Source organism: Tympanuchus pallidicinctus, unplaced genomic scaffold (genome assembly GCF_026119805.1).
Source record: "Tympanuchus pallidicinctus isolate F22 unplaced genomic scaffold, pur_lepc_1.0 scaffold1, whole genome shotgun sequence".
In the NCBI taxonomy this organism is placed as follows: Eukaryota; Metazoa; Chordata; class Aves; order Galliformes; family Phasianidae; genus Tympanuchus; species Tympanuchus pallidicinctus.
Genome location: NW_026294618.1, coordinates 37,673,482 through 37,817,660, shown reverse-complemented (window position 1 = coordinate 37,817,660; position 144,179 = coordinate 37,673,482). Strand labels below are relative to the sequence as shown.

General features: G+C 38.3%; 3 protein-coding genes across 11 annotated transcripts; all 3 read right to left on the bottom strand.

Annotated features, from left to right (window-relative positions):
- Positions 1 to 46,007: 46,007 nt before the first annotated feature.
- On the bottom strand, positions 46,008 to 49,444 carry LOC128079401 (uncharacterized). Its single transcript, XM_052680633.1, has 4 exons — positions 49,412 to 49,444; positions 48,809 to 48,817; positions 47,235 to 47,295; positions 46,008 to 47,066 (listed from the first exon to the last, which is right to left on the bottom strand). The coding sequence occupies exons 1-4, from the start codon at positions 49,442 to 49,444 to the stop codon at positions 46,390 to 46,392; spliced, it is 780 nt and encodes a 259-aa protein (XP_052536593.1). The 3' UTR covers positions 46,008 to 46,389.
- A 436-nt stretch (positions 49,445 to 49,880) lies between these two features.
- FHL5 (four and a half LIM domains 5) lies at positions 49,881 to 78,105 on the bottom strand. Of its 8 annotated transcripts, none has more exons than XM_052688822.1 (8): positions 77,893 to 78,105; positions 77,623 to 77,654; positions 61,952 to 62,014; positions 60,788 to 60,958; positions 58,371 to 58,545; positions 56,107 to 56,276; positions 52,695 to 52,881; positions 49,881 to 51,464 (listed from the first exon to the last, which is right to left on the bottom strand). In XM_052688822.1, exons 4-8 carry the CDS (start codon positions 60,944 to 60,946, stop codon positions 51,316 to 51,318), a joined length of 840 nt encoding a protein of 279 aa, XP_052544782.1. In that variant the 5' UTR covers positions 60,947 to 60,958; positions 61,952 to 62,014; positions 77,623 to 77,654; positions 77,893 to 78,105; the 3' UTR covers positions 49,881 to 51,315. The 8 variants fall into 8 exon arrangements, with proteins under 8 accessions (XP_052544782.1, XP_052544697.1, XP_052544616.1 ...); XM_052688737.1 differs by lacking the exon at positions 61,952 to 62,014 and adding an exon at positions 61,045 to 61,226; XM_052688656.1 differs by lacking the exon at positions 61,952 to 62,014.
- A 2,913-nt stretch (positions 78,106 to 81,018) lies between these two features.
- On the bottom strand, positions 81,019 to 103,297 carry UFL1 (UFM1 specific ligase 1). 2 transcript variants are annotated; one of them, XM_052686244.1, is made up of 19 exons: positions 103,169 to 103,297; positions 102,334 to 102,479; positions 100,853 to 100,881; positions 100,111 to 100,208; positions 99,186 to 99,300; positions 98,280 to 98,410; positions 97,621 to 97,679; positions 95,345 to 95,491; positions 94,031 to 94,206; positions 93,221 to 93,400; positions 92,741 to 92,861; positions 90,352 to 90,474; positions 87,725 to 87,845; positions 86,636 to 86,799; positions 85,433 to 85,563; positions 85,219 to 85,299; positions 84,360 to 84,445; positions 83,721 to 83,901; positions 81,019 to 83,046 (listed from the first exon to the last, which is right to left on the bottom strand). In XM_052686244.1, exons 1-19 carry the CDS (start codon positions 103,243 to 103,245, stop codon positions 82,846 to 82,848), a joined length of 2,367 nt encoding a protein of 788 aa, XP_052542204.1. In that variant the 5' UTR covers positions 103,246 to 103,297; the 3' UTR covers positions 81,019 to 82,845. The 2 variants fall into 2 exon arrangements, with proteins under 2 accessions (XP_052542204.1, XP_052542293.1); XM_052686333.1 differs by lacking the exon at positions 85,219 to 85,299.
- Positions 103,298 to 144,179: the final 40,882 nt, after the last annotated feature.

Here is a 144,179-nt window from a genome sequence, read left to right as displayed (position 1 = left end):
TGGAAGGTTAGCTTTTCTAATCAACTTTCTCATGGGAATTCATTATTTTAAAACCTGTGACTAATGAAAGATGTTTTGTTCTTTTGAAGTTCGAGTTAATTTCCTTGAAGGTTACTATTACTAAGCAGCAGATTCTGGTGAGTGTCTCTTGAGGGACTGAAGCTACAGTACATACAGAAATAAAGTAAAACGCAATGAAAATATGTTGAAACAACAGCCCAGATAGAGTGGCCACATTTCCAGGAGTTTTCTTGAAAGCTGCTGTTTGATTAGTGAAAGAACTTCCAAGGGAGCTAAAGACATCATAAGTCATACCACCATATACTGCAGATGTAAAGCAAGATTCAACCTCTCCTCAAATGTAAATGCATGACAGCATGACCATTCGAAAGAGGAAGGTCCAAAATATAATTCATCATACTCAATTCTTCTGAGAAAAGTGATTGGACGTAGGATATAGTAGTCATATTCAAGGAAGAGTGCTCATTCTAATTGTGAGGGTAGTGTGAAATGAAATAGAGAAAAGCTTTTTTATGTCGTAAAAGATAATACTGTCTTTCAATATTTATTCTATGCAGATTTGTGTAGGAGTAGAAATAGAAATTTACAGATTACTGAAGGAAAAAAAAAAATTCACATTTTGAGGTAGGGATTTCACTCTCATTGCTTACTTTATCCGCTGATTTTGTTAAATACAAGGCACAAATGATAGAGGACAAAGAAGAATAAAATTGACAATTACTTTCAAAAATCTTTTGACTACTTTAGTAAGTTCCTTAGTTTTTGTTTGTTTTGTGTTCAAGAGATTCGGTTTTCTAGAACAACTTTTAAATGAGGTGAATTTGAGTTTTTGTTCAATAGTGTTTGTAAATTAAGTAGCAAAATATTATTATATTACAACCTACATGGTGTATGTAGGGGTATGTAGAATCTGGAAAGCAGTAGTCATCTAAATATTTGAATTTAGTAGTAAATATTAAATGACATGAATGTCAGACTCCCAGATATATGGATTTTAGCACAGAAATCCATGACCACTGCCACTTGTAAGCATTTTGATCTCTGATCATTCCAGCCACAGTTTCTTTTTAGCCCTGTTGTTTATGCCAAATATACATCTTCTAACACTGTAAGATGCACTATTATCCAAATTTCTGTAAAGTGAGAAATAAGACGCAAAGAAATTGATATAAACAAAAACAAAACAAAACCCCAGATGCCTAATTGCTACCGTAGTTAAAGTAAGTAAATAAACAAGATCCCCTGTCAGATGTTTCCCTGTCTCTGGAGATGCTGAAGTTCATCAGGAGACAGATGAGGTCTATTTACAGACATGCCCATCAGTGGCTGTATCCTCACATTAGTGAAAAAAATGCCCTGGAATCTGATTCCCTTTCTCTCCTCCTCACCATTTCTCCTACCCAGGGCTATATGGAAACTTTCTAGCTCTGTTTGAAGTTCACAATTGGCTTTTGTGTATCTGCTTACATTACATCTATCAAGTAATGGGATGGCTTTTAAAATTAATGTGCTGTTTAGAATTAGATTCTGTTCTTAAACTACATGGTTGCAAGCTCATTCTAAGCAGGGGTTTGGAATAAGTTGCATGAAGTCTAGTTAATTGGTTACCGAAAGCATTACTTTCAGTCTTGGGCCAATTAATATTTTACTACGTCGCCATAGGTCAGTTACATTACAGTTACTGTGGGAAATGCCAGCATTTTGAGAATGTTTTGATTCAGAAGACAAGTTAGTGCTTTCAGAAATTCTCTCAGCAGGCAAAGAATCACTTCCCTCAGAAAAACAGACTTCAGTTTTGGTATTTTTTCAACAAAATTCTGTTGTCTCTGTTCCAGAGACCTCAGACAGCTTCCAGAGAATCAGTCTGGAGTGTGGAGATGTCTCATTATGAAAAGAGGTGTCAGAGAGCTTAAAATCTTACATTTCCAGCTCTTAATGCTTTTAGGGACTCAGCTGCAAAGATCGAGACAAGCGTTCAAAGTGCAAGTTAAACCTGGGCTCCAGAAGCGTGAAGTCTTTTATCTTGGTATCGAGGAACCTGAAGGACCAAATGTCTTTAGTCTCACAGAGCCTTGCACTGGGGCCTAAAACTGCCCAACCTCAACCACCTTAGGTCAGCTAGTTCTGGTCATGGTGAGGGGACTGCAGGTTTCAAGCTTGCATCTACACTGCTGAGTAGGCCAAGGGTGTAGTTATAGCAGGGCTGAATGAAGGAACGGGAACACCTTTCCTGTAAGGAAAGGCTGAGAGAGCTGGCACTGGAGAAGAGAAGGCTTAGAGGGGAGAATCTAATTGTAGAAATACTTTAAGGGAAGATGGAAAGAGGACAGAAGCAGGCTCTTTTCAGTGGTGCCAAGTGCCAGGACAAGAGGCTGTGGGCACAAACCAGAAGACGAAGTTCTGTCTGAACATCAGGAAGCACTTCATAGTGAAAGTGGCAGAGCTGAGACACCGCCTTGAGAAGCTGTAGTGTCTCCCTCCTTGGAGACCCTAGATTCATAGAATGACTTGGGTTGGAGGGACCATGAAGGTCCAATCCCCCCGTGACTGTCAGGGACACCTCGCCCAGGGATCCGTCCAACCTGGCCATGGGTCAGGGGCATCCACGGCTTCTCTGGGCAGCCTATTCCAGTGCCTTGTTACCCTCTGACTAAAAGATCCCTGTTGTCTAATCTAAATCTGTCCTCTTTAGTTTAAATCTTCTGCATCTTGTCCTATCAATAGACTGCCTGATAGAGTTCTTTCCCAGCTTTCTTATAAGCCCCTTTCAGGTCTTTTCTTCAAAAGCCACCTGGATGTGATCCTGGTCAAGCAGCTCTAGGTGGCCATGCGTGAGCAGGGTTGGACCAGTTGGTCCCTTTCCACCTCAGCTGTTCTGTGATTGTGCACTGCTGCACAGTCCTTGCTGTTAAATATTTAACAAGCTTTATATTTATTTATTGACTTTCTTCACAGGCCCTTTTTTCTGTAAGTCTTTTCCAGGCCATGTCTCAGATACTAGAACAGTACAAGGGTCCATGTCATTTAGCTATTTGGATATAAAGATCATATTTTAAAGGCAGAACTTAATTGGATGAATGTGTACTGAGCTGTACTGCTTGGTTTGAGAAATATATCCTTGCTTTATTTCATTTGCTCATTTAACTCAATCAGTATAATTCTGAATTGGTTTTCAAAGATAGGTACAGCCACAGCATAAAGGAAAGGCTCGGTTTCTACACGTTTTTTTTAACTCCATTTTAAATATGTATCATGATGACAATGGGATGATTATGGCCCTTTGTACTGGCTTTCCTCCCTGTTGAAGTTGCAGAGGACCACTTTTTCATTTGTAGTGCTGGCAAATTCATATCTTGGCCCAAATATGGTGGTACCTTATCCGATGGCCTAGTTTGCAATATTCAAGTTGTTTTGGAGGGGGGGGGGGGGGTAAAGCTGTCTTTGAGTGCTTAGGCACAAAGTCTTTTGATTCTTCAGTGACCTGGGAAATTGTCAGTCTGGAGGGGGACAAGAAGCATGCTGGCTCTTGCAGAGTATCAAATCCTTTTATCTGTTCTGCATTTATGATCCATATGTCATTTGTCCTATCCAGAGCTCATTAGTATTACTTTGTAAGCAATTCTTTGAGAAAACAAATTTTGACTTCTCTTTTTCCAATGAATTTATCCAAGAATGGTATTTTAATTTAATCTATTTCCAGGAAAGGGTATTTTATCACAATCTCCGTGTGAGATGTGCCACAAGGTACCCTAGTTTGCTCATAGCACTTTAGAAAACTTTGGTTTACTTGCTTTAAAACAAGTATGTGTATCTGTGAGTACATATAGTAAAATCTCACTTCATATGACTTTTCTGACCCTTTCATTAAATTCCACTTATGAAATTTCTACAAATGCAGAACAAGTACAATTATGGCTGAGAGGAATATATTTAAAACTTTGAAAGAATAACTATTATCTAAATATTTTTGGCAGAATATGCGATTGCCCAGACTGTCATGCTAGTCCCTAATATTCTCCAGTGTCTGAGGACTTAGTTCAAACGGTTTTGTCAGGATTTGGGATTATTCTTTTTCAGAGGAAGGCTGAAAATAACAAATGTGTGAGTTCTTTACCTGGCTGATCTTTCCTTACCACTGGGACCAGTATTGAACAAGGAATGTGATAGGTTCTTGCTAGCTGTCCATTCACATCTGACCCACTGAAAGAGTTACATGGCTATACAGACTGAAACCTCCTTCAGCTGAAGATATAGAGACATACATTGCTATGAAATAGCCTCATATGAAGTTCATACAGAAGATGTTTTATTTTGGGAATGATGTCTAATTATTTCAGTATCCATATGTTACACTCTCAGATTCTTTAGAAAACAAGGCATTCTATCTCCAGGATGGATTATGAGCTGAGAAACTTCCACAGTTGTGCAGCCTGCAGTAGGTATATATCCAGTTCTACCACGCCAAAACTTTCGTTCAGCAAAGCAGTGAACTGAGCTTACTTTTTTTTTTTTTTTCTAGTAGATACAGGCTGGCAGGTTTTGAAGGAAACAGGCTGGATGTTTCTTAATGTTCTTGATGTCACTGCCATGGATCAATGTGATTTTGTGTGGGTTTTTATGTCTTATAGTGAATTTCACATTGCTTTAACAGGTTTGTGTTTCAAATGTAATAGAGGGACCATTATGATTTCCTGAAAATAACTATGCTACAAAATCACTTTGTGTCTCCTTTCTGTAATTTTAATGTGAGAAACAAAAGGAACAGAAAAATGAGGCCTATTACTCTGCTTAACCACTTGGTACATGTCTTTTCACGGCATTTGCTTTGAATTCTGTCAAGAGTAAGTTGTAACTATTGTCAGTTTTTGAAAAGCAATGTAAGACTATTGGAGTGATATCATGCATCTGATGTTGAATTTTTCCTCTAAATTCTGAGAACTATTAGGTAGTTACTGTGTTAGAGATTCATTTTACTAAACTTTCAGCACCAAGAAGATGGGCATCCAATCTGAGCTATTCCCATATGCTCTCTAGGTGTCTTTAGGTGGTGAATCATCCCTTCCACACAAGAAACATATCTGGGTAGAATGAATCATTCTCCAGAAATGTCCGCTTGCTTCCAGTGACTCTAGAGGAGGGTAAAGTTAGGGTGTGGGCCAGTTGCTTCTCTAAAGAGTGGTCAGATGAAGCTCATTTTTTCTCTGCTTGCGTGATGTGACTTGTTTATTACCGTGGCCATGGCTGTTTTAAAAAGGGAGAAGCATAGAATTACATCATGATTATTCCATGATACTTACTATACGATTTTTCTGAATCATATCCTGTATGGGCAGACAATTTAGGTGTTGCCCATTGCGTACTGAATATGTCAGTAAGATATACTCAGAAGTATATGGAGATTAATTTAGTTCAATTTTTGGCTGGCAAAGTTTTTGTTGTCTCCTTGTTCTTCTGTCCTGCTTCTGGTTAAGAGTATGAGAAACAGAATGAATGAGTTCTTTGCTCCTATCCTGTAGGGCGTTACTTAAGGCTCACAGATGACTCTTAAGTTAGTCTATTGCTAATTTACAGCATATTTGCATCATTACCATAAGATACTGACTTTCAAATAAAATTTTTAAAAAAGCCCTTCCCTCCTTCCCTCCTTCCCTCCTTCCCTCCTTCCCTCCTTCCCTCCTTCCCTCCTTCCCTCCTTCCCTCCTTCTCTCCTTCCCTCCTTCCCTCCTTCCCTCCTTTCTTTCAGGCAGATATTGCCATGTGATTATTATTAGTATTGCTGTTATCAAATTCTGAATCTAGTACTTGTACAATTACTGCTATTTAGATACTATTAGTCTATTATATACAACTCCCTGGCATGATACTGGTACGGAGTATTATTCTGAGTGATCCTTTAAAAAATTAGTATTATAAAATATTGCATGGCAAAAAGTTTTTCTGAAGGCTTCTTTCTTTAGCTGCAAGCTGTATCTAACAGCATTTCTTGCCTTTACCTGTCCTCTCCAAGGATATTTTTAATATTTTCAGAAAATCAGACTTCTAGTTCCTTCTACAGAGAATCGTCCTCACAGTCCAGTCAAAAGAGACTGTGACATCTGCACTTGGACACCGTCTGGGCCAGGTACAACATTGCTTGTAATGCACCGTGGCACATGATAATACTTACTGTGACGTGCTGAGGGACTGTGGTGATCCCTCCAAGTTTTGGTGCTATGCTAAGTAGGCAGACGTTTTGTCAAATGTGATAGCATGCGGTGTTCCCAACACGCCTCTGGGCTAGGCAAGAGGAATTTCTAATGGCTCTTCCCAATCTCTAATAAGCTGCCACCAACACTGGTGCTTTTTGGTGTCCTACTCCTCTGCAAGGGCATGGAACTGCTGCAGCTTTCTTTGTTGCTTACTGGCCAAAATGGGGCAGACTGATTTCTTCAACATCTATTTCATTATCCTGGTCAACCTAAGTGGTACAGGAAACCTAACAGTAGACAGGAAATATTTTACCTTTCCTTCGTTTTACTTCTAAGTATGAAGAATAAAAGCATCTCGTTAGCCAATTCCAGGTCCATTTAACCTCACTGAATACACTGGGTAATGGCATATACTTCCCTTGATTATTGTTTTCTCATTAAAATGGAAGCTTAAAAGAGTTTGGTAATTTTTAAATGTATTGGCATGGATATGTTTGAATATGTTTTCAAAGTGGATTTCTGAGGTTTTCAGATGAAAGGTGATTCTTCAAAACTTAACATCAATCCATTTTTGAAATTCATGTCATGTTTTGCTTCTACTATGCTAAGTAGAAAGTACAGCAGTAAATTTCAGATGCACTCATTTTCTGCAGATGCAGTAGATCCATTTTTAGCATTCAGAAATGTCATTGCCTTTGAAAAATCCTGAAAGTTGGAGAACAGAATTAAAACTATGGTTAGTATTATTGGTTTAAATCCAAAGGGATCATTCAGATTAGAGATGTTGCAGCCCAAGACTTGGAGAACCTTCAGCAACCACTAATGTTCTCAGAAATTGTTAATAAAATCCCACTACTCTTACTTACTTATTTACTTATCCTGGACTCCATCAGAAGAGGGGTGGCCATCAGGGAAAGGGAGGTGATTGTTCCTCTCTACTCTGCTCTTGTGAGGCTCCATCTGGAGTACTGTGGTGTCTGGGTCTGGAGCCCCCAGTACAAGAAAGACAGAGCTGTTGGAGAGGGTCCAGAGGAGAGCCACAAAGATGATCAGGGGACTGGAGCACCTCCCCTATGAAGACAAGCTGAGGGAGCTGGGCTTGTTCAGCCTGGAGAAAAGAAGTCTGTGGGGTGACCTCATTGCATCCTTTTCAGTACCTAAAGGTACAAACAGGAGGGGAATCAACTCTTTGAAAGGGAGATAACAGCAGGACAAGGGGAATGGTTTGAAGTTGAGGGAAAGAAGATTTAGGTTGGATGTCAGGGGGAAGTTCTTTACAGAAAGAGTGGTGAGGTGGTGGAACAGCCTGCCCAGAGAGGCTGTGGATGCCCCATCCCTTGAGGTGTTCAAGGCCAAACTGGATGGGGCCCTGGGCAGCCCAGTCCACCATTAAATGGGGAGGTTGGTAGCCCTGCCTGTGGCAGGGGGGTTGGAGATTCATGATCCTTGAGGTCCCTTCCAACCCTGTGATATTTAGAAAACTCCAGAAGGAGGAGTTTCCTTATGGTTTTTCTTAGAACATGGTGTGGTTAATAGAATCAACTCAAGTTGTCAGCACACTGCAGTGTGTTTCTCCTAAATAACATAGTTATCACAGATCTTTCCCAGTGAATGCAAGGGACCACAGATCCTCTAGCCATACTCTAAGCTCTCCCTTATGTTGCTGTGCTTGCTGCCCCCTTTGCGAGTTAGAGATGCAGAGCTTTCTGAGCACTTCTCCTTAAGCAGTACATCATCATTTTACAGCTTACCTTTTGAATCCTTGTGGAAAAGTACGAACGATGATGGGAAGGCTGTACTAAAATGTTTAGATGTGTTGTAATATGACTCCTTGCCTTTAGTTAGCATCATCTGTTCAAGCTGAGGACAGAACTGAGCCATATTGTACCAGGACTTTGCTAGGCCATGCTTGAGATGCAAATAAAGGAACTTTATAGAATTTTGAGAAGAGAGTGGAGACGGCCATGCAGAGTTTAGTCCTTAGGCTTTGTACAGGAAAAGGCTTCCGTTCTTTCAAAATGTCCCAGGGGGCCTCTAACACACAGCCAAATTTATCCTACTGTGAACACTCACTGGCAGCTTAATGAATCAAAGCACAAGCTGCGATTATAGAGGAATGTAGGACAACGATTCAGATATCTTCAGAAGATGGGTGAAAACAAGTTTGCTTAAGCATTTTTTCTTCATAAAATCTGATATGCAGAGCCATTCTGATGTGGGATTTCATGTGCTTATGAAGCCAGTTGAAAAACAGGGTGTAATATTTTGAGGTGAAGCAGGGGTTTTAGAATATCTATCAATGTTTTAAATACATTTTAGAAAATATTCAGTCAGTTATGCATGAGGATACTGGCATGTGCTGCAACCTTTACTCTAGACAGCCTTTCTTCATATAGAGTGAAAATGAGTGTTTGAAGAAAAAATGTTCAAAACTGCCTGTAATATGCCACATATGTTATCTAATTAGAGAACCAGATATTAAGGAAAGTCCCTAGTTACTTCTTCTGCATGTTCAGTAGACTATAGCACTGTATGATGCTCTTCTCAATGATACCTTAAATTATTTTGCCCAGCAGTTAAACAGTGGACATAGAGTTTATACTTCACTGACAAACAGTGACTTAACACCACTGCAGATAACAGGCACTGTTTTTTCAGGAGACGTATTATGTAGGGCTCTGGGGAGATTTTCTTATCTCTCTGAGTACTGTTACATGGGAAACAAATTTGATTCTATATTAAACCTGAAGTGAATACATTACTGTCAAAGTAGTTATTACTGGTTAACCTTGGTGCATTTCTGAGCTGAAATTGGGCCCATAGATTCTATCTGGGTGGGTGCTAAAAATGAACAGATGGATGTTTTTGCCATACTTTATCTAAAGCATTGAATGAGATGGTAATTACATATTTGGCTGTGACAATTTCTGTAACTGGAAGTCTCTGAAACTGAACATGTTGTATCAGTGAATTCCTCTTCCTAACTTCTAAGCTATTCTGATTTGTCTCTCAATGACTGAAATTTTCTGCTTTACATGCAATTTTAAATGTACTTGTTATTAATGCCACTGCCTCAGCTATATTTGGAAAGGTTTAGTTTTTCCTCACATTGAAAGCACAGGCAGAGTTGGGCACTGTGCTAGAGTAATGTATCTCTTTCAGATTAAACTTTGGGTGAAGGCTGGACTGTTTTCTGCATCCTAATTGAATCAAAAGTGGCTGCAAGGTCCTGGAAATCAGATGTGGTTATTTATTTATTTATTTGTTGTTGTTTTTTAATAGAACTTGTGAATGCAGCACTTTGCAATGCAGGAATAAGAAAAGCAAATTCTTCTTTGATACAGAAACATTAAGCAACTTTTAAAGTGGATGGAACTATCTTTTGTTAAGATTTTATGCATAAAAGATTTCCCAGGGCCTCATTTACTTACGTTGTTATGGAGTTGTCTTTTAATGGAAGAAATCAGCAGACAGATTAAAATATATGAATTCTCAGTCTGCTGTAGTTTTCCTTAAAATTGAGTTAATCATTAAGTCTGGATGACATCTATTTTTAAAGAAATGCTATTTATATAATCTTTTCTGATTATGTTCATGAGATAACCTTCAATGGTTGCTTTCCTGTATTGGCAGTGCTGTCTTTGTGTATGGTGTGTGTCAAAGTGTCAGACAGATGATATGGATGATGCAAACTGGTCAAAAACCTTGAAGCTGCAAAATTAGCTGACCTCTTGATATTTTTATCTTCCGTGTATAGCATTTTTAAAGAGGTCACTGGTCTTTTAGAATTGGCAATGACAGAGGGTGACACTATCACCAAAATAGAGGCGGTGAAACATATCTGCTTATTTTAGCTATCTGATGGTGTGTTTTTTCACTTGAGGTCCATCTGCTGCCACTGGCTCAGAAATCTGATTTAGATTCATCACAATGCCCTTCCCTCCCAGAAACTGCATGCATGCAGTACTGAATCACAATCTTAAATCTAAGTGGGTGGAAAGCGCATTTCATTACACCAGAGCTTAAATTCTTCAATTTCTTTTATCTTCTGGAAAGCTTGAATGCCTTGCTATTTTAGCAGTGGTATTTGATATAAACCTTTAAAAAGCCATTTTTTCCTCAAAGAGGACACTACAGGTTGCCTGGCTCTCACTCTGGTCAGATCTTGCCTTAGACTTGTTTATTTATCTTGCTTCAGTATGGTGCAGAACTTGGCAGAAGAAAATTCTATCTTTCTGTTTCAGTTGCTTTTCATGTCTCACCAACGTATGTTGTTCTACCCGCACATCTCTCACAGCTTGTCTGTATCACCTCTCTAACACCTCTTGATTTAACTCTGCCTATTATTGCAAGCATAGGTTGCAAAATCTTTGGTGTGCTGTTCAGGGGGATGATATTCATGCTACAAGGCAAAATGGCTCTGTCTCACCTTGGAGCTTTCATTAAACCTTTCAGGAACTCAACATAATCATCTTGAGTTTGGCATTGATCACCTCAGGGTAAACAAAAGTGTAATGGTTGAACAAAGTTCCTATAGTTGAGCAGGGGCCACAAGTACAATTCACAGATCAGTCTGCCATAGCCTTACCAGATAGGTGCCTCATCATGCAAACAAGGCCTTGGGATTTGGAGGACAGGGAACTCAGAACTGTCCTGGACCATGAAAACACCATGGAACAAGCATTCTGGCATAGGACACTATGTAGAGCCAGTATTTTGTCAGTGACCTTTATGTCTTTATCATAGAGGGGCTAGGCAGATCTCCTGTCCTGTCTCCTGTCTCCTGTCTATCTGTTATCACAAATAGACATACCTCTAGGCAGAACTTTTTTGCTCCCTGTCTTCCACATATGGGAACAAAAATGCCCCTTCAGGATCTACAGTTTGGGCCTCAGCAGAAGTCTGTGTGAGATGGCAAGTGGAAGCAAGCTTCTGTATGCCATCTCCTTGCTGGGCAACTTTTATGAATTTCAAGTCTGGATGAGAAGAAGGAGGTGTCCATAGGTGCTGCAAGTGACTGAAACCTGTCTCTCTAGTAAGAGTTTCAAAGGGATCTTGTAGCTGAGAGAAGTAGATTTTCTGCCAGAGACTTCTTGTAGGAATTTTGTTGAAAGAGTAGGTGCATCCTCAAAGTGGTAAATGTAATCATAGCCCCTGAGATAGGAGGTATTGATTTTTTTACAATTTACATCTATTTTGTTGCTCTGTCCTGGTGTGTTCTACCTGGATATATCCTAGACATGACCTCATGCTGTCCAGACATTTTATGAGCAGAAAAATCATGTTCCTGATGGGTTTCCTGTAGGTAACTGGTATAGTAATGGAAAATAAATGTGTGTTATTCTGTAGCTCTCCTCAAATAGCATGGGGCTGGGACCAAGTTCATGTGAAAACCCGTAGTTCATTAGAGCCATTTGGGTGCTGAAGCCCTCATTTTGTTTGAAGTATTGAGTCTAAATGCCAACCAGAACATATTCCAGCTGATCCAGAGCTGCACATGGTCTGGTTGGTAGCTGCCTCCTGCCCTCTTTTCAACGGGGTCCTTTCTTCTGAATTTCCCTCTAATAATTCATAATGCTTTATAACATTTATGAGTCTAATTTGAGTGCTGCTTCCTAAAAAGCTTTCAAATAGTGAATATAACCTGACAAAATGCGTAACACAAATTTTCTGAAAGAAACTGCTGACGCTGACTAAAGCCAGCCTAATCCTTCCTGTGTTTGTATTATTAACAATGTTTACTGCAGGCAAATGGTGCTTGCCCAATTACTTTCAGGTAAAACAGCAATGTAGAAACCAAGACAGTAACAAAAGATTGACAATTTAAAGACAGTTTCCTGACACAAACTTTAAAAACAGTAGGAAGATATGTGATTGGAAATAAAAATAAAAATGATTTCTTCACAGAAGTCCACCATAGAGACGAACCATCTTGAATCTTAGTCAGTAAGAGTTTGAAAGTAATTTTGAAAAACTTTTGAAAATATGTCTCTGTTTTTCTGGTTGTTCTGAAAAGTAAGAAATTCTGACTGTGGCAAAAGGCCACAGATGTAGTTATTCATGCTCCCCCTGTTCTTCCTGAAAGTCTTATGCTCCTACGTCTTACAACTTATCTCTAACACAGCCTTTCATACTGTTTTCTGCACCTCCCCTTTCTTCAAAATGAGAGCGAGTGAAATAAGAGATACTGTATGGGAAATTGAAGGATAAAATGTGGATCACTTTCTGTTGTAAGCCTAGTTCTGGCTGCTTCACCCCTGTCCAATCAACAAATGATTGCTTTTTAAGTATGATTATTATTTTAAAGCCTTTTCCATCTAAAATTGGCAGGTGGAATGGAGCTGTAGCCAGAGGAACACATTTCCGGAAAATTTTCAATATAATTAGGCAATGTCTATTTGCAGACAAGGGGCTGTAAAGACCTAGGTCTTCCATTTATTTTTATGCTCTGTGATGTCTTCTGTAAAAATCTTATCTCAGAATCAGCTTAACCTAGATATGTCAGTTCACTGGAGATGCTTGCTAGTGTGGATTTTGGCAGTCCTGAATGTCTCAGCAGGTTCTAATAACTTTGCCAAAAAGTTGTGTGGAGAAAATTAATCTCTAGCAGAGTCAAGTTGCTTCAGAAAGTAAACCAGTTGCTTAGATGTTTTACCATAGTGAAGCATCTTCAGCAATTACAAATAGCCTGCCTTGCTCCCTATCTCATGCCTCTCTGACTGTGCACTTGACCCAAAATTATTTCCAATGCCTGGAAAGCCTTTCCACTGTAGAATCATAGAATTTCAGAATATCCCATGTTGAAAGGTATCCACATGGGTTATGTAGTCCAAGGCTCCATCATGTCTCTTGCATGGTGTGTGTGGGTGGCAGAAGGTAAAAACCATGAAGATTTTTCTTTGTTAGCTCTGCTTCAATGCTTCATCATACCTTTAATGACCAAGCCAGGACAGCCTCTTGTTTCCTAATATCTAGTCAACCTGAGTGCTTCTTCCTTCTCCTTGGGAAAATGGCACCATCAAGAACACTATGCTGAATCAAGGTGTGTGGGGTAAGTTGACAGATACACAAAGGGAAGGAAGACAGAAGCAATACACTGAATGGACTGAGCTACAAAACTCTGACATGCGTCTGTGGCTGCAGGGGTCTGATGTAAACACACAGGCAAAAGTGTGTAGCAAAGCTGACCACATGCCAGCTGCTGGGGTACGACTGCAATTTTGTTGGTGCCACATGCAGCTTGGCAAGGTTTGGCAAGCTCTTGCCAAGCAGAGCAAGCAGACTTGTGTTGCGGTGCGAACTGTCATGGATAGGGAGCTATCAGCCTCTTATAACTAATGGGAGGATAAGTAAAGCTGATGCATAAAGCCTGGTTCCCTGTTTTGCTTCTTTCCATCCATGCCACCCAAGTACTGCCTTCTCAGAATTACTTAAGCAGTGGATTTACGTTGTGAATAAATTTTGCCTCTGCTGTAGGCTTCACCTGGGTGACAGGGGAGAGAATGTTCAGCATGGGAGAGGTTGGGACTAAAGATTTGACTTGGGGTTTCTCCACATTCTTTTCTCCTCTGAGAGATGAATGACACGACTTGTGAAGATGGTTAAGGTAGGGTTTGCAGAAATATTGTGAAATAGGATAACCAGCTTTTAGCATGCTGTTAACCTGCTACAGTAAAAACAGAAAGAGGAAATCTAGCTCCCATTTGGCTTCACTGGGCTTAGGGAGAAAGGTTGAGTGAGTCAGTAGTAAATAAACAGGGTATGTGGCAAGACAACAGGTGGCTGTATCAGCCAGAAAATACATGACCTTCTGTTATTCCTCTGAGCTCCTGCTTGATAGAAAGCTCTAATCATTTTTGGGTAAACAGAGCTATAAGCTACAGATAGACAAAAAGGCATAAGAAGGAAATTATTCAGTGGGCAGAGAAAGCAAACCTGCTCTCTTCAGCTTTTTTCCATCTGTTAGTCCCCACTGAGGAATTGAAAAGGCAGTCACTGGGGAGTCCTGATCCAATGGCAATCCAAAGTGATTATTTGATTTGCTTTCTCACAGTTGCAGTGCTGAATCTCTGTGTTCCGGCAGAAACCAGCCTTATTATTTCAGAGTATTTTAGCTTTCACAGCTATCGGCTTTCTCCTAAGGCTTTAGTTTTCAAAATATATTAAAATATCTATCTGTGATCTAGCATGGTGCAAATCTAAAGATTATCCAAGTGTTAAGGTAATGTTAAGCTGTGCTACTAAAGGGGAAGGGTCTGGCAGTTTTCAGTTTGTGCTACATTTTTGGAACATGGATTTGCAGAAATAATAACGGTGTTTAAAGGAGCCAACAAGGGGCTACAATGGGAAGAATGCCTCTCATGGCTGTGAACATGCTGTCCATGTAATGTGTGTGATTAATTCAGAATCACCATGTGAGGCATTTTTTTTCCCCTTATTGTATTTGCTACTGTTTGCAAATGCTCTTTGTGTCAGAGAAATCCACATGTTTACTTTTTCTGAGGCCCTCGTTTCTGTGGACCTCTAATAATGAATTGAAGCAGACCAGCTTTGTCTAACAGATGTTAATTTGGGCTAACTCTGATCATTTCTTACTCTTCAATTTCAGCATAAACTCTTTCAAGTTCAGCATAAGCACACCGCATATATCATGACAGAAACAAATACTGACTTCCAAAGCATTCATGCTGAAGGTCCTGGATGTCTTAGGGAACCACCACATACAGACTGATGCAAAAATTGTAAGCCTCACTGTTTTCTGAAGGCTTTTCAACATATGTGTAGAAGCCACAGCACCTACGTGATCCTGCCTCTCCCTGTCCTCCCATAACTTGAACCTGAAGTCAATCTGCGGATTCTGCAGTATATGGGATTGCTTTGAACAGATGATCATGTTGTTAAGACAATGTCTCACCAGGACAATTCTGGACGACAAAAGGCAGTTGTTACAATATAGATCTTTTTAAGATGAGTAAATAGGAGAATAGAAATTTGATAAATAGATTTAACAATAAATAAATGCATGCATACATACATACATACATAAGGGGAGAAAGCTAAGGAAATGAATTTTGCAAATATCTGCAGTGGAAGATTTTCAGGCCAGCAGATCCTTCCTCTTGGAATCCAGAGACTCTGACAAACAAGCTGTAAAAAGAAAGGGGGAATAGTTGCCCTGAAAGATGTTTAGCTATTACAACAGTATGCACAGTGTAAATATTTGATTTGCACAAAATACAACTTATGGACCAAAGTTTCTTATACTTCTGTGTTTTCCTCGTGGTTAAAGTATTAAAATGAGTGCTGTGGATGACTATATTATTTTTGTGATATGAGGAGAAAGCTGTTTGAAAAAAATATAAATATTTCAGGCATTTCTTCTGAAAGTGACAACTTGTCTGTTTTTTGAATATACAATAGTATATTGTGAAAGAAGTCGGTGGATTAGAAGCAAGGGGTCAGAAATGTTTTTCTTTTCACTTTTGCAACAGAAAAATATTAAGAATTCACCAAACATATCTGAATTCTAAAGCTCTGCAATATATAACAATCCTCTAAGTAAGACACGGTGAAAATCCATGACTAATATCATAGTTCTAAGGAATACACCAAGAAAAATGATGTATTGCACTTCTATTAAGATTTGGGATAAAAGAAATGGAGCAAACAGAATGCCTCCTGACTATGCTAGCCATCACACCTTCTTTACTCCTGATGTCTGAAGGGAACCTTATGCTGTTTGGTGGTCTTTGTACGCATAAACACTTCCCATATGCCAAGTTTTATTGGCCTAACTCTTGGGCGGAGGTGGTGATCTGAAAGCTGCAATGTGACAGGCAGCTGATTTGAGATGTCTCCTCGAAGTGACAAATATCACCTCATGAAGGTCAGGCAGCACTGAGTTTTGCTGTTCCCTGACCAAGGACAAAATAACCTGTCACTTTTGGACTTTGCTGTAAAAGTGAAGATTTTTGGTAGTGATGGAACTGCTTTTCTTACCAATGCCAGATGCGAGGTGATGTGGCCAGCGCTACAAAGAACTGCCAGCTCTGCCTGTGCCTAAAACGAAACTGAGATGCCAAAATTAGAAGCTTAGTCACACAGCCTGCCAATTTAATTGGTGAAGAAAGGCAGACGCCTCCAGAGAATGAATGGCATAAATCTTAGTGCAAACACAGCCTAAAATTAGTTATGAGGAATCCACACCTGAGACTGCAGTGTGAGAACAGCTTTTCTTAAGTGGACAAAGGAAATTTAGTGAGGAATTTCAAATACATGACAAGGAAGTTCTTTATGTTCTTGTGACAAGACAATGGCATGGTTAACAAAAAATAACAATTTTCTTCCTTGGGTAAAAAAGTAGGTAAAAAAACAGTTAAATACTTTTTATAAAAACAGCAAATAATAATATAGAATGATACACTCACATAAAGTAAATGCAAATAAATAAACACTTACACAAACCAGATGAAAGAAACAATGATTTATCTTGTATTCAAGAAGGAGTGAAGTATGAAATGAGTGTTCACTGGAGAACAAGGATATACATACACCTGTCATCAATGTGTGGGGTGAATGTATGTATTTGAATTTACAAGCAGTTCTCACTACTCCCTCACAGGATTATGAAGCTCTGAGATAAATTTAAATAGGAAAATATAGCCAAAGGAAGGCAGAATATAATTGAACGTATGTACTGAAGAACATCATATTTCAGGTACCATTTTCCTAAAAAGTGGCTTTTTGTGGTCATAGTCCTTTGAGCTTCAGGGTAAGGTTTAAATGTATTTTTTTTAAGTAAAGTACTCAGACTGAGCATAACTACTGAATATACTCGAGTATCTCTATGAGCTGCTAATGGCAATTGCAAACAGGCCATGCACATAAAAGAACATAGCAATGATTGCAAGGAGCTTCAAGAAACAGTAGAATGCTGTGGTTTGAAGTATGACATTTCTGTGTTCTTTCAACATTTCTATCTGATTTCCACTGCTGCCAGCCTTGGATTTATTTTGTACTGTGCCTATTAATAAGCTGATGTCAATCTATTACCTCTATGCAACTTTCAAAAGTAACATCTTAAATTAGGATAGGAAGTAGGGTAGGCGCAAATTACAATTGCAATGCCACACTGATATAGAGAATCCTTTTTCCTATTTTTGCCTGACAGAAGTACACCACTTCAGTGTTTTTATTTTGAGTGAGATTGTCAAGTCTGTGTCTAACAATAATATTGCAATCTTCTTAAATCTTGGGTTGATTTCATGGCATCCAGGAAGTTAACAGAGAAGATGAAACATTTAACATGCTCTTAATGACACATTTGACATTGATTATGCATTCTTATGTCCAAATCCATGTCTTCAGTATTTAAAGAAGCTATTTTAGTGATATATATGTGCACATCATACACTTTTATTTTACTTATTGAAATACTGTAAATGTCTCTTACATGTTTTAAAATAATTTACCATTATAATACCTGAATGAATTGAACATGCCTAGATGGAGCTGTTCTGTTTGTGTGTTTTCCTCCAGAGCTGCAATGGGGTTGCAAGAGGTCTTTAAATTCCAGGACAACTGGGAGTATCTTAGAGAGTCGGGAAGAGAAATGTCAACTTTCTTTTCTCCAAAACTCAGTTTTTACAGCATTTTCCTGCCATATTGGTCATGAAAATGGAAACAGATAACTAGGAGCTAAGGAACTGCAGTTGGACTTTATTTCCACATGAGAAAGAGGAGGGTAAGACAGAATGAATACCATTCCTCTAAAAACCACTTCCAGAAAAAGCACTTTCAGAAGTTATGAGTCCACCTTAAAGCCAAGAGGAATTCTGCTGAGAGTGCAGTGGGGGAAGTCCAGCTATGTGTATCTAAAGGAGGTGGCAATGTTGGTCAACCCTCTCTAAAGCCCTGCTGAAAGACTCACAGTACAGAGCCAGTCCAATGCCCAAATGGCATTTTGAAACTCTGTTGGGCTTTCGCCTGCCTCCACTGTTCCAGACCTAAATCTAATAGTGTTGACCTCAAAAGCTTTCTTGGAGCTTTCTTGTGCTCACACAGAAACCAGCATGTGCAATCCTTGCCTGCTGACCACCATGGGGAGCAACTTCCCTCATCTTAAGCTGAGGAGATTGCTAGTTGTTAATATAACACCTCTCTCTTTAAGAATAAAGATACACTGACCACAAATTTCATCCATTTTTACTTTGAATGATGCATTCTAAAGAGTACTTCTACTCCTCAAGTGTAGAAAATGAAGGGGAGAAGAGCTGCCATCTTGCCATCACTGTAAAGATCAAATGTCAAGTTCAGAAAGCCATCACAGATGCTAGAAGGAACATAAAGGATGGAGGGTATGGTGTGAGTATAATGGCTTTTAGGCTGAATTGTTTCATGCTGGCTAGAACAGAAATTAGTAACAGTACAGGAAAACATCTCCTATTCCAGGTATTTTTCTGCTATCCCTGGTAACCATGCTATACATTTTCCTTCAGAAATACAAGACAATAAGCTGATTTGTCTTAAGGCTTTCGAGATGGGAGATACACTGGAAAATGGTAAGGCCCATGTTCTCACAGAGAATTGTCATAATGAAGCCTGGATACTAATCTGAAAATGAAAAACATTGGGATTGCCAAATCCAGAGGAAAACAAGCTATGCCACGTGGTAAATGAGAGATGAAGCAGAATGCTTTGATTGATGTTATACAACTCCAGCAATTTCATTCAGTGTATTATTTTTAGTCATTGCAGTATAAAATGTGTGCGTATGATCTGCAGGGAGATGTATTTTAAATTACTGTAGGTGGAAGAACCTGGAGCATAGTTCCCAGAGCTATCTCAGTTCACCTTTGGATTACATCTCTGAAACTGCAAAGAACTAAATACAATCCTGCAAACTTGCAGAAACAACAATTAAAGTTGTGACTGCTTCCATACATACTCATTTTCGATCACACATTCTGGAAGAGTTTTCCTCCCATGCATGCACTGACTTCCTGCTGCCTGCATCCCCGCTCTGGGGAACTGCTGAGAACCTGAATACCAGAAGGTAAAATGGCATTTTTCATGAAAAGTGTAAAACAAAGAACATGCATCCTTCCTGCTTTGTGCTTCCAGTTGTCGGTACCAGCAGGTTAAAAACCACCCATGTTGGAGCTACATCTGGAACACTGTCTTCAGTCGCACCAGATGAATCCAACTGAACTACACTGTGTGAACAGGCATTTCGGTGTGAACAAGCATTGCCTCTGGAAGGTCTGCTTAACAGTTTCATAGAACATCATTTGTATTCTGGGTTATGGGATGTTTCTGATTCACCTACTCTGTTTTAAAGGACACTCATTTGTACCATCTCTGTTGTGTCTGTTTTAATCAAAGTCTTCAACATAGTGAAATATTGGAGGGAAATATGGCAAGGAATCTATTCCAAAGATCTTAGGCAACCACTTCGTATCTTCCACCAGCTCTGACTTCCTCTCCTGCACTTTCTCCAGTTGCTTTCAGGATGAAGTGACCAAAGCCATATACGGTGTTCTGGAGTTTACTAACTTGTTTATCCAATCAAAAATTCACCTAATGCCATTAAAACAGAATCTGCACAGAAGTGCAAATTTTGATTCTGAAAAGTTGGAGTGGATTTATTTTGATGTAAATGCTTTAGATTCCCTTGTAAACCCTTTTTGAAAACATCATATGGTTTTGTTAACTACTTTTAAAGCAAATTGATTGTTTGAAGACATTATATGTCATAATATTTATAGGCGATACCTACGTCTCTTAAAAAATAATGCTGGTACTCCATGACTTGCAAACACTGAGTCAGACCTCTGTGAAGATGTTTTTTTCCATCTTGAAAAACCTGCCCTGAGGATTTCTTGATGCAAGCCCTGCTGGGGGGCTGGCATGTTGGTGTAGCAGATGCTATCACTGCCATTCTGTGACCTGCCGGATGGAAGAGCAGGACAATAGGACGAGCTGGATAGCTCTGAATTGACAAAAGGGAAAAGACAGACATCTGCCCTGGTGCCTAGGAGTCAGGCATTTAACAACAGAAAAGCTCCATAGGTGTCTATCTCTATGGTACTGGAAGTCTCTAAACCAGATCTTTATACATGTGTTTCTTTCATATGAGGTGTGATGGGGATAATAACACCTCTCCATCTCAGAGGAGAGCCCATAGACCCACCCTTTTAAGATTGAGCTGGGTAAAAAGCAGAGCATGATGCTGCAATACGTCAGCTGTTACTTATGTCTGACTGCAGGACTGTCTCAAGGTGTTTCCTTTAATAAGATCTGTGAACAATCACTAGCATTTAATTGGAACTGAAATAAAGTTTTTCACAATAAAAAAATGGCACTGTTCTATGTACTTTACATAAAGATATCCACATCTCCTGGCAAACACAATTACCTTATGAAAGGTATAAATTACCTTACACACAATTTACCCTTATGAAAGCATTTTTTAACATGGAAACAAGTGCTGTGCAGTTTTGTGCCCCAGAAGGATGCACTATTCTTCTTCTCACTAGATGGAGGTCCAGTGCCATGAAAACTGTAGCATTCTGGATTCTTCACATCAGTGATGAGGTTGGGATCATTGCCATGACAATGGCTGCAAAGCCTTGAGTAAATCTATGTCCTGAGTAGAGGACACAGATAAAGGAATGCATATTTATAAATCAGTTAAAGCCCATAATACCCTCTAGTAATAAAACATCTAGAAAAGAGAATGGAAAAAATGTCATAAAATTAAAGATATTTATATTAAATATAGACACAGATGTTTAGATGCAATCTAAAATCCAGTTGTGCTGAATGAATTTCTTTTGGCAAAAACAGAGCTGTTTAATAGATCACATCTGCCTGGTTGATGCTGCATTAATCCTGACAATAAATTGCTGTAACTATCTTTTCTAATTACAGAGAGGAAGAACTGCTATTCATTTTGCTTTTCAAATTTTTTTGGTAATCATCCTGCAGTGCCAGTGCATTTAATATTCAACCCAGTACCAGAACTAAAGGAAGTAAGGCCTGTCTTTAGGGGTGCCATCTAATTGCATAAAAGAGTCCTCCAGTCCATTCATCCTACAATCTTCCAGTGGCTTCACCTTCCTCTTCCCAGAAAGTCTGTAGCCTGTTTGTCCTCCTTAAAACACTCCCCATTATTTTTGTGCTGGACTTCTCTGAGAGTCCTTTCTCAGACAGGAAATATGAAAGAGAAAGATGAACCTGTAAGAAAATAAATACATAAATAAACAAAGAATCAGAGAAACTGGAACTGAGTTACAGTTGTTATATTTTAGGTTTGCAGGCCAATTTGCTCTAGAGGTCTGCATTCAGAAGTATTACTGATCGGTTATTTTTTAGCAATTTAACATTTTCTACCTGTTTTAGAACTACAAAGCTTTTGAAATTATTTCTAATTTTTAAATACATACATTATTTCTAGCTTATGTATATATATATACATATATATATATTTTCTTTACTTTTATCTGATTTTTATTTTATTGTAAAACACTAAGACCTTCTTATGTTACTTTCACATGAAGAACAGTGGCCACTAAATACACAATTCAGTGAGTTTACAAGTCTGAAATAAAGTGAATAAGTGTAGGTATAAATTGCATCCTCTGTAAACACCCCGTTAGCGTGCTTGAATTAGAAAACCAACAGGTATCTGTATAGACAGTTATTACCTGTATATTGCCCCTGCATGCTCAGAATAGGAGAAACATTAATCACACATAACACAAAACTAATTAAAAACATATAAAATACGTATTTCACAATAAAAGCACCTAAAGAAGATTTGAAGCCTGGCATTTGAAAATTTACTGCAGAAATTGCTAAATGCATTTTTAGTCATCTCTCTTGTTGAAGGGGAGTTACCACCTACATAAACTAGGGTTCTCCATAGTTCACAAAGGTAAGAATGCACAACTTGCATATCCTGAGGTGCTGAGCTACTGAGGCAATATTGGTTGAGTGGCTACCGGCGCTAAAACAAGGTGGACAGGCAGCCCCACATCTCTGTCCTGGAAGGTTCAGCCCCACTGAGTCTTGTTGGGCTTGCAGTGGGCTCAGCACTCACCTAACAATGAGGGCCTGTGTTGTGAGCTGTGAAAAACTGGTTCATTTTGGAAATTTGTGAACATATCACATTGATGATTTTGGGAGCAGTTAGTGCATTTAGTAATAAAAAAAATGAGCATAGATGTTTTTAACCTGATTTTGTTTAGGCCTGCATTCCTAAAACAAGAAAAGAGAAGGCACTGTGAAGACCTCATTGTGGCTTTCCAATACTTGAAGGGAGCATATAAACAGGAGGTGGAACAGCTGTTTACAAGGGTGGATAGTGATAGGACAAGGGGGAATGGTTTTAAGCTGAGACAGGGGAGGTTTAGGTTAGATATTAGGAGGAAGTTTTTCACCCAGAGGGTGGTGACGCACTGGAACTGGTTGCCCAAGGAGGTTGTGGATGCCCCATCCCTGGAGGCATTCAAGGCTGGGCTGGATGTGGCTCTGGGCAGCCTGGTCTGGTGGCTGGTAACCCTGCAAGTGGCAGGAGGGTTGAAACTCGATGATCACTGTGGTCCTTTTCAACCCAGGCCATTCTGTGATTCTATGATTCTATGAAGATTGTTACATATTTTTTCCTGTTGATCCTTTTGCTAATTCTTTTCTCCCAGTTATTTTTGATGCTGACTAAATTTAACCAGATTTGAAAAAAGGTCAGAGTACTCAAGGATATTTATGTTCCTACCAGTCTAACAGAAATAAATATCAGGATAAAGGAGAAATTTATGACCCTTTTGAGGTAGGCACAACTCAGTCATTATAATTCTCTTTCATAGCAACCTCCTCATTAATAAGGCACAAAACAGGTTGGCCTGTCTGCACAGACCCAGCTTCAGATGAGTCATAGTCACTGATTTCTCTCTCCCAGTGGGTGTATTGTAAGTACATGTGGACTAGCTGGGCTGAGAAGCAGGACAGAGAGAAGAGCCACAGTACAAATTCATGTTTCCAGATCTCTTGTATTTCTCTGCTCATAAAGCATTTTGTTATTGTTTCAGCCAATTACTCTCATGGTTACTTATAAATTTGCTCTCCTGCTTGTTACTTAATAGATATTTTCCAAGCTTTATAAGCTGGTGAGGGGTCTGGAGCACAATTCTTATGAGGAGCTGCTGAGGGAACTGGGAACTGAGAAGAGGAGGCTCAGAGTAGGCTTCTGTCACTCTCTACAACTCCATGCCAGGAAGCTGTGGCGAGGTGGGGGTTGGCCTTTTCTCCTACAGCACTAGAGGGAATGGCCTCATGTTACATAAGGGGAGGTTTAGGTTAGGTATTAGGAAAAATTTGTTCTATGAAAGAGTGGTCAGGTGCTAGAACAGGCTGCCTGGGGGTGGTAGAGTCACCATCTGTGAAGGTGTTCAATAAACATTTAGATGTGGTACTTAGGGAAATGGTTTAGTAAGGAAATATTGGAGGTAAGTGCTCTGCTGGATTAGATGATCTTGGAGGTATTTTCCAACCTTGGTGATTCTATAATTCCGTGATTCTGTAATGTAAGCCTAGTCACAGAAATGCAGATCGCTCAGGAGCTGTTTGACTTTGAAAGCAGGCTTTTTTAGGGCAATAATGCAGTTATTATTCTTAGTGCTATATGCTTTACCTTTGTCATAGTATATACTGCACAAATGCATTTAAATGAGAAAACCTCCTCGGTTTTTCTGAGACAGTCAAGGTATCTCCATTCTTATGACCCTTTTACAGCTGCCAATTTTTCTTGAAACTAGTCAGAATATTCCAGATTTGTACTTTAGCCAATTAATACTAATTATAAAAGTATCTATGTTTAATAAATATTAATCCTAACTTGCCATTTTTTTCTTATTAGAGAATGAAGAATGAACAACTAGGAATAGCAAAGTCTATTGTTTTTGACTGCCTAACAAACCTCTTGAGAAGAAAATCTGAGACCTACTAGGTAGGGTACAACACTGTTAAGATTGATATTGAAAGACTCACCTTAAACACAAAGAAACCTTTTCTGCACAGTAGATGAAGTGCTGATAACTCCAAAAAAAAAAAGATTACAGGATTATTCATTCTAAGTTTTACAAATCCATTTAAAATATATATATGGGCTGAACTGCCTGAAAATTGTTAAAACTCAGATAAAGCATATGATTAAAAAATGGCAATTATTTCATCAAAGCCAATTTGAGATAAATGTATCTACCTCTACAATAATGTTCTCTATAAAAAAGCATTAAAAGCCTCAGAAGGTTTTGTATATAAGAAGGAGCCACGGTAAAGTATCCATGTGGATCTTAAAACAGTATCTTCTGAGCTCCAAAGTCCATCAGAACAAAGGAAGCACCGATCTCATATTACTGGAAAGTTGCTGGGCTTAATTTCTGGTTTACGTGGCTCAGTTCAGCAGAGTATTACGAATCTAGGGGGAATCTCCAGAACACTGAGTAGAATCTAGTGCTAACATGTATACAGGAGAAAACTGTCACTCAGAGAGGAAATCCTGGGGGGTCTGTCCCTAGACCTGTGCAGTTTTGGAGTTTGGGGTACTGGAGTATTCCTTGGCTAAATTATCTTAATCAAACATAATACAGAAAAAAAAAGAAAAAAAAAAAAAAGAGAAAGAAAAATATCATTGGGAATTTATTATATGGAAACTGTTATGCACTTAGAATCATAGAATCATAGAATGGTTTGGGTTGGAAGGGATCTTTAAGATCATGTAGTTCCAACTCCCTGCTATAGGCAAGGACACCTCCCTCTAGACCAGGATGCTCAAAGTCCCATCCAGCCTTGCCTTGAATGCTTCCAGGGAGGAGGCATCCACAGCCTCACTGGGCAACCTGTTCCAGTGTCTCACCATCCTTACAGTAAAAACTTTCTTCCTAATATCCAGTCTAAATCTTCTGTCTTCCAATTTAAAACCATTTTAACCACTTGAAGCAGTAGTCTGTATCCTATGCTCTTTGAAACATCTTCCAAGGAAATAGGTGTCTAAGCTGGAAAACAAGAAAATTCAGAGCTTATGTCTCCCTTATGCCCCTTACAATGCAGTGAAAGTTACAGTTAAAAAAGAAAGAAGAAAAAAAAAAAGAAACACTTCATGAAAAAAGGAAGAAGTGCCATGATTTTCATTCAAAGAATGTTTTCATTATACATTCTGTCATGCTGCTTCCTACTCTTCTTCAGTTCATTTTAGGCCAGAAAGCTTTAATTTTCTGTGTTGACACAGAAAAGGAGCTAGCCTGTCAGTGAATGTGCAGTGGGAATCTCCAGGGAAGGAAATGCAATTATGTTGAGTAATATTGTTTTACTTTATTTGTAATAAATATAAAGGCTTATAATGCCACAGGACTGCAGTATAGTTGCACAAAGATTGAGTACAAACGATAAAAGAAACAGAAAATATAGCTTGGATATGTAGTGTTCTTCTCCTTTTCCCCAGTTGCTATAGTAATGTTTGGCACCTTTGTTAGGTATTCCAGCAAGCTCTCCTACTATGTCCCTGGGAGATTTGTCAGTTCAGGAAGGCTGAGAACAATAAGCCTGCGTGGATCTGGAGACAGACCTCTTTAGCTGTGAGGATTAGATGCAATGCCTCGCACACGCGTGGGTAACCGCACTACAGGGGTACAGAGCCTTTTGAGCAGGGGGCTCCCAGAATACGTTCAGTGAGGCCACTCAACCTGGGAATTGAGCTGCTCTTCAGCACTACAAAACTGGCTGACCCTACAGAAAGTGCCATCCTGATAAGTGTTGTTCATCTTTAAGCACAGACTAAACCAGCTCAAAGACTTGTACAGTTTCAGAGGAGTTGTTCTGATACTCAGAGAACCACAAAAAAATATGTAAGTATCAAATGGCTGCCTTTTGCTACACTACCACTACTCTTCATTTTTCTGCCTGGCTTGTGAAGCCTATATTTTCTTAATAACAAGGTCTTTGGATGGCTCAGTGGAAATTTATTTACGTATAAGATAAGGCATCTCCCAGTTTTTTCTCTGCTGTAGAATAGCATCCTCCAGCCTAAACCAAATATCAGGAAACTTTGAAAGATGAGTACTAACAAGAGCTACAGTAGCAACAAAAGGATGCTAAGGCATTTTTCTTGACATTATTGTTTTAATCTTATGACAGGTGTTAACAATTTTGGACTCTTTGGCATTGGCTGTACTTCCTAAATATATATACATATATTTAAAATACCTTAGAAAAGAGGATCAGAAAAGGGATATTGAAACTCCCCTGTCAGAGTCAACTGCAGTTTGCCTTTTCCCTCCAGAAATTTCATTCTCTTTTGGTATTTTTTGTGGATGTAGACAGACCTGCTCAAAGTCCAGTGAATCTCCTGGGCATTCTGGACTTGTAATAATTACTCTTTAACACTGCACATGCAAATATGTGAATTCACAAATAATATGTTGCAAATAAGTAGATATTTTTTGTTCTTGAGAGTAGGAAAGTAACAAGTTTGGTAAAACTTGGATTGCTTTGGTTTTCTCCATGAAGGGCCTAACCAAAGGTTTAGAGAGCAATCAACTGAGATCAGAGATATTTCCTTACCTTCCTTCCTGTGTGCAATCAACAGTAGCTCTGTGCAGAGGGAACTATTTTTAAGAATGTAAGTTAAAAACGAGCTGATTATAAACTTTGTCAGGAACCATGGCAACACCTAGGATAATAGGAATACAGAAGTAACTCTAACATCGATCTGTCCGCTTGGATCTTTCTGTCCTGGATCTGTTTTATGTTGTGCTAGCTTTTTTTCCTCAAAGGACTAATGCAAGTGAGAGGTAATGAAATTTACTGTAAATGGTCTTTTTATTTTATTTCTTTTTCTTGCAGTGATTTCAGGTTGTTATGTTCTGTGATATAGCTGGTGTAGGGCTGAGATAAACATCCAGTATCTAAAGCTGAGACACATCTGTGGGGTTTTCAGTTAATTACAAACATGTAAAATGTTGTATATTCCCTACCTGCACTTCTTCCCTCCCCTGGACAGACAGAAAGATATCTGCTTTTCATGGTTTCACCTGAACAAGCAACTGTTTAAAACTGGCACTACTTACAATCTTGAGCTTCATTTTATCTTTAATCTGACCATTTTTTGAAGCTTTTCTTTGTGATTTGCTCTTTGAAATAACACAGGTAACTTCTTTCTTTCATAAGAACTTTCTTTTTTTAAAAACAATTGTGAATTACCTGCACACCTGCAGTCCTCATTGCCTGTTACCCAAACCTGCTCTCATCCCAGCAGTCAGCAGAGTGAGATGTAACCCAAGATAGAACACTTGCCTGTTGAATTAGTCTCCAGAAAATATGCCATACATGCTAAGACAGTAAATAAAACGCACTGCTTTAGAAACAATTTTATTATTATTATTTTTAATTTTATTAAAACAGATTTCCTACTTGACTGCTTCCCTCGTGCTGCTATATGATAGATGGAGGCAAGTTATTTTGATGATCTGGCTGTAAATAAGCCTTTCTGAAAACTCAATCAGGATGTGGCTCACTGCAGAGCCAGCAGTAGGGAGGCAGTAAGAACAAAAGGCCCAAGCAGGAAGGAGAAAGTAGACATAAACTGCTCAGCGTATCTCTCATGCTCTTTAAACATAGGCTCTGATGCTCTCTGTATGTAGCAACTGATCTGTAACATAAACTACTTATTTTAATATTCACAACTTGTTTGACATCTTTAGCTATAGGTAGATCTCTTAATCTGAAAAGGAGGAAAAAAGAAGAATGCTTGGTATACTCTCAAGAAGTGAAAGATCTTCTACAGAAGAGCTCTGTGGTTAGTGATTTGAAGAGACATTCCAAGTCTTTGCTATGATCCATCTGTGTACCAGTGGAAAGGTAACTGGAAATTATGATAGAATTAGATGTTTGATTCCTATCTTCCACAGAGCAGTAACTTGTAAATAATATGACAACAGAAAAACACACCTGGCAGAGGTCATGCACTTATCACTTGTCTTCACTTCCCAAAGAAAGAAAAAGCCAAAGTGTGGGGAGGTGGAATTCCAAAATTAGACTGAGCTGCTAAACATCCAGTCACAGCATTGAACTCTCAAACCAAGGGACCAGAAAACAGATTTTGCAAGCTATCATATGGAGAAGATTTCTGCTGGCTGCACATTCAGTTTGGTGAAGGACTGAATGTTTCAAGTGAGTTGAAATATGCTAGCTTTCAAGTTTGTTAACACTTGCTTAGAAATTGGGTGGTGTATGGCTTTGAGAGCACTGCAAAAAGCTGCAGGAGAAATGAGAGGTGGTCAATTATGGGAGGTTATAGGAAGCTTATGAACAACTGGTAGCAATTAAGTAGAGAGTGAGAAAAGATGTAGGGGCAGGGATAAAGATCTGTTGTGGAAGATCTGTTGTCCTGGATTGAGGTTGAACATATTTAGTTGAACGCATTTAGTCTAGTCTACTGCATTTGGTATAACTGAACCAAACTATCCTTTGATTTATCTGAACTTTTGAGGAAGCTGATAAGATCTGAAAGAGTGTTCATTTGTTCAGCGGAGCCAAATTAGGTACAAAATGAGTTGTTTGACAGAAATGAGATTTTATATTCTACTGAGGCTTTTTTGTAGGAAGGCTGTGACAGCAAAAGCCTCATTTCATTGCCCAAGATAAAAGCATGTGGATAGTTTGGAAACAAAAGTACAGAAATTATATTATCCAACTTAACAGTTTCAGTCCAGTTAAGAAACCAGGCAAACACTTACTGGCAGGAACAAATGTTCTCGTACGCAAACAGGCATGAAGAATTATTTTTCATTTTAGTTCAGTTGTGTTTAAAATACATTTTTTTCTATTGCACTTTGTTGCTTCTTTATTTAGAATCCTTTTTATAAAACTTCTGTGCTTAAATTAGGAGAAATGTAATTGTAGGTTAAAAGGTACAGCTCCCTGAGTAAGTGGCTACAAAATGGTTTTCATTAGTTCAAATATAAAATAAATATCAGTTGGCTCTGTAGCTCTTAAACTCGGTCATGCCAGTCTTGCACGTTTTCTCATCGGGTATTTTAAGCTTTTTAAAAATTTTCAGGCACCATTTTCAACTGTTGCTATTTTCCTAGTGTTACCATTACCTGCTTTTTTATTTTGCTTTCTGTTGTTTCACTGCATTCCAGAATAGCCTGTGTTATATCATACTTTGAATGGGACAGAGACCACAGGTTTTATGATAAACACACCACTGCATTTCCAGAATGTTGTGTTTTTTCTCCACTTAATTTTTCTTCTTCCTGAGGAGTATGCTAGATCTCTAAATGAGTCGGTTCCATTGGTTCTAAACCAACTTTTTTTCTCTACATTAGCAAGAAACAGGTAGATTCCAGTAAAAAACATCTTCCATTGTCTGTCCATTACTTGTTCCATTACTGTCCCAGTAATCTCAAGAGATTTTAACAGTTTTTTGTTGATGGAGTAGTCCAGCCCTTTCTTTAGCAAATGCTCAGAAAACTTGTATTTCCAATAAATTCCTTTGTCTTGGCTAAGTTTATACACTTGTTAGTGTATCATCCATCAGGCCTTGGGTGTTTATTTCTGTGCAATTTTATATGGGATGCAGTGAAGGCTCCAAGCTGTGATTTGAGCACTATGATCCAACCAAACAAGGGGATTTTTCGTTCACTTTAGTAAATGCATGGAGTTGTTTACTCAATACCACATAAACTGCATCCAAGCAAACCTTAATTAGGTGCTCTGCCAGGAAAAACCTATGAGAAGAGAGGAATAGAGAACAGCTGGTTCTGTCAGCTGTTACAGCTTGCAAACCTACAAAGATAAGAGAAGTGTGACTAGCTTATTTCCACCAAGAGAACAAATACGTGAGCAAGTGTGGATCTTTCACTCAGGTTATTTTGTCTAGTAAGGGAAGATAAGCTTATTCTGTAGTAAATCAACCTTAAACACATGTGCTGGGTCAAAATCACTTGCAATTTCAATATGTCAACAAACTTCTGACTGCAGAATTTCTCTTATGTCAAGAACATCTATGCTTTTAAAAATCTTCTTAATACAAATGTACTTACAAAATTGTTTTGTGCTATTGTTGTTGTTCATACAGTCATAAAGTACATTGTATTCTGGCGGTAGTCAATCCTCAATCCTTCTACTTTACATGTTTCTACTGCATTTTTTGTCTTGGTATCTTTGAAAGAGCTTTGTATGTTGCAGAACTTTTTTTCCTGTCCTCAGTAGCAGCTGCTGCTTTAGCTGTTTTTCTCCTATGGGTAAGCATTGTTGCTGCTCTCCGCTGTCACCTGGTGCTTGATATGAGATACTCTATCAGTTTTGTGATGTTTTGGAACTTGTCATAAGCCAAAGTATCACTGGGTGACAGCCAGCTGGGCTTTGTCACAAAGGAAATGTGTTGCTTGGGAAATACTCCAGCTTCCTGTTGTATCTCAATTTACCATTCTCTCATGCGTGAATATTCTTTATTCAGTTTCTGAATGGAAGATACTGTGTGCTGAGCTTGCTTAAGCTGATTCTTACAGCACAGTAGAGGTGCTTAACTTCTTTATTTATTTTTTATTACTGCAGAATTAAATTGATGAGAGCAGTATCTGTTGTTCAGCAGTGAGAAAAAAAGTGATTAAAATGATGCTAGTGTTTGTGCAGTAGTGTAAATACACTACCTGTGTGCTGGGCTGCTATGAATCAGTCTCTGAGGGTGGCATAGCAAAGCAAGCACCTATATTGACAGACTATTGCTGAGATTACCCTGCAGATGACATCCAAGAGCATGCCACTGTGTTCCAAAATAGATGTATTCTGTAACTTTTCCCATCCTTCTGTTAACACCCTCGCACTTCTATCCCAGCTTGCTTGTCACAATCAGCTACTTGTTTGAACCTGGTAAATACTTATTTTCTTCCACGTTTGTACAACAAATTGCCCTACAGTGAGGTTTTATGTGATACTTCAGTGTGAAAAACTTACTAGGGTGTGCAGAACAATGCTTCCCTGGGCCAGTAGACATTTGCTGGGTCCGTAATATCAATAAGGAAAAAGTTCTTGTATGCTACAAAGTAGTCCAGTATGACTGCAAAGCAAATGAAGAACTTAGAGTTGAGTCTCTGCCCATTGATCAGCCTTCAAAACCCAAATAACTGCCTCCTTTGTCTTCCTGTAGCAGTAATTTAAGGAGGATAAATAACATTGACTTCAGTGAAGCATGATTAACACTCAAAAATATAAAAGCGATAAGTTCATAAGAATGTGAGCTTGCACTTAGTTATCATGTCTCACAGGTATTAGGTGGTTTGGAGAAAATTATTAAGAAGGTGCAAAGCAGAGTTCTTTCAGCTTTTCTTAAAACCTCAATCTGTCATTTAATTTAGTGGCCAAATATTGTATTTGCATGTAATGGCAGCAAAGCAGTTGCTGAGATGTTCTATTTCTGGCCATATGTATTTACCATGCCAAACATAACTTATATCCTTGCATTTTGCATATTTAAGAGAAAATTAAGTTGACAAAGCCTATGAAAAAAATTTTCAGTCAAATTGTGTTGTTGATAGAATAGCTCTTGAGGAGACAGAATGTTCCCAGAAGATGCTAAAACAAACATGCAAACATAACTCTAAATTAGGACCAAGGCAAGAGTTCAAGTGCTTTATTTTCCTTCAGAGACAGGCAGCTTAACTATTTGCTTGAAAGATACAGATCAAATAAATCTGGAAGGTTACACTGCCTTGCTGAATCATTGTCAGAAAGGGTACACTAAATATGTTGGAATACAAACAACTGAACACACTCGAGGTACCATTCAGGGTTACTTGAAAATGAAAAAGAAGCTAACCCTTGTAGGTAGGCAGAAACAAACTACAGAAGTTTCAGCATGGAAGGAAGAAGTGTCAATATTATCTGACAACGCTTGGTATAGCTTCTGCTTTATTGATGTTAAGCCATTTTTTATTAGTAACTGTATGGGAACTGCTGAGTCACGGCCTGAACCTCTGATTAATCACCTGAGGTGAGCCTTGAGTCAGCCAGAGGAGCACAGGTGAAGGCAATTCACCTGTGCTGCCGGAAGGGGTGGAGCCAGGCTCCTGGACCTATTTAAGAGCTGGCTACCAGAGGGGAAGGATCTCTTCTGGAGATCCCCTCTTTTGGTATCTTCTGGTGAGCTCAACCCAAGGGTAAGCTCTTCCACTTATTCTCTTTTTGTGATGGTTGTCTGCTTTGCCTTAATCTCTTGATTATATTGCAATTATAGCATCTTGATATCTATTGATTATACACAATTATATTGTGACTATAACATCTTGGTTATACAGTAACATTTTAAGTGATGTTGGCCAAGTTAGTTTTGCTGCAGCAGCTCTTGGAAATGCAGTTTCTGTACATTATACATCTGTGTCTATGTATGTATGTAAGTATTTTGGAGAGGAGTTCAGCACAGAAGCAGTTTTTATGGCTTGATTTAGAAATTAGGGATCTGCACAATGGGGTTAAAACTGCTGCACAAACATACATCTGAACTGAATGGTACCTTACAAGCTTTGCACGTATATACTGGAAAAAAAAGTTAAATAAAATTGGAAGTAATGCATCAGCGTGCAATGTCTAATGCCAATTATTAAAAAAAAAAAAAAAAAAAAAAAACAACAAATAAAATTATGAGACAGCTGCTAGCATGATCACACTTGCTGTATATGACCAAAAGCATACGCCTGATGATTAATCCAGGTCAGAGTCAGGCTGTCTGGCAGAAAGCAGAGGGCAGTTGGGCTGACCTCAAGGATGCTATTGCCCAAAAACTATGTTTTGTGCGTATGTTGTTGAGGGTCACGTACTCCTTCCTTCCTTTCTAAATGCTACCTGTGAGAGAATCAGCCTCAAACTGACCTTACTTAATATCTATGGTGGGAAACTGCTACCTCTGAGATGTATTCAGAACAAGCTACAGGAGGAAATGATTAATCCTGCCCCTTAGCAGGCTGTTGTAAAATATCTACTGATTTGATTTGTCAATGCTTTCCTGTCTAAACCTGTGCTTGGGACACAGGTTCTGGAGAATACTGCTGTGTGAGAGGAAGATGGCTATCATCAGCGCTGGTATTTCCTCCAGCAAAATCACCAGTGCACCCAGACCCCAGTGCTGTCTCTAAGAATAAATCTCTCTGTGCTGCCTACAGCTTAGCTGCAGTAACCGCAAGCAGAAAGGTGGATGTTCAGAGAGAGTGCTAATAGGGTCTTCGAACTACAAACCTTGTCCATCAAAGCTCTCCTTCCAGACAAAAACTGGATACATAGGAAGCAAATTAAACATACCCATGTACTTTGAAGTGAAAATAAATATTACCAAGATATTAGAATTAACTTGATTAATTCTTGTTGAAATCTGGGGGAGAGCTCTTTAAGGAAAACAATCCTAGTTCTTGTGCTTTCTTTTTAGGAATATGTACAGTAGCCACTGTTTATTCTTTAGAGTAAAGATTTACTAACAAGTTCTAACATTACTAAAGAGTTAGAATGGTACACTGGTGCCACCAGTGCAGTGATGGTGTTTGGTTTGGTCTGGCTGACCAGAATAAGTAATTCTTCCATTCCCTTTCACCTACTATTCTGGTAAATCCTGAATCAACAAATGGGGTAGAAAAAAGAGCTTAAATGGGCATCTAGCCTAACAGCTTTTTTTCCCCCTCAGATTTCGGTAGCTATTAAAATTATATAAGCTCTTGAAGAAGCCATCTAAGACCTGGCATGTAGATCATGGTTGTCCAACTTTCTGCCTTGCCTGCTTCATGGTGAGTGAGGAGGAATTACCTTGGGCCTTAATATGTTGTTTTGTTTTTCTAATATATTTTCATTAAAACATTTTTTTAAAAAGAGGGCAACAATAGCATAAAATTAGTGGGATATATGACCTTGTTTTTGTGAAACTGATGCACTGATGTCTGGTTTGATGGAAATGGTTGCAATTCTTTGTGAGTTCTCAAAGTGCACAGCAGAGGTTTTTGAAAACAAACTAAGAACAGATTGCAAATTATTTTATACTTTTTGTGAGCTTTTTAAGATATTGAAAATTACAGAATTTGATTGCACTGTACAAGTACTCTGGACATATCTTCTGCTGGATTGGACACTCCTGTTGTAATGTCATTTCATACTTGAACTGCTATGCTACTTAGGTGGCTATTGCCACTTTTCAAAAAGGAGAAAGAAAAAGCAAACCTGAGTTGAGGCACCTGTTGAGTGGCATTTCATGGGAAGACTTGAGGATGTAGCTGTAGCTGAGGGTCACTGACTGCTTCTGCTGTGTGTGGTTTCTTCCCCTTTCCTTCTTCCTCTCTTTTTTCTCAATGTATTTTCTGCTTTGAGATGGATTTGTGGGAGTTTTGATAGAAAGTAGGGATAAGTTTCATATATTTATATTTTAATAAAAGAATGTGTAAATTAGATGAAATTATGGTTTCATGGTGTTAATGATTTTTTCCAGTTCACTTTCTGAGCTTGGTTTGCAAGTCTCTGTCTCCTTCCTATTTCTGAAACGTTCTCATCCATCCTTTCTCCCTTAGCCTATTTATTCCATTATGCCATATTTCTCCTGATGTGGAGGGAGGGAGCTGTTTCCAGCATTCTCCTTTCCAATGACTATGCTCCTGCACGATGCAGCCCTTTCCAGATCTTGGGCTTCCTTTCTACTCTCAGCCAAGGATAGCAAGGTTCAGCCCTCTGAATTGGCAGAAATCTTCTGTTCCACCACACAACTGATGCTTCTCAGTGTGCAAAGGTCTACTCAGTGCCACAGCAAGTGCGAGTCAGTGGCACCAACTGCTGACTCTGTATGCTACTGACTTGATCCATAGCTGACGAATTGCAGCATGCATCTGATTCACTTAGTTGTTTATTTCAGATGTGTTAAGTGCATTCAGTGTGATAAGCCAGTCGTGAAAATCCGCCCCTAAAATCCTGCTTACAAACTCTGTTTAGAAAAGATGAATACTATTTTTTTTTCTCCAAAAGCTTTTGAGATATATTAGGAAACATTCCTCTGAGGAGGAGGATTAGAAAAAGTCTTTTGCAACAAGTTGGAATGTGTTAGCAATATCATAATTTCAATGGAAAATAAATCTTTTTTATGAAGCTTGTTGGTTTATCTGTGGGATGATACACAGCCAATATATAATTGCAAACTCTACTGACACTTCTAAATTATCAGCTAAATATTTGTGCTGCACTGAAGAGTAAAACCCAAGAGTAAACCACTAAATTCAAATTCCTCACAAGTTTTGTGCAATAATGTAACTTCTAGCCAACAGCTTTATACTAAATATACTAATTCAACCCTTTGTACTCTTTTTAGCTAGGCTTTGTGAAAAGTAACTTACGCTCCAAGCATGTGGTCCATGGAGAAGCCTTCCAGTGGAGTTCTCTTTGTCCTAGTGCAGCTTTTTGTACACAGCTCAGTGGGTGGCTAAGAAGTATGTGTTTATTAGAAGATAATGTGAAACAACTGTGTTTAAGTTGGGAAGTTTCATAACTATAATTGAAAATTGTTGAAATGACTGGAGTAAAGATGTTAGCACATAAGTGCTAATTACAATAGTGTCATGAATATTATCAAGGAAAATATGACAGCATTATCATTGGGTAAAAGAAATTTGAACCTTTTCAGTTATTTGAGTTAGGGTTCATCTGCTACCATATTTTATGCCTTCTTGTTTCATGCTGGAGACATGAAGTTCACACTCAGTTTTTAGTAGAAGATTCAAACTCTTCAGCTTTATTAGAACCATCTGACTGTCTGAACTGCAACTCAGCAATAACTCATATTAATTTCCACTTTTGATTTGGTATTGTCCACAGTTTGTTGGGGGTATATTGTCTCTCACAGCCTTGATCATTAACAAAGATAAGCTGTCTCGTATGTTGAGCTTCTCATCAACAAAAAACCTCCTCCTCAGGGCTGCTCTCTATCTCTTCTCTGTCCAGTCTGTATCTGTGCTTGGGATTGCCCTGAACAAGGTGCAACATCTTACAGTTGCCTTTGTTGAACTTCATGAGGTTAGTATGAGCCTATTTCTCCAGCCTGTCAAGGCTCCTCTTGGATGGCATCCCTTTCCTGCAACTTGTCAACTGCACCATGCAGCTTGGTGTATCATTGTTAGTAAAGTCTGCAACATCTCTCTTATGATGGTTCTAATAAAGCATTCTCCCTCTCATTCTAGATGTTAAACTGCTTTGTGATATTTACTCCTAATGGTGTATGAAAACAAATAAACAAATGCAGACCAGTTGCCCAGTACTCACACACCTGGAGCAGAAGTTCTCTGGACCTTCACTAGTCCCCAAGACATGACCACAAACCTGAAGTTTTTGAGGACAGCCTCAAACTGTAATTTTTCCTTTGCAAACCGAACACACAAGCAGTGCTTAGATGCGTTGAAAAACTGTCAATAGGAGTTTGATCTTGAAGAGGAGATGGGTTTCCCATCCATATTGGCAACACCTTACCTTCAGGAAGGAAGTAAAAGCACCTTACCTCCAAAGCAGGAGCTCCTAGCTCAGGATGGTTTTCTACTCTATTCTGGCATTAGAGATAGTAAATATTACTTATCACTAATTTTAATTACTAATTCATACTGGTATCTATGATGAATTACTGGCTTGCAGGACATCTGATAGAGAAATAAGAGAAACATGCTAATATTACTCTTCTATGCAATGTCATGTTGTAAACCTAGATAGCTGTAAATGTCCTGAAATTCAGTGATGTTGGGGTGATATGCTTCTCTGTCAAGCTGTCTGTCAATACGTAGGAACACTAAACAACGCTGTTTAAGAAGAGCTTGCTTTCAGCTCCAGAAATGTTGAGATAGCAAAAGTGTGTCACATTGAGTACTTACAATTTAGAAGGAAGTAGCATGTGTTTATGATTAATTTAATGCTAAAATTAATCAGAGTTGGATGGATATAAATAACAGGCTCTATGAAGAGGCCTTTGTGGGAGTATCATGGCCGACCAGTGTGGCCTGTAAATGACAGAATCCTGGGGTTTGAGAAAACTAAACCAACTCTAATAGACCATTCTTTCAACAGCTTTCTTTAGCAAGTTTTCAATTTATAAAGGACGATAGCAAATGACTTGTGTTTCTGCTTCTTCATGCTAAAAGGTGAGTTTCTGGTCATTTCCAATGACTGATGCAAAGAATGTAAAACTCAGTTGCTCTGGCTTTCTGTTAAGTCCATCAGAGCATCCACCTCTCTTTCGTGATCTGCCAAAACAGGTTTTTTAGTTCACTGGAGAATGAACTTCTGAAGGCTTGTTTGGCACGAGCCTGATGCGTAGGAGAGCTGGGAGCTGCTTTGTGAGCTAAGTGTTACCATGTCAGGACAGGTGTGTGCATGGCTGCTAGGTGGCTGCTGCACACTGTATGAGTGGCTCTTCTATAACTTCTGTGACTTCTGTAGCATGTATTTATCCATGGATTCATTTGAATGCAGTAGAAGAGTGACTGTAACCTGATGGATTAGAAGTAGCCTTGTTTAGTTGTCTTGTTAGCATTTGGGCTTCTGTATGTACTATGTAATTGCAGACAAGCTGTGCAAGAGACCTTCATCCTTACTTATATGTAGTGAGATCTGACTGAGATCTTCTGTACATGAACAAAGAAGGCAGTTCTCTTAAACTGTATGGGTGCTAACCATTTCTCCTGACTTTTCATGATACGAGGGTTACTGGGAACTCTGTAACTGTGATGGGGTAGCCAACACCTCTAAGATTTTGTCCTGTTTTATCCTATTTCTGTTGTGTATAGGACTTAAAAAAAAGTACTTGCTTTTCTTAGATTCACAGAGGGAAGAAAGTACCTTTGTTTATGAATGAGCTTATAAGACAAGAAATAAAAGCATACACACACTTATTTGCTCCAGTTAACAAGATAAGGAAATATATGTGGTAACACATATATTTCTATCAAATGTTTATATCAAATTAAAATAATTTAAGCTAGACTGGATTATAATAACAGTGATCTACAAGACTCTATTATAAGTTGTCTAAGTGATGTAAATGCTAGGCATGCTAAAAATACATCAGTGATTTTTAAGGAAAAAATGAATTGAAAATTGTTACTGCACTTAATTGACTTTCCACTCAGTTACTATACACAATATAGCAGACAATAAAATGAAATAGAAATAGCAAAAGTAGTTAAAAGGGCAAAGCACTTTCTTTCCAGATATTTTTTTCTAATTATTTTTGCCAGAGATTACTCCCTTTGATACCTGACACATGAAAATTATTTAGATTTTATGTATTTCCATAACGAAAATATAACATAATTTTAACATAAGAAAGTTTTGCTGTTAGTACCAATTGATCCATTAATGTTATTTTCCTATATTTCATTCTCTCTCTTTCACTTTTCTCTTACTATGCTTGTCACACTTAGAATGCTGTGCGCATGTTTAATATTCAATATTCATAGGAATTATACATATACTTTTGATTTAGTACTTATAAAGATTATTCTGATCAATAAAGCTGGAGCCAGCTACAACAGACCTTTTTTTTTTTTTTTTTTTTCCTGTCTCATTGTGTTAGTTCTTAATGGATTTATTTTTCTATTACTATGCCTTTCTTTAGTTGCTTATACCATATCCTTGCCTTTCAGAAGTTTTCATCAGCTGTTATTGGTTATATTCACATTAGTACCCTCTAGGAATGTTGTTGAGGATGCTCTATTTCTATTTTATCCTATCTTACAGTAGAGTAAAAGTAATGCTATGCTTTTCATCCTAGCAGCTCCTCCTGAAATAGGACGATAGAGTTATTTGTGACTGTTTCTGTTGTATATAATTTTAAAATTCCCCTCTGGCCACATAGAACAAGAAGCATGAAGGTTTTCCGGTCACCTGATTACATGTATGAATCACCACCTGCAGAGTGCCCAAGGCACAAAAAGCGCTCTTAGTTATTTTGACCAGAAGTAGACCTTGACAATTCCACTCCCACTAAGGAACCTGCTGCCCCTTGGAGTTCCATAGCCCCTGGATCTCTGGGTGTCTGGCAGCGTCTCTGCAGACTCACTTCTCTGCTGCTCCTCAGGAGAGATCTGATTTCCATCAAGGACAGCCTTAGAAATCATAGTGTTATTGATGAAATCAGTGCATAAACTAAATGTCTTGCTTTCTGTTCTTTCTTTTCTGTGAAAACAAATTGCTCAGGGTACTGCAGCCAACACAGATTAACAGCTCTGCCTTTGTGCAACCATGTTGGAAGTGGTTGTAAAGTTACAGGATGTCTGTAGTGCAGTCTTGAGCGAGGAGAGGCCAACAACACTCCTGTCCTATCAATGAATACACAAGCAGCATTGGACAACAAAACCATGACTAGCATTCCCTTTGGAAATGCTGTGTCTTGACAAATCAGTGACAGATCTGTACAAATTACTAACACTCAGAAGACTCACTTGAGAAAATTTAAATTCATAACCAAACCTGGATAGAGCAGATGCTACTTCTAGATATTCCTGGTGAGCGTGCTCACTGCTGAGCTCTCATCTAGAAGAGTGGTGATGCATAAACTTCCTTCTCTCCAGACTGCGTAGACTTTACATACCCTGTAAGTGCTTCAGTAACTTGAAAGAGCTTTCACAGCTTTGGATCTCAGTGGGAGACATCTCTGGCTTTCCTGTCCTCCAACTATCTGGAAGTGAATGGTGTGACTTAGCCTATAACCTTCCCAGCAATATTCTCTTTTGGATAATCTACACACTTCCCTACTCAGCCCAATGGCTTCTCTGAATCATGATCTGCAACCTGTCCGTGCCTCCCAATAGGAGGCCTATCCTGATATCTCATACAGTGAGACCCTTTAACATTTTGGCTGCTTCTTTATAAACCTAGATTGGGTGGCTGGAGACAATTACCAGTGTGACAGAATCACAGAACTGTGGGGTTTGGAAGGGACCTTTGGAGATCATAGAGTCCAACCCCCTGCTAAAGCAGGTTCTTTACAGTAGGATACACAGGAAAGCATACAGGCGGATCTTGAGTAACTCCAGAGAAAGAGAATCCACAACAATCTGGGCAGCCTGTTACAGTGCTCTTACTGTCAAAATATGTTCTTTTTCATGTTCAGATGGAACTGTGTTCCAATTTGTGCTCACTGTTCCTTGTCCCTGTCACGAGGAAATGCAACTGCTTCTGGACCAGAAATGCAACTGGCTGTTTCAGCATCTGAGCAAAAGGAAAGAGAAACAGGAATCATGTTTAGCCTCAATTTCTCTTTAATAGTTCTGGCAGTGTTATGTTGCTGTTGTAGGCTGTGTTGCAGCTGAATTTCTGTCCTTGACAGTTTCTGCCATCCCAGGCAACTTTAGGTTAAGTAATGAAAATCAATAAGATGCATGTAAAAAATCAAAATCATAAAGTTTAATTCTGCTAGGATACCTTCTCAGCAGCAAGCAGCTCTGCAGTTTGCATACTAGTGGAAAGAATTGTTCCTAAACTAGCTCTGAGGAAAGTGGTGGGGGTCACTTTGAGTGAGTGAGTCTGCTGGGTGCCATGCACCTCCCGAGTTTGTCTCCGACCGCAGCTTTTAACTAATATGCAAAGCAGTTAACGCTGCATTTGCAGGGTGAGGCGTTTTAAAGCGCAGCCAGCTCGCAGCCTGCATCTACCCGGCCTCAAGAATGAAGGAATCTCGTTTGGGCGCTGGACAGCGTTGGGTGAGCGAGGCCGGCTGCTGTGGGCGGATAATCGACGAATGGCTGCAGGACAGGAGCAGTGCCATCTAGTGGGGGCTGTCTGGAGGGGCACGTGGTCGCCTGTCCCTGCTGGACAGAAATCCTACTAAATCCCCGTTTAGACAGACCTTGGGGGTTTAGGTTGTTATATGTATATACCACGAGAATAAAAGAGACTAATCCTGGGTAATTTCATTTGGGTTTTTAATATCTCATCTCTGATCCCAGTGAGGAAGTACCAGAGCTAGATCTGTTCCTGCCACTATCCAGCGTACGCTGGCACACACGTAGCCTTTGTATAAAATGGCAGCCGAGGAGTTTTCTTAAGGAAGCTGTTCCTCATCACCTGTGTGGAGTGGATTGTGCACTGAGCCCTGTCCTGTGTTTGGGCTTCTCGACACTGCCTGCTCAGTAGCTCTATGCTGAAAGCCTTTCCAGAGACAGAACAAGGGGGCCTTCATCTATAGCTGGCCTTGTCAGATTGGTAGTTGTTTCCTTTTTACAGCTGAGGAACTGAAATGTGTACCCATCCTAAAACACTTGCAGGTGTATTTCATCAAGCACTGTTTTATAGCCATAGATTTTTTTGTTTGTTTGTTTTTGTTTTTTAAAGAAATAGAGTTTGTTCTAAAAAAATCTAAAAAGTTATCCATAGAAATTATGGGAATGCACCTGAGGAATCTCAGGATGTGAAAGGTTGAGTGAGCATTAACAAATGACTTGAGCAGGAGTCAAAGTTCTTGAGTGACGTGGTTGAACCTCAAAAAGCTTGCTCAGATTCTTGGTTTTACCAGGCAGCTTTATGCTTGAGTCACTTCTTTAAATATCTGAGACTGTACTCCTTTGCTTGCAGGGCAAGTGATCTTACTTTAACAGTAAGCTCTCTCTACCTGGGCATAGTTTATAGGCAGGGACTGAGTGTTTCTTTATTGTTCCAGTGCAATGGGTCCTCAAAACCTCGCATAGACCGTGGCATGAAAGGGTTTCACGTTGCCCTTATTTCAGGAATGTGATGATAATGCAGCCTCTGATGTGCAAAAAGTAGTACAGGTAGTGCTAAAAAAATCTGCAGTGAATAAGTTGAGCACCTACAGTCTTGACTAGAGAGGACATTAAAAGACTTGCAGCAGAGGCACAAGATGATAAAATGAGTACATGTTATCCAGGACAGAGGAAGGGTTTATTAGCTTGGATGCAATCCCTTACAGTGGTTATCCAGACACTGGATTGGGCTGTACTGAGCAAATCTGTCATCTTATGTGACGTATTTTCTTGTCATTGTGGGTATTTGTACGGCAGTGCCATAGAAATTTTCCTGTCTGGCCTTGTTGTCAAGAAGCTTCAATAAGCACTCAGGTGAAAAATGCAGGCTGTGCGAAAGAACATGTAACATGGAGTGGGACTTACCCTGAACCAATGGTACTCCAGATGTTCCAGTAGTTCATTAAGACGTTCTTTTTTTGTTTGTTTACTTAGTTTTGTGGGTTTTTTTGTTTTGTTTGACTCTTGCAAATAGAAATTCCCTTTAATCGAGAATTTTGTTGGCTGATACCCCCTTCTCTACTGAATATTAGGGGTAATGAAGGCCAGTTACATTTGTCAGTAGGTCCAAAGGAGCAGAATGTAAGCCTATAGAGATATTGAAATGGAAAATACAAGACAAATGTTCTCTCTAACAAAAAAAAAAAAAAAAAAAAAAAAAAAAAAAAAAAAAGCTTGCTAGTTCAGGCAAAGCCAATATCCTTAGACCTTCCATTGTAGCCATGTGTTACAAACTGGATAACGTTCCTGTGGTACAATAACTGCACCCAGATCTGTTCCTGCAAAGGTCCTCTTGTACCTCTAAGTACTTGTATTGGGTACATCTAAATATAACGAACTGAAGTTTCTGTTTAGAAATAGTAGACTGTAACCTTGATAAGTGCTCTGTACTGTGGCTAATTTGTCAGGTTTCCCATTACTCTGTCTGAGTTTTGGCAATTTGGGGTGAAAAAGCATGCAGGAAAACACACAAATTATATCTGTGATGTATCATTAACAAGAATGTAGAGAATTTATTGCAGCATTCCTACTTAATTTGTAAACAAGTTTATTCTGGGTATGGTTTTGAATCCTGTCCAAAACTTTTGTTTACAGAAATGATCTCCCAGATTCCACTTAGGCAGACAGATATCATCGCTATCCTTCGGCTATTAATATCTGTCATTGTGTAAATATACTATTATCTTTACTTGTCTTTCTAAAATACAATATGCTGCTGAAGATTCATTCTGTTAAATCAAGTGTCATTCACAAAACCTTTGACTAGATTCTTGTCACAAGATGCTTTTTTTTTAATCAGTGTTCCACAACATATCATCATGTAGTTCACTAGGAGTTAAAGAATTGATGCTCCAATTCCGTGGACTGTTGATATTTTCAGACACTCAGCTCTCAGAAGAGAAGAACTACATCTCCCAGAAGACTTACACTATTCTGTTTCCATTTTATTTTCAGAGGGAAAGATAAAACTTCTTGTAAGTCACGAGATTGCCCCTTTTTCTTTTACTGCTCATCTCTGTGGTGTGTATTCCCTAGCTGTCTCGCCTTCAGCATTAGAGTAAGGCCATCAGTTTTGAACACTCTCTCATTTATTTGGTTTATTAGCTTCAATCACAATTAACTGTATTACTGCTATTATAACTAGTAAATTAACTTTCCTCCTCAGATTATTGCCACTGCCACTGTTTTATTATTATTATTGTTATTCCTTTCCCTCTTTGTTCCCTTTCACAGAATCACAGAATCGCAAGGTTGGAAACGACCTACAAGATCATCTAGTCCAACCACCCTCCCATTCCTATCACTACCACAAGCTACTAAACCACATCTCGTAGCTCCTCATCCAAGCGCCTCTTAAACACTGCCAGGGACGGAGACGCCACCACCTCCCTGGGCAGCCATTCCAGTGCCTGACCACCCTCTGAGAGAAAAAGTTTCTCCTGATGTCCACCCTAAACCTCCTCTGGTACAACTTCTGGCTGTTTCCTCGGGTCCTACTATTTGCCTGGGAGAAGAGGCCAGACCCTTTTACACCACAACCTCCCTTCAGGAAGTAGTAGAGTGCCATGAGGTCTCCCCTGAGCCTCCTCTTCTCCAGACTGAACAATGTCAGCTCCCTCAGCCGCTCCTCATAAGACTTGTGCTCCAGACCCCTCACCAGTTTCATTGCCCTTCTCTGGACACGTTCCAGGGCCTCAATGTCTTTCTTGTAGTGAGGGGCCCAAAACTGAACACAGTACTCGAGGTGCCGCCTCACCAGTGCTGAGTACAGGAAGACGATCACCTCCCTGCTCCTGCTGGCCACACTGTTTCTAATGCAGGCCAGGATGCCATTGGCCCTCTTGGCCACCTGGGCACACTGTCGGCTCATGTTCAGCTGAGCATCAACCAATACCCCCAGGTCCCTTTCCTCTTCACAGTCATCCAACCACTCATCTCCAAGCCTATAGCACTGCATTGTTCCCTTTCCATACCCCCTCCCCCAACCCTGCCCTTACTCCCCTTTTCCTTTCTCTGCGATGGTGGGCCTGTGGGACTGCTGTCCTCCTGTCACAGACACAGACAGATCTAGAGATAATTCCATGACATCATCTAAGTTGGTTAAGAGCATTTAGAGGTTATTCTGCGGAGAAGCATTCCTGGGTGGAAAAACTTACGTGACCTGGGCAAGAAAAGCATCTATTCACAAAACAGTGTAGGAGACAATGTGTTAACAAAATAATTAAACATAGCAAAGAGGAAAATGGACCTGGGACACAGATGGGCAAAGGCTGGTGGGCATTTTGAGTTACTGGAACCTTTGAGTCAAACTATTCACTGCAGTATGTGCATAGTCACATATTTACTGCATTCATCCTGGCTTGTATCAGAAATAGCATTGCTAGCAGGAGCAGGGAGGAAATTGACCCTCTGTACTCAGCACTGCTGAGGCTGCACCTCAGTTACTGTGTTCAGTTTTGGGCCTCTTACTGCAAGAAAGACATTGAGGCCCTGAACCATGTCCAGAGAAGGGCAACAAAGCTGGTGAGGGGTCTGGAGCACAGGACTTTGGAGGAGTGGCTGAGGGAGCTGAGATTGTTTAGTCTGCAGAAGAGGAGGCTCAGGAAAGACCTTATCACTCTCTACAACCACCTGAAGGGCTTGTAGTGAGCTGGCGGTCGGCCTTTTCGCTCGTGTAACTGGTGACTGGATTAGAGGGAAGAGATTGTCATATTGCTGGAAGGCCTATCCGATTGAGATAAGACCTCTGGAGAAGATTTGCCTATCCTCCTCATTGACAGCCAGTTCCTCCTGAAGGACCCCATACCAGTTCTGCAAGGTGTTGTCTCCACTTCCCCCCACTGCAAGGTTCTGTCACTCTGCAGCCAGTGAACTGGACACCTTCATGTTTGTGCAAAGCCTCTCCTGGGGAACATACAATTTTTCTAACAGTCTTTGTACAGGTAAAAACCATGGCAGGATCTCTACAAGCTACTGACACCTTACAAATCATACGTATGGTAGGGTGAGTTAGGATGGGTGCCCTTGACTTAAACCACATCCAGCGATCGGACTCACCATGTGCATTGGCAGAGGCTCAACAATCTGCTGTACAGACTGCAGCCAGCAAGGTGCGCACACCAACACCGTTTGCTCACCCTGTGCGCTCTGTGGGTGGCAGCTAGCTGCTGCCCTCCCGGAGGCTACTTATGGCCAGGTAGCCTGCTCCAGGGTGGGCAGTGTCAGCTGCGCCCTTGCGAGCTTGGCAGCCTGACCACAAGCTGGCAGCCCCCTGGCACAGGCAAAGCACTTTTGCTGGCTGGTTTCAAGAAGCCTCCAGAGGAGCATTTCATCGTCCCTTTTTGCTTCAGATCCCTTCCCCAGCGCAGTCTTACATGCTCTGAAGCTGTTCATTGCAGAAAGAGCTTGCTCTTATTGCTAAAAGAAATAAGGATAACAATTCTCTGAAGGGTAGCGAGACTTTTATTAAATTATCTTTTTAAAAATCTGAAAGATCTCAGTCTGAAATGGTATGATGCAAACGATGATCTTAGGGCTGAGATTCAGTTCTCGCTTGGTATGTTAACAATAAATCCATAACAATGACAGCAGTGTTTAGGTGCTGGCAGGTTTCAGTACTGCTGTCTCCTTTTCTGCAGGCTTGAAGCTGGTCCTGGTGTTGGTCCTGCAGCTTCTCCAGCTTCCATCTAGACTCTGGGAAGTGCTGGGGAGGCAATGCAATACTCAGAAGACCACTTGGTCTTGCTCTTCCACCAGCATTTCCCCTCCTCTGTTGGAAGGATGTCCTCATGCTCGTTTGTCCCTTTCACTGGTGGCAGCGTGCAGGAAGAGCTGTCAGGTGGTTGCTCTTCAGTTCCGCTGCCTTACTTGTAGCAATCGTTGTTAGTCTTGGATCGTTTTAGGGACACCAGGAGCTGTTGGTACAGCCTTTCCATAGCGAGCAAGTCCGATTTCTCTGTGCTCCTCTTCTCACGGAAGCCAGAGTTGAAAGGCTGGCAGGTTTCAGTTTTGCCAACTGCTTTTCTCTCCAGGTTCAGAGCTGGTCCTCGGGATGGTCTTGCTGCTGCTCCTGCTTTGTTGTGCGCTTTGGGAAGTGCTGGGGAGAGCATACGCCAAAAACGCCTCTTGGTCTCGTAGTCCCGCCAGCGCTTTCTCTCCTCTGTTTGAACGAGGCCCACCTGGAAGACCTTCCCTTTCACTGGTGGCTTTGTGAAGTTGGAGATCTCAGGTGGCAGGTCTTCAACTCCACCGCCTAGCCTAGGACGCTGACTGAGCGTCCCGGGGGTCCCGCGTGCCACCAGAATCTGCGGGCGCTGGTCCTGTCTGGGAAGCCTGCCGGGTTTCCCCGCAGAGCTCGTGGTACCAGTGGCAGAGTCCGTGTGCAGAGAGGGGCACCGACTGCGCAGCAAGAAAGGCCGGATCTTTCCTGTCTGGATGAGATGGGGCAGGATGGGACTGCCCTGCCGTGGCCATGCTTGCTGCTGGGAGCAACGTGGCCTGCACAGGGGGCTCCTGTGCCTGCCTGCCTGCCTCTCAGCACCTGTAAAACAGGGAGCGGGCATGAGCCACAGTAGGGTAGGGGGCACCAGGGATCTTCCAGGCCCACCCGGCCTGGCTGCTACATGGCAGAGGCTGGTACGAAGCTTGGCTTCTCCCAGGGGGCTGGCCCTGCCTGGGAACGTGCCAGGCTGACCCTCAGGGGACTCACCTGACTTCGATGCCACCACTTGCAGCCACCATGTCCACCATTGCTGGCGCCGGTCAGAACCCTACGGGCACATGAACGTGGCACAGTGAAAGGACTTGCGGAGCAGCCCTCACCCCCACCCCAAAGCCCTCAGTCACCTAGCCTCAAGTGACTCCCATCCTCAAATTTCCCTACCTGTCGGCGCCAGGAAACGGTGAGCAGAGACACCCCAGCCACCAGGAGCAGGAGGCTGAGGATAAGGAGAACGCTGTCGACAACCATCGCTCAAAGCTGGTCACGACCGCACTGGCAGAAGCAAAGTGCTGACAGCTGGATGACATGGGCAGAGCCATGAGATCATAATCCAGTGGGTGGGGATAACTCTGTGAGGTCACAGCCCACATGGAAGTAGAGCCCCCAGCATGGGGATGGGGGGAGTTATGGGCATAACTTGAGTATAATAAAAAATACATAAAATTGGAGCTTTGACAACAAGTGAACACATGTCCCAGTTTGGGGAGCATCCTTGAGATGCGCTGCTGCCATCCTTGCTTCAAACACCTGAGTTAGGCTCAAGTTAGAATGGGAAAGCGGTTGGAGTTTGCTTTTAGTTCTCACCATCCCAGTTCTTTTCAATGGGTAATTAAATGAATCCTCTTCAAACTGAAACTGCTTTGTGCGGAGTTGTACCTGGTGTGTGACCTCCCCCTCCTTATCTGAGTTGTTCCATCATATCGTTCACCCCACCACTGTGAGCAAGGTAAGCAAGAGAGCAGATGGGGGGCGGGGGCATGGCAGTCAAGGTCAGTGCCCCCACAGCTTCAGGATTCTCATAAGGTAGCATTCCAGGCACTGGTGTAATTGCTTTTGTCTGAGCAATGCAGATCTGGGCTCCTCAGGACAGCCTCCAGCACTACAGACAGAGACAGTGAAGGCATTTAGTAACTCCGCCTTCTCTGTATCTTCTGTTCCCAGGGCACCCACCTCATTCATCAGTGGGCCTACACTGCCCCTGCTGTTAGTTTTGTCTGCAGTGTACTTGAAGAAGCCCTTTCTGTTGTCCTTGCCTGCTCTTGCCAGGTTAAACTCTAAGGAGGCCTTAGCTTTCCTATTGCCTCCCTTCGTCCTCTGACAACAGTCTTATATTCCTCCCAGGTGGCCAGCCCTCCTTCCGTGATCTGTAGACTCTCCTCTTCGACTTGAGTTAGCCAAGCACTTCCCTCTTTAACCACGCAGGTTTCCTGACTCCCTTGCTTGACCTGCTACCTGTTTGGGATGCTCTGATCATGAGCTTGGAAGCAGCAGCCCTTGAATGCTAACCAACTATCTCGGGCCCCTTTACCTTCAAGTACCCTGTCCCATGGGATGTCCCAAGTACCCTGTCCCCAGGTCACCTCCCAGGTGACCTGCACTCCTCTCATTATCTGTAGATTCTTATCTTCCACTTATTGCATTCTTGCTGCAATAAATCAAATGTTAGTTACAATTAATCGTGCTGACCATCTGGTTCACTTTGCCAGTGCTTTGGTATCCCAGGCAATCATGCATGCTCTTTAAAATACTGATAAAATCATAACTTTTCCCCACTTTGGTACCTGGATGTCCTGGAAGAGTCGCCATTATAGTGCATCAGCCTTGTAACTCTCACTTTCTGGTCATGAAATATGTGCTTTATTCTGTTTTCATGAATCACTGTAGTCTCTTGTCTTTGAGCCGCTTTCTTATCTCCTCCATTATCTGCACAGATACATGCAGTTTATTCTTGTAGCCTTTTCTGGCCTTTATTCTAATTGGATTTCATTTATCATAAGTTACCCAGATTGTGCAGAATATTACTGCATTTATGTTCAGATCTCAGTAACTGGTGACAGAATGACTAGGAAATATCAATCTAATGTAACTTTTATTCCAACTATTTATAGTAATCACATTAATTTCTTATTACTGCTCCGAAGTGAAAATGCTCAGTTTCAGGATTGACTGTGGTATATTTATTGCAGGAGAAATAAATAATTCTTCTGGTACTAATTCTAAAAATATAATTAGTTGGTGAGTCAGAGCAGAATTTGATTTTCCTAAATGTTAGGGATAGAAGACTGGGATTATCGTGATCACTTTGTCTGATCTGTGCCTACACTGTGCCTTAAGGCTCTGCCTGATAATTCTTGTGTCATTTTGTGATTAAGCTAGAATATTACTTGACAAGACTGAATAAAGGGCCTGAACCACATTCTTGCAGTTTGTTGAATGTTATTTCACACAACAAAAGTAATAGATAAGCCCCACAGACTGCATTCGGTGATTAATCATTTTCATTTAAAAATTTAAGGCCATTAACATTTATTAATGGGCTAATTTCTATTAATTCAGTGCACATTTTTAGAGCATTGTAAATAACTGTGGACCTCCATAAATATGTGCGCGCATGTGGTTCTCCCTCTGTCCCTCTCCACTCCTCCTTTATATTTATTTAAGGCAGTGAAACCTATTTCTATTTATGGGAATCCAAATATTACCAAGAACCTGTTTCAGCCATGTGCAGTGTAGAAACACAGAAGGAAGCAGCTACGTTTAAGTGAAAAGACAGAAACTAAACCAATTCCACACTCCAATAAAAGCAGTCAGGAAAGATGAAACTGAAAAAAAAATAAAAATGAATACCACATATAGCAGAAGATTAATACTTTATTGATTGGGAAACAGATTGCTATGCACCTGTTGATTTTATGCCACTGCTATACAACTCTGCCCTACCTATGCTTACAAGTACTTTTTTTCTATTTTTTTCTACCTGAAGCAGCATCTACATAATTCAGTATGAATAAAGCACTCTCAAGTCAGCCAAATAACTGTAAGCATTCAACATCAGAGTCGAGAGAATGATTTTCAGACAGAGAATAATGAGATGAGGAATAAAGCACTTCTAATAGGCTCAGAACCATGGTACCATACACCACGGCCTGGGAGAGGTACTGCAGCATGAGTCAGGCCATTGTAACATACAGTGTGCATATAGCTTGAGCTGAGGAAAGAGAAACTAATGCTTTGTACTACATGTGTGCACTGCCTACCTTGAGATGGCAATGTTACAAATTCTTGACATAATATTGGCAAATGCATGTTGGCACATGGCAGAATGAATGGGTATTGGCTCTGAACAGCTGATAGCCTGCTACAGACAGCAGACATTTACAAGAAAAGGAGTAGACTGTGAATAAAAGACTGCAGTGCAGAAATGGTAAAGCCATTGTCAGTATTTTAATTGCTGGCAAATGACTGTTGAAGGGAGGAAAAATGTAAGTTTAAAGGAACAACAGTGTGTTGGCTCTTGCCTCAAATAAGAGAAACTATATTTTAAGAGTGCACTTGAAGACCTAGAGAAGATAATGGAGACAGAGTTTTAAATCATTTTTGATACTGGAAACTATACATTACCACTGTCCAACCTCAGGCAATTGGTACCTCTTACAGTAGGTTAAAAAAAAATTAAAAAGGGTTTGTTTGTGTTCTAAAACATTTATGCCTGAAAAATAAAGTGCAATTAACCACTTGTGGGAAAGGACCTATCGTTTAGTTTTTTGGATGAATAAAGTTATTGGAAATTCTATTTTTCTGATGAGAACTCTCAACAATATCAATAAAGAGAGGAAAAAGACCTTTTATCCCTTTCTCTGGCCCTGGAATGGATTTCCCTGACTTGGTGTCTCTTTGTGTACATGTACCTTCTCCTCACTTGCAATGCTAATGCCTCATAAGTAGACATATGTTACATAGATTTTCTATACATCTCCTTGGTTCATGGGAAATGAAAGGTAAAGTTTCTAACAGCAGAGTGCAGTGTGTTACAAAGAGAAACATACTGCAGTTCCATCTGAAATATATACTAATCTTTTCTGCACTGTTTTCTGAGGCAATGTGTGGCTGATTATTTATTTGTTTTTATAACAAGCAGTTCAGAACTGTGATGGAATTAAACTGCTGTTGGAAAGTCACTTGAATTACTAAATAAGCGATACACCTTTTAGATGATTTTCTTACTGCAGAGTAACAAAATACATGGTTATACAGTGAGAATAATGCATCTTCATAGCTCTCCACAGAACTACAAAGAACCACATTCATGGCAAAGGACCACATCCTGCTTGGTGAGGAATCCTTGGCCCACCAGTGAGGCTGAGCATCTTGCACACTTAAAGCATTCTTCATGCCACTGACGCTCTTCAAATGAGACAAATTTGGCACCTCCAAGAGCTGAAAGAGATTATGAGAGGAAGTAAATTCAGCATTTCTGGACGTAGTTCAGAAACATAACTAATTGTTTCCTGAAATGTGATCATGTTGTTGTTCATATAAATGAACCATAGTCTGAAGTGCTGTTTGTTAGCTGAACTAGAAAAAAAAAAAGAACCAACTAAAACACTGTAAGGTAGTGATACAAAACATAAAAGATAATGACAATTAATTTATGTAAAGCTACATGTTACTTGCTTGGTTTCATACCCTGTTATGCATTCTAAACAGAATGGGTTTACCAGAATGTCCCTTCAGGTTTACAAACCTTCCCAAAAACTGTCATGAAAATTATCTGCAATGCAAAGATATACACATTCCTATATGACACTGAAATTTAGCCTTTGCCACTAAGTATCTTAATGTATTTCAGAAATTATCAGATCACTAAATTCCTACGATGAGTATTTGAAATGAAATAAAACAATTGTGCTTTTTTTTTTTTTCTTTTTCTTTTTTTCTTTTTCTTTTTTTCTTTTTTTTTCTTTTTTTTTCTTTTTTTTTTCCCCAGAGGAAGGAGAACAAAATCATCCCTATTTGGTTGGGTATTCATGATTTTCTTTATGCATTTGCATATGCAACATGCACCTGTATCAGTCAGGCAGTACTTTTCAAGATTTGACTTCCCACATAATAGAATCATAATGCAGAACAGCAGCCAATGGTCTCAGATAATTTCAGCTACCATGGACTACTGACCCGTATGTCTAATTACAAATCATTTAGGGACACAGGGATGCATGCAATAAATCTTTGTTGCTTGGCAAGCTCTCCAATATAACAGCTGTGCCTTATCAGCTGGCAGTTAATTCACATTCAATTTTATTACATTTATATTTAAAAACAAATCTAAACCAATTACAGCCATAAGGGAATTGTGTGTATGCATTGTCTCAGGAGGAATCTTTTTTGAAATCAAAAGAATGCATTAGTGGGGATGATTTTGAGTGCAGAAAAGGGTAAATTGAAGAATGTTTGGCATATGAAAGAACTCAGTAGTCAGAGAACACATGATCAGTATTTCTGAGTAAGACATTACATTGCATGGGGTGAGGCCTCTGTAGTACCTGACTCCCTCAGTCTTTAATTATGACGTACTATTTTTTAATGCTGTTCTTTAAACTAAACATCTGATTTCAGAGGAAACTATGACTCCACAGTATCTAGACCTTTCTAAAAGATAGCACTTACCTGTAATAGGTTTCTTGCAAGCAGCACACTTCTTAGCATAAAACTTGCTGAAACAGTCTACACAGTATGGATACTCATCTCTGGAAACAAACCTTTGCCCAGACAGCTGAATTTTACACCCAGCACACACAAAACACTCTCTATGCCAAGGCTGGTCGTGGTAGGCCACTCCCCCAGAAGTTATTACCTAACAAAGTAATGAAAGAAAGGATCATGAAGGATTATCAAGTATTTCATAAGACCTTCCACTTGTTTTTTCTCTTACAATACGCATAAGAGAGACAGTGCGGTCATCTCAATTTGACTCACTGCAGCTGATCTGAACATACCAGTGTACACACTTTATAGTTTATAATATAACAGGTTGTCTAGTGATGAAACTCCGGGTAAAGTCTGAGCATCAGGTGTACTCTTCCTACTCATACAATTCTCAGTGATGGAGAGTAGCTGATAGAACTGATATTGAGACGAGGGTTAATCTCCAACTGGACTTGACATTTTCCTGTCTTGAAACTCAAAGAGTATTTTATGCAGGAGGAAAGAGGCAGTAAAGAAGCAGAAATGAGACTAAAAGGAGGTCTACACTGTCAGAAGAAAAAAGACTAGCATTTGTCAGTGTCATCAAGTTTATAATTCCTTGCAACTCGCTCAAAGCTCTCTATTGGTTATATCTGAAGGGGGAAATTTTCAGCTGCTCTCTGGCTTTTATAAGTGTGATCAAGGGTAGGTTTCACTGAAGTTGTCAGAGATTGTATAAAGGAATTTTTCTAGAAATAAAATGAGAGGTAAGGTGGTATTTCTACTGCTAAGACACATGTATGAGAGTGAATGAATGACTGTAGTTGGAACAGGAGGAGAAAGAGTTGTAAACAATGAAATAAAAATAAAGGCATCACAAAATCTCTCTGGAAAAGCACAATTTCAAGAAAACAAAGAATAATACTGGGTGATGTCAGGCAATAAAAAATGTAAATGGTTACTAATATTAGTATTCTAGTATTGGGCTACTTCTAACTCATATTTGCCTTTCTGTAAAAATCTCAAAATCTCAAATCATCTTTTTCTGGCACAAAATTCAGGATTTCAGTTTGGCAATTCAATCTCTTTGATCTCAGTTCTTGTTTATGGGACAGATACAATTTCATACAGTAAAGTTATTTTAGCTAGCATGCATGTTGTCTGTTTGCATTCCTAGATTTTTTAAGAAGCAAATCCTGATTTCTTTCATGCAAATATTGCTAACCTCAATTTCTCTAATAAACTTGGATAAGAATTACTATATTTGTCATGTGATCATTTAATGCAAATTAATGCCTAAATACAGTAGCATAGGAATATTTAGACACACTTTCTAGAGTTTAACTAACAAAGGGAAAAAAAACAACAAACAAACAACAAAAAGCAAACAATAAACAAACAAGAGGCAGCAAGTTAAAAATTTAAGCAAGTTTGCTTAAATTAAAAACTTTTGTTAGAGGAAGATATTTACAGCTTAACATTATAAAAATTTGGAAATAAGTAATTTAATGAAGAGAAATAAATCTTTTTTTTTTCTTTTCTTTTCTTTTCTTTTTTTTTTTTCCAACCATGGACACTAAAGAATAAACAAAATTCTGTCATAATAAGCAGCTTAAATCAATTCCCTAGAGAATAGAATCAGATTAGTGGGTGTTTTCATCAACTTGAGACAACTTTAAAACACAAGAAATTGAAGGAGAGATGCATTGATATATTTGGAAGAAGAAAGAGAAACTTTGCATTCTAAAATATTGGGAAACTTGACTTGTGTTACCATAACTAAATAGTACTTAAACTGGTTATTGCTTGATACATTTCAAGAGACAAAGAGGTAGGACTGAATGCTTTTCTCAGCTTAGGTGGCTCATTATGCATGCAAATATATCTGACAAATATAAAGAGAGGCATGTTCATTAAGGCAAGGTCAGACATTATTGGGTAAGAAAGGTGTTATACAACTTTCTGTAAAGCATCAACCTTTGTTAAAAATCACAACCTTTAACAAAATAACAAAATAATCCTATTGTATTTGTTTTGGTGAATAAATTTATTGCAAATCTAAACAAGTTTATATCAACCTGTTTATTATTATCAATTATGCACAGGGGGACAGCAAACACTGTCGCAGCCAGCTTTCAGCATCCAATATCAATGCCAGAAGCAGGACTTGACTTGTCCTATCAGCTCACCAAACATTTTGCATGATGCTGCTCTGTCCCCCATGAGCAATATTGCTTCACTAAGGAGCATAGGTATCTTTCTTTGAGATCTGAAGTTAGATGGTGTGACACCCTTGTCGTATTCTGTTTCTCCAGTGTTAATATATCAATATTTATGTATCTTGATATAAGTTTGCTCTCAGGAAAAGAGTTAATGGCTTCTACAGAGGCAGCCATTGCCTAGAAATACAGTAGCACAGAACCAAAAAGTCACTAACTACAGATATATCATTTTTGCTACTTATGCACATCTCTTTTCTGTTGATTACCTAAACTATCGCAAGGACTTGTGTTACAGAGCTATGCAGACACACCACAATTTCTGATGTATTTATCCCTGTAAATACACCCAACATTTCCATGAATAAGGAAAGCTAACTGGTATTTCCATTCTATTGTTAAAGAACTGAAACAGAAAAGCAAGTATTGAAGCTTTCATACTTCATCCATACAACTCAGGAATCAGACAGGGGAGCTTCAGTTCATTACATTCTCCTAGATTCTCTCCTAAATGCCTTGAGAGCTCTATTGATGAAAAAGACTACAGGCTTCTAATTGGAGCATCAACGTTAAATACTTTAAAACAAGTGGTATGAATACCCACTAGACAGACAATACAGCTCCCAGGTGCTCCTGAAAAGGAGCTAAAAGCAATTACAAGTAGTTGTAGTTGATAAGAGGCTCTGTTGATTTCAAGATCATTTTCCCTGCTTTTTCTGTTTGGCTCAGTGTAAAGCACTAAAAATATACAATGTTGACAAAACGGTAAGTAAATGGGTAGAAAGCTATGTTCTTACTCTGTTAAAGCTTGTTAAGCATGCAGTCTGAACTTTCAGTTAGATGTGCAACTTGTCTTCAAGAACTCCCACAGATAACTCCCTGCCCCCTTTTTTTTTCTATCTTCAGCCCTTTTACAGAATATTTGAAAAGAGCTAATGTAAGAATTTACATGTTCTGACGATATTTTGTTTTTTACCCATTGTGTGATGCTGGTCTAGATTTCAGACCTCCAGATGAGAATGGAACTATGAATTTGCAGAGGTTGTTTTAAACCTGCACATTATAGATTGCGGAAAGAGTCTTTGTTGGTATACTTCTGCTGTTGGACAATCTGGTCTTGACCAAAAATAACATGGTAGCACACTGCAATGCTTTCATTTTTCTATTGCAGTTACCTTTTTGCAAGAGTAGCAATGATGAGCAAATTGTTTCTCAAAACAGGGTACGCAGTAATTCTCATTGTCTTTGGTGATCAGTGGTTTTGTTCCCAGTGGTTGCTGGCAATACTGACAAACAAAACAGGATTCATGCCAGGAACTGCCCTTAAATTCCATTTTACGGGAACCTGCAAAAATCAACACAAATTATGCTCCCAGGTACAGTCTTGCCACAAAGGTTTCAAATGTCTCATTTTTCATTTTCTGTCATAGTATTTTATTATCCCCCCATGTTTTCAAGTATGTAGCTAATCTCAAGAACACATCCAGTACTCTATGATCACAAGGCAAAGGACATGCTAACTGGCCTAAAATGTGATTTTTATTCTCTATTTATTTGACTCTTTTAGAGTTACTCCTCGGTTATACACTCCAGTTGATCAGAGTTTCTCTCAGACCACTCAGTGATGATATGATGTTTAGGTACACAGCACTTCTGTAAATTAAATGTGAATTTGCTTGGATCTTTAGTATAAATATTAATGTATTTTATCTTCTTTAAACTAAGTTTCTTTCACTTATAATTGCACTATTTATCTTATCCAGCCTGAGCTGGAATTTTTAAAGTATCTCTATGATAAACTACCATGTCTCTTCTTAAAACTCATCATTTTCATCCTAGTTCAGTGGCTCTTTTTTAAAAAATCATATTCAGCCAGTTGCTTTGATTCAGTGCTAGGACAGATGCAATCCCAAAAGAAAGTCTCTCCATTAAATGTCTACTAGAGAAGCTGTTAAATTGTGTGCAGGTGCACTGTATTCCTTAACACATATTTGTTAAGCCTAAGATAAACATATATGTGTGAGACTGATTCTCCACTGCGGCTTCCACCCCTGCCAGTGGCATCAGCCTGCGCAGATGGATGCCAGGTGCTTTTACCATCCTTTCCACAGGAAGAAAAGAATTACTGCTATAAATGATTATTCCTGGATAACTTGTTTCCTAGATGTAGGTTTAAAGGAAAGAGAACCTACTGTTTGAATTCCAGCATAAAGAGTTTGCAGCTGCCTCCTAGCAAACTGAAGGCTAAATGTACTGTCTTTGCCTACAGAGTATTTTCAACACAGACCTAGCAAGCCAAAGAGTCAGTGGCTAAGGAAGAAGAAACTGGTTAGCATCTCTTCAGCTCTTTGTTTGCCCTCTGATTCTTGTACTGAACACTTGCTGAGAGGATTTAGTCTCCTAGACTCTGGAACAAAACCTGCAAGGAGGGTATACACCAGAGGACAACAATGTAAAGAAAAACACAACAACAGACCAAACAAAAACCCTCCATACTCTGATGTTATTCCAGTCACATCTAACAAGGTGTGTCTCTATTAGACAACGTTCTTCTAAAAATATACCACATTTAAGCAGTACATCACCCTACACTGAACACAACTATATTACTGCAACATTTATTTCCACTAATATAAGTTTTACCTGTGATGAAGAAGAAAAAGAAATACAAGTGCAAAAGTACATAGTTGTATCAATGCTACAGGCTGAACCAGGATATCAGTAACCTAATATTTATATAAAGACAATAATTCTTCATGGCCCAAACTAGTAATCATAGGACCACAGCATACAGTTTGCTTCTTGTATTTGGAGCTATGTGAATCATCTGTAAAAAGGCTTAAGGATTTAGGGTAGTCCGCTGCTCCAATTGTTTGGGACCCACTCTCCTTGGCAAGCTACTGCATTTTGGCACTTACAGTGCCAAACCTGCTGTAAACAAATCTGTATGTGTTCTGTAGTAAAAATACTGCTAATTATTTGAACACAGAACTTAATGTTTTGACAACTGAAGTAAAAAGTATTTCTGTGTAAAAGAAGTGGTTTATAAAGAATGTGAGATAGTTCTGGTTCTCAAGGCCTTGCCAACGTGACAGACAAAATGCAGATCTTTTGTCTAGCTCAGCACACCTGCTGATGATAGCTGTTTGTCCACCTATACTCACAGTGGGATGCACTTCCTACAGGCTGCAGGCCGAATCAAGGGCACAGCATGAGTACATTTTATTCTGTTTGGAACTCTAATATCCTTTATAAGGATTCATAAGTCCTGCCAGTGCTAGACCAGAGGGCCTGTCTTGCCTATCTTTGCTGCTGGCAGGGTACTGCAGGAGGGAGTGGCAGTCCTGCAAGCTGCACAGTTGTAGCTAGGCTATTTGAGGATGTGATTTTAATTGAAAATGCAGTTCCATATTCCACAGGAGGATCCCTGTTGTCTTACCAGGCATAATGGTCTTCTGGCAGTGGAAACACTTTGATGAATACTCATTGGAGTAGCATTCAGTACAGAGCAAGAGCTCATCCTTGGCAGCAAATGGTTTCTCTACCAGAGAGCGGCTGCATTTGGTGCACTTGAAGCACCTCTCATGCCAGTGGCGGCCTTTGTAAGCCAGATCCTTGGAGAAAGTAAGTGCATGTTAGTAAAGGCATTTCTTTACAGTGTTCTTTTCCCTCCTCTCCTCCCAGAGAAAAATGCAGAGCACTGCAATGGCAACTTGAAGAGTTGCATCCAGCAGGTGTGCTCAAAGGCAGTGTGTCAGGGTATTTTGCAACTCTTGCTAGGCCATTAGGAATTGCTTTGGCACAGGCAATTGAGGCAATTGTCCCTCAGCATGCAACATCAGAGGGATGTTTATATTGGAAGACCCAGCATCTATTTTTACTGTTGGCCTTCAAGGAGAAGCAGGTAATTAACATTTTAAATGTGCAGAGGCCTCCTGACAAGAAGCATATTCTCTACGGACTTTTAAGTAGAACTTCATGTATTTTTTAACATTACTACTTCTCCTTCCAGCTGACTCTACATAACACTAAAGAAAGATCATATTATTGAAGAGAACAAGCAATTAAAATCTCATTAATTGAGAACAAAATGGTTCTTGGGACGTGTATTAAAAAATCATTGCTTTTGTTTACACCTAATATAACTCCCTCTAAAAGAACTGGCAGAAATATATTTGTTTAAGACTCAGCAGGCTTAAGAGATGAAACAGCTAGCAGTATACGTATGAGGCCTCCACTAATAATTAAACAACAATAAAAAAAAAGAAAGCATCAATTTTTTTTTCCCAAGGTTAGAAAATACAAGGGAAAAATGTATCACTAGAAAAATAATAATCCTTAAAAAATTAACCAGGCCTTTCCAGATATTCTTTATAGGTAAGAAGCACCAAAAGGCACAAAGCCAAACTCATTTTTCTAGTTTGTCAGTTCCCCACCACTTAAAATGCTAACATGAGAAATGAAATACATACCAGGGTTCATTTGGGCATTGCTGAGTGTTGAGAACTTTCATTTCCTTTAGTTAGCACTCTGAACCTTTTAGAAAATGGTCTCTCACACAAAAGCCAAGAAATGGGTAAGAAGGAGAGGAAGAGAGCCAAGCTCTAGCAGCTTCACAGAGGTTGGACAACCTGCTGTAGACCTCTGTGGGTCACTTCTTTAGCTGTGACACTCCTGTCTTATTATCCCTGCTTTTTTGTCTCTATTTTTCCTTCCACTCTGTCTGAAGATAAGATTTTTTTAGTGACCTTTTATATTGTTAGTCCTGCCACTTAGAAAGTTTAAATCGTAAAAGTGGGGTTAGTGAGCTCAGAGTAAGTGTTCTCCAGGAGATAGTGACTGGAGCATACAAGTTTGCAACTGAAAAACACTGGTAAGCATTTGAGAACAGTTAGCATCCATATCAGTGTTTTTCTTTGACTACTCCTTCATGGAACTGAGCTGTGCTCATACAATATACTTTGAAAACCAAAATTATATTGGCTGGAGAGATCTCCCGAGAGATTTACTTTAATAACTTTATGATCTAGCACTCACTGTGGCACCAAGGGACATGGTCTAGTGGTGGGATTCAGTAGGCTCTTTTATTTCAAAAGAACATAAGCAAAATGAGCATGGGAGAAGGTGATCAGTACAAACTGAACTCAGAAAAACAAGAGGTTTTTGACAGCTTTCATCTTCTTTTAAAATTGTAAGTGTAAAGGGCTGTAAATTGAGCTAAAGGGTGTTGGAAAACCAGTCAAAGACCACAGAGGAATTCATGTTATTATTACTTATTCTTAAAAAGAGTAGAAGAAAATGGATAGCCAAGCCCAGAAACACTGCCGGTCACATTTCATCTGAGAGACAAACAAGGTGAGCATGAAAGTAAGTTTAAATGAAAATATACCCAATTTCCAAAAGTAGTACAAAAAATATGAATTATAAATCATCTTGATGTCTGTATGTCAGCATTTGCAGTCGAAGTAATTTGCAGAATAGCTGAAGACAATTTTTCCAATGGCTATATCTCAGAAATTCCAAAAGTTCCCTCATCCAAATACACTGAACTATATCAGCACCCCAAATTCCCTCAAGCACTGGTCAGCTTCTGCTGCTGACGAACTAGCGAAGGTGAGGGATGGAATCCAGATATGGTCCATGCATGTAACACATAGAAGATACTTGAGGTGCATGTACAAGCAGATCTTCTCATCTGGATTTCCCAGTTCTGGAAAAATAGCTCTGCTGTACAGATGCACAACCACTATGCTCAGGTTCCTTCACCAGCTCAGGACTACACAGAAGTCTGATATGGAATCAATCATTAAAGAAATGGGGATAACTTAACAAAGAACAAGAAAGTTAAATCCTTACCTTGGAATCGCATTCAATAGGTTGCTTGCACTCCTCACAGGGGTTGGCAAATAGGCTGTCATAGCATCTAACACAATAAGCATTTTCTTCCCTTAATGCATATTTCCTTCCACGGAGAGACTGCAGGCAGTAATGGCACTCTGAGTGATTGCTGGTCATTCTGGTGGAGTTCTCCAGGTGGTTTGGAAAGATGGAAAAATCATGTAATTGAATGGATAACAGTTTTCTTGCCCAGATAATAAGAAATTGTGCATTACCTATGAAAGTTAGGATGGGTGTTTTTTAGTCCTTTGCTCTGGATTTCTAGTGCTGAGTTGTTCCATAATAAAACAGTGGTCTTTAATGATTTGTAATGATGTACTGTGTCACCTAAATAATGCAGAGCAAGAAAGTTGCTTTGGCTTAACTTGAATGTTATTTACGTTGACAGGACAGGTACCTGAAAAAGAACGTGCCTTCACAGTTGTTCTGTATATGCAACTACTGCCTTTATAAGCACTAAGTACTGGATTGTGAAGTACAGTGTATCCAGAAATTAGGGAATGGAAGGATAAATAAGATAAATCATTTTTAAGTAAGTTCAAAAATTAATCCAACTCTGGGGCTAAAAGGCCATATAGAAGAGGCAAGCTCGTTGTGGTGTTTTCTGGGCTCTTCTTTGCCTTTCTTTTCGTTCTGTTCATCCCTTTATTTTGAAAACAGCCACATCTCTACAAGCAGAAGGAAGACAGTGAACTCCAAGCTTCACAGATTTTTTTTTGTGTGTGTGATCCAGCTGTCCTGCTAACATTTTTTGGCAATGTATGTAGAGCAGTATAAACACCCCCAGGTAACAAAGAGCAAAATATAAATAAACAAACTAAAATCCAAATAAAATTGTAACTTCAAGAAAATTCCTCTTGTTTGTTTTGGAAAAGATTATTTTTTCTTACATGTTTATGTATTGCCAGGTTCACAGTTGGAAGAGCCAAAATACTGTGAGATAGATAATATTTCTGTGCCAGATAAGTGAAGGAAATATCACAGATCTACTGAGAGCCAATTGTATGAGTTTCTCATCCTTCATTTTTCCAGGCTAAAGAGGCTTGGATAAGCATCCTAACTTCAGCAGCTTATAGATCTGCAGTGTTGACTGTTTTGAGGATTGTAGAGATGAAGACTTACTTATTTCAGTTATTTTGTTGCTGGTTGGATCATCAGCACTTTGCTAAAATTGGCTCTAGATTCCTGGGAATGAAGGAAGAAGAAACCAGAAAGTTCTCAGTGAAGCAAACCCAGAAACATCTGCCAGACTCACTGGATTACAATTTTCATTAAAGTCATCAGCAAGTGTCACTGCAATCAGAGCAATCAGCCAGCAATCATAAATTTTCAAGGACCTGAGAACAACTGGGGAAGGTTTCCTAACACATCAGTGACTTCGGGCAGCGGAAGTCTTTGCACACTGAATAATGGTGCAAGTTTATCTTAACCAGCTGCAAAGGAAGAGAAGCATATTAACTAAAACCAGGAGCACTTAGCACCACAGAGCTTATTTCTAGTCCATTTAGGGTAAGTTGCTCATTGGTTTTATACATTCACTGGATGTTTTATACCCATGGTTCAGCTTTGAAAAAGCATTTAACTTCTACATTTCTGCTTAGCTGTTTTCCAAAATGATAATTTGAACCATGAGGCATTCAGTTACTGGAGGTCTCTACTGGTACTAATGCGCAAGTCAAGGAATTTATTAACCTATTTCTGGAGGGGCTGCAGTAAAACTATGAATAAGTGTCAGGGAGGAAAGCTATAATGCAAAAGTAATGACTTGTTCATTTGGCACAAGCTATGAAAAACTTGTTGTTCCTGTAAGCTGAAAATCTTTGGAGCTGAATTGATTTATTGTTTTTTTGACTGCCCTAAATCTTAGAGCTAACCTAGACACGGTACGGTAAGGAAGTCAAATTATCTGCAACTCAAATCTGTGCTTGCTTAGATATGTGCTTGCTTAAAAATATTACAGATAGATTTTCTGTGATATCCTTGGGATGATAGTATAAGAGAACTTGGATATGGAGTCCCATTTCCTTAAGATCAAACAGAGCTTTGAGTGTGCAAAGAATTAACCAACTTATAAGAGAAAACAACATGCATCAGCTCAACTATAAAAACCAGGCACTATATAGTAATTCAGTGCATGATCACTTAGCTGTCACTAGAATCATGGTTACGTTTTGCTCATTTCTATATTGGAGAATTCTTCTAAATTGGTGTTTACAGAGGCAGTATAGAAGAAATGCCTGTGGCTAGCTGGGCTCTGTGTTGAAAGTTGAAGGACAGGCTTGAAAGTGGATTTCAGAATAACTTTAACTCCTTTTTCTTATGGGAATTAATGTTGTGATCTGCCCCTGAGGATTACCCTCACTATGCTACCTTTCCACCTTCCTCTCTGCTGAATCAGTACCTCAGCTTCCTAACAGAGTTCCATCTCAGCCTAGAAGTGATAACAGCAAAATCCTAACAGAGCATGTATAAAGAACTTATCTGTTGCTTACAGTCTTCTGTTTTTTTTCCACACAAAGCTTATCAACAAGTAATTTCATATATTTACAGATACATCTCTGTTTTTTCATTCTGATGAATGGCAATAGGATTTCACATTATTAAAAAGTATGCAAGCCGAACAATTTTGTTCAAAAAGTTGTTCTCTTGATTTTTTTTCCCCAGGCCAATCTATTCCAGGAAGCGTAGATTATGTGCTTGTACAAGATAGGGTTTTCTAATACCTAAGCATTTCTGAATCTGTAATGTAGCTGTCCTCCATAAAGCCTATACGGATATGGGAACAAAGTCCTAATAATGTTGCTTTATGTATCATAGTGGTTACCAGAGAACGTTAAAAGAGTATCCCCAAGACCATAACCAAGAACTGAGGTATGATCAGGCTGCTCCTCTGGTAAAGCACTCAAGTCCAGAAAAGATTTCTTCAGAAAAATTCTTCAGAGTTTGACCATGATGAAATAGGACCATGTTTGGATATGAAGCAGAGGTGGTATGAGAAAGAGTGATTATTTTTGCAAATCCTTTGGCAAAGTTCTGGGTAATCTCTGCTCGCTACTTTTACCCTTGGACAATGAAAAAAAAAAATCTCATCTCCCCCAGCTTCTCTTATCCTTGCTCCAATAAATAAATAATGTTACAAGCACCACGTAGTTAAGTAGAATGTTTTTCTTGTGCTTTGATCCTAATCTCTAGAGAAATATGTTTACTTTAAGTTTGCTGGAAGCTAGACTTCTTGTTTTGAAGGTCAGCTAAGAAATCTCTGGAGGTCTGGTGCTATTCACTCTCATGGAATGAAAAGCTGACTCCAGCATTCCAGCAGCCCTCTCGTGTCCCAAGCACAGAGAAGGACTGTGATTTCTTCATTCCTTGGGAAAAGATGATTTTGTTATCTAGATTGGAGCAAAGCTAAAGTACAGCTGATTCTTATATAGACAGTTGGCACAGATACGTGATATCAGTTCAACATACTGTTGGGAACCTGCTGTAGCAGGGGAGTTGGACTAGATGGTGTCCAGAGGCCCCTTCCAACCCTTACTGTTCTGTGATTCTGTGATTTGTAGCATTAGGGTAGTCCTAGAGACATAGAGGATGTTGCCAGTGATGTAAAGATCTTGCAGCTGATGTCCCTGGGGTCAGATCTGAGAATGCAGCAGTCTGATGATATAAATTATAGAGCAGATGAAAATAAAACAACAGAGCTGGCTTGTCTGCCCACTGTTACAACAGATGAAGACAGAATTTAGCTACAGAAAATTAGGAGAGGAACTTTCTGTAGACTCAGATTGTTTTCTATAAGATAAGGGATACTGTAAGTCTTCTAGCAAAGAAAACCATATTAAAATTGTTTCCAAGTCCATGAAAACCAGTTAAATGTAGGATCATTATGAAAGGAATAATGGTTTTCTCGTTGAAGCTAAAAACCACAGCCATAATGCTAATATATGTCTTAATAATTTATCTTAATATTCTCCATAAATACATATTAATACACTTTAGATTATTGAAGCAAACAAACAAAAAGAACAGAAATGTTGATCATACACTTTTGTACATCTATTCATACATATGAAGATATTTTTTGAGGAAATCCTATTTCCTGATCTAAATAAGCCTGCTGTTCAGCTGCATAATTTTTTCCTTAAGAGAATACAAGGGCTATGAGACAGTCATAAAGAAGGAAAAATGATGGCAAAATAAATCACTGTCACAACACTGAAGGATAAGAAAAACAAATCAATCCCTTATGAGGGTTACACCCTGAGTTGCAAGTCAACTCAGGCACTGTTTTATTTTCAGCTAAGTACATATTTTCATCTTGAAACATGTTTTTGCTTATTAGCATGTATTTTCTGATTTCATTTTCCTCTTTTTTTTTTTTTTTTGAAAGCTGCTGTATAATTCATCACATACATTTGCAAAACATATTAGTGACTCAAGGCTACAACTACATTATAAAGCCAACAACATCATTATAAGGAAAAGTTTCTAACAAGACCATTATTTTATAAATGAAAGTTTCTAACAGCATTCTCCCAGACCTATTAAAAGTCCCGATCCCTCAAAAAACAATAAAGTAAAGAAAAAATACCCCAAAATCCATAACCAACCTACCCTCTCTAAAGAACAAATAAATGGATGCTGTATGTCCAAAGCTTCAGCAATACCCTATCTTTCTCTCCTCAAGAGTATCTGTAATTTTCACAGTTTGTCCCAGAAGTTATGCTGGAGTGTTTAGCATGCCAGAATATTTGCTCTTCTAAAAATGGGTATAGAAGCAATAGAAACCAGGGGCATACAGCATAAATCATGTCAAAACATGTAGGTACAAGAAAGCAGAGGCACCGGCATTAGCTATGCACGCTGTTTTGTCGCTGTGGCACAGAGTGACATAGGCAGAGCAATCACTGATGAAGTTCTGCTGCCAGTGGCCAAGACAGGCATGCTGACCAGGGCTGTGCTGTAGCAGTGTGAGCACAGTGCTTCATGGGCCACTAGTGACACCGATTTGGTGGAATATCTCAACCAATCAGCCTATTGAGAGCCTATCTAGTAGCAACACCACACTGCATTATACTGTGCTTATGCGCCTTATGACCACGAGTGATAAGGGCAAAAGTTCTGTCTTTAGTGAGGGACTGAGCATCACAAGTATCCTCCAATTTTCTCCTTAATTGGTATCACTGTCTGCTTTGTTTACACCATACAAACTCAAACACTGGTGTTAGTTATATAAATTTGTCCTTTATCCCACTGTAACACAATTTACAACTTTCTCAAACTTCAAACAAGCAGACTAGAGCAGTGGAAATGCTTGGACTATGGGTGTGCCATTGCACAGACATACAGAAATTTTGTTGCAGAAGAGACATGACTAGCTTGTGTCTCTCAGGCTCTCCTTGCTGGCTATGAAATGGCCTTGCCCCTCCGCTTCCACAACAAGGAAGGTATTTTTGCTCAAATTCAGCCACAGAACTTTCAACAACAGCACTCAACTTGTCCAATGAAGGAGACAAAAAAATAGCCAGCTGGCCACAGAATTAAACCTAGATGATTTGCTGGATTGCTATTATTATTATTTTAACTAATCATAGAATGGCTTAGGTTGGAAAGGACTTAAAGATCACCCAGCCCCAGGGCATGGGCTGGGCTGTCCCCCACCAGCTGCCCAGGGCCCCATCCAACCTGGCCTTGAACACCTCCAGGGATGGGGTACCACAGCTTCTCTGGGCAGCTATGCCAGGGCCTCAGCACCCTTTGAGTAAATAATTTATTCCTAACATCTAACGAATCAGCATATGAGAGTCTGAAAGTGCAATAATACCAACATTAGATGCAGTCATTCCAGTCAGAATGGCACTGTTCTGAAAACAGCAAGCTCAGCTGATTTTCACTATTGCTGTTCAGTAATGCTGCTCTGTGTTTAAGGAGAGACAAGCCATCTGTGGAGTGCTCAGTACTGATTCCAGTCTCTGGCTGTTACTAAGGAACGTAAATCCAGATTCCTGGGCACTGTCAATATCAACAGCAGATATTCAAGTAAGGAAGTAAGGTTAATGCTAAGGCTTAGATAACTGTTTTTATTTTTCTGAAATAATTCTAACATATACTTTTTTACAGGTATTTAGAGTCTGGTACAGCCAGAACGCTCTCCTATGTTCACTGTGAATCTCAGACCTTTATGGCTACTGTCAGATTTACAGAACTAAATGAAACCACAAAATATTTCAGTCACGTATTGGTGTGCCTTTTTGTGTAAAATCCTGGCAGAATTCTCAGGCACACTGTACATATTTAGCCACCAAAACAGGTCTGAGGACTGCGTATGGCACAAAAGGGCATTTGAAAAGAATTATACCCAAATTAGCTTGTGAATGATATGCTTAATAGACATTTATACTGTTTTGAATTAATTAAGTTTCACAGCTTCCAAGAGCAGTCATGAACCTAAGATGTATGAAAAGTCACTAGTGAATCTTAGGTAGAATATTAAAGGAGCAAGTTTAAAATAAAGTGGGATACACCAGGGGCTGACACTGGGACAAATGCTGCTTAACATCTATATTAACAACCTAGATGATGGGACAGAGTGTACCTGCAGCAAATTTACAGATGACAGGAAACTGGGAGGAGTAGCTGATAAACTAAATGGCTCTGCTGCCTTAGAGAGGAACCTGGACAAGGGTGGAAAAATGGGGTGACAAGAAACTCATGAAATCCAACATATATCTCCCCTACATCTGGGGAGGTATAACTCCATGCACTAGGATGTGCTGGGGCACCCAGCTGGGAAGCTGCTCTGCAGAAAAAGATCTGGGGGTCTTGGCTGACAACAGGTTGAACCTGAGCAGGCAATGTGCCCTTGCAGGTAAGAACAACAGCAGTTTCTTGTGCAACATTAAGAATAGTATTGCCAACGGGCCACAGGAAGGGATCCTTAATGTCTACTCAGCAGTGGTAAGACCAAATCTGGAAAACAGCTTCCAGTTCTGGACACCAAGAGAGACATGGACATACTGGAAAGAGTCCAGTGAAAGGCCAAGAAGATAACTGAAGAACTGGGACATTACTGTGATGAGGACAGGCTGAGAGCTGCGACTGTTCAGACTGGAGAAGAGGAAGCTCAGGAGGGATCTTATCAATGCTTATTAATATCTGAAGGGAGGGTGCAAAGAGTCAGGATCTTTCCAGGATGCCCAGTGACAGCACAAGAGGTTCCCTCTGAACACCAGGAGCACTTCAGAGCTCTGCAGGTGACAGAGCACTGGTACAGGATGCCCAGGGAGGCTGTGGATTCTCCCTCATTGGAAATGTCAACATGAAACATGACATGGTCCTGGGCCACCTGCTCTATAGGACCCTGCTCTAAGGATGGGGCTGAACAAGATGGACTCCACAGATCTCCTCCCACCTCAAACATTCTGTGATGGAAAACAGGTTTATCATTGCTAAATTCACAGAATTTCACAGAATTGTAGGGGTTGGAAGAGACCTCTAGAGATCATCAAGTCCCACCGCTCTGCCAAAGCACCCTCCCTACAGCAGGCAAAATGATAAAACAGCAAGCAAAACAGTCCTCAAAACTTCAGTGTTCCCTTCCAAGTGTTTGGGAAGGAGCAAGGTCATTGCCATAAAAGGAATGCAGGTCTCCTGTAGATGACTTGTTGTGGTTACATGTATAAGCCAGACATGCATGTAGTCTAAACACAAGAGAAATGCAATTGCTTTCAGCTGGAATGCTTGAATTTGAATGTATGTTTAAAGCTCTGCTGCCCATATCCTTGAAGCACAGATTTCGTAAGGTATTTCAAAGATAGGCAAGTAGGATTTAAAAAGTAGAGAAGCAACTATATTCTTAATTACCATTAATGTTAATGTTTCTTAATATTTCAAATCTGATAAACAGAGCCTCTAAATCCATCCCAATTAAAATGCATTCAGTGGAATTGCGTACATTTGGTTAGAGAGGAAATGGCAAAGGAAACTAGTGATTTTAAACAATTTCTGTCCAAACAAACAAACAAAAAAAACAGTAAGCATTTTTAGTAGATTCAGCATTTCTGTGGAAAATATCACTTCCAGCATTCTCAAGTCCCAGCCATGTGTGAAATTAGGAAAGACTGACACTACTTTGTACTGTCACTGTAAAATATGATCAGCACATCTTTTGTCAAGAAGCATGATATTTAGCTCTAAGCATGGCCCAAATCCTTAGCCCTTTTTGTTGAGAAGGAGTTACTGACTTGTCTGTGGTATCTTGTTTGCAATAATGAAGATTTTGTTAATTGGAGTGTTGCAGGCTGGTGCAAGACAAAACTCCTTTTCTTCACTGGTTATTTTAAATTGCAGCTGTTAATGCAGACCTGGCTACAGAAAAGATGTAGAGGTCTGGATGTCTTCAGTCATCCTGACTGTGTCAACAACTTGGCTCAGAAGGAAATGTAGGCAGAGAAGCATTGCTCAGCCCCTGTTCCGTATGGAACAATGAAAAATAGGGGTTGTTTAGAGTACTAAAATCTACTCTACTTCTTAGCAGAATTTAGCAGGGGAATCATAGAATCATAGAATGGCCTGAGTTGAAAAGGACCACAGTGATCATCGAGTTTCAACCCCCCTGCTACGTGCAGGGTCACCAACCACCAGACCAGGCTGCCCAGAGCCACATCCAGCCTGGCCTTGAATGCCTCCAGGCATGGGGCATCCACAACCTCCTTGGGCAACCAGTTCCAGTGTGTCACCACCCTCTAGGTGAAAAACTTCCTCCTAATATCTAACCTAAACCTCCTCTGTCTTAGTTTGAAACCATTCCCCCTTGTTGTAAATAGCCATTCCCCCTCATGTTTATACACTCCCTTCAAATACTTGAGGCCACAATGAGGTTTCCCTGGAGCCTTCTCTTCTCTAAGCTAAAAGGAAGCAGATCTAAAAATAATTTTGCAATGTGAAATCACTATAAGCACACACATACCTTTTGTCAGTTCAGCAGGCAAAATCATCCTAAGAAAGATGCAAGAAATCCCGTGCAAGATGGTAACAATCTGCTCATCAGGAATGTATCCTAATCCCTTTTAGAGGATTAAATTCATGCTCTGAAACTTGAGCATTTATAAGCTTCCAAAACTAATATAAATTAAGAAGTCATTGCATGGTATTTTTGAGGGGAAAAAAGTATTTTTGCATTCAGCTCTGCTGAAAATGCTCTACTAGTTTTATTTCAAGTTTTGATGTATTTTAATAGCAAATTTTTGTGAATAAACAAAACATAATGGAAAATATCTGTTTTAGAAAAGTAGGACTCAACAAAGTGAAATTTGAGTAAAAGATATTGGTGAAAAACACCTGAAATTCTCAGCAGAAAATCTTTCACCGAAAGCATGTGTTTTATTTTTGATTGAAAATGAAAGTTTCATTGGGATAACAAATGTTGTAGCTAGCTAGCTACGTCTGATCAGTTTGAGGTAAGAAATTAGGTAGCAAAAGAAGGATCTTTGTGCTGGTAATATTCAATTAAAATGGTGGGAACACAGAAAAAAACATTGTACTTACATGGAAATAGCAATGAATGAAAATACTACGTATTTTTGAAAAAGGATTAATAATTTGGGTGAAGTGATCAGGGGAAGAACTGAGGTCACAGCCAGTCTCTAGCAGCAAATATAAATTCTTCCACCCACCCTTCCTGGCTTCCTCCAGCCCCCCTTCCTGCCTTCCTCTCACCCACTGTCTCCTGATTGCAGAAATTACTTTAAAAGCACTTGAGTAAAAAGGAAAGTTAAAAATGAAGAGCCATGCTCAAGTCCTGATCAGAGATTATGTCTCTTAGTTCATCTGCAGTGTGCAAATGAGAGCAGCGCTTCTTACTGTTCTGTGCTAAAACTGCCAGTGTTGGAAGTGCGTGCCAAGAGCAGAGGAGCCGATGGGAGGCCTGATGGTGGCTGCAGCTCACAGGGAGTGGAGGGGCAGCTCTGGGCTCTGCTCCCTGTGGCAGGGACAGGGCCTGAGGGAACGGCATGGAGATGTGGGAGAGGGGCAGTGGGGGTTAGATGATGGTTCTGCATCAGAAGGCGGTGGACGTGGAACAGGCTGCTCGTGGCGGTGTCATGGCCCAAACCTGCTGGAGTTCAAGGGGTGTTTGGACAGCACCGTTAGACATAGGGTTTGAATTTTGAATGGTACTGTGTGCAACCTGAGGTTGGGCTCAAAGATCCTTGTGAGTCCGTTCGACTTGGGATATTCAGTGAATCTATAAGTTAGTTCCTCTTTATACAATGCAGTAAAGCCAAAGGCCTGCCCAGAGAGCAGCAGCCTCTAAACAACACTGTTGGACAGGAACACGTCTACCCATACATACAGCAGTCTTGCCTTTGGGACTTACCTGGGGAAAGCAATAACTGTAGACAGTGATGCCTGTCCTACTCCAGCAGTGAGGTGCTTGCAGACCATGAAATGAAGCAGCCTGGTTACTAACAAGAGGTAACAGAGGTTCAGTAGGCAGCGTTGATGCTGCCTGCAACCTTCAAGATCTGAAAAATAGATCGGTCGCACCTTTCCTTTGCAGGTACATCAACTGCAGGGAATGGAGCTCCTCTACCTCTTGTTTAGTTCAGGGACAGAAGGAGGATGGAGAGTAATTTATGAGGACGGAAACATCACAAGAATTAAAATCCTCATAAAAAAGTAACAACAACCCACCATTCACTAACACTTTAACTAACTGGGTTCCTTAAAAGTCTGTGACCTAGTTTAGAACTGCTTTAAGAAATAAAATGAGTAAAGGACGAGCACAAGATAAGCTTTAAAGCAACCTAAAATTGGAAAATATTTTCATTACTTGGTTTAAAAAAAATAAAAAAAGGACCTCATCCCTCCAAATCCAAACATAGAACGCCCAAATGGTAAGACAGCAGCTGCTGGAGCAGCACAGCCTTCTATTTTTCTGTCTCAGTTGTATCTGACCTAGTTTTCTAAGAAAAAAATAAATGGATCTTCTTGGCTTTTGTAATAACATTATGATATCAAAATGAACCAAGTCTAGGTTTCTGATTTTAGCTGTGTTAAAAGAGGCCATTAGCTAGGTGGCATTACAGCTTAGGAAGAACAAAGACTACTACTACTAAGGTAAGGAGCACTGGTAGATAAGATTCCTACCTCCGTTACCGTTATTCCTGGGTATTTACACTTCCAGGCCCAATGAACAGCCTGAAGACAGAGATGACATGATTCTACAGATAAGCTCGGGGCTGCTGACCATAGGTCAGTTTGTGAGGCCACCGTTGTACACAGCCTGAGAAATGGTGACAACAGCAAGCATAGCATGTGCAACTTCCATTCATGTTACATAGGTGGCGCTAAGAGTGACCACTGTTAAGGCGGTCTCTTCTCTGCAGAGAAGAGCTCTATGGCTTGCCTCCACAGACCTTCCCAAGGGAAAGCTGTGCAGTCCCAAGGGGCAGGATCAGGCAGAGCAGTGTGCTGAGTGCAGCCTATGCGCTCTTCACTACTGACAACTAACACAGAAGCATTGCTATGAGCACCAGCAGCAATGATTCTCTACATTTCCATTTCTTTGGAATGAAAGAATGTTATAACAATGCAGTCTGATTAAAATACATATGCATACATTACTTTGCCTGCTAGGTGGATAGGTGATAAAAGGTCTGTTCTGCTGGGGAGCATCTGAAGATGTGTACACTTCTGTTGCTTTTATAGCAATGAATTGGTTATAGAATGTAACAGACAGAGGGTGAGAAAGAGTGCCAGAAAAACACTGTAGATGTTCTTAAGTCTCTTTCTCCAAGTTGTTAAATGGAAGTGGGCTTTGTCTTGAAACAGGACCCTAGGAACAGCTGTATATGTATATAAATTACCATAGCTGAACAATTCCACTCAATTTGTAGATGTCAAATTGGTTTAATATTTTCCTAGATTAAATTTTTAACTCTGTATGCTAGGGTTGGTGTTCTCACATCTACTGGTGAGTGCTAGGCACAATTCACTTACAAGGTTTCAACATTTGCATCAAGGTGGCCAAGACAAAGTACTATGCTGTGGCTGTGTGTGCATTTCACTAACAGTGTGGGATTATGACACAGTACTTTGTTCCTTTTCTCATGATTAATTTTTGCCCTGCCCAGTATTTGTTTTAAACATACTGTAGAACTGGAAAACCTTACCAGTTTATATCTACACACGGGCATCAAGTGCAGGCTGCAGCTATTTGGACTCGAGAAACAAAAAATAAAATATTTGCTTCTATGACATATTCTCTGTTGATAGTAAGACAGCACACTTAATTTCAACACAGCAAAAGGGTAAACGACTCTGGGTAAAAGCTCAGTTCCAGAAAACAGCTCACTATGGCCTTTCAAGGAAGCATGCATCTCTGGTTTCTTGTTCTTCCTTTACAGAGAGGAAAAATAAAGGAGTGTTACTAGGACTGAGTAGAGATTATCTTATGTTGTTGTTGTTGTTACTGTTGTTTTAAATAGGTGTTCCTGTGCATTAGACATTAACCAGAATAAAAATGTTAATTGAAGACTTTCTGAAGATTTGAGCTGTTGAGTGGATAACATTGTGCCAAACAAGATAGAGTTGGTGCCATGACTCTGAGAGGTACAGACCTCTCTCAGCTCTGAGTTTTGTTCACACCCTGCCCATGACCTACCGTGAGCTCTTTCCCAGGTACTTGAAATATTTGTGCCTCTTTCTTTACCTGCTCTGTTTTCTTAGTAGATAAGGTCTTCAGAACAGTTATGTGACTGGGTATCCTAACATTTCTCTTAAGGCCTCCGATCTCTGTGCTAGACATTAGACATATTTCTTTCTATTTTAACGTAGTCTATCTTCCTAAAAGTGGCAATGATTTAAAATTAGACCCTGAAATGAATAGATCTTGGTATTCTGTCTTTCTTTATTATGAAGTGAGGTTATTGACCTTTCAGTTACTGCTCTGCTGGGATTTTTGTAATGTTCTGGCATGTGAAAAGATTTTTTATTTCATTTATTTGGCACTATGACTTTCATATTTTTTTTCTATGGTTATAAATACATTCTATCCAAATTTTGAATCCACTAAGGGATTGCCCTATATTGACTGAAGGAAAATTAAAGCTAAAAATTATCAGAACACCTCAGACAGTCAGCATTTGACTCAAATCATTAGGAATAAAAGCTCACTTAATTCTCTGAATGCTGGAGGAAATTTGTTAAAAATGAAGAAATTCCTCTCTAACATTTCGGAACATTTTAAGAACATGCAATTTAACTCAAGGATGCTGTGGAACAATGAGTCCACAGAAGATATTTATGTGACAACATGAAGCCTGATACTCAGCAGTAGCAAAGCAACTATCTTAGCAAAGTAGGAACAGAAATCACCAGTTTCAATAGGGTACGATGCTCAGAATCTGTAACCAACCAGCGATGGGGAATAAGACAGCTCTAAGAGAGCAGAGTGGTGAAAAGCAGCAGAAATCTTTAAGGAACAAATATAAATTCAATTGCTTTTCTTTAACTTATAGTAAACTTAGTAAATGTTTTCAGTAAAAAGTGAAAGCCAGCGAATAGATGCATCAAGAAATTCTGTTGCTGCATTTAAAAAGAACAGCTTTAGCTTTTAATTTGAAATGTTTCTTAATGCTCTTCATTTCCAAACACAAAATTAAACACAGACAGTTTTCCTCTAATCTTCTCCCTTTTTCTGCATGCAAATGGCATCCTCAATCCAGACATTTACACAGCTCTAATTGTGCAACAATTTAATGTGTTATAACACATAACTGAATTATGGTGTGGCTGAATTAGAAATTGCAGAGGTCACTTGTGAAAGACTCATCTCCTCATATATGCATGTATAACCTAACACTGCTGTGGGCTTCTGACCAAAAGAACAATAACTTAATTCTCTGACATTTTTCAATCTTTTCAAAGACTTCAGAATGCTTTTCTAATGATAAAAAGGTAACCCTAAAACACAGCTGTGAGACTTGCTCAAGGTCAGAGAGCAGACCTGCAGGTATGGGAAGGCGTGCAGCCAGTCTTCATGGCTTTGCCACAAGGCAAATCTGGTTGTCAGGGTGTAGTCATGGCACTGGCCTGGGATGCTGAAAACACTACATGAAAGTTGCCAGGTGGTCAGCCTCCCATGCCAGCTATGACTTAAGGGATCTGAAAAGGCTGCCTTATCTGGAATATGTTGCAAGGATTTACCAGTCCTAACATACGGACTTAGAACAAATTCAAACTTGAAGGCAAACATGGCTGAGAGGGAAAGTAACCTGATGTTATGGAAGAAGTGAAGTAAAATAAAAAAATAAACCCTCTTAATATGAGAAAGGGAAGCTGGAGGGGATAACAGCTGATATATATATGGTTCAATATCAGGAGAACAGGGATATTACAAAACCTAACCTAAGTCCATAGAGGCTAATTCACAAGTCACTTTTTATTGTTAAGGGAGTGAGAAAAATTCCTCTCCAGGGTGATTCCGAGCAGAAACTTAATTTAGTCATTATCATGGAGGCAACCAAGGGAAGTAAGTTAGTCTTTGTAGTAATTTGTCCCTCACTGCATCTCTTGTTACAGAATTTTGTGTCACGGGGTTTTTTATGTCATGGGATTTTATGAAATTATTTTTAGATATCAGTTCATTGTTTTTGGAGTAATGTTTACGTATTTCTACAAATCTATCCTTACTTCATTCCTCTTACACTTTACTGGAAAACATAAATGTATAAAATGAGAAGCTCACAGCCTCTTAACTAAAACTAGGAGATTCCCAGAAGATCCCCACTGCAGGACCACAAATGGAATGCCAGCAGCATTTTGGAATTAGAATGGCGAGGCCGGACTGTTTTCAGTGGTAAGTGGAGACAGGACAAGGGGAAATGGCTGGAAATTGCAGCATACGAAGTTCCGCACAAATGTGCGCAAGAACTTCTTTACAGTGAGGTGACGGAGCACTGGAACAGGCTGCCCAGGGAGGTGGTGGAGTCTCCTTCTCTGGAGATGTTCAAGACCTGCCTGGATGCCTACCTGTGCGACCTGCTGTAGGGAACCTGCTTTGGCAGGGGGGTTGGACTCGATGATCTCTGGAGGTCCCTTCCAACCCCTACAATTCTGTGATTCTGTGATTCTGTGATTTCCTTATTCCAATTCCCCAACTTTGTCTCTAGAGATTTGAATAAAAGAGCTGAGCTGGAAATCATAAACATCATAAACATCCTAGAATTAGACATAAGACATCATCTTACACTTAGCTGGCAGGAAAACATGAAGAAAAACTTAGGTCAGTTTTACTCCTTAGGCAATATAAAAGTCTGACAGAGTCCAGAGATTGTTTAGCTGAGAGGAGTACTGCTCATCTGAGCAGGGTCAGGGTTTTACCTTCTGATTCTAGCCCAGGCATTAGGAAGCGTGCTGGTGAAGATTTTCACGCTTCTGTCTGTTCATGGTAAGGCAGTATGGAAAGTTTTAAACATTTTTGAGAAGTAAAACTCAGGCATGGTAAAAAAGATATGTAGAAAGCTGGGCTTATTGGTTTATGGCAGAACTTACTTCTTTCCAAGTCAACAAAACACGCTTAGCAAAATATGATTGCCTGCAAATAACCTGGAGATACCACTGGTCACAATAGATCAGAATCTTTTTCAAGCAGCTTTTGCTTTCATTCGGCTCTAATGTTGCAAGAAGGTTGGTATGTCACCTCAAGTTTCTACCAAGTACACAAGTGTGAATCAAAGTGACTTTTGTGATACTGCAATCAAATGCATAGCAAGTCCATCAACAATCTGTTGTAACATCAATACATCAAATCTGTCCTGTTCTGTTTAACACTTTAGAAATGTCAGCTGTTTATGGAAGAAAAATATTAAACACAACAAAAGCATCTGAAACTTATTTTCTAAATATGAGTTTGTGTCCAGCTCTAAGTGTAAAAACAGATCTTCTGACAAAAATATTTTCAACATTCCACTACCAAAATGGAAATAATATCTGATAGTTTCCTCCAAATTTAATCTTTATTAAAAAGATTGCTATTGTGAAATCAAGTATCTGTACAATTAATACATGTAGTCTTTAAATAATCCTTATTACCTATATTCCTTTTTTAATTCTATAATACATGCACACATTTCCAGCAAAATTTCAGTAGGCAGCAATATAGCCTTTCAATTCTCTTCCTCTTTAAAATCCAAACCAAGATTATATCATAAAAATGTGACACAAAAAAGAAAATGTCTTACTGATACAGAATGTACAGAATTTTGAGATGCTACATGATTTCCACAACAAGATTAAATATTGATAGAAACACCAGCTTGGAAACTGGTTTTACTTCAAAGAAATACCAAGAACGCTCCATGTTAGGCAATGATGTTATTTGTGACTTACCAGGCACTACTTTAAACATTTGCAATTTGATTTTAAAAGGTACTACTTTGCAACTTCTCTTGTGATAGCAAATAGCTATGAACGTTTGCTAAAAGATAAAAATGATTCAAATGCCACAGGAAACAGTATATTCAATTTTCTTGGCTTGTTCTTTGGAATAAACAGAATTAACTCCCATCTCACGACGAAGGAAACAACAAACAACATCTCCCACATTAATGAGCGAGCCAGTTCATAAAGCAAAAACTATTTCATCTGAAAAAGCGTGCTTTCTCTTCTGAGTCATAAAGCCAAACATTTCTTATATATGCATAGCTCTGCATATAATTTAAAGAAGCAGTAGCCGTTCAAATTTGCAGTTCTATCACATAAAGGGAGTAAGGAAATTAAGCTTCAATACTCACATTTGGTTTTATTCTGCTTCTCCTGGTAACTTCTGCAGCGAAATAGAGGAAGAAATAATTACACGGCTTCACAGAAACAAGCATTCATCAAATCCAAAAGAAACAGAACACTTTGCCAGAGCTATTTGAGGGTCCCATCAGAATTTGGCTGGATAGAAGAAGGCTGAGGGTCAGTTTGTTTCCCTGAGACCTCATGACATGCAAATAGCTCGCTGCCTCACCACTGAATCATTTTTTGACATAGTGCATTTACAAATCGCAAACACATACCGTGTAGGAGGATCTTAAAGGAACGTACTTCAGCCAGTTGTCAAGAAGAAAAAGGTACGTCTGCTAAAAACTCAAGAATCAAAACCCTTAAACCGTTCTGTAGATAGAAAAAATAAAATGACGGATCACCATTCGTCCCCAGCTACACTGTGGCCCACAAAGAAGGAATCCAAAGGACTTCACTTGGGCTTGTAATTCAGAGAAGGGAAAAAGTCGTGATTACTAACCTATGACTGTTGCGCACAGGAAATGGGGGTGGGTGGGCAGGAGTAAGACTTCTCCAATTAAAGGAAAGACTTCTGGGGACTGGGCTGAATTCCTCTGACACTACTAAAGCAATTTCTGGGCTGGAACAACTTGCCTCCCTTCCACTACACAGGAAGTGGCTTGTAAGGCATTACCATCTGTAGCGTTAACAGCCCCATCCAGGTTCTGCCTCAACATCCCTCAGTTCTGGCCTACTTCAAATCAGAGTCATCTCTTGCTGTTCAGACAGAGAGACCAGATAGCTTTTGCAGGCATTCCACCACATACGTGAAGTACACAGAGCATATATTTTGCATAAGACTCTCTAACCAATTTTAGCTAAGAGAAAGAATATTGCACCCATTTAAAGGAGTAGGCTGAAATTAAGCAGTGAAAAAAAAAAACAAACAAACAAGGATGGCCTCTCGTCCTATGAACTGCTTTAACGTCCAGGCAGATTGTTCCACCACCAACAGCCAATGCATGTAAATCATTTAGCCTACAACGTCAAGTGGGTGGGAACTGCTTTGTACCACAGGCAGAAGACAGGAAACATTTCAAACATAGGAAGATTTTGGCAAATCTGGACAATGTGTTCTGGTGGTTACCTGTGTCTGGGCAGTATCTTGCAATTCAGACTGATCATTTGATTGCTATTGCCAAGAATTCATCATCTCTATTCCAGCAGCTGACTGGTTTATTAAACCTCTGCACATACTTTGTTTTCTACCCAAACTAGATTGAACTCTTTTCTCATATCTCCGTACAAACTATAAGCTTTGTTTATGCCAAATGCTTTAAATGCTGATTTTTTAAGCTTGCTATTTTCATGGATTGGGAAAAAAGACAAGTTAGGTCCAAACATGAGTCCAGAAAGTGAATCATCGTTTTGCCTTTACTTCCAGAAAGAAAAAAAAAGCTGAAAGCACAATTGTTGATCAAATACCTTGTGAAGCCCACAGTCAGAGCAAGCAAATATTATCCAAACTGATCTGTCAAAAAAAATTAATGACACTCAGAAATAGCTCCAAAACAGTATGTTCTTTCCAAAAAGGATGAAAAGCACAGGAATATCCTTTAGCCATTACCTGCCTTTAACTTCAAAGATGATCCTTTCCATACTTTTCTAGCTGCAGAAAACAGTATGTTAATAGAACACGTGCCAGGGGAAGTGTTTTAAAGTATTTTTGCCAAAAGATGCACACTGAATACAACACAAATTCTGCTGCTTCATTTCATAATTAGATGATGTCTCTCATCTCCTCCTGAACTTCCCGAAATAGAAAGCAGCTTTCTTAGTCTGAGCCCAGATGTGACCTGTCTTGACCTAGCTTCCTTTTCACACTGGTTTGGAAGTTCACAAAACAAATGGTGTTTCTCTTTAAACTTCTCAAATTCTCTTCCCATCTCACTTCACTTTTTGTTTTTTTAGTTTTCTATTTATTTATTTATTTTAAATAAGATGTCCTTCCTTGCTTAAATATTTAACATTCCTATTAAAAACACAACCAATTCGTTGCTTTCCTCAGAAAACATCTTTGCCATTTACTGAACATGTTGTTACCTGGGTCAGCAGAGGAAGAATCCTGTGCACCAGTATCCTGTTTACCCAAAAGCTTCAGATCATTACTACCTGCTGTTTTTTAAGTAAAGCCATGATTCAGAATGTTTGAGTAGCACGTATCTGGGGGCTCCAAAAGCACTCGGGAACAATCAAGAAGTGCCTCATTCTTCTGTTCCTCCCTAGGCACTCACTTTTGGCCACTGCTGGAGAAGTGATCCTGGGGTACACATTCGATCTGCCTTTTCTGTTTTCTGTACAAGTACTAAACTTCCCATTCCCCCCCTCAAAAAAAAATAAAATCAAGGAGCAACCATTTCCTAAGGAGCCTACTCAAGAGCCTGCAGAGCCTGTAGCTTCCTCTAAGCAAGCTGTTAAAAAAGATTCTTTCAGACATCAAATCCCAATGCTATCACTTGAAAACTTGAAGACTTCTGTTTGTTTTTGTTGTTTAAGAAGTTGCAGAACAGAACTGGAAAGAAGGCTGTAAGATCTAGTAGAGCAACAGTTTGCTTATTTCCAGCAGGCGACAAAAGTCAGATTTTGCCACTTAAAACCGGGGGAAAAAAAAGGATGCTGAAATTTTTTACTACTTACAGTTAAAAAAATCAATTCTAATTTGCTGACTGTAGAGGTAGATGAGATTGAGAAGCCTGTTTATATATATTCACATCAGCTTTTAGAAGTTTTATAACTGTGCTGCTTAAAGACTGTAGGTGTAGGACACAAGATCATACTTACCACTTAAAGCCAAATTAACAGCACTGATTTACATACTGCATGTTACCTTTCATTTTCCTAGCTATGCCAATAATTGATTCTGTTTTGTGAATGGAACCTCTGATTTCTAAGACGAGAGTACTCTTACTCTCCAAAACATTTCTCATGGGTAATAATCAGAAAATTGTGAATATTCCTTTTCTTTCTTTCTCTCTCAAGATACTCCCATCTGATGAACTGAAGACTGATTTTTCACATTTGAGAGTGAAAAAAAATCTGGGAAGGTTTTCCTACCTTTATCTACTAGAATTCTTAGTAGCCAGAAGGTATCTCTGAATTCTAGTGTATCTTTCTTATCTAATTAGAATGATACATATATTTTTATCATTCTTATAATAATGGCTACCATATAGCAACTGTGATGCATGATATAGTAGATTGTGTAAGTTATTCTTATAATATGTAAATCAAAATCAAAATGTAAATGTAAATCAATCAAAAATATAGGAACACTCAAAACAACATGTTAAATCAAAAAGTGCATAAAACCTTTTGGAAGCTATACATTGCAAATCTAACAATCACTGCTTAAGTCAATATTGCATTTTAAATACCTCATCATTTAATTTTATTAAAATAATTTCACATTTGCATACAGAATATCACATAGCATATTATTTACAAAATAGATTCATGTCTTACAAAATTGTTTATGTTCACTGTAGAGCACAGTGATTATTCTGGCCAAATAACAGCAAACCAAGCCTATTCTCCACATGCAAATTCTTTCTTAAACAAAGGTAAATAGAGTATTTCTCATCTTACTCTTCAGTGTTCGCAAAGGTATCCTCCAGTCAAAGAGAAAAACTATCTTTGATTCGGCCTTAGCTCTATTCTTTCTGGCACAGTTTTTGCCTTACAATGTGTAAAAGACCAGAATTATGAAGGGAATATTGTTAAACATCAGGTACTTCTATGTATGGTTAAAATCCATCACAGTTCATCCATTACTGAGTTTTCATACTGGGCCTCACCAACTTTTTTTTTTCTTTTTTTTCCAAGCTAGCAGATACTTTTGATCAACCACATAGAACAGACTAAAGGCTGGGAAACAAATATTTAAAAACATAATAACAATTAAAAATATATTTAAACAAAGCAGAACTTGCATAGAACCTATTTGCTTCCTTTCAACATCAAAGAATTTTGGCAAAAATGGGTGAATGGCATTTTCAGATTTCTTGTCTTGCATGAAATCAATGGGCATTACTGAAGTAATGCAAGGTCAAGAAGGATCTGATACAACTAAAACATTTCTGGTTTGAAAACTACCTTCTCTTAAACACAAGTCAGAAGTGCATTTGACATACAATAATTATGTCCATAACAGTGGCAGAACTCAAAAGATTTTATTTTACATATTTTTTACCTTCCTCAAGACAAAGTCCTTGTGGAAATAAGGCAAGTAAAAAACTTGAGGGAAACATTCAACATTTAGCTATTTCAGATTAGACAAGCACTCTATAAAATTTATGTAGAAAGATCTTAAATGTTAATATTTAAATTCTTTTCCAAAAAACTTGGGGTAAACAGAACATCAGAAGTTCCCTCCAAGCAGCTGACAGAATGCAAGCAGGTACTTGGTACAGCTAAGGGAACTGGACAGAGCATTCAACAAGACTGTTGAATGAACACATAGAATGTTAATTATGGCAAGTGAAATAGTATTTACCCATCCTCAAATTACCCATACAAAAGGATTACACCTCCTCTGTCCCAATTAAATTAGTTTTAAATGAGCTGTCATTACTGCCATTAATAGAATACACATAAATAGCATGGGTGTGCTGATTTTCAAAAGATTTCAGTATATTTAGAGACTCACATAAATATTGGATCACTTCTTTCAAGTTTAGGAATATGACCCTGTACCTGATGGTTTCACTCTTTAGTAGAAAACATCCACTAATTCTATCAAAATGTAAAAATGGGCTTCCGTTTGTATACTATTTATAAGAATTATTATTTCAAACCTAGTCTTCAAAATTAAGATATATTCTTATGCACACTTAAATGCAACCCTTACACCATGACAAATCCAAATCAGAAGAGCAAATCTATAAACATGTGCATGTAACAGAATACAGTGTTATCACAAGAGAAAGCTTTTCTTGAGTCTGCAAGTGAAGTTGCAAATTAAAACAAAACCACCAATTTTATACCCAAAGCATCCTCCTCATCCAATGTATTAATATCTTATATGCATATACATCTTACGTGTATGATGGAGTAGTAGATAAACAAAACTCCATTTGTCACCATTACATGATGATGTGCTCCTTGGCTGTCATTTAATAGAAGCCAAATATTAATTAAAGCTTTTCAAGCATTTTCAAGCTGTATGATGGACACACTCAGTACTCATTTTATTCCTCTGTTACAGAAGATTTTCTAGGTCTGAGAACAAGATCTTTGACAGAGGCAGTGATTTCCTGGAGCTCCTTCCGAATGGTATCTGCTCCTTCTTCCTCTGTTTTATTGTCATCCTCCTGTTCTGCCTTCTTAGACTGACTGATCAACTGTTTCACTACTAATCCCTGGTATTTGATTAACAGAGAATGCTGATCCTGAGGGGAAAAAACAAAACAGAACAAAAAGTCAATGTAATGGAAAAGATAACACAGACCTTTAACTGACTGAAGAGTAAATGTTAAAAAAAAACATCTTCCCATTCTTGTCTGAAGAGGAAACTGATAGGCAAATATATTTCCATCGAAGTGTTTTGCAACCTAAATTCTGAGAAACAGTCAGAGAGGGGGAAAAATGAAAAGTGCACCCATGCAGCAGGAACAGGACAATTAACTGAAACAATAAAGCAATGTAGTCAGTAAAAATAATCAGTTTTGGCAGATTGGATACAGAATTTGAACATTTCAATTTTTGGAGAGGTACCTCTTTTCTCAAACTGAATTAGAAAAGTTCAAAGCAATCACACTCTAGCTAGGAGAAAAGAGAGAGTTGCAAGAATTGTCAGTGATTTTTAACACCCCACAGTATGCAGCTAGCTGCAGGTAAAGGCAAAAGCTTCAGTACTGATGTACTAATGACAGATGGACTTTATTAGAAATATTGAAAATAGACTTAAAATACATTACAGATCTGGCAAATGACATACTCTGCACATATGGTAGTGATTAGACATGAAACACCAGGATGCCCATCTTATATAGCAGCATTACTATAATTCCACTTGGTCATAGGAAGAAAAGTGCTTTCATGCAATAAGGCCAGAAAGGAATACCTCTGGGATCTTGCTGCTTAAGAAATTAATGATCTGTGGTACAGATCTTCCCGGTGCATGAAGCATACAGTGGGTTGAAAACTGAAATAACAGTACTGATGTCAGGTGCAGAACAAGAGCTGGATCTTCTGTTACTTTTAGCTGTTCAATCAGAGCTTGTCTATGTTGAAACAGGACTTGCCTAAGGAACAAGAATAGATTACAGTAAAATCTGTTTCCCATTCTGTCATAATTCATAATAGACTCTAAAACATATCTGACATTAAGAATGCTATTTTCTTCTCTGACTGACCGATTCTTGATGTGATATTTGTGATATTCCTTATCAAAAGGGAAAACAAAAAAAACCAGAAAAACCAAAAATGGAAGCACTGGTGGAGCCCAGATACTGCAAACCACCCTAGCAAACTTAAATGTAATCAGTCAGTCAAATTAGCTAAATACAAACCCTTCTGTCTGCCTTCTCCCACAAAATTAGGACTGCCCACCTTTGTATTTTTCAGATAAACAGTTTGGAAAGAACAACTGACTCGTACTTGCACAATCAATGTGACTGCTAGCAAATGAATCAACTGACATTTGTGCAGCAACAGAGCTAATTTTTACATAGTGTACACAGAATAAACACAATTAAGGTACCTTTCCTTCTTTTTGTCTCCTTTTTTCACCATAATATCACAAATATCTGCTGCAGTATCAAGGTATGAGAGGAAATCTTCTAAACTCTATTAAAAAATAACAGATGTAAGAATCTGTGTTAACAGGCTACAAAATGAGGTAATTACTGTTCACAGCTAATCATCCCAAATACAACTGGAGTGAACTACAGAAAAAAACCCAACAATTTTAACAAACGTTTTTTTTCATCTTCCAACAGTTCATATATTTAAACATGCAAACTATAGTATCAGACATCAGGTCTGAAAGTGAAATACTAAAAAGAAACAAATTTTGCAACTCCTTACAGATTTTTCTTCTGAAGAAACACACAGTAAGGCATCTTGCACATAAGAAGTAATAAATCACATTCATTTATACTTCACTGCCATTATCTGTTGTGTATTTATTTTTTTTTTAAATACTAAAGAATACTTGTTAAAGAATACAGGAGAAAACAATCTTTCAATTACAAGAAGCAACAACCACTATACCACAGATTATCTTTCAGATTTTGTTTTTCTCATTTACAAATAAAAGATACACTAGATTCCATCTGGAAGCAAACTGCTAGCTAACTACCAGTTTTAATGTCAGATCAAATGTCACCTGTTAAAATTCAAATATAAAGAAGTACTTTGGCTTAGACAAATCCAAAAGATGTCTCCAGTTCTCACTGCAGCAGCAGTTATGTACTATACAGAATCACAGGGTTGGAAGGGGCCTCAAGGATCATGAATCTCCAACCCCCTGCCACATGCAGGCAATACCATACCATGCATTACAGCTGTTTATTAGCACATCACCAGAACCTGAACTCAAAGATTCTGGAACACTTTACCTTGCCATTCAGAGAAGCATGCAGTTTAGTTAAAGGACCTTTGGTATCTTCTGGCAATTTACCTAAAATCTTGGTCCTCACCTGTATGAGAGAGGAATGGAAATAATTAGTAATACTGATTACTATTTTAGCTGTGGACGTGTCAAGAGAGAAGATAATTAAATAAATCACTCAACTACTTGAAACTGCTGAAAAGGAACTGATAGCTCTGTACCTCACTTGTAATGGAAGAATAATTTTCTGTTGTCATCATTGAATCAGATGCTAGGAAGTTGAAAATAAGATTCGTAATGTCGGTACAAACAGTCTTCAACAGGTGCTTAGCAAGGTTAGTCTGAGTCTCATCTGTTAAAAAAAAAAAATAGAATAAAAAAGACAGGAAAATACCTTTCTACAGCTATTTGCTTCATATGAACAGTTATCACAACGCTTTCCAAAACATGGACTCTACCAACTACAAACATTAGCACTAGAAATTCATTTGAATGCATGAAACAAACAGCTCTCATTTGCAGTTTCTTATGGAATATTGTTCAGCATAAATGTGAGCTTTCAAATCTGTAAGTGCATTTTAATGCACTGTGCTTCAAAGGTGTATGAGTCCCTGTGCAATCCTCCTGAACTACTAATACAGCATTGATTCTACCCATCAACTGGTAAGAAGTACATAAAGGCAATGGGACAAGCAGTTAAACTAAGCAGGCACAGGAGGTAAGACTGAAATAGAATTTTTCAAAAAAAGAACCAGCATACAAGAACAGAAGTTAATGGGAAATAATTCCATTTATTTCAAACCACAGGAATGTATCTAGATTTTGTGTGTTGGTATTTCCTTTTGCTGTAAACTTGCTACAGAGAAAGTTCTCAAAGAAAACTGAATATAGCACAGAATCTTGGAAATGTCTATAGTATTTTCCCAATATTACTTTCCTGTAACAAAATACAGGTAGCTAAAAATGAGATTACAAAGTAACCTACTGAAAAATCAATCTACACCTTTTTGAAAAACCATCTTCAAGGAGCAGTTTCTTTCAATACCAAACCAAGAGAAGCATGGGGGTTTTCGGAATCAGGAAGTATTCAATGCTTTCATTAATTACACAGGTGACAGAATGAACTAAGTTTACTATACATTTTAAAGAAATAGTAAGAACTGTGAAGGGACGTAAACATTTCAGAAGAAAGGTCAAGAACACACAATAATTTGGACAGAATGAAGACTGTGGATATGAAGAGAATGTATTTCAGAAAGCGTACAAAGTGCACATCAGAGTAAGGTCAGTTTTAAACACTGTAAATACATCCTAAAGTTTTCTCATCTTCTTGGAACTGTTGCTCTCCTCTGACTCTGTATGTAGATTCTGAAATAAATTCCGGACTCTTCAATAAGTACTTATAAAGTATGTATTTATTATACCTGTGAAATACTTTGTTCCCTTTTCAAATAACCGAATGTTGTTGTACATGTTTGAGAACTCCTCCTGCAAGTCCTTCATAGTCTGTCTTCTGCTTGCTCCGGAGGAAGACGTTGAAGATGTAAAAACGGAACGCACAACTTCCTGGTAACTTTTTGTTAGAGGTCTTAGAACAGGAGAGAAAAAAAATTAAGCATAAAAACGTTGAAGGTTTTCCAAACATACCAGCAGAGAAATCTATCTCCTAAACCAGTAAATGAGTGGGACGTGAAAGCCAAAGAGTTACAAAATAAATAAGAACCAAGTAACTGAAAAGAGAGAGAAAAAAAAGCACTAGGAAATTCAAATATATTTCTGTAATTGCAGAAGTACTACCAGTTACAGTATGCATGGTATGTAAGTGCTTAACAAAGCTTTAACGTCATAACAGCTCTTAAATGGGGAAGAGATGTAAGACAGGAAAAGATTTACTGCAGCAATGCTATTCTCAAATTCTTTAAAGAGCCATAAGATTGCAAGCTTAAGATGCATTAAGATAGCATATACCCTTCTTAAGGCACAGTTACTGCTGCACTCCAAGTTTAACCAAGGTAAAGCTGTTATGGTCCTCTCATGTTCTTTTTGCCTAGAACACATATATTCATCTCTCTCTCTTGCATGGTGTATCTTTTTAAAAGAAATTATTCATCTCTTATTATATCAGTTTGCTGACCTGAGTAGCTAACTATATACCACAGGTGCCAGTGGTAACACAAGGAACACGGGACATGAATATAGCAAGGTAGGTATGTACAGAAGACAGGAATGATGAAATCTCAACACAGATCAATGTAAGGGTGGAGAAATACACTTCTGAATCTAAAATCACTTGCTGACAACTACAGCTAGGCAGAGGCATTATTTCCCATTACTATATCAGTACAGCTTTCTAATAAAGAAGGAATTATGTAAGATGGAGCTGTATAGAAAGAAGATATTGTAATTCACTTCCATCAGTAAAATTATTTTTCCCTAAACAAGAAAAAAGAATTGAGAGATTCTTCCAAAATGAACCACAGACTTTCTAACTCTATTTGAATGATGGAAATTACCTCATTAGATGTTCAGCAAGTTCTGTAATGAGCTCTTCAGGGCAGTCCTGCAAATGGGTCTTTAAAACATCCTGCATTTCCTCTTGCGACATGAAATGGAACTCCAGCTGCTTATTCCTACCTGCAGTGGCCATAAAAAACACTCACTAACCAAAGTTTATACTTAACATTGCTGTAGCTACCATGTGGTACGAGACATGGAAATGCTTCTGTATGGGAACTGATGAATCACAGCCTGAACCTCTGATTGACCACCTGAGGTGAGCAATGATTCAGCCCTGGGAGCACAGGTGAAGACAATTCTCCTGGGCTACCTGAAGGCGTGGAGCCTGGCTCCACCTCTCCTAGACCCCATGTAAGTGCTGACTACCAATGGGCAAGATCCCTTTTGGAGATTGCTCCTCTTGGAGTCTTGTCAGCAAGTCCAGGACAAGGGTAAGCTTTCCATCCATTCTTCTTTATTATAATAACCTGTTTAGCTTAACTTTCCTATATATTTCTTAATTATAACATCTGTACATTAATTGATTGCACAGCTTCCAACTTCAAACATCCACAGAGTCATTACCAAAAGAAAGCATGACTACAGACAACAGTTACAGTCTGCACGTACAAAAAACTGGTGAAATTTTCTGTTACAAACAACTGAAGAAATAGACTAAAATAGACTTTTGGTAAGAGATTTCAAAACTGTCTGGTCTGTATTTGTTTGGAAGGATGATAATACCAATGCCAAAAAGATAATTTTAAATATCAAAATTAAATAGAACATTATTATTTGAGAAATTTCACAAGGTTGTTTATTTTTTCCTTAACCCCATTCAGTAACATAAATGATCAGTAACAGGACCCTCAGCTAGAGATTACAGTACATAAAACTTTAGACATATTAAAGTAAGAAAATTAAACCAGACAACAAGTAGTAAGATAACCTTATAAGCTGCATGTAAATGCACATTAAATACTACATCTGTACTTTGGTTTTGGCAAAATATTAAGATCATCAGCAAGCAGCAGAAGTTAGTTTTTACATCTGAAAATGAGATCAGGACGGTGACAGCAAACCAGAAAGAGACAGGCATTCCATGTACCAGCTGCTGCATAAAGAAGGGTTATTTTGTACCTAAGGAAACTGAATGAATGGAAATCATAACTTTCTCAGTCATGCTGCAGCAGTAATTATCATCATACAATACTTAGAGAAAGAGATGGAACTTAAATCAGGATTTGAAGGATGTTACTTATATTTGAATGGTTACATCTGCGTTTATCCTGGATTTTAGTTTGAATATGACAACTGAGTATTTTTTTTCCAAAGAACTAATGCAAAAGTGAAGTCCAAACACAACTTAATCCGTTTACTATAATTCTGCAAAACTAGCAGCAACAATTGTTAAACATGAGAAGTTACACCAGAAAGGGGCAATTTAACACAATTTACTCAGTACCTGAGCAATCTTGAAAAATAACTTTATCTGTGTGTAAATTACAGAAAACTGTGAGAGGAGTATGACCCAAAATTAAGGTGCTCTATATCAAAGCTTCAAACATTCTGTTTAGAAATATCTTGCAGTCAGTATTCAATGTCTAAACACTACATATAAAATGAAAACACACAGTTCTGTATTTGAATTAAAGATGTAATAAAAATTATCACTGTTTCATTTTCAGCCACTGTTAAATACAAGTCTAATAGCATATGCATCAACTTCTGAGGAAGCCATCCATGCTTTTCCTAGGTCAGCTGGAAGAAATGGTCAAGAATAGAGAGTGATGCAGACTCATCCAATAAAATACATCTAAAACCAGTCAGAAAGATGGGCCTTTAAAGTACTTTCTTTCTCACACTAAAATGTGAAGTTACAAAGGTGACTAGCTCAAACACAAAGATCTCAGTAAAAAGCAAGATGGATCTTATTTTAAAATACTAAAAATGTAATGGAGCTGGATAGAAACTACTCTATTTATCATACACTATTCAACAAACGTTAAGAAACCAACTAAAATGACCACATCAGTTGAGGTTGGAAGGGACTTCTAGAGGGTCATCTAGTTCAACCTCCCTGCTCAAGCAAGAACACCGAGAGCTGCTTTCCTAGTAACTTGTCCAGGCAGCTTCTAAGCATCTCCAAGGACAGAGGCTTCACCATCTCTCTGGGCAATTTGTGCCAATGCTTCATCACCCACACAGAAAGAAGCAATTCCTGATATTCAGAGGGTACGTCTTGTGTTTTAGTTTGTGCTCTTTGTCTCTTGTCTGGCACCAAGTTCCACTGAGAAAAGCCTAGCTCCAAACCCATTGCACCCTCCTTTCATATACTTGCATACATTGATTTCATCCTAAAATCCAGTGTGTTTCTTACATAAAGCCAGAGTTTTAAGGTATCTGCTCTAAATTCCTTGACTTAGGCTACTTTCTTAAAGGCTACTTTATATAATTCCACAATTATGATACAAGCATTTCATTTAAATAACAGTATTACATCCATTGGTACAATTCTAATGGAACAGTACTCTCGTATTCCTTTTTAACTGAAACTTACCAATACAATAGAGAAATCAGAGGTGTTGAAAAGCAATTGATGATAATATTCATGTAGCCATGAATAGAAAGTACCCAAACATACCTGTGCTGGTGGTTTGTGACTCTTCATCACTGTCAGCATCCTTCCTTCCTTTCTTCTTGGTTTTCTTAATCTTGATTTCTCTAGCATTACCACCTCCTCCTCCTCTCGTGCTTCCACTGCCCTCTGGTGGAGAATTACTTGCTTATTTCATAATAAAGTTACAGCACTTAAAAGTCAGCAATATTATGGTAATTTATCTGCAGTACTTGTTAATTAAAAATATATATCAACCAGTACACTAGTGTCATAACAGTTCCATTCTTAAGATTTAAAAAAAAGCACACCAAGTGAAATCCTCATTTAAACTACAGTCATAAACAATCACAAATGCCAGCCATGTCAAATTAAAATTATCACTAAAATAACCAAAGCTGTAATATCTTTTTGCAAATGAAAGCAAATGCAATAATAATTTCCATTATGGAATAGGAGATAGTATTTTAGTAAGCATTTAGCATTTTGTTCAGTGATGCCAAATAACAAAGCTACTCTAAAACATTCCAGATAATGTGACTTTGTTAACTGTCAGAGAAATAATCCTCCATGGTAAACATTTATCCAAAATATTCTTGCAAGTGTGCATTCAATTAACTAGAGAGCTAACTCTTGTTCAGCTATTCCTCAATGACAGTAAAGCAATGAGATGATTCTGTCCTGACAAATATAACAAACTACTTAGCTCATAGGTACCACAATCCATGTATTCGCACTGCAGACAGCATCTCAGTGTGCAATACTGTCCTTCTGCATAATGTAAGCTGCTTATCTGTTTGCTCTCCTTTTCTTTTCCTTGGTTTTTGTTTTTTGGTTTTTTTTTTGGAGTTAGAAGAAATCTAAACTCCAGAAAAATCAGTTCTGTACATTCCCTAAGTCTTGAGAGACTAAAAATCAGTTCTATACAGTCCCTAAGTCTTGAGAGACTAATTATTTTTGCATATACATATAAGGTCCCAACAGTACTATCATTTAAGAAAAGGAAAAACAAAGGCAAGATGATACTACTTAGAAACCCGTGTGGACACAATTACTTTGCTGGAACAACAAACTTGTTCAGCTGCGGATAACAAAACGCGGTGAAATCTTCTGAGTTTTGATCTCTCAAAACATAAAAAAGAATGGATATTCTTCACAAGTCTATTTGAAATGTGACTACACTGTGAGCAGATACAAACTGTCAAGTATGCAATATATTAGTTACTTTGCCAAAAAAGCTCCTTTCGTCTTGTATTTCACTTTAATAGCACTACAGAAAAAGCAACAGTCTGCAGTCAAGATCTTATCCAGAAAGCAAACAAGCAAGACTTCAGCTAGAAAAAAGGGTATGGTGTATGACTTCAGTCCACGGGAAGGATCATTTCTGCAGTCTCTTGTTTGTAAAAGACTGTTATAAAAGACAACTGACAATTTATTTTGCAACCCCCAAATTTTCATTACTACAATACATGGCAGGATCTGCACTGTGTAAATGGAATTAACAATATGCCAGGTCAGGTTACCCTTATGCAGTTGGCAGGTCACACACAGGCTTCCAGATAGGCAATGTGGCATTTGTCACGTTTTGCCATTATGAAATAAAACTTAAATGAACTTAAACCATGATTTTGATTGTAAAATAGCTAAGTCACTACAAAAAAAACCCCACTTTTTACTTAGTGCTTACTGACAGTGCAGCATATGTTCAATCTGTACACGTGAATGCACCTACAGATCCAGCGTACATGCTGAGTAGAGTCTTTAATCCTTAGAAGACTGGAAACTGAAGACATTCTGCTTACCACAGTTCAAATAAAGTTCAAGCTTTTCTGCTTCAGCTACTGGCCTAGAAAAATCTGCTGTCTCTTGTGGCAAAAATAAGTTTAGTTTCCATGCCAACTCAGTCATGGCCTTTTTAAGAGCCGAATCTTATGTTTTAATTTTCAGATGATATATATATAATTAAAAGAGATGCATCAGTGCTCTAATACTGTTACCTTCAGTAGCAGATAAAACTGTGCATATGCGTTCAACACAGACTGCTGAGCCGTGCTGTAGCAACATAGTTTTTGGAACTGAAAATAGAGTGTTCTAAAAATGTTTTAAACATAGAAAGATTTCAAAGGCTTAAAATGACTATTTCTAATCTGCCTCAAATTAAAATCTACATGGATTCCTTGTTTCTACAGTTAGATGCCTTGTGCTGGACGAACTCAGGATATCTTTATGGGACTTCATCTGTACTTTGAAATCTCAAATACATTCTCATGTACATAGCTCTACACCTATAGTATAATCATAAGTAGCTGGATCGTTTCCTAAGTATCTTCAGCAGTGGACTATAGGAAATTACTGGACTACAAAATAGAATAATTTTAAATATTTCTGAAGCTAAGATTTTTTTTTTATGCCTTACCTGTTGCTTTCTTTCTTCTTTCATCTTTTTTGTCCTTTTTATTAGCATACGAATTTTCTAAAACGTAAGACTGCTTTAAATCTTCTTCAGTAATTAAATGAACAGGGCTGTTTTTCATTTCCTGTAACAAAGAACATGCAATTAATAGAAAAAAGGTAAAGAGAAGGACGAAGATGGATAGAAGAACATTTAAGCCATTTAGCCACTTTGAAGTATACTAATCTAAGACAACGTTTTCCGTGAGTAACACACAAGGATGCACTTATTCTTCTTTTAAAAGTTCAGGATCAGATCACATTGTTAGTGTGCAAAACTGAATATACACTGCATTACACTAATACAATCTCTTTCCTCATTTTTGCTTGTTTTCATAAACTGCATTTGAGGCAAGAAGCAAAGAGATGGTAACACCAACTAGAAAGCCAAATAAACTACAATCCAAAACTCAATGTACCATTTTGACCACTTGAATAACCATACCTTTTCGGCTTTCTGTTTCATCATATCAGAGAACAGATCAGTACAGCTGCTTAGAAAGTTCTCACTGACCACGATGGTGTCACTGAAGACTAAACTTGAAGAATTTTTGTTCAAAGATCTCATCACTTGCTGAAGCAAAATCCCAACATCTTCTACTGACAATGAACTTGGCAGAAGAGTCTACGGTAAAGAAGTTTATAGACAATAATGTATTATAGAATGGACATATTCGCATGTGGATAAATAGGATCCACAGATACCCCATTTCATAGCTGTTAACTACTTAGAATATATTGCACTTATACAATAAAAATAGTAATTTAAGAGTAAACACTATTTTAGATCTTCTTCCCCAGTGAACACTGCACAAGAGCATCAGTGCTACATCTGGGAAACAGCACAACTTCAAAACGCGTCTCAGCAGATACTGAACAACATCAGATCCAATACAACACCTGATCTCCTCATGAGAGACGCAGTTATGCTCTAAGGCCTAAGAATTTACTAGAAGAAAATGGCTAATAACTCTCTACTTACAGAAAGTAAGTTTCTGTTACAGAAAGTAAGTACTTTCTGTTACTTACATACTAAGAAAACATATTGCTCTCTAACTGAATACTGACATGTCTATCCTTGTTCTTGTTCAGATAAACTTAAAGGCCAACAAAGTTACTTCACTTATATCTTAGTCTGCATATTTTTCTCCTGTAGCATGAGATGTACATCACACACATACAGTTTTAATAATATAACATCTGACACACACATCTGTCAAAATAAATAAATCCAACAACAGAAAGAATCACTTACTGCTACATCTATCCAACTTCCAGAGCTGATAACTTCATCTACAGAAGCTTCAACTCGGTCCACAATCTCTTGACCAACACAAGCTGCTCTCAGAAATAAGAGTTTTGTGGACTTGTATCTTTTTTTGATGTAGCCTGCTGGGTCAGGGATGCCAAGTCTGTACAATGCATCAAATTCTAAAAACAGTTAAAAGCCCATTAAAATTAAGTACTGTTACATACTCATTGGATCCTAAGAAGTAATCTGCTTGAAAAGCTGGAAAAGAAGAATTACGTTCCTACACAGAAACTCCTAGGTGCAACTTCAAGCCAATGCTCACCTAAAACTTAACTCAGCACAAGTTACAGGTAAATACAATCAATATATACATATGAAGATTAAGTCACGGACGTTACCACGTGAAGTTTTGGAAAAAATGCTTAATTCAGATTCCTACATTATAAAATCTATCTTTGCAATGACATCTTCTCAAAGTACTCTAACATAAACAGAATATTTACAATACATAAAATGGCAATTTTTTGTTTTCTCCAATACAGTTGTAGAATCATTCAATGCCTCACAAGCAAGGCATTCAAAGCATTTGGTAGTTTAAACTTAAGATATTCTGAAAACATTCAAGCACTGTATGAGTCAAGCAGTATTACAGAAATGCCTCATAGTACTACAGTAAACTTTGACAAGACTCTTCAAAATGCAAGACTAACTGCTATTTAGGGACTTGCCTTTAGGGACCATAAGAGTACATTCCCTGTTTATTTAGCTCCACATTTTCCCACATCTCCTGTTTTAAATCATCATTAGTCATCACTCAGCTTCAACTTAGATATACATATTAGGACTCTAATTAGGACACTAATTGTTATCCACTCTAGTTTTGCAAATCTTGTGGAAAAGGTTCTTCCTTTTTGTGCACTACACTCTTGGCTATCTGAACAGTTAACAGTCAAAGCTTGGTTGCAGTCTGGACACCTGACCCAAAATTCCCAACTGTGTGGGTCAAATACAACCATGTGGAAAATCCACAATGAGCTGTCTAGGAAAAGTTTTCAGAACAGTAGTAAAAGCAGCATTGATAACATGCTTTGTAAGAAATACTGTTACTGTTTCACAACATGGTTTTGTATGCTGAAATATGGTTGTGCTGAAGTAACAATGGTGACAGTCTCTAAAGAGGAGAATCAACTACTTTATTTATTTCTACTTATTCTTGTGAGGCTTTACTCTAATATAGGTTCTGTCTAGCATAAGATTAGTTATCTAAACTAGCTTTTAAGAAAGACATGTTATCTAAGAGAAAAAAATATTAATTACCTAAGTAACCATTTTGTTTGAAAAAGGAATCCACCCAGTTGCTCTGTGTTCTGGCATAGATGTCAGGAACAAACACAGCTTTATCTTGCCTCCCACCAACCACAGTGCCTTTTAGACGGCCAGTGTTAACAAGTTCTTCTAGCACAGCTGAAAGAAGGAAAAAACGAAACAGTATTTCTCATCTTGATGTACCCATTTATTAGAAAATAGCAATTATTTTTCCCATTCTATTTTCCCCTTCATTAGTTGTTTTTCTTTTTAGCATTACTTGAAAGAAACCAAAGATCAAGCTACAAGCGCTTGTTCTGCTGAAACATTTCTGAATCGTATCAATTATTTTTAATGCTTCTGAGAACGTTCTTGACAAAAGCTCAGGAAATCATACAAAGTTCTCAAAGAGCGAGCCACTATGGAAGGATCAAAATCCTTTTTATACAACACATATCTGGACAGTTTCACTTTTTAATTTAGAAAATGCAGTCATAAAAGGCGCTTGCTCTGAGCAGACAATACAATATATTTTATTAAAAGTGTTCTTTTTGCATTCACCATTCGCATGTAACCCAAGAAGGAAATAAAGAGAGGTCTGAACACACTAAAACGATACAAGAAACTGTTACCTAACCTGCACAAATGTTAGCACCTTGCCTACTGGTTGCCATCTTCAGAGTTTGCAATGCTCACACTGTTGCCAGGAACAAAATCACTTAAAAAGCACAAACACTGCCGACAACAAATGGACTGGTAACTGTTAGAACCAAAGACCTAAGCCTCTCTTGATTCTAGCTAAGGTATTTTCAGTTCATTAAAGGTAGGTACGAATGTCTGATTTGCCTCTTACGCTCTGCTTCTGCTTTTTTGTTAAGTCACTAGGTATACTGAAAAATATACCTCAACTGTCAAGCTCTGCAGCATTTTTTTTTCTCTGGAAGAGGCACAAAAGTATAAGTAACGTCATTAAAAAGATATCTTCAATATTTATGGAATTGAAATAGCATCACTGAAAAATGCATCAAATGAGTTCTGGCAGTAATAAGGTTTTTAAAACTTATGAAACAGCAGATGGAATGAAATACAGTAAGAAGAACTAAAGATAATGTTGAACTAACTTATTAGCAGCAGCAACAAAAATAAGAAAAAGTAGTGCTAGAAATGCACTTAGCCATTGTGCTGACTGTTGGTGATCAGAAAGCACTAGAACTTCATATTAACATTATACATGAGGAGCGTATGATCATGTAATTGCAGGCAGGACCGGTTTAAAAAAGACTAATTGCATAATGAAATTTGTTATCGTGCAGCATTGTTATGAATAAACCTATAAATCTATGTTTTAGTAATTTTCCTCTTAACCTACAAAGAGTTGGATAACAAAGTACTAGTTTTTCCTAGGAAAACCTTAAACTGATTATATGAAAGCAGAGTATTTATACAATTTGATTCAAATGCTAAGATTTTCATTTATAATGAATATGCTTGTCACAAAACAAGAAAGTAAGCAGAGAGATTAATGGAGCTTGAGTATGCAGTGGCCTGAAGGAAAAGGGACCCAATCAAACAGAAGAGAGATATTAACTTCCATGAGAGGAGAAGAAAAACCATTAAAAAGATACTCAACAGCAGCAATATGTGGTCAGCCAGCACACAAGACTAATGATGCTTTAAGTAGAATTTTGAACAGATGAGAAGGAAATCCTGGTAGTCAAAGAAAAGCTGAAATATCAGAAGCGATGTTAGAAAAAGTTGAAATATTAGCAGTTGGATAGGAAATCTTCACGAATTTCCATTTAAAGAGTTGCAGAAAACAAAAGTAAACAGTTTAACAGTATGCTTTATCTCTCAGCATACAAAGACATTGAACTGTGACCATAACAAAAGCTCTGCCTCTAATATCACAGAGCAAAGTCAATAAATAAAATCCAGAGCAGTTAATGCTGTTTGGCTACATAAAATCTGTCCCCTTTTGTGTGCTTCACTGATAAAACAGCCAGTACATAAAGGCAAATAACATAACAGATGACAAAATGCACTTCTTGCATCACCCTACACCCAAGGGCATTTCAATACTATATGCTCTCATTGCCTTAGATACAGAGAGAACATCCCTTTAGTTATGGATAGCACAAAACGTTTAACGCTTTTTACACTACAGAGAAACATATTGCTTTATTCTGGAATTGGTAGCATATACTAAAATGTTCCCTTGAAAGTGTATTTCTATTAATAAAGAATCTATGAATGAACAGAAACACAAAGAAGTCTGAATGAAAACTCACAGTAAAGTAAATGTTCTTGAAATCCATACCGTGTAATCAAGTTACTTACAGGTGTAGGCCTTGTAAAAAGACAAAAAGAAAACAATGCATTTACTGAAACTGACCTGGAGAATCTAGAAGCAAGATGTTACTCCAAATGGCCAAAACTATACAGTATCAATCCACTACACTGGAATTTAACAGTGTAAGCCTTCCTTAAAAGGCTTCTATTTTAAATTATGATGGAATTATAAAATATAACAGAGCTATGAGAATTATATGGAAGCGTTTTTTGTTTGTGCAAGTTGAAGATTATTAATATAATAAGAAAAAAAAACACTTTTAAAGCATTTGTGCTGGATATATGTCAGTACGTAATTGACTGGGGAGGAGCACAATGACAGCAAGGATAGATATTCTCTGAACACATTATTGAAAAGCTACTCATCAACAACTTCAGCCAAAACGTAAAAACGTTTCAGGCACACCTTCCTTGCTCTCCTGGCCCCCATTTAAAGCAAAAACAAAACCTAAATAACTGAATGTGTCAGTCGGGGAATCAAACTGCATTTAAAATAAATGTAGCCACCCATCTCTCTTTTTACGCCACAAGTGAACGTGGTCCGTAAAGAACCAGGAACAAGATATTTCAATACACGGTTGCAGGTGCTGCCATTTACCGAGTAATCGCACTGAAGAGACCACGAATGCGTGCCCGATGCCGGGAAACAAAGGCCTCTGTAAAAATCACCCCACGGTTTTCCTGGTCCAGCCTTCCATGAATAATTCTACCCAAACGCTTGGATAAAGCCTGTAAACAGAAGTGGGGAAGACTACTAAAATTGAGTATTATTATTATTATTATTTTTTTGTACAAACCTGAACAAACCAATTCATTATCCATTTTCTCTGATAGTTAAGAATTAAATTAGTAACAACAAACACAAAAGAAAGAGATGGTCATATATGTGAAAAGTGAATGAATCTTCCAAGAGATAAGGAAAAGCAATATATTAATTCCCATACTTTAGAAATATTTCTGTAGAAGCTGATAATGGAACACAGATTCTGTTTATAAATTAAGAGAGTCAACATGATTTTACCTCATAAGACTGCTCACCCATCATGTCTCAGAATTACCCTTGGAAAAAATATATTCAAAAAAAAAAAAAAAAAAAAGTGCCATCTCAATTGAAAGTCATGAATTTTAAGACAATTCTCCCCGGTACTTTTAAGCACTTGAACAGTCACTAACAGAAGTTAGTTCTGTATTTCTATCATGAATCTTGACTTCAGCTTTAAAAAACATTTATTTACCATTCTTGAATAACCTTAAAAGTTTCTATCGTTGTATTTCTGCTTTTCAGACAGTTAATGAAACTGATGAAATTACCTTTCTATCTTCTCTCAAATAAATCAAACAGAAATCTGTCAACAACTGTCACACTGCAACCTTTATATATTAATTGTTTTCTGCCTAGAATTACAACCAGCCCATTACAATTAAAGCCATGGCTATTGCAAAGATGACAAAAGAAGGTGAACACAACTGCTTCTACACTAACCAGGTTGGCAGGTTACATCACCTGTGTCAGGAAGTCTCCTGGAAGGTCATATGCCTTGCAGAGTTCTGATATTGTCACCTGGCCAGTTTCCTGTAGTTTATCATTTATTTCTTCTGCTAATTGATCTAGGTAATTCCTTATTTGAAAACAAGGGGAAGAAAACAAAAGACAACATGTTACAGACATCCTCTACTGAATTATGAATTGACCTGACACTATATGTAACTCTTTCTGCTATAAATTTTCCAAAATAAACTAAGTTATTGTAGTTGAACAAAGGAGAACAATGCCAGTGAAAGTGTGTTTTAAAAACCTGGTAACCTTGCAGCTAGTATTTGTTATTTATCTGCTTGTATGAATCCATCAGGAAAGCAGGAACAGGAAAATATCTTATTAAAAGGAGTCTTAGAAAAGGACTTCAGTGAGCAAAGTAGGTGTCAGTACTTCAAGGGAGTCAGGAGCTATGCATTCCTTGCCACGAATAAATCCTGCAATACAATCAATAAAAGAGACATCCCCAAAACAGCATTACTGCAGTGTTTGCTGGTGTGCTGAAAGCCATGAAATAACTTGCTCACACATCTTAGACTTCTGAGGTAAACAAAGAAGTAGGTGAAAATGGGGGGTTTGTCAACAGCTGAGGCCAACAGTGAAACCACAGAGAAAATGCAATCTGGCTCCTGTACATAAAGACATGAGGAACTAAGAAGTAAAGCCCTCAAGACAGAGACATTCAAAATGCCTTTGCTTCATGGCTTCAGTGATGATTTCACACATGCCTCACTAGCCACTTGGAAAAGAAACAGTGGTCACCAAGCAGCTGTAGTAGCAATCAAGAAAAATGCATTTCACCTCAAAAGCACCAAAGACTGATCATCACTGTTAGCTTGCATTTTCAAAACCAGAAGAGAAGTGAGTTATGTACGTTGCTCCTGAAAGTACTCACTCATTTATAAGCTGTCCTAACACAAGCTGAACAGCTTTGTCTGATTTAACGATATCATTAGCTCTATTTTCAATGTGCAGAAGGTCCACATTTATTATCTAAAAATAAGAAGTAAAAACTGAAATTAATTCTCAAACATTGAGCTACTAAATGAAAAAAAGATTTTTTTTTTCCCTAATAATGCACACATCTACAGTAAATTTGTAATTTGGAACAAAAGTGGGAAAAAAATAATAAACTTTGCAACTGTGACAATGTTAAAAGAAAGCTGCATAGTAAATAAAAGGGCACAAAACTATGAATAGATAATACTAAGCTGTGTTTCAGAAAGGTTTTCTGATTCTAAGTAATTCTGCTCTAGCCAGAAGGGAAAATTAGTCACAGAGGAAGACTACTGGAGGATAAAGGTTAGTGGAGACAAGAGATTAATGAAGGAAGAGGGAAGATCCAAAGAGGCATGCAAAGTTAATTATGCATGCTCCTGCTGCTTTAGATTTAAATGGGAAACACATCTTTTCTGTTTGTGTCCTCAGTTTAAAAACTAAGAGTTCATCAAGGAAATCTGTATGTTTAGGGCTGATTTCATAGATCATGGAATATCATTAAGCACATAGGAACTCTAAATAATGCAGCAAACGGATGCATAAAATAATCTGCATAAAATAATGGACAAAATCCACATTTATAATATATACGGTAAAGAAAAGGAGGAAGAATATACTTTTTATTATTAAAAAGTTACCTGTTGTAAGTCAACAATGTTTATTCGACCTTCAAAAAAAGAAAAGTACAAACATACTTTTAGTGCATAAACCATGCTCAAAAAGGATTAGAACACAGTGTAGTTCATTATATACAAAATACTTCACTACTACATAGACCAACTCGACCAATTTCAGCTTTAATTATGGACAAATGAAAGAAATCACAAGTGGAGAGAGGTGCTTCTGCCACTCTACTCTGCTCTCATGGGACTCCTCCTGGAGTACTCTATCCAGTTCTGGGGCCTCCAACACAAGAAGGACATGAAGCTGTTGGAGCAGATCCAGAGGAAGAAGAGGGCTGGAGCACCTCCCCCTTAGAGGACAGGCTAAGAGAGCTGAGGCTCTTCAGCCTGGAGAGAGAAGGCTCTGAGAAAACCTTATCGTGGCCTTCCAGTGTCTGGAGAGGTTATAAGGAAAGCTGGGAAGGGGCATTTTATAAGGGAATGTAGTGACAGAATGAGGGGAAATGGCTTTTAACTGAATAAGGGTAAATTTAGACTAGATATTAGGAAGAAATTCTTCACTGGGATGGTGGTGAGACACTGGAGCAGGCTGCCCAGAGAAGCTGTGGATGCCCCCTCCCTAGAGGCACTGAAGGCCAGGTTGTATGGGGCTGTAAGCAACCTGTTCTAGAGGAAGATGTTCCTGCCTATAGGAGGAGGTTGGAACTAGATGTTCTTAAAGGTCCTTTCCAACCCAAACCATGATTCTATGGGTGATTCCATGATCTTATTCTACACCACAGCTTTGCTAGAAAACTGGTAGAGAAACTCCAAAAACAACAACAAAAAAACCCCACTCCCTCAGGAACTTTAAAATGAAACTATCATAATGATATGATACACAGTGGTGTCACAAACTGAAACTTACTTGTAATAGTAACAAAACAATGGATATTCTATAACAACATTGCAAACTTTATCTTTTAAAACATACAATATTGTGAAATTCACCCACATACATAACTGAAGTACAATACAGTCTTCTCATTACAGTCAGTGACAAAAAGAAGTTTGAAGCACTACTGAACTCCTTGCACATGTATGTCAGGTCAGACAAAGCAGATGGCTTCACATACAGATAAAATAAGACCTACCAATGATTATTTTAAAATGTCATTATTATTAATATTAATAAGAACGTGAAGAGAGAATGGTTTCGAAATTCTGAGTCCATGCCAAACACCCAGCTGAGTATTCAAATACACTTAAAATGGATTTAAAATTAGACCACTTCCACCTCAGAAATTCCACAATGGCTTAAGAGAATAATTAAGTAAAAGCCTAATACAGACTTGCAGTGAAAAAATAAATAATCAAATTCCTGGATAGATGAAGCATCAAGGAGCGTGCCCACCTTTTTGGGAACACAATGGGTACTGAACAAAACTTTCAGATCTATCTCTGATCTTCAGAATTAATCTTTAGATCCAGAGGAAGAAAGCACACATGCCACTTACCACCACAAACGCTGAGCTCATCCCAGATCTCCTTACTGATCTGTGCTGGAGTGACATATTCTTTCCCATCCAACGTATGCACCACTTCCAGCTGCTTTTCCGCAATTAGTTTAGTGACAATTTCTATACAGTTCCGCTCCGACAATCTGAGAACAACACAAAGAACAACCAGTTAATTCTAAGCACCTGCTAACTTCAACTCACGTTTTGACAATTCTACGCACAGGGAAGAAAATGACTGTTTTTGCGTTTCTGTGTACATTACATACATTTCTGATCAGAAAAATTATGTCACGAGCATACTTTTCTCATCCCCCACAAACCAGGCACTCAGCTTCTCTCAGGAGAGCCATCGCTGAGATGTGATTTCCATTCCCGTCCCGATCAGCTGCCAGCTCCTCCCTCAGTAAGGATGCGCCTTCCTGTGCAGGGAGGCACGGCTGTGCTTACAGAATTCGGGTCAGACACTTAACAAGCTACCTCAACGCCTTATTTTTTAATATACTTTATTTCATAACGCGCACAGGCTCTTGCAACAACCCTGAATACTCCACAGTGCAGAGGAAGAAGAGCCGCGAGGCTGTCTGCCAGCTCAGACGTAAGCCATAAGGCACCTGCGCTATGTCCTGAACACAGACCCGCGTGTGACCCCAGAGGTGCCGTTCTGGGCTCACAGGCGCTAGCACAGCATCTCGGGGGCAGGGCCTGCCGAACACCCCCACACACCACACACACATCGCTCTGTGCTCGGCTCCACTCAAGAGGCGGGCAGGGACGGCTGCCGGCGCAACGGTGGGCTCCAAAGCCCGACGCGATTCCGGCGCACCCTGCTCACCTGTGGGCCGCCTCGGCAAACTGAGCACGCTGGAAATCGGCCGCCAGACGCCTGATTTCCTCCCAGTCGGCCGCCATGACCGCCCTCCCGTTCCACGTCAGCCCCGCCGGGCCGCTACGGGTAGCCAGAGCGAACACACCTCCGCGGAGCGCCCGTCGCACACAGCGCCCCCTGCCGGCCCGGCTGTCTCCGGCCCGCGGGTCAGCCCAGCTGCTTTCGAGGAGCGGATCCGAGGTTGGCGGGCTGCTCGTCCAAACTACAAGCCTGAGTAAGCTGAAAAGTCCTGCGTGGAGCCACGAGACGATGATTCTCGCGGGTCCCTTTCAACTCGCTGTTGAAGGAGCAAGGAAATAGAATCCTCGCAGATGTTCCTGTCGGGAAAAGGAACAGGGAACTTAGCTGGGTTCCTTCTTCCTAACCACAGATGTATGCAGAGTGCTTTGATTTTAAGGATAGTCCACAGCCTTTGGAGAATCCTCCCCCCCCCCCCCCCCCCCCCCGAGTCTGACACTTTCTTTGAGCTGGCCGCATTGAACATTGCAGATAAAACCCCAGGTCAAGTATAATAGATTAAGCATTCATGTTGTGCCTGGTGCAACTTGAATTCAAGCAACAGCTGCAAAACCTGGGGGAAAAAAATCATCTGTAAATAAAGACTGTGAGTGTGTGTAGATTTGTTGTTATTTTCAAGAGCCATATTATTTTAGCAGCAAGCAAAGAAGGGGCATGTGGATTGTAAACGCGGAGCAGTTACAAATGTATCAGTAATTGTAAATTGCAGGTTCTGAGTCCTCAAAGAGATTTCATAAACAACCCTTTTCTTTCCAGATGTGTGTACATTTGCACAGTGTGTGCCTTAAGTTTTTCTGTGCTCAACTATTGCTCAAGTAACATACAGATTGTCCTTTACCTCATAAATCAGTGCTTTATTTAGTCAGCTTGTATATTAAATTTTCTGATGTTAAAAACAGAGTAAATGGTTAAATTTGTTACGTATCCACAAACCTCTTGCAGCTAACTAAACTCTAATGCTACTTATACCAGAGACCTGAAATTCATGCAATAGGTAAGTCCATTGAAAATAAAGTTGGTGCAATTAATTTTAGTACTGTGTTCTAAATTTGACTGATTCCAGAGCTGTGATGGTAACAGAAATGTTTCTGTTTCACTGCTTAAGGTATATAAATGAAATCTGAAGATTTTTATAGCTTTAATGTTAACGAAGGATTAAATAAAACTTTACATAAGTATCATAGTATGACTGTTTGCCACATTTCATTGATAAAAAGCAAAGCAAATAATGTCTTATGATGGCCATGTGCAATATTGCATTAATTCGCTCTGTCTCAAATGTAGGCAATAAAAGAAAACAGTGTTGTTAATGGTGTTAAAATGAGTCAATGCTGTACATCTTACATAAAATGCATTACAAAAATGGATTTTCTAACATACACACATGTTCATATGCACTGTTCAGAACTTTCTTTCCAGGGAGCTTGAAATTACTACCAGTCCACCGAAGGAGCGTGAATTAAAGAATGAGATTTTCAGTTCTGAGTTTTTTCCTGCTTGCCAATGCAACACGTTACCCTTCAAAAGACCAAAATGTTAAGAACTGGATGGGGTCACTCCAGGCTGCCATGTGTTACAGAAAGTTATAATGGTTTTTCGTTCTAGTCAGCTGGAGATATCATCTCCTAGCTAAAAGACCAGAAAAGATTTGTGCATTCATTACAACATTTAGAGCAGAAGACAAACATAGTGCTCAAATGCACAAAATCCTGTCTTTGCCTAGTTCTAGACTTGCCTAGTTCTGCTGCTTTGGAATTGCTTCTGAAAAGTCCAGGTACATGTATTTCCATACTCCAAACCCTGGCTCCTAAGATCAAATGGGAGTGTCCTTTAATTTTTTTTTAATTTTTTTTTTTTTTTTAATCAGCTTTCAACACTAGAAGCTTACTTTTATAAAGACGGGAAATCTGAAAAATCTGTAACTTCCCATTCAGATCTCTGTGTTCACGTGTACTTTATTGTTCATCTATTGATTTGTAGCGTTGTACTGGAATATACATTAATTAATACAAAATATTTGAAAGAAAGCGTTAATGTAAGGCTTATTTGGAGTAATTAGTGATCTCTAAAAATGCCCTTGGTGTAATCTCCTTTGTTGAAGAGCAGACTCTTCAAATGTTAAAGATTCTGAAATTTGGATAAGCGACCACAAATGTGTTTCTTGTGCTTTGCAGAATATATTTTCTATGAAGGAATTGGAAACAGTGATACACAACAGCTAAATCATACAGTCTTACTTGTTGGCCCACCAATTTTAGTCTGCAAGGCCAACGTTTTCTGGATTTTTTAGTAATTTTTCAGGAAAGGAGAGTGTAAAAATGTAGTCAATGTAGTTAAGCCTGCCATAGTAAGGCTGTAATGAAAAAGTATTGTTATTAAAGCCATTGGAATCTGGATAGCTAGGAATAATAGCTATAGAATAATAGGAATAAATGACTTGTATGTCATTTGATGTGGCTGCTGAAGATAAATTAGCAAATTAATCTATTGATAAAGGAAAATCCACAGGACAGGAGGACAACGCTATAATGTTAAATTACTGTGCAAGGATTATGATGCCATTTGCAAAAAATACTGATAATATAGCAAGGTGCTTTTTGCTCCATAGTGAATTTTTATCACTATATAGAAAATATGTAGAAAGAATGAGTAGTGCAAAATAGAAAAGAACCAAGTTCTTAAGAAGAGTGGTTCATTAGAAACCTTTTTACTTAGTATAAAAATGAATCAGGGGAACTGCAATGTGAATAGTATATTTTCTTTTCACTCAGAAAGAGTAGCATAACAATTTGTTAATCTGGGAATGCAATTGATCCGATCTTAACAGAGAAATATAGCATAAAGTTATGATTATTTGGTTGACTAGTCTGTGTGCAGAGTAAGTTTTTTTATATGGGGTATTTTGCTGAGGTAACCTGAAAAGGTGAGAGATAATGTAACCACTACAGTGATTAAAAGAAAAAAAGTTGAAATGATGCGAGTGGGAATTAATAGCTGCTTGTCCAACAGACTGTGGAAAACAGCTTCATGCTCACAGTCCCCCTTTAATGAAGAGTTTTAAAGAACATTGTTTTGTTTTTCACTGCGCTCTTTTGTCTGGTACAGTGGTTGTGCTGTACACTAATTGGAGAGTGCTTAGTCCAACCTCAGGCAGCTTTTCCTATATAATTACTTTAGTTGTGAAACTCCATACTCCAAACTCCAACTCAGTTAATTAGTGCGATCATCTTCCTATTTGTAAATAGAATAAATTTGGTATTCCCTTGATTCTTTCTTTGCACTGAGTGTTCGTAACAATAAAAAAGCCATCTTTGAGTAAAATATTTATAAATGTACAGAGCATGAAACAGCACATACATGGATCATTTCACTACTGAAAAGGAATATTAAATTCACAAGTGGCTGTTTTGTTCATACAATTTATTTAAGCGGTTTGGACATACTCAGAAAATCAGAGTCATGTAGATACCATTTTTATTGTTTTAAATAACTTTTTTGTGTTGCTGCTCTATGTATAGAGCTAATGAAATTATCTGTACTTCAAATTATAAAGTTTATATTGCTGTTTGTCAAGGTTGTTTTCTATATTCGGTTTAGAAACTAGATATACTGAAGTGTTTGAGTGACCAAATTCCATTACTGTGTTAGACAAAAGCCTCTGGTGTTTTTTTGAGGAATGGTTAAACATAACATGCAGAATTCAGAGTAACCATTTGTTTCAACTGATATTCGGGAATACTTAGGGGAAGAGATGTTCACAGGTTTTCAGCAACATGTCCAATTAGAAATCAAATGTACTGTTGCAAACTGTTGTATTTGAATGAATGCTGCTGTATATACCTGTATTCTACCACTCAACTAAGTATTTCGATTAATGCGAAATAGAAGACCAATCTGTCATTTATAGCATATATAGTGAACTACTACATATAGTGAACTACTGCAAACATCAAGTATATCTTACTCTGATATACTGAGCTGTCATAGAACAGAGCACTGAAGTAGTATATAAAATTTTTATTCATAGTAAAGCACTTGTAAAATATTGCAAACAACATAAAATACATGTTGTTGCATAAATACACAAGTATTCATGCTGTCAAAGGCAACAAAGAATCTTCTTCCACAGCTAGATATTTTTACAGTATTTCATGATGCTTCTTCTGTTTGAAGCTTAAGTTACAGCTGAGATGTCATCGATCCTATGTGAAAGCAGCCATGAACTGAGGTTTGGATAATTTTTAATAGGCACTGAATTATCAGCAGAGGTGCAAGCTCAGGGCATATTGTAGGTTTAGGTATTAAAGGTGCCTGAAGTCACCATTAAATGGAAGAGTGTGTTATACCACAGAGTACTCTCTTTTTCACATGTGAGAGAATTTTAATGGGAGGAAAAGAGACAGGTTTCAAGCCTGCCTGCCTTTCTGTCACTTCTTCACTTTCAAAATTACCCCTTTGACCCATGTGGTTTCCATCACTTTACAAGGGAGCAGGCTCTTGACTCACATTTTCTTTCCCAACCTCTTTTGGTTGCTTTTCATCCCTGAATGAAAAAGAGGACTTTGGATCATTGGTTTTCTTTCTCTCATATCAGAGATGACCATATTACATTTTTCAGTTCGAAGTTAAAATAGTCATTGGGCTGTTACTGCATGTTCTCTTCCCTCTGGAAATTTGTTTTAGATTCAGTCTATGTAGATGATAAGAAATTTTCTAATTCCCATACTGAATTAATTCAAAAACATTAGTGTTTATGTCACCATAGCACTTTGGCTGAATTATTTTACCATACATAAACAGGTTTCTTAATCAATAGAAGAATTATTGTGGAGTAAAAATGCATAGTATTTGTAAAAATGATCAATGTGATATAAGGGTGCATAGGGAAAGATATCTCTGGCAATGATGGAAGTATTAATGACACAGAGAAAGGCACTGGTTAGATTTTATCAGAATCACTTACAGTTAATTCTATGTGATCAGATTAAAAATAAAGAAATTGGAAGATTTGTAGGGACAACTTATGAAGGCAGGGGAGTAGGAGGTCTGTTTTATAAGAAGGACCTATCTTCTTCATTTTAAAAAAAGCTGAAATATGGTTGGTCCTTTAATAGGAAAATACACAATTGATGCATATGGAAAACCTTTAATTAAGTTATATACGAAATTGGCATGAAACCCAGTAACAGTGATGTTCCAGAACTACCTCAAGATATATTTTATGAGGAAAATAACTGAGGATGTTTTTTTTAACTGAAGGAGAGAATATGGTATTTACTTGTATTCAATGTCTGGATCACTTGTAGGAAATCTCTTATTTACAGTTAAGTGTTGTTGTTTTGTTGTGGGTTTTTTTGTTTGTTTGTTTTTGTTTTTGTTTTTTTTTCCCCTAGCAAAAATAAATTACATATGTTTTAGTATTCTTCTCTGCCCTGGTGAATTCATATCTGGAAAACTGTGTCCATTTCTGGACTCCGTAGTTCAAAAAAGATAGGGATCTCCTAGAAAGAGTCCAGCAGAGAAAGGTGGAGGTCATAAAGCACTTGGGGCATCTTCTTTATGAGGAAAGTCTGAAAGTCTGGGGCTGCTCAGCCTGGAGAAGATTGAGAGGGGATCTGATCAGTATTTATAAATATCTAAAGGGTTGGGAGGCAATTGGATGAAGCCAGACTCTTCAGTGGTGTGTAGTGATGGAACAAGAAGCAATACTGAAAATCTGGAATATAAGAAGATCCACTCAAATATGCCAAAGAACTTTACAGTGAAGATGATAGAGCACTGGAGCAGGCTGCCCAAAGAGTTTGTGGAGTCTCCTTTGGAGATGTTCAAGACCCATCTGGCCACATGGTTGTGTGATCTAGTGTAGGGAGCCTGCTCTAGCAGGATTTAGATGCAGTGGTCTCTAGAGGTCCCTTCCAACCCCCGCGATTCTATGGTTCTGTGGTTCTGTGATTTTTTCGCTTGGAGGAGTCTCTGGGGAGACCTTAGTATGGTCTTCTGGGACTCGAGGGGAGCCTACAAGCAAGAGGGAGAGCAACTTTCAGCGCAGTCTAATAGTGATAGGACAAGGGGGAATGGATGTAAACTAAAAGGGGAAATAAGATTTGATGTTAGGAAGAAATTTTTTACTCGAGAGGATGTCCTATCTTTGGAGGCACTCAAGGACAGGTTGAGTGGGGTTCTGGGCAGCTTGATCAAGTGTCTGTCAACACTGCCTACAGCGGGGTTTGGAACTGGATTATCTTTAAGGTCCCTTCCAACCTGAGCGATTCAATGATTTTATGATTTTTTGAGACATTTGGTAACTCTATTTTCCATAGTAAATCATTCTGATGATATAAATAGGTTACATAGCTTTTTATATTTAAATTAAATTCTGTGCATGGAGACACAATCAAAAAGCGTGCTAATACCCATGAATGAATGTGTTTCAAAAATTTCCAACTGTGAAAGAAAGTAAACTCAGAGCTGGAACAACTGTATCTTGTGTTGCCAGTGGAACTGGCTAGGAGCTTGCAGTGATCAGTTATCACATTGCAACTAATGTGTGGTAATTTGAAAAGTTGCATTAGCTCAAATGATTCTGGCTGCATTTTTCCATGCTATTTACTAATCCATTTTCTCACTGCTATTAGCAAAATTTCTTTTACATTAGTAAGTTAAATAAGATAGGATTGCTTTTATTTATAAACAGAATATTAGAATATTATAAACAGAATAATAGAATTATTTTTAAAATTTCATCTTAACAGCTTTCTAGAAAAATAGTTAAGTGGACACAAAGAAGTAAAAGAATTTGTGGGAAAAGAACTTAAGGAGTTAATGTGAATTTTGTATGAGTATTTTTGCTTCAACTCTGTGCTATGACAGCCTACAGCCTCTGAAGTTTAAGCATGCTCAAACAGAGTAATTTTATTCTATATTGGCTTGATATATGAATCCATTTAATTCTGTATCATTTTTCTGAAGGGTGACTTCATGCTGCTCACACTGAAAACAATACAGATGCGCTTGGATAAAGAAAAACTCCTCTGTTTTTCAGATATATCTTTATGAATATCAATACATCCTTCTGTTAGAAACAGAATATGAAAGATAGTAAAAGTAAATTCAAACAAAATATTTGAAAAGTCCATTAGTATAATTCTTCAATATTGTGCTTTTTTTTTTACTGAAGGCTCATATGTATTATGTAGCAGTCTATAATGTCTTCAGATATCAGTAAATACTAGCTATGTAATAACTATACTGCTTTCTGTAAGATTTTCACCCAGAACATATCTGTCATTATGGAATTTGTTTTTCCAGGCATTTCTGGACATATATTCCCAAATAAAATGCCTACACAGACATCTGATATAACAGCTTTCCGATAGACATTTTATAAAATGTTATCCTATCTGACAAATAATCTTGGAAGTTGTCTAAGTTTAAATGCTGAGTTTTGTAGTCAGTGAAATGAATCAAACATCTGCAGAGAAGGATTCATTTTGTCTAAAACAGTAGTTTTTGGAAGAGATGAATTACTCTCTAGAGATGCTTCATTCATTCCTTTGATATATATAGAGCTTAAGGTTACTCATTTTAAAGTAGTCGACTTCCAGGTGGCTGGTGTTGACAATATTAATCTTCTCTTTCATAATTGGAAAGTTCACAGCTGAGAACGTGCTAACAAGCTCTCAGGCTTTCCAACAAAGCTGCGCTAACACTGAATGCTTAGGTTTAACTTATCAAGGGTGGATGTTTCTGCTGATCTCTTGGTATTGTCTCTAAAGCAATATCACAGGAGATGATTCAAGTTTCAACATTCCTCAGCTGTGAAATTCTATTTCAAGGCTGCTTAGAACACCTACAATGTCTTCCAGAACAAAAAATAAAAAAAAATTGTTTTATGTTAGAATATTATCAGGTGCTCACCAAGATTATCTTATCAGTTAAAATTGAGAAATGTTGGTTTAATTTGTGACTTGTATCTCTGTTCTTTTGAAATTCCTTATAATGCTAATTGCTGTGAGGTTAGCATGGACAGAAATAGTATATTGTGGTAATGGTTTCCCATTAAGAGAGCTAGAGCCAGGAGGTATGTGAGGGATCTTTTATTTTTTTACAGGGGAAGTCTTAGACAACATTATGAGATGTTTTTGCCTGGTTTCTGTTTGCTGTTTCACTGGCACCACAGGAGGGCAGCAACCTGGAGAGCTGTGTACAGGTGCTGCAAAAGGAGTTTCAGTTAACTTCCTTGACAAGTAGGCAGGTGATAGTGTCCATAAATGTTCAGCCAAATCTGAGTTTATCCTCTGAAATTAAGAGTTAAGAGTTTTAACTTAGTGGCTATGTCTTCCTCCTTTTAATTAAAAGAATATTTTTGGAGATCTTCATTTGCCTTCTAAGTTTACAGTCTCACTGATTCACTCCTTATGTTTTCTTATGAAACGTAATTTTTTTTTCATCATTGCAGGTTGATGTTCTTCCTAGAGTAGAAGTTTAAATAGGATTCCTTGTATTTGAACTCGTGACCACGTCAATGGTTTTAGACTGCTTTGGCCCAGTTTTGTGAGTAATGGGGCAAAGGGACCCATGGACCCAGGGGAAGGGGGGAAAAAGGGAAAAGGTAGAGATGGATCTAAAAACAAAACATCAGCGAGCTAAGGGCAAAAACTCATTTACTGAATATGATAGCGGAATGCAGGATAACACAGTATAATACAATATAATTGGAATTGAAGCTAATTAATCAAATAAAATGAGAGTGTGTCCAAAACTGAAGCCTTTACTCTAAAGCTGAAGGTGAGAGGGCTGGGGAGCACACACTGCAGAGATGAGCAGTAAGAAAAGTTAAAATCTCATGATAACAAAAACCACAAAGCCGTGACATGCCATCACGTTTTATTTTATGTCACTGAGAAGAATCTGGCTCCCTTTTCTTCATTCTTTCCCTTCAGGTATTTATAAACACTGATTAGATCCTTCCTGAGTCTTTTTATTCTCCAGGCTCTCCCACCTCTGCAGAGACTTCAGACTGATCTACACCTCTGTGGTATGTCAGTTGATCCAGCATGTCTATGGCTCTCTTTTACTGGGGAGCTTAAAACTGGACACAGCATTCCAAGCATGGCCTGACCAGGGCTGAGAAGAGAGAACCTTCATTCCCCTCTTCCAGTAATTCTTCCTCAGTGCAGGCCATGATTGTCTTGATGTTTTTTTTTTTTTTTTGCTGCGAAGGAGTGTTGCAGGATTCTGGTCAATCCATTGTTTACCAGGACTTTGAAACCCTTCTCTGGCAGAGCTGCTGGGATTACTCCTCACCAGAAGCAGGACACTGCATTTTCACTTTCTGAGGTTCATGAATCTACCAGTTCCACTTTCTAGCCTGTTGAGGTTGCCATTCAGAGAGTATCAGTCCTTGCAGTTTTGTGTCATCTGCAAGCTTGCTGAGGGTGCATTCTGTCCCATCACCTAGATCTCAGCTGTGACTTCTTTAAATCTGTTTTCTTTTCATTATATGACAGTTTATTTAATGAATATGGAGACCCAGGTGTTTTTTAAGATGACCAGCACTCTGGCTTCATATAGTTGAAATGCCTCATGGCATGAAGTATGAAATGCCCTAAGTGTAAGTGCATGAATGCATTAAATATGCTCTCATAAAACTCTGATTATTCTGCAATGGGCTGTGAGATATGCAGGTTATGTATATGTGCAGGCAGCTTCAAGGCAGCTGAAACAATCACTTTTTAATAGACTGGAGATCATAATGCACAGAAATGAAAGGCATGGTTTATAACCATCTAGCCAATGGCAGAGTCCCACTGTTTTACCCCTAGATCTTGCAAAGAAGAAAGCTTTAACTTAAACGTCAAGGAAATTTGCTAGGTGCAGCTCAGTGCTGATAATAGAGCTTTTCTTTCACAAACCTTTGAGAAACTCATATAGATGTATATATAAATGTGTTACGTAATGTACAAAATAAACTCACAGCATAGAAGTCTGAGAGGAAAAGTGCCATCATTTGTAAATTTATAAGTTGCATTTGCAGTTAATTTTGAAATTAAAAGACTAAAACATAAACATGTGTTCACTTTTTCGGATGAGGTAACATCTTGAATCTAAATTACATTACTTATCTATTTAGAATGGAAGATCCCTGAGGAAAGGAATATATTCCCTTCCTTTTCTGTTTCTCCCCTCCCCTCCCCTTCCTTCCCCTCCCCTCCTTCCTCTTCCTCTTTTTTCTTTACTTCATTTGTCTTATGCTTTCCAGGACCAATCAGCTGCCTTAGCTGAGTGACTTCAGAGGTGGATACCTCTGCTCTGTCATTGTATAAGAGGAATCAGAAAGGAAATCTGAGACAAATGGGCAATGTCAGACATTAAGATAATGGAAAGATTTACATCTGCAGAGAACATGTATTTTCTTAAATCTTTAATACTTGAGACCTGTCAGATAGTAAACCAAGTTCCTTTGCCTCAGAAATGAGAATTCCTAATTCCTGCAATGGTGTATTTTGCCCCTGCTTCCCAGTGTGTGTGAATTGATTTGGACTGTGCAGTCTCTGCAGTTACCCAGATGCATGAGAGATGCTCTTCATGTAAACACACTGTGTCCCTGTTATTGCTGCACTGTCAGCAGGAGTAAAGCTGTGTGTGTTGAACAGGCACAGCTGGCCTACAGCAGAAAGTTGGTCATCCTTTTTTATATATTTCAGCTTTTGACAGCGTGCTCATCAGAAATATTATCCTGATCATCTCAGTTTCCCTTACAGCAAACCCAGAAGGCATAGACAGTGTTCTGCTGTTATTCAATTCTCTGCTGAGAAAGGAATCAAAATAAAGGTGTATACGAAGAAAGAATAAGTGTGCTAAAATATTGTGCCCTTTGGACATAGCTGGTGTGTGACTCAAAGAGTTGTTCAAATGATTTATTAAAGCCATGCTTAGAAAAAACTCTTTTTGTAGACAATTTAAATTTGCACATGCATACCCACATGCATACCCACATTAAGCGCTCTTTTTGTAGTTAGGGTCCCTGGGGATTTGTAAACTCAGACTAGAATTTGCCTCTGCTTTTCTAGCCACATATGCCTTTCCTTGGGATGCTGAGGGTTCTTCACTCACACAATGTGTTAATTATCTTTCCAAAGGGAATACGTCAATGCTTTCTCTTGTATGTCTGCAATTCCACTAAAATTGCTTTCTAGTCCCATGAAAAATGTTCTCTGCCTCACCCTACTAAATGAGGACGAGATGTCTTCCAACCTCATTGAATCAATGGTAAGTTCCAAAGGCCAGGCTGAAAATGCCTGGCCATGCACCCAGACAAGCACACCTGAGTAGCTGTTGGTTTAGCTGGTTTCACCTGCTGCTGTAAAATACAAGAACAGCAAGTGATTTTATTCATTCAGAGAATTATACATTTAAACCATTAGCCCAGGAAATAATGCATTTCAATAATTACAGGGAATCTGATTTTCTGAAGAACAACACTATATTGTCATGTGAAATACAGTGATGTTGAAATTGCTAGAAGAAGGCAAGGGTTAGTGGGAATATGGATCCAATGCTCTCTTCTCTGGTTCTGAAAGAAAATGAATGTACAGTCTTTTAGTAAGTGATCTTAAAAGTTTCTTCTGTTTTCTCTAAGCTAAAAAACTTGTAAAACTTGAATGCATTCCAACTAAAAACATAAAAATATGGGCTGCATGTTGTGGAAAGGATTTACCACTGCTTATGACAGCTGACATTTGATTCTCAGTGGCAGCAACCTTTTGGATTTTATGTGTAAATCCTATCACTGGATAAATCTCATCATATTTGTACTTCCCTGGTTTTAGTTTTAAGTTTGGAGTAAAGGATTGAATACAGAGCATCTGTTTTAAACAACACTCGAGCATCTGTTACAAGCAGTATTGTAACATAAATGCAAATCTTGGGAAAATGCTAAATAGGAAATATCAGTCTAGGGGACTGGTAAGAGGAAGAACAGGAGAATGAGTTTAGAGTGTCACTTTCAAAACTGTTCCATTAGCTCCATTGCCTTTCATGTTTCCCTGATTTTGTGTCAGTGCTAAATCAAACAGCTTAGTGTAAATTACATGGATGAATTACACAGGCCATTTAAGGTGTGCTACTCTGAACTTAGTGACCACACTACATATCGGATACTCTAGCTTGCTGCTGGTCTGTGAGTCTTTGACATCCTTCTGGAGAGTTTCTGTGTAGCCAACGGGATGCTGAGAAAGCTAGAGAGAGGTTTATGAAGATAGGCAGAATGAACGGTCTTTAGGTTTCAGATGTAAGGGAAATAACTTCTGAAGGAAGTACTTTCTGTGGTATCATCTGATCTAATAGCCTTTCTATTTAAATAAAATGATTTTGCTTATGTCCTCTGACAATTATTTCTACAGTCCTTCTAAAATTACATGCTTTGTGATCCTGGAAAATAGGATATATGTGGATGCTTTTCAGAAACACATGTATCTCCTAAAATTGGTTTTCCCTATAGATCGCTTTCAGGACAAATTAATCTCATCAATTCCTTTTGTCTGTACAATTCATGAGCCTTTTGTCTTTGCATTCACCCATTTGCTGAAGTAGTTAGAGGTGTCCCTAGGATATTGGTAACTCCTTCCTATCTCAGTTAATAATTCCTTACCTGATTCTGCCAGGAGGCTTGGGAAGTGTTACCAGTGTGTTTTTTTTTCCCCACACCTTTCAGGATATTTCAGAGAGTGAAATGTCCACTTGAACTAGGACTACATCAAACAAAGGATGTGTAAGAAGCTATATGGTCAGCCCATGCTTTGTGACTGCATATTTTGATGCTGTTTTTGTAGAAAAGGAGTTTGATCTCAGTATTCTTCTCAGTTCCATGGGTTCGTAATAACTATACAGAGAACTGATAAAAAGATGTACCAGATATTCTCTTGCTCTACAGGATGTAAATAAAATAGTGATGCATATACTGTAGCAAGTGAACAGAAACATGCGATTGGAAGAGATGGGCAGTATTTATCATATTTCCTTTAAAATTCATTTGATCTAGAAGACTGCTTTCCTTTGCAGAAGAAAAAGCTGGCCTGAATATTATGGCAGATGCAAAAAAAAAAAAAAAAAAAAAAAAAAAAATTGTTAATCCCAATTTGGCAAAATTTCAGCACATTGCCTGTGAATCATTTTCATACTGTTTGCACCAGTGCATCAGCAGTGTTCACGAAGTGAATTTTCCTGTGCAGTACAAACTGATGCATACTGATTCTGTGACTTGGAATAGAGTTGGAAAATGTGCAATCCATTGACTGATTAAACCATGACTAGGCTAGATGTCTATATACTAATTAGCATCTCCAAGCACCACAATAATACATGAGAAAAGAAAGAAAGTATATTCTTTAACCGCTGCAAACTTAAATTTATTTCCAGTCACTTTATCTCCTCTCCATTCTCTGATACCATTTATAATGTGCAAAAATGCTACAATATAACTCGTTACCATGTTCTGTAAAGTTCTTAGTGTGCATTTATACACTTGGTAAGGAAGAAAATCATACAGTTAGCTGCTCACCGTCAGGTAGTGATGAGAAGAGAGATTCAGGTAAGTGATATCGCTGCGTAGATTCTTCTCTTGCACGGAGTGAGATGTGACTGCCTGAAATAGCAGTGGCCATACCCTTTTTTCAGGAACATGAGTATACATATACTTACACATATCAGCCATTATGATTTATTATATTCAGTAATCCTCAGGAGTCTCATTTTTCAAGAGAGTGGGAGGAATAATGATAAAGGAATGGCTGTGACATCACATCTTCATCTGATTCCCACAAGGAATGTACCAGACATATTGCTAATAGCTTGCTAACATAAACACTTACTCTCCTTGTCTCCCATTCTACTGCCCTTCGAAGATATTGAATGGGATTGAGTGGGTTTCATGACAGTATGGATGTTAGAATCTTACTCTCTCGCCCATTGCAACTTCATTATTGGTTTAAGTTACAATTATTTACAAAGCTTCTAGTAGGAAACAGACAGAATAGTCTGCTTTGACTTGTTCTCACCATCTCCATCCAACATTCACATTGTTTTGTGGGAGATATCAGGGCATTAAATTACATTTAACAAACGGTATTTCTTACCCACAGGACAAGCATCATATTCAGAAAGAGTTCTATTCCTACTTTCACCCTGTCTTAAGTTAGTGCTTTCTGAGGACACAAAACTACTCAAGACCAGGGCACAAATCCAAGCAAAGCAGTACTGCTAATACACTTTCTAGCATCATTTTGTCAGGTGCCAGATTCTAAGACTTCCTGGTCATGGTCTGGAGAGCAGTAAAGGCAAAGTATTGTTTTCCTTAAGCATTTTGAATTAGTACATCCTGTTGGAAAGAAAATTTAGCTACACAGTTGCAAGTTGTGCTGAGGCAAATGCCTCTAGGGCAGTTTTCTGTCTCTAGTATAGGCAACAGAGGTTTGAATCCACATATTAGAAGAGAATTGACCACAGTCCATGCAGTAAACCCTCAATTTTACACAAAGGGGTCAAGGCAATTCAAGCTGTGAATCTTCGTAGAAAAAAGATTTTCTGCATATGCATGGTTCTGTAAAATGACTCCTTTAGATGCACTCTGGATAGAATAGATATAAGTGAAGCTTAAATACCCTTATTGAAAACAGTGTGGAGAAGCAGAAATGTGGTAGTGAAGGGAAGAAACAAGACTTTTCAACAGTACTCCTGTCCGTTGTCCCAGTTCAGCTTGCTAAAACATGTCGAAAAAGTATTACCTTGTAATGAGAGTTTCTTATTCCTAATTGAAATCTATAATCCCATTACAAATGCATCCAGACACATTTAATCAAACCATATCCTGTTGTGTAAATTGAGATCCAAGTTCATAGCTCATTTATAAGCAAATTACACACAGTGTGAGAGTCCAGGCACTGAATTTGGTATCTTGTAGCAAATGCTGCCAAGCCCCTTCAGGTTAGCCGAGAAACTGTGCTGCTGCTGTTTGCAATTTCTAAAGCATAGCAGGATAGCTCATTTTCCAGGCTGCCTTGGATTTCCAGTTAGATTACCTCATGGGGATATTTTGTTTCTGCAATATTCAGTTGGTGTAGAGAAGCTTAAATATACTTTCCTTAAAACTTTCTTGAGAACTGGCAGGCTTTTTCATCAAAACTGAAGGCAAGGCTGCTCAAGTAGAACATCTCTTAGTTTGCTGACCATTATTTTGCAGACCTGAAAATTGAACTGGAAATAAGTATATTTTTAAAGTATTCTGATAAATGTACAGAACAGCGCCTCTTTCTTTCCTATGCCAAGTTCAATTCTTCAGTGTAAGATCTGACTTTTTCCATTACAGATTTCTTAAGGAAGACGCTTAAAAATTTGGCTTTAAGTTTAACTATTGCTTGCTTGTTTGGTCTTTCACCTTTTCCTGACACATAATCCCTTAAGTACCAGCACCTTCATCTTCCTTCTTAAAATAAGCACACTGTTTCTTAATAGTGTAGTATCCACGTTTCCATAATGTCCTGATGTTGAACTCTAGGTGGCAGCATATGTGAATGAATATTAGATGTTTCTGATACACTGTTGATTTCAAATTACTCAACTGATAGTCATGTCTTCCCTAGTAGTATTCCCTAGTAGCAGTTCTTTATTTTCCTACTTCTTACTCCTTATTTTCACTCTACAGGACTGAACAATATGCTTAATGTATAAATATTGAAAGAATTCAGGTTTCCAATGTTAACAGCTCTTTTCAGATGATTCAGGGTATTCACTGTTCTATACCATAACTTGGAGCACAGATGAGGAAGAACTAGAGGGCTCTGAGCCACCCTTGTCTGGAACAGAATAGACAATGGTTGGATAGAAAATGTGCATTTTTACTGCTGTCACAGAAAGCAACTTGTGTCTTGGCTCCTGTATAGCTGCTACAATGTATGATCCCTTGTCTGGGCTATAAAAGACTGGGGGTATATCTATTGTTTCTACCACAAAAACTGGTAATCAAGGGCTTTTATATATAGCCCTGTTTAAATGTGTTCAAAGTGGAAAGAATTGACTGAGGACTATTTTTTGCATAACATCAGCTGCATCCTTATGTCAAGTTAGTCAGGTAGACATGAATCTCCTCTACGAAAGAGTCTTAGTGGATAGTCTTAGTATTAAGCTGTTTGGCAAAGGGGAACACAGGGTTCTCATTCCATGCTTATTCTTTACCCACAGCTGCAAAGATTTCTCTGTAATGGGAAGAAAGTCTTCATTTCTTTTCATTTCTCAACATGTATCCACAATCAGATGAACAACTTGAGAGCAGCCCTGTGGAGAAGGACTTGAGAGTTCTGGTGGATGAAAAGCTTGACATGAGCTGGCACTCTGTGCTGGCAGCCTGGAAGGCAAACAGTATCCTGGATTGGATCAAAAGAGGACCAATGAGTAGGGCAAGGGAGGGATTATCCCCCTCTGTTCCACCCTTGGAGTACTGCATCAAGACCTGGGGCCTGCAGAGAGACATGAAACTGCCATGAGAATAACCAGATAGCTAGAGCCCCTGTCCTATGAAGAAAACCTGAGGGGACTGGCCTTGTTCAGCCTGGAAAAGAATTGTCTCTGGGGAGACCTCATTGAGGCCTTCCAGTACTTGAGTGGAGCTTATAAACAGGAAGGAGACAACTTTTTACGATAGTGATAGGATAAGGGGGAATGGCTGTAAACTAAAAGGGTTGATTTAGGTTAGACTTTCTGGAGAAAATTCTTTACTAAGAGAGTGTTGCGACACTCACACAGATCGCTCAGAGAATTTGTGGATTCTCCATCACTGAAGGCATTCAAAGACAGGTTGGAATGGGGCCATGGGAAGCCTGATCTACTGAGTAGAAACTGTGTCCACAGCATAGGCAATGGAAATAGACAACCCAACTCAAGCCGTTCTATGATTTTATGATTCTATGACCATTGGGAAGATGATGTATGGGTAGAAGTAGGTCAAAGCAATTGAAACATATTGGTGCATTGAGGGCTCTGGAAATTAATTAGATAATTCATACAATTAGAGTACTAAAACTATAATTGGAATAACAGTACAGTCTTAACTTCATTTACGTGCATGTTCCCTTTTTCCCATGATGAGTTTGGGTCATCTCTTTTAATCTGGCAGCTACAGCTCTGATTACAGCCCTGTTACCATCAGGCAAATACATGTGCAAGCCTATGCTCTGATGCAGTATAAACATGGCCACTCTCACTGCCTACCTGAGTCTCTTTTGGGCTGTTGTTTCTTCTGATACAGTGTAGTGATTAAATTGCTTCCTCAGAACATTTGTAGTGATATTGCCTTAGGTCTGGAGGATTGGATCTCTGGGTACAATCTGGTGTTATACTACACAGCAGTAATATTATGCTTCTGGCACTTAGGAAAGAAAAGGAAAAAACATGTACAAAAGACAACCATTCATACCTCTATCCACACAGGTATGCACACGTATATAGCCACATAAAATAAAATAGAGATTAAATTTACTCATTTTATGTTCCAGAAAGGGCTGTGAGAAGGGAGTAAGCTTGATATGTGAACAAAGCCTGTCAGACTTTGATTATCCTTAGCTAACACTCCTCCTCACCTATCTCCAAATCTGTGTAAATAGAAAGTTATTCTCTGTAATCTATAAAATATGAAATACAACCTATGCTAAAATTCACATTTTTCCTTAAAAATGTCATTAGCCTCGGGAGATGCCTCTACTTCTCATTAATACCAACTAGACAAAGTCTTGAAAATTGGTGCTGATTTTTTTTCCAGCTGTTAACATCTGTTTAGAGATTCCAGTGTGATAATACTGCTTTAGTGATTAGCCCATGACTTGGTACCTTCAGATGTACAGACTCAAGTTTTCAGTGTTCTTATGCAGAAAAAAACCCAGCATATACCTGCATTTACTTCAGTCTTTCACTCTGGGCAATATGCAAGCAATCTGAGAAATTTTTCGGTATAATCTAGCTGAATGCTGCAGAACTGTGTTTTCTTGTTCTGTAGTGTTTTTATTGTTATCATTAGCGAGATGCCCAGTTGGTATAGAATATGTGGAACTTTTAGAATTTATTTTCTATATGGAGCACAGTTGCTATATATTATACTTTTACTTAAATACATAAAATATTGAATATGAAGGTGTTAGATATTTCACATATGTATATATATATTTGAATGTTAATAAAAAAAGTTTAAATGGGAAGGTTAACAGTCATTTCTTGGGAAGTAATGGGATCATGTGTTATATTTAAGCATTACTCTAAGCTCTAAATGTTAGAAAGCACAAAGTAGAAGATTTCATCTGAGGCCTGATCAGTACAATGCAAACTGTAGAGTGAATTCTGATTTGATAAATGGATGCTCAAGGAAGCAGTAAGCAACATAGGCATAAACTGGGTCAGCTTCATGGAGAGAACCTACTCCTAAGAAACAGATTAAATGTAAACTGTCAGTGCAATACTATTTAAGTGTAATTCCCATAATCATCATTATTTATATCAGAGCCTTACAGAGGCTCCTTATTTCGCTTGTACTGGTCTGATAATGCCTGAAGAAGAAGGTGAGATAGGTTTCAATCAAGTCCTAATAAGGGTACACTAACCTCTTTGGTAATATTTGTATATGGATCTCTGGTGCTCTGAATGAACTAAAGTGAAAAATAAAATCTGAATTCCCTCAAGCTATGAAAATTCAATTTTTACCCTTTTGAGGAAAGCCTAAAACATAGCTACTCCTTTCCTAAGGAAAGAGATTTTTGTTCAATTTTTGCCCTTTTGAGGAAAGCTTAAGACATAGCTACTTCTTTCCTAAGGAAAGAGATTTTTATACAAAAGATCTCTTAAACAGATATGTAGGCTACTACTGTTCAGTCATGCTCAGATTGTTTATGAAAGATCATCCATGAAGCCAGAAGCAACACAAGATTATATTTATGTTCTCTCAACTATAAGCTGTGTTGTATGTGCTAGATTTGTAAACCTGAAGCTGTTAGTTTGATACTCTGATGTAGCACATAGTGCACACAAAAACACAGAAACTGTGATAACAGGAAAGAGTGACATTGTGCAATGAATTAACTATGTCTAATTATTATTTTATAGAATTTATTTGTGTTTCCTTGAAAGCCAATAACTTTCAATTACTTTTAGCCATCATAAGTATTTCTAATGCATAACTCTAGTTTAAACTGTAGGAGCAGGGCAACACTTTAAATATTTCATGGAAGTACAGAGTCCCAGAATTGAGGGGGTTGGAACAGACCTCAGGAGATCATGAAGTTCAACCCCCCTGCTAAAGCAGGTACTCTACAGTAGGTCACACAGGTCGGCTTTCAGGTGGGCCTTGATTATCTATGTGGAAGGAGAAAGAAAAATATTTTAACATTAATCTTTATTTTTAAGATGCTTCCAAAGTGTCATTCTGGGATTTGTCTTTCTCACAACACTGACCACAGTCCTAACACTAAATCTTACACTCTGACTGAGCGTCACAAAAAGTCCTATGGACTTAATCCATACTGAAAAGTAGCTGAAAGATACTTTTTCTTCTACAACTCCCAGTTCTCTTTGGCAGCCTTTTTCCAGATCCAATCCCCCTGAAACTCTGGACTTCTTTTCCTCAAATGACCTAAGCTCAACCATGCACCCCAAGCCTGGACTGGGCCATAGGAGAGGAGGCCTTCTTGCTTCAATAAATGAGATGAAATTCTCTAGCTGTAGCATCAATTCTTACGTATTTGTCAGCTGCTGTCCAGATGCAGCCATATTTAACTCAGGACCTTCTCTTTATCCCTAAATCAGTCCCTAAAATGAACTTAAGAGAAAAATGTGCAATGAAGTGAAAAGTTCCTGAGGAAAGACTTACTACACCACTCAGTTCCTTTAACAGATATCTAATGAGCCTAGAACTACAACTACAGTGGTGTAGGAGATGGGTCATCTGGAAAAACTCTATGTACCCATCTGTTAACTTGCTCACTACCTATGCAGCATGTGTTGAGTCCTACTATGCAGCTCTTCCAGGTGTGAATTGTGTGTTCAGTTTCTTTCTACAGACCATCACAGACAGACCTACAGGCATGTCTGTAGGTCTTTGAACTTTCCTTTAACACAATACTTTCGTTTTCATGTGTGAGGGGGTTTTTTGTGTTTTTTTTTTTTTCTCTTGCATTATGGCACCATTGTGTGACACTGATAAAATGAAATGGTAAAGAAACATTTTAAAGAAGACAATAGATTTCTATTTGAGGTGGCATCTTTTCCACACTATGGGCCTCAGACGGTAAGAAAGTTGTGCATGGGGGATCTAAGTTTTCTATAAGTCCTGAACAGTTCTAGCCAGATTCTTGGACTGATCCATTGTGAGACTAGCATGGTGCAGCACTCAGCTGTAAAGACTATGTTTGGGTTGTGGAAAGCCATGCTTCTGATATAGTAGCAGTGCTACGTGCTACCTTGATGTATGAGTACAAAAGTATGCAAAGTATTTTTTTTCTCATAATAAGACACCCGTTCTTTGCTTTTTCTTCCTTTTACTGTTTGCTTATGAGTAGTTTTCCACTGATAAATTATTGGTTAGTAGCTCCTTTCATATAACTCACAGGTAGTTACATTCTCTAAGAAAGGTTGGACCTGTAGGGCTGTTGATACAGAACCAAATTAAGTATTCCTAGATCTGAATCTGTATTTTCAATTTGACTTGAGGGGATGAGTTTTGATGGAGTAAAGAATAACGGAAACATTAAATTTCCTTCCGAATAGCGTAGAAATGATATTATGCAAGTTAGTTCGTTCTGAATGAGAACATTTGTGATTAAAAAAAAATAGTCACATTTCATTTTTATTCTTTTGCTACATAGCTAGCTAGAAAGTCATATTTTGTTTAAATAGGTTTAGTATTTTTAAATTTTTGAGAGAATAATGTGTTGGACTGTGGTTGTTGGCACTGTTGGATAGCATATTTGAAGAAAATTTCTCTTTCAATCATTAGATAAAATCTGTGTCAGGAATAAAACTCTGATAAAACAATTTACTGAAGGGAGGGTATAGATTTGTTTGTGTTTGAATCTTCAGTAACATCAGTGGAAGTTTTGTTCAAAACTCTTGCAAGAATATGGCAAATTAAAACAAGGAATATTTTCCTTTTTTCCTCCCTCACTTCCCCTTTTTCCTTATACCTTCAGGTTCCTTCAAAATGTAGTTTTTCTGCCTGGAAGGGAAGTAGACTGCTCCCATAATCTCAAGAAAGTCATCATTTCAGCAAGTGAGTTTAGTCTCAAATGATAAATTAATTGTCATTTCACCCATCTCTTGTATGACTTGTTCAGATGCCTGCATGTTTTCTTGCATTCTATTCCTCCCAGGTGGTGGTAAATTCCTGCCAGAGGTTATTACTTTGAGCAAGCAGGTAGGTCTTCTGAATTGCAGAGGTTTTTGCAGATACTACACATTGCGTGTAATTTCTCAGCTACTATAAGACAGAGTTGATTTTCCTTTTTAGGAATTCCAGGAAAATGCAGTAAAATATTTCAACATGTACCTGAAATCTATCTCAAGTTGAGAAAAAAAGCCTGAGTTTTTGTAATTGGAAACTAGGAATGCTGTATATCTTTCCTCTGCATTAAATTTCCAAATCATCTTGCGTAAGGATTCCCAAATGAAAATCAAATATAACCTGATCAGAAGTACCTATACGAATCCATGAGTCTCAATGTCTTTTATCTGTTAAATGGTCTAAGCAGTCGAGAAACAATTAGGAGAATCAGAAGTTTTCAGCAAGAGATCATTTGCTGTGATACTTTAAATATTAGTTGTGATATCATCACAAAATAGATATATCATGATGAATACCTGTTAGTGCTGAAACACTGTTCAAAGAAGTAAGCTACAACTGCGTATTGTCTCATCCTATAAAACATTTCAACATTTTAATGAAAATTCCATATCTCTGTGGCACATTCATTTACTCAGTATCAAAGTATGAATTCCATGCAGTGCCCAGAGACAAAAACTTAAGCTGCTTTTGATTAGCAATGGCTGCACTCAAGAAAGCTTCTTTATTTTAATTTGTTGGAGAATATTTTTGATATGTTTTTTAGCATAGATTACTATTATAATTTTAATTATAGTGGCAAACATGAAATTCAGCCTACTCTAGATCCCATTTTGATCCTCAGCTTTTCCAAAAGATCAGTACACACTTATAGATTTGGATTACCTTTATTCTGTCACTTCAGTGAATATAAAAGTGTTAGTAATCAAAATTGATGTAACTGTATCATTTCTAACATAATATGCAAACAATTATGGCATGAACTGTGTCCATATAGAATATGTACTCATATTAACTTCTCACTGAAGTATTAACTAGATCTTATTTGTAGAATTAGAGTCCCCAGGGTTTAAGTTTGCAGAGAACGTGTAGAAGATTTTTTGTCTCAATGCTGTGCAGTAAATTCCTATTTTCTTCTACTCAAGAAGTATGTACTGCATGTTTCTGTTATGTATATGAGCATACATACATTTGTGTAATGATAATTTTTTTTTTTTTTTTACTATTTACAGTTTTGCAGAAAAAAATTTTATGAATTACTTCTGTTACTGAAATTAACTGTAGAATCATTATCAAGACCTTGCATAAGCATGTAGGAGCATTGTCAACTAGTGATGTTAGGTTCTGCACATAACTATATATTTGTTTAAGTTACTGCACTAAATATGAAAGAAAGACTGCACATGGCCATTTAAACTTAAACCTACCAAGGATCTTTACAATTTTCTGTTTTTTAAATCTTTAACTGCAAATAATCTTACGTTTTACAAACTCCTTCAAGTTTCTTAGCATCTCTTTGATTAATATCCTGGGAGACAACCATGAGGTATACCACGTGCAGACAGAAAATCCCATGCTGTCTTGTTTCATAATGTGTTACATTTGTGGATGCAACCCTATGCTGTCTGTTTTGCAGCCGTATCACATTGCCAACCTCTGCCTCCATCACTGTCAACTTTCACTCATGAGATTTCCATATCATTTATCTAACACAGACTTATACACCAGAATGAGAATTTTTGTATCTATTTTTAATTGGATTTCCCCAAGTATATTACGTTGCATCTTTTTTCTGAAGAGAAAACTCATTTTCACTCCTCATGGCTCAGATTTCTAATCTCTCTGGGTCTCTTTGTGTCATATCATCTAACTCAGATTTTCACAGCTCCATTCAAGACCGTTTTCAAATTACCATCCTGTTCAGTTTATCTACCTGATCATCCCTGAATTGCTAACTGAAACCAGCACTAACTGATCTCCAAAGCCGATCAGGACCTTTCCTCCTACATCTGTTTAGGATCTGTTAACTTACATGATAGCCATTTATATGCTACCCAGTTTGAATGATTTCTCAAAGCCATTTCAGTTATGTATTTTTTTTTCCTTGTATTCTTTCTCATTTCAAGTGTGAATAAAACCATTCTTCTTGCTGAAATCAGCAGCATGCCTCTAGAACAGTCTTCCAGTATGGGTTTTTTTTTAAATGTATGCTCTGGGTTCCATAGCTGCTTTACAATTATGTAATGGAATGATATTAAAATGAATGAAATAATAGAAGCCAACAGTGGAAGTTAGCAATCAGGAATTTATTATCTTCATTGTTACTTTATAACCACAAGTGGTGATGAAATTCCTTTTTTTTTTGAAACATGAAAGTGTCCAGTATGCTACGTGCTTACTGTTATTTTTGGATGATTAAAATATAAATAGAGGTGAAATAATATGATTTGCATAATAACACAAATGACTGATTGCTGTTTCTTGCACATCTGTGAATGGTAATGTTTTTTAATTTATTATTAAAAGGCATTTTTTCTTGGCATTTAAGTGAGACAAAGGTAGAATGCAAAATGATTCTTGTGCTCTTCGACTAAGACACTTCTGATACAATGAACTTATTAGGAGAAAGAAAAGTGTGGAAGATATATTTGATTGGATTATTTAAATCTTTTATCTGATTAATATTAATTGCTCATATTATTTAATTGGATACGTAGAAAGAAGTGAACAAGATCAGGTGAGATTTGAATAATAAAAGATATGTCCTGTAAATTCCAATTTTAATTAGTCTGTTAGTTTACCAAGCTTTTTATTTTGGCATATTGCTTACAGCAGAAGTGGAGAGCCATAACTGCTTCATCAGTCTTATTCATCAGCTGCACAAACCCAGCAACAGGCCACCAGGAAGGAGCAGCTGAGAGTTTCCAGGGAGAGGGGAATTCTCTATAAGTATGTGTGGGAATAGGGTGAAACTCAAAGTGAAGTAGGCAGGAGGGCAAAGCCTTGGATGAATGTATAACTACATAGCTATGTGGTATTTCTGAAAGACTAAGATGTGTTCCTCTGCATAACAGAGATATGTTCTTTGCACTTGCATAATACCAACCCAACAATTCTTTTCAGGTTCATACCATGAGTAGAGGAGCAAACAGGTCTGTTTTTTATGCCAATTGGTTTATGAACACTAAGGAATCTGTCCTTTCTAAACTAAATTTTCTAAGAAGTCCTCCTACAGTCAGCTGCCTGCACCAAATATAGGTCTCAACCCTGTAGGATATGAAAGGGCTTACATTTTTTATAAGGTGTTGTTCAGATACATGAAGCTTTTGTGTTATGAGGTAGCTGGAAAGTGCTGGTTATTTTTGTGATTTATATTCTCATTTCTGAGCTCAATGTGTGAAACACTAATGCGTTAACAGTATTTATAGATGGTAATAAAGAAGATTAATTCACTTGTAACGACAACTGATGAGTTGTTTTTCCTTAGTGCTTCATTTTTTATAGGCAGTTTTAAGTACCTAACACTCTATATTCCCTGGAGAAAACACAGGGACTTTATTTCCTAATTACATTATTCAACATGGACATTGAGCTGGAGTGGTATTGGTGAGGATGGGGCTTGGGAAGAGTTAGAGTATGTTTTATTTCGAGATGATAAATGTAAACACTGAAATTCCTCTGCCAGACCTTGTGTGTGGCTCCTGCTCCTCTGATATTTTAAACTGATAATGAGGAAAACTGCTTTCCTGGTATTCAAAAATGCAATCAGATTGAACACAGCTTGTCAAATATTAAAAATTACTATTTCTACTACATCTATATGTAAATTAAAAAAGGTCACTTCAAAGAATAAAATACTGAGTGTGCCTTTGAATGTTAAATATTTGCAAGAAAAGAGAGCTTTCTTGTATGTTGAAAAATTCTTGCAGATTCCCATAATTTCATGAATTTTACCACAGTTACTCTCTTAACTCAAAATTCTTCTGTTTACTTTCTTTAGTTTCATCAATCAAGGAAACAAAAAGTAAATATCCTAACACCTACTTTCTCTATCAAGGCTTGTTTCACTTCTTTCCTGAATCCTGGCCAGGATGTTCATACAATAGTTACCTGACTAAATCATTTTATGCCAGAATATCTGTATCACTGCTCATATGTTAAAAATTTTGAGGATCTGAAAGGTGCATCTGACAACAGGAGTGCACATGGTGGCTAAACAAAGGACAAAACGGGAGTCCTGCTTCCACTATCTAGGAGTGTAAGGACAAAATCATTGGAGACTGCTCCTTCTTTGTACCTTTTTTGTGCTGGAAGCTTCCTGAGCTGCAAATTCCATTCACATATTCTTTAGTTCTGGTATGCTGTAAAAGAAACTCTTTTGCTGGGAGCCCTTGCAGAAAATGACTTGTTCAGCTATGAGGGATGATTTGATAGCTAAAAGATATGGCTGGATTCATGTCTTTGCATGCCTCAGGGTAATTCTAATCAGGAGCACAAGACCAATAAAAAAAAAATGTTCACTCCTGCCTCACTTGCACTACCTTTATATTTCCCATTGCTAAAAGAAAGCATGCCAAATGTCTGCTTAGTGTTCAGTGTACTCCACACAGATGTACATGGCAGTGAGGACTAAAGTTACTGATGTCTACTACTTTTCTTTATCTCTCCTGAAAAACTTGGAAAAGCCTGCAGTTCAATCAAGGTTGCTAATTCATTTAGAGCTAACTCTATATCTGAAGGGTCTTGACTATCATGTCAGCACAAAGCTATCCCAGTTCAGATGGAAGAAAGAGTCTCCTTGAGACTGCAAATTTATAAGGATAAAGATGCAGGTTCTGAAAACTTGAATTACACTTCTGTCTCATAGTACAGAGTTTTCTGTTAGGTGTTTGTCTCTGAAAACCTGTCAGAAACAGAAAATGATAGGCAGGAAGGTTTGAATGTAATTTACATTGCTTATGCAAGTCCTAATAACTACTGTAAACTATCAGAACTCCTAAACAACATAAAAACCAAGTGAACAAAGTGGAAAGTCAGACATGGGAGAGGTGAATGACAGGAGAAAATGATCTCAGTTATGAGATTAAATACATACTGCACTTGTCAAACGATCATTTCTCCTGGGAAAAGATATCAGACAGAAAGTTTACTTCTGAAAGAAGGAAAAGAAGAAGGAAATATCATTAGCACTGCACATGATCTGTGGACTGCCAGAGGCAAAGAGCAGTTTTTTTTAAGAAATGACATATGACGTGACAATTTTATGATAAAAAATGAGGTGAAGAGGAACAGAACGAAAAATACATGTTTATCTTTTTTCTAAAATGTATATGTCACAATCTGTTTCTGCCATCACTGCTAGTACATTTGGTGGTCACTGTTGAACAAAGATTATTACTGTGATTTCACTTACAGTACAAACAATATCATTGTAAAGCAAATCTAAGGAGAATGGGGAAGGCTTTATCATTCCCTCTGCTCTGCACATCCTCAAACAAGGAAGTGACTGAAGTTATAAGTATTGAAAGGAAACACAACATTTTTTAACTTCTGAACACGACAGGTTTCCAGAGCTGTGAGCCATTAGCTTGAAAATAGGATCTCAGTTCCTCAGAGAAGGGGCATCAGTGGCTCATCCCAACAGAGGAGATGACTTGCTGCATCACTGTTTTCAAAGTCTGGTGAACAATTTAAACATGGATGTTACTGTCTCACAGATGTATTCCCAAATGAACAGCATCAGTTTGAGAAAGGATACAGACAGGCTGAAACAGGGATTTACATGTATGACTGCTTGTCGCATTCAGTGAAAAATAGTGGAAACTTCATATTCCTCCTAACTGTGAGTACAATTATTTTCTGATCTCAAATTAGATTCTGCTGTTGGAAAAAAAAGCAATCCTGTTCCTGGACAACTCTTGGCTACTCAGTACTTCGACTCTCGTCACTTCCTTGCTGTACTATTGTGATTTTAAAATACTAATCATTGATGATTACTGTTTATTTTCTTCACGTATCTGAGTTATACTTTGTTTTGTTGGGTTGAGATAGAGATTGAGAAAATAGCGAAGATGCTGTGCACTTATTTATAGAGCTCTGATGTATACTGCAGTTATTAGTTAACATTACAAATAATACAAGTTCAAATCGTTGGCAGTTTCAAACAATCATGCAAGTTTCAAACACTCATAATAATTAATTACCTCATACATAACAGCCTTACAGTTTTTGCTCTAATCATAAATAATTGCGTTTTCATGTCTTCTAGTTTTGCAATTTAGAGTTTTATGAATCAATATATAATATGAGTATCTCAAATGCAGAGACAACAAGAGAGGTTATAAGTCTTCTAAATCATTGGTGTTCAACCTTTTGGCTGGTCTGGGCTACACTGAGTGGAGATGAATTGTCTTGGGTCTTACATGTGTGGGTTGCTCCAAAAGTAATGCCTTCTGTTTATTTCCATGGAAACAACAGTTACAATGAGCACAGTAACACTGATGAACAAATTTTCAGCTGCAAAGCATAGTTTTGCAATATAGACACCAGCATTAGCTATGCATTTTCACCAGTGATGAACAAGAGCCTGCATGCTGTGCTCATAGACATCTGCACCAGCATAGGTGACCCAACGTTGTTGTCACCACTGCTAAAACACAACAACCACCAACTCACTGTGCTCGTATCTACTGTTTGGTCGCCATAAACATTCAGCAAATGTTGATTAATGTCAATGGGTACATTTTTTTTCTACTTGGAGGAATTCAATTCCACAACTTTGCTTCATACACACTTCCATATCAGACACCATTGTATCAAATTGCCCCTCTGCTACCATCTGTCACATGGCAACAAAATGTAATGGAATATTGGCAGGAAGGTTCAACCTCTGCAGCCATACCACCAAAATCCACCTCAGAGATTCACTGTTCCAAATTATTTCATGGCATTTCCAGGAAAGTTAAAGAGATTTTCCCCCTATCAGCCTCTATTCAGCTGCTGCTGCAGAGTCATACAAAATACATGAAATTATTAAATTAATGCTCCATAAGGAGATCCAAGCTGATAGAACACTGGCAACACTGATGCTCAATGAAGAAATCTTAAACATTTTCTCTTAATCAATGAAAAAAAAAATTAGAGAACTTTACATGAATTAAGAAATGTGGTAAAGTCTTACAGAAAGAAACCATCCAACTGCAGAAGAAAACTGTTGAAAGGGAAACTGAGAAGTCAGCATGTAGCTAGATTGCTAGTTACAATAGCAACTCTCCCCAAGTCTTAATAAATGGTATTCCATCAGGAAAAAAAAAAAAAAAAGTTGTTTAACATGTGATATAAGAAAAATGGTAGCAATAGCCAGTTTTGTGAGATCCATGCTGAGGAAAAGACTGTGATTAACAACAGAACACCACAGTCCTAAGAAAGAAATCACAGCTTCAGATTGAACTACAAAATATTTATACAAAAAATGCAATGGATGCAAGAACTGAGTTTGTATACAGAATTCCTCATGACTAAGATTTGTAAAAAGTCGAGATAGTATCTTTAAAATTTCTTGAGAGGAAAAACAAAAAAGAAAAGAAATAAATAAGACACCGTTGTGAGAAGTTTGGGCTGAATACAGGAAAGAGCAATTTGATGAGTTCTGTGACTCAAAACAAAGATTTTAAATCAAAAGGTGTTTGAAAAGAATTTTTCCTTTCCCACATGACTTTGGAGTAAGGAATCTGTAATTAAAGGCCAAATATTTTGTGCAGTGTGTGAATCCAGCTTACTGCAGAGATTTATGAGAGGAGAAGCTTTATCTCTATAAAGATGTCTCATATTGAATTTCATGGAGTGCACTGAAGTAAAATAACCATCAGTGTGGAACAAGTGCATCAAGCTAGAAAAAGAAATAAGACGAAGGAATAACAGAGAAAATAACCCTCGTATATTAATGTGTTGGAAAAAGCAGCAAAGCCTCAGGAAGAAGGACTGGCCTTTTGGCTATCACTGGGAGAGAGGTAAACAAATCCAAGTCAACTCCTCACTTGCAGGTAGCCCCAGTACACCAACTGAAAAAGCAGAGCTTTACAATACTGAGAAATATATCTATGTCTAGCAGATCTTCAGGTTCTTAGCACACAGGCTTTGCTGCCAGCAATTCCACTGATATATTTAAGGCCAGCCCAGTGATCAGTTAGACTCTGGCTGGATTGTTCAGCCAGCTGGAGCATCATCTCAGCCACAACAATAAGTTGTGATGTATACTTAGAAAAATGTAATGAAGTGGTGTTGCTATTTATAAAGCACTGTTCTATGGGCAAAGAAAGATACAAATGAGAAATTCTATAATTAAAAAAAAAAGTAAAATCTGCTGGAGTTTAGGAAAACCTTTTACTCAGATTTCTTCAGAATTGAAAATTCTGATATCTCAAAACAAAAAATTCTTTGAAATGTGTGTGCCAGCTACCTCAGCTTATATTGAAACTTCTTTCATTCCTCTCACAGTGAGATGCGGGAGAGAACTGGAAAGGTAGAAGTGCAGGAAATTTTGTGCTGAGATAAAGACAGTATACTAGAGAAAGCAAAAGCTTTGTTAGCAAGCAAAGCAAAACAAAAAATTCATTTGCTACTTCCCATTGCAGGCAGGTGTTCAGCCACGTCCAGTAAAGAAGGGTTCATCACATGTAACTGCTTCTTCGGAAGATAAATGCCATCTCTCTGAATGTTCCCCTCTCACCATTCTTTACCCAGCTTTTATTGCTGAGCATGACACCGTAATTTATGGGATATCCTTTTGATCAGTCTGAGTCAGCTGTCTTGGCTTTGTCCCTTTCCTATTTCTTGTGCCCCCAAGCTCCTTGCTGGCAGGGCTGTCTGAGAAACAGAAAGCCCTTGATGTGCAAGCAGAACAGAGCTACTCTTCAACAGCTGAAACATTGCTATCTTATCAAGAGTTTTCATCCAAATCCAAAGCATACTACCATGCAAGCCCCTATGAAGAAAAGTAATTCTACCTCACCTGAATGAAAGAGGAACTGGATTTGAACCCAGATTACTTATCTTCCAAATGAAATTTCTTGCTATACTATATTCATCCTTAAACAGGTCTCAGTACTCTCTCTTTGCTTTATATATCCAGTCAAATATTCACTTGGTAAGAGAGAGGAATATTTCTCTGGTGGGAAGTTCTCATTTTGTAACAATTTCTATGATTGTCTTTTTAAATTGCTATTTTGAGAGACAGCTATTTTAGAGAAAGCTTTTTTCTACTCTTACACTTGATGATGATCTCCACTGATGAAGACTTTCTGGGGGCAGTCAGTCGGATGAATCTTAATTCACTGATAAGACAGACTGCTAATTTTTAAATCAGAATTTTAGCACTCAATTCTTAATTATTCTATTATACTTTGTAGTTGTCTTTGTCAACCAAGCTTGTAATATCAACCAAAATTTAATCTTGACCTATTTTTCTAGCTACACCAAGTGACATCAATTGTATGCTTACACTTTCTTAGCTGCATCTTGTTTCAACCTTTTCCTAAGAACAGAAGAGGTGATTAAAATGAGTTACTTTATGATGTCATACACAGATCATGATGCAGTGGAGGATAAAGTTCCTACGAACAGAAACTGTAATGAGAGACATGACTTTTTTTATGTTCTCCTGCATGTTTTCCAATATGAAAGCAATGGAAAAAAAAAAAAAAAAAAAAAAAGAGACAAAAAACAAATAAGCAAAAACCATAAAAAAGAAAATATGCTATTTTATAATTAAGAGATAGCTAATATTCTTTTTCCAGGGATCATCTCATTTTTTACATGGATCTCTGATGTTGAAAATACAAATATGTAATAGATGTATGAAATAGCATAAAAAACCTTCTCATCTCTAATATTCATATTGCACTGATAAGACAATCCACTTTCTTGTCTTTTTTTCTTAGCCAGGGAAAAACATAAAGGAATATCTCAGTGACCCTTGATGACATACACTCAATTTTACTATGTTTTGATACATAATAGTTCTTTGCTGATGTGATTCAGCATGGCTCAAATGAACTGACTGCTCAGATAAATTATCTACTTTAAATCAGTCAATAATCTAGCCTGAAATAGATCATTGCAGTTTCGGTTATCAAGCATCAGAATACTCCATCTCTGTTGTTCTACTCTGTGCCGTCTGACTTTATTTAACTTTCCAGCTAATGACTTCTGTTTTTTCTTCCTTTGCCTTTCAGAGGCAGTGCCTCAAGCAGAGACTCTACACAATTATTTCCTCTAAGAACAGAAGGAAACAAGTTCTTTCATTTTTCATAGCTATTTTCTATTGATATAATCATAGAATCACCAAGGTTAGAAAACATCTTGAAGATCATCCAGTCCAACTGTTAATCTACCACTAATATTTCCCCACTAAACCATGTCCCTTAGTACAATATCTAAACATTTTTCGAGCACCTTTAGGTACAGTGACTCAAAGACCTCCCTGGGCAGTCTGTTGCAGTGCCCTGACTCACAGCTGGCCAGGCAATTTTTATTTTGTTTATTTTATTCAGAGACACCAACATCTTATATAAAACCATGTTTTTATACTTCTTTTTTAAATCCTTTAGGAATACTTAAATACCCCTGTTAGCCAATCTTGAAGTGTTATCCTCAGTTCAGTATTAACCTGAATCTCTTTCTGTCACTGAAGAGTTTTATAACATCTGCAGATTAGTTGCTTAGAATTCTGCTGTAATCTATGTTGACCAGATGGATTATAACTCTCATGATGTCATGTAGTAGTCTTTTGATTGAAACATGTGAAGATCCATTGGCATCAGTACAATGTGAAAGATGAAATTCTGACACTGAGCACTGCTTATGAAGAAGTAGATTATGATACAGCTCCTGTGAGACCGTGTGGGATGGCAAATAATCCAATTTGATGTCCAACTAACTCGTAACAAAATATTTCTGAATCAGTTTTTCTGAACTTTTGATGAGCAAAAACCTCAGTATTTTGGCATTGATTTGGAATGAAAATATGCTTTTCTAAGGGATTAGAAATTCAAATTTTTCCTTATAGTATTCTGGCAGTATAACATGATTCTCCAAGGATTATAAAATAATCGTGAAAGGGCAACCTGGCTCACAGAATCCTTTAGATCATCTTATTTCCTCCTCCATTAACTCAGCATTCTTTATCTTCCTGCTACTATTTAAGTGCAGAATTTTGCAGGTGTCAATAGTTGTGCCTTTATCCTTTCCCTGTACCCCTTCAACAAACAAAAATTTTGTCTATACTCTGAAAGTAACAGCCATATTCGAAACACTATTACAGGAAATTACCAGTATGGATGGAGAATATGTATTTTTTCCTATTTGAAAGATTTGAAGGACCAAACAATTAAAAGCTTCTATTTTTCTTTTGTTTGCTAACCAATAACTCTTAGTGGGATACTGAACTTCAGCAGTAACTCCCAATCAAAATGATAAATGAGCTAATGCAAATAAATAAATAAATAAATAAATTAGAACAGCATAATCACAGTGAAAGGGCCCAAAAAGGTCTGCTGTAGGATAATCACTGTCAAATAATGATAACTATTGCTGTCAAATAACACTAACAGCTCCTGTTTAATGAATGGTAACATGAACAAGAGTGCTACTCTGCAGAGATAAAAATGCTCAACACTTGCACTTGTACAGAGTATAGTTCTGTTTTACCAACTGGACTGCAAAGTTTTGACTGTCAGGCCAGATCTTAACTTAAAGGGATTAAGGTTTCTGACCTTTCTATGTAGCTTTCTATGTTTTGGTTTAAGAAAGGAGGAAAAAATCTCTAAAATCATAACTATTGTGTTTTCACTCAAAAATTTCAGGTATCACATAAAAGAAACTTTGTATGGAATTTAGGAGAAAATTTACCTTTAATCCCAGTAAATAATTAGAAATCTGTTGATTCCGTCATTCAATGCCTGTAATTTTAAATGTTTTTATCCAGATTCTATTCAAAAAAATGTTATCTGTCAGCTTCTCTTGGCCACCCCTTTCATCCCTCTGTAGATAACCATAACTAAATTCAACAAACAATTTCAAGTCTGAAATATAGTAATTAACTACCAATGTCATGCAGAGAAACAAGTAGAATGTGCACCAAAATAGTTCTTCACTGAAAAACAGATGATGAAGGATATTTGTCAAAGATACCAAAGGATATGCATGAGGAAGGAATTAACCACATAAAGCTTTTTTTTAAATTCACACTTTCATTACATGTTGTCTTATCTAAGAACTGGGTACAGAGCCATGAAATACTACTGTGTGCATACATACTGAGATCAGGCCTCATGCTGGTCCTACAAAGAGATGTAAAGATGGACTCTGGTTTCTGGGACAGCACTTAGAAGCTTGTCATATGAAGTTATCTTAGTTTGCTTTGCACAGTTCCCCAAAGCCAAGGAGTGGGGCAGGAAGCGTTGTGCTGCATGTCTTGTCAGTGGCAGGGCATAACCTGGGGAAGGAGAGAAGGAAGCAGGTTGTGACAGCAAGTGCACTCCACTGCAAGGTCTCACAGTTTTCTCATGAGTGTCAAAAAGGCTGATTAAACTCGATAACTTTTAACCTCATCTAGCTAATGATTTTCATGTTAATTTTACTGTAAAGAAGGAGGTAAATCACTGCTTGGCACTGGCTCTCCTTTCACGCCAGCTGCCCAAGAGGATGGCAGCTGCTTATTTGCTATGGTCTCAGGATCTGGGGGTTAAAGCATTTCTGAGACTCATTGTAAAAGCATCATTGTAAAAGAAAAACCCTCTGAGGTGCTTTATTCTCTTGTCTTAACGGACGACACATCTCTATAACAGTGAGCTACAGGTATATCATTCCTGTATCAAGCATCACAGATGGGAATAGGATCAAAATTAGAGTCCCTTTTCTAAAGAAACTGCCATCTGCAGACCCTATCCACAAGGAATGAGAGAAATGCACAAAATCCTCTATGTCAATTTCTTCCACTGTCCTGTTTGTGCCTTCCTGTATGGAAATCAAGACATATTCCGTTTCCCTCTCTGTTATTACATGTAAAGCAACCAGGACTCCATGTAGTAAAAATCTCATTTTAGTTTGGGTTAATAGCACTCAGTAAATCAGATCCTTGATTCTGCTTTTGTCTTTTACCCTGGCAAAGGGCAACAAGAACATAATTGAATCTTTTTATTTGCTTCCATTAGAAGGGAAGCCTTTGAAATATCAATAAATGCGGTATGTTGCTACTGTTTTTAAATAGAATTGCACTTATTTTCACATTTTTTACCTGTGTAGCTAACCTAGATTTTTGGCAAATTATTGTTGTTGTTATTGTTACTTTTTTCCCACTTCAGGTTTACATTAAGGAAGTAATAGAGCTCAGACTTTCTTTATAGTCTGGATAGTAAATGTTTTAGCACATTTTTCTAATTTCCTGTCCTTTTTGGCATTTTCAGTAAGAAGAGAGAAGGTATATGCAGAGTTAGCCAATTTTTTTTTTTTTTTCCTCTTGCCAGCTAAGTCCACGCACATAAAAGAGTGTGAAAATTCTCTGCACATAGTGAGGTAGTGGATGCACTCCTAAGTATTTAATAGTCTAAGTTATATAAAGCAGCCTTGTGGGTTTTTTTTTGTTTTTTTTTTTGTTTTTTTTTTTTTTCTGTTTTTTTGGTTTTTTGTTTGTTTGTTTTAATGTTAATGCTTTGATGGGAAATGCAAGGTTCTGCATCTACACACTCCAAGACACTCTGGGTCTGACCTGCTGGAAAGCTGCTCTCCAGAGAAGATCACAGGATCACAGTAGGGGTTGGAAGGGACCTCCAGAGATCGAGTCCAACCCCCCTGCCAAAGCAGGTTCCCTACAGCAGGTCGCACAGGTAGGCATCCAGGCAGGTCTTGAACATCTCCAGAGAAAGAGACTCCACCACCTCCCTGGGCAGCCTGTTCCAGTGCTCCGTCACCCTCACTGTAAAGAAGTTCTTGCGCATGTTTGTGTGGAACTTCCTATACTGCAGTTTCCAGCCGTTTCCCCTTGTCCTGTCTCCACTCACCACTGAAAACAGTCTGGCCTCGCCATTCTGCCCCCCACTCCTTAGATATTTATAGACCTGGATCAGGTCCCCTCTCAGTCTTCTTTTCTCAAGGCTGAACAGACCCAGTTCACTCAGCCTTTCCTCATAGGAGAGATGCTCCAGGTCCTTCACCATCTTCATGGCCCTCTACTGGACTCTTTCCAAGAAATCCCTGTCAAGATCTTAGGGATCCTTCTGAACAACAAGTTGAACAAAGCATAGAGACCCAACAGCTTCTGCACTGCCAGAAGGTAGAAGTAGGTGACCATTCTCATCTACTCAGCACTGCTGAAATACCTGTGAGGTACTGATCCAACTGGTCTTGACGTCCCAGTATAAGTGAACAACAAGAGAGAATCCAGCAAAGGGCCAGAAAGAGGATTAAAAGATTGGAGAACATCGCCTGGGAGGAAAAGCTGACAGAGGAAAAACTGTTCATCCTGGAGGAGACTCAGGAGAGATCTGATCAAGGTGTATAAATCACTGATGGAAGCAGATAAAGACAGACTGTTCTTATTATAATGCCCATGGGCAAAGCAAGAGGCAATGGGCACAACCTGAAATATAGGAAATTCAATTTAAATGTAAGAAAAATCTTTTTCACTGTAACTGTAAATGTGACTGGCAATCAAAGTGTGCCACTTTTTTTCAGTGAACCTTTTAACTGTGCAGATAAAGCACAAAGGAACAAGCATAGCTATTTCAGGGATTTCTTAGGGGAAGACTTCAGTTGTATGACCAGGAACAAGGCTATGATAATTACAGAAAAAGAACAAAACACTCTTCAATAAAAAACCTATGATGGAGAACAATTATTCTGCAAGCATGGTCAGTGGACATGAACACTTTTTAGCGTAACTGCTTGTGTACCTGAATAGTGTCTTTGCATGTTGTATATTCTTTTCCTCTGCTGCACTTAGCTGTGCTTGAGCATGCTTTCAGGAACTGTTTATATCAGTATTTAAACTGGCCATAGAGAGGATGCCAGAGCCCCATTTTTTGATCCAATCGTGTAGCTCCCTCATTCCCATGTGGTGCCATTGGTGCTTGGAAGCTGCATGTAAAACAACATTATGTAGCTGGCTTTCCCCATGATAACATCTTACATAAACATAGTCTAAGTAAGATCAGTGCACTGAACTGGCTCCTTGGTTTCATAAATGCCAGTGTAAGGGCCAGGAAGACAAGACAAGGAAACAGGTGCAGCAGCTTGCTGATTGAAATCAGCAGGAATTGCACTCACATATCCTTTAAAGTCATGTTCAGCTGTATGTCATGAAACAATAAGAGTTTGACATCAGAAAAGACTGAGCAGACAGGGAGATTGACTTATGATATAAAGACAATCACAGTGGTTCTTACAAACTGTCACTGTCTGCTGGTATAAGAATGAAGTAGGTCTTGTTTCTCTCCAGCTCTGACCTTTTCTTTTCATGCCTTGCCCTTCCTTGCCTTTCTGCTTTACCAGCCAACTGTATTCCATAGTCCTCTTGCAAAGCCTATACTGCACTTGATATCTAAGCCATTGCTTATATACATTTTGAAATAAACTTTAATGCAATGCAAACAAAGTTTTATTCCTATTTCATGAGATAAATAACTTTTTTTTTTGGGGGGGTGGGGGGGGAGAGGGAGACAACGACAAAGGGGGAGGAGGGTCAAGGGGGTTGTGGTGTGGGCATTTATTAATACTACCCAGGAGGGGTAGTACTGAAGGAATAAGCAGTGAACTCATACATGCATTTCCTAGATACTTCTTTATTTTTCATCTTCTGTATCTTCACAATGCAGAATCCTTCCTGCTCTAAAGCAAGCTGGACTTGAATTCTACTGTGGAGTCCGTGGTTAGTACAGAATACGTGCATTAAGATTACTGTTGCAAAGAGTGGCAAGTATAAACAAAGTTTTTACTGTTGCGCAGTGAAAGGATACAGTCTCTTCTATCTCTTTTGTGCTAAATTACCCCAATCATGACTCCACAGTGAGTAACATTAGTTTTCTTTGCTGGTAATAGAAGAATCCCTCATGAAAGCACTCATGCTTGGATGTAATGGATGTAATTCTTTGTTTTGACATCTAATAAATGGTGATGTTCAATGCAGTGGAGTCACAAATGGGACGTGTCTTCTCTACTTGGCCAGGACCTCCTCCAAACATGTGAGATGTGATGTATCTGAGCTTTTACTCTCGAAGAGGTTGGGCACAAACTTGCCTCTGAGTTCAAATATTTTCATGCATAGATACATAGTTTAATACAAACAGACAATATAACATAACCCTCTTTTCCTTTGAAGAAGAAACTGAAGACTGGTTGAATCTTCATGCAAAGGAAGAACCTCAACTCAGAGTCTGGTTGTTAGGAGTGAAAAAATCCTAATAGCAATGTAATGATTAACAGAAACCTATGACAGGAACTCACAGTACCTGCCTAAAGAGGAGAGATTTGAGGTTGGGTTAGGCCTGGTGTCAAAGCATGCAGAAAGAAAAAGGCATATGAGAAGTGAAGAGAAGTACAATTTAATTCATTATTCACCAGACCTACATGGAAAGCTAAAACATAGTAAGAAAAACTTCTGAGGTTGGATGTCTTCCACTCTTTCTTTCTTGGAAAGAAAATGAAGATACTATCTAGAGCCTTATCAAAACACCTCAGGTTACTAGTGTCTATGTGCATCTAAAAGCAGATATAGAATACTGTGTGTATTTGGGGGAAGAGCTATTGGCATATGCATGCTGAAATATGCATGTGCACAGACTTATGTACAAACACGGCATGTTTTTCTGTGCCATGTATGAAATTATGATTAAGAGCAGCAAACAACATATGGTCTTATTCTCTTTTAGTCTAATATTTGACATTTTGAAAATTTATGATTTGTCTTTCTGTTGAATTTAACATTCCTAATAGCTCTGCATTTAATATTGAAGTGCTTAAGAACATACACTAGTGATCCGCTCATTGTATTTCCAGGCAAAGTTTGATCTAAAAATTCTGATTTTCAATCATGTAAAATTAGGAGCAAGGAACAAAATTTGATTTGCCATTCATGATCAGAGGAAGCAGAATTGTGAGCAATGAGATGTATCCTTATCCCTAATAAATTCTCAAGTTATATGCTTTCATCTGGATTCTGTTTATGTTTTGTTGAAAACAGCTTACAAGGCATTTATACAGATGAATATCTGTAACTCAAGGGTCAGAAAAGTGTAAATTTTTAAGCTTCACAATGTGATGATTCAATTTAAACTAGAATTAAACATTTAATATATTATATACAATCTTAGCACATGTTATTCTTCACACAGAAGTGTTACTCCTTCTAGGAGGTTCGCTCTTCTGTCTGTTTTTTCTTTCTTTTTCTGTCAGGCAGTAAGGTCATTCCCCCTTGGTGTTCAATTCAGACTCTCCTCTTACCACTTCTGACCTGGAAATTATGCTTTACTGCTGGATTATGGGTTTAGTGAGATGTTGGCTTCTTAAGTTTGTACTAAACAGTCAGAAAAAAGAGCTAGTTCAACACAAGAACACAAGAATCAGATACAAACCTTTTTTTTTTTTTTTTTTTTTTTTTTTTTTTTTTTTTTTAACACTCACTCATACAGTAAAGCCTAAATGTTTTTTGAATTATTCTTTCAACTGAAGTTCAGAGGAAACTGTGGTATAGGTTTAAAGAGTCATTCCTGACAAATGGCTTTCACCTGGAAATTTGCAAGTTGTTGCTAAGTTACTTACATGGCACAATGAGGTATTCACTGGTAGATTCTAGTTCAAGGAAAATGGACTACTCCAAAAAATGGATTTCTCTGAAAAAATGGATTTCTCTGAAGCTATCTATTACTTTTTTTGCAACAAATTATGACTTTCTTTCCAATAAGAAAAAAAAAAAAAAGCTATTTGAAATATATGTAAATCTTCATTTGTGGTTTTTTTTTTGTTTGTTTTGTTTGTTTGTTTGTTTGTTTTCCCCTCAACTATGCTGAGTTCTTCTCTGACTGATGAAGGCTTATCTATTTACAACTCTAAAAATTTAGAAATCCCTATTTTATTTCCCTACTGACATACAGTGAAACAAACAAACAAACAAAAAACATGTTGACATAAAAAGGAATAAATGCATAAACTTCCATTTTATCTTGCTGGTGTCAAGGCAGAGTTAGAGATGGTTAGAGGGTAGAGGGTAGGGAGCCAGGAATGAACTCAACACGGATGTCTCTCACTGATGGAACACTGTCCTACTGTGTCTGAGCAAGGTGTGTCAGGGTTGGATGCTGCAAATAGAGTCTGTTGAGAGCTCTCAACATAACAAGCAAAGAAGCTCCAAGGTGCACTGAAGAAGTCCAAATGGGAACAGGAGATGAGGCAATAGATAGGACTGGTGACAGAGGTACACTGTATGGCTGAAGGATCCATTCTAGAAGCAATTTACCTACACCATCTGGCCTGTGATTATTCAGAGTGCAGGGCCAGACACAAGCCTGGAGTCTGATACTTGCATGACTTTGCTATGGCCAAGGATGATGGTTCTAGGTGGAGCAAAAATTAGGATACTGGGCCTATGAGTGGGGAGAGGTGTCAAGTGAGGCTGATCATAGACAAAAAGGCCATCTGTGCCTTTAGTGTGCTGTTAGCTTACTGCAGGCCCTGAGTTCTTAGAAATCTTGTACAGAATTGTGACTCTTCTGAAAGGAAAATGAAATCTCTTTCACTGCCTTATTGATCTAAAAATGTATTCATTAGTTTTGCTTCTTGAGCACTGTTCTAGTGAGGGGAGAGTCTTAAGCTTCTAAATCACACTGTTTACGATAGAGGCTACGGAGTTGCTTCTGGCAATGATACATACACTCATACACTTCCTATGTATTTACTCTGGAGGACTGTTATTAGGACTCTTATTAGGACCAGATCTGAAGAGCTGCTGCTCATAAACTGGTGTTTGAGCTATTTTTGTAACAAGGGATTTTACAAGACTAGCTTTAAATGGATTAACCATCCTGTAAGCAGGAGCACATGCCCTACACTCATGGAGCTCATGTCCCAATTTAGAATCATCAGTCTAGTTCCTTTATTTTGAGTGCTCTTTGAACCAAAGTATGGTAAGTAGGGGACAATCTGGAGAGGTGCTCCAAAACTGTTCTCTTAATCTAAGCTATAATGCTAACATAGACCATCCTTATCTTTCTCCAACTAGTTTTCTTTCTGGCAATTTCCTCATGGAGGAGAACTGATAAGGCTTTTAGCAGATTCTGTACCTTCTGTTAGCTCTATTCTGTAGCTTCCAGCTTACTTCTATCTTTTAAAAGTCAGAAAATTCACAGAGAGCACCTTAAAAGCTGTTGCTTAAAAGATAACAGTGTAAATTCTGAGGCATCTTGCACTTGCCCAGCAAAGCTAGACTGAAAAGCAGTCAGTAATCACAGAAGGAAGCAAAGCTATGTAGCAGCTCTGCAATACGGTACGGACAGTGAGAGACATAAGTGCTGTCTGTACCTT

Bases quoted from the DNA above. Each gene is read 5' to 3' on its own strand.
- FHL5 (XM_052688565.1), bottom strand. From the start codon at position 77,706: ATGCTTGTTTCTGTGAAGCCGTGTAATTATTTCTTCCTCTATTTCGCT. The intron at 60,959-77,622 runs GTGAGTATTGAA...AACCACCTGGAG, and splicing joins GAAGCAGAATAAAACCAAAT to AACTCCACCAGAATGACCAG. The intron at 58,546-60,787 runs GTAAGGATTTAA...ACTTTCTCCAAG, and splicing joins CTATTGAATGCGATTCCAAG to GATCTGGCTTACAAAGGCCG.
- LOC128079401 (XM_052680633.1), bottom strand. From the start codon at position 49,444: ATGTGGTTCAGGCCCTTTATTCAGTCTTGTCAA. The intron at 47,067-47,234 runs GTGAGTCCCCTG...CCTGTTTTACAG, and splicing joins AGTGGTGGCATCGAAGTCAG to GTGCTGAGAGGCAGGCAGGC.
- UFL1 (XM_052686244.1), bottom strand. From the start codon at position 103,245: ATGGCGGCCGACTGGGAGGAAATCAGGCGTCTGGCGGCCGATTTCCAG. The intron at 100,209-100,852 runs GTAACTTTTTAA...TCTTATTTTTAG, and splicing joins ACATTGTTGACTTACAACAG to ATAATAAATGTGGACCTTCT. The intron at 94,207-95,344 runs GTAATTAATATT...AACTGTTTTTAG, and splicing joins CAAACAAAATGGTTACTTAG to AATTTGATGCATTGTACAGA.